General features: G+C 44.2%; 1 protein-coding gene across 1 annotated transcript; it reads right to left on the minus strand.

The window, feature by feature from the left end:
- Positions 1–23,263: 23,263 nt before the first annotated feature.
- TNFAIP8L3 (TNF alpha induced protein 8 like 3) lies at positions 23,264–107,099 on the minus strand. Its single transcript, XM_066592604.1, has 2 exons — positions 106,983–107,099; positions 23,264–26,415 (listed from the first exon to the last, which is right to left on the minus strand). The coding sequence occupies exons 1-2, from the start codon at positions 107,026–107,028 to the stop codon at positions 25,853–25,855; spliced, it is 609 nt and encodes a 202-aa protein (XP_066448701.1). The 5' UTR covers positions 107,029–107,099; the 3' UTR covers positions 23,264–25,852.
- Between the last annotated feature and the right edge of the window lie 37,080 nt (positions 107,100–144,179).

The raw sequence follows: 144,179 nt of genomic DNA on the forward strand, positions 1-144,179 counted from the left end.
AAAGACATCTTAGGCCCTATTCACACGGGCTACAAAATCGCACAACTTTGTAGAACTACAAAACACATGTATGTGAGTCCTATGATTTCCAATGGGTTCTTTCAAGCTACAAAACATGTCATGTGAATATGTGGAAACCATGGGCTTCACATACATGCATTTTTGTAGCACTACAAAATTGCACGATTTTGTAGCCTGTGTGAATAATGCCTTATAAAGCCTATGATTCTGTCAAAGTTTCCATCTCAGTGCTGTGTTCAGCATTTGAGATGTTGACCGAAACAATGTGCCTCCAGCCTAAAACATTTTTAGGGTAGCTTCACACAGTCGTATCTGCGCACGCAATACGCAGAGAATAAGGCCTCGTCCATACGGGTGACACGGCATCGCCATGAGAAAAATCGCAGCGATATCTCATTCCTGGTCCATGCAATCTCACTGTAGTTGCTCGTGTTGATACCGTGATTTTGTAGTGTTACAAAGTCATATGTGGTGCTACAAAGTTGGCCAACTTTGTAGCACCACATGCGAGGATTTTTGAGCCCGGGGGTGTGAGGTTGCACGCGCATATGAACAGGCCCTACATGTGCAAAAAAAGTACAGTACAATGCGCCGATAGCCATGCAAATCAATATCGTCCACTGCGCAAATAAGTTGCACTGAAACCTGCACATTTGCGCGTACGCTCGTCTGGAGTCGCCCAGATATATTATGCGTGAGCTCCGTGTCCAAGCAGGTAGGATGAAGGAAAGCTGTCGTTTCCTCTTCTGTGCATGGACTTTTCCCAGAAGAGCGAGTGAACGATGCAGATGTCTCGTTTCCTTCTTTGATTTTGGTTTTATTCTATAGACGCATGTATGGTGTCTCTCCTGCAACATGAATATAGATTGTATTAACAAAACCCAACATAACCTGCATGAAATCCAAGCAGACAGTACTTGTACACTAGGGGCTTGTATCGTCCTAATGACGTACACTCGTCTGGAGCCGCCCAGCTATACGTTTCCAAGCAGGTAGAAGGAAGTAAAGCTGTCGTCTCCCCCTTTCATTGACTTTTCCCAGGAGAGTGAGTGAACGATACAGATATGTCTGGGCTCCTTCTTTTGATAGCTGTTGATTACATTTTTTACTGGAACCCGGAAAACCATTTGTGAATACGGGTATAGGCTGGACATCAATGTATCAGATTAATACTGACGTCTCAATACATGGTATAGAGCAAGCAAACCTTCTGCCCGAGGGACCACTCACTGTCCTGTTCATTGTGAACTACTGCCCAGTAGGAGGCTGTGCCAACTTATTCTTGGCGGGTTAGGTCCTGTAACCACATGCTACGGTGTACTTTCCAATAGAATGCCACAAACAGCATGGTGATAGGAGTACGCTAGGAAATGTAATTGTCCCTCAATATATGACTATGTACATCTGAATGCCTGTCCTCTATCAGCCTTCTGTCTATTGCATCCTGAACACCTTGCTCCTGGTTTCATTCTATAGACGCATGTATGGTGTCTCTCCTGCAACATTTATCTTCCAACAAACATGAATATAGATTGTATTAACAAAACCCAACATAACCTGCATGATGCCAGCCTGCTGCATGAAATCCAAGCGGACAGTACTTGTACACTAGGGGCTGGTATCGTCCAACTGAAGTAATGCATAGGTGCCTTTTTATTGGTTCTGTCCAGCAATGCAGTTCATTTACCTGGGCTACATATCCATTGTGTATACTTGTCATTGAATTGTCTAAGACTTGTTTACTACTGTCTGTGCCTTTAACAGGGATTCTAAGTAAAATTCTAAAACCATGTTGTCGGTGGAGTCTTTAATAAAGATCTTGTCCATTAATGGACATCTCACAGATTTCACACTATTCTGGGCAATTTGGACAGCGGAATTTACATGTCCCAATAGGAGTGGCTGCTGTGGAGTTGTCATCGCAGCCCAGGGCCTTCTGAAGGCCGCCAGGACTTTTAAAGTACCCTTCTTTCCGGCGTATAAGATGACTGGGCATATAAGATGACCCCCAACTTTTGGGATATGCAGTCGTCTTATACCTGTCGTCTTATACGCCGGACTAACTACTGTAGGGAAAAAAATCAATACTCCCCTCCCGCGGCATTCTGCGATGATCTGGGCCGCTCCTTCCTACACGCCGACAGAGCATCGCTTTCTGGACGCGGAGCTTGAATGCCCCGCCTCCAGAAAGCTAATGCTCTGATTGGTTAACTCAGCGAGGCGTCAGCCAATGAAAGCTGGCGCTGCAAAAACCAATCACAGCCATTCAATGATGTCATACAGGGCAACTCATTGTCATGTCAGTGTGAGCTGTAATCCTGTATTGTGGGATGCACCCATCTATTGGCTGGCTTCTGTGGTATCGTTCACATTGCAGATTTGGTTGTCCACAGTCAATCAACCATAATCTGGGCTAGGTTGAGTGGGTGGCTGTATATAAGTCTGCAGTGGACAATTTAACTCCTCCGGTTTATAGTCTGGCTTGTTGCATATTGTTAGATTCTTCGACCATTGTGCCGGCCTTGTGGCGATTTGTGCCTGCTCCGGACCTGATCAGCTAATGCATTTTTGGCTCTTTTTCCCTCTTTTCCTCCTTTGCCCCTCATCTCTGTGATTTTAATTCAACTGCAAAATCAGACACATGCTTGTCTGGATCCGCCACGAGTATCTTAGCCGGCGCGCAGGGCATGACACGGATCCGTAGCAATTTCAAAATTGACACTTGAGATCGCCGCAGATCGGATGGCTTCTATTGACTGCAGTGGAGGCCGTCCGTGCGATTTCCTGCACCAAATAGAGCATGCTGTAATTTTTCCCCACGAGTGGAAAATGGCAGTTGATTTCCGCTCGTGGGCATGGAAGAATCTTTTAACATAGCATGCTATGGACGAACATTGCTGTGGAATTCACGGCGGGCATCTGGCCGTGCATTCCGTTGTGAAAATCTGTGGGCATTGGGCCATATGAAATGGAGTAGGGTCACCTTGTTTGTGAGTAGCTGAAGTCAATACTTTTCAGGTATTGGCAGGGTAACAATTCATTTCTCATAGCGTAAGGAAATATCCACAAACCACTCCTAAAGTGTTTGCAGGTCCTGGCTCTTTTAGTGCTCTGGAAGCCCATTTTTAATGCTTGGATTATAGTTTGTTTTATATATTTTGTCATCCCCAGAAAGAACATGAAAAAGGTGTGCGAGATAGAAGCTCTTCCACCACTGGGACAATGTAAAAGTCTTTCCCAGTTCTTATTCCCACCTAGCAGAGAATGAGGAGGGCTGTCAGGGAAAGAATAATGATCGATAATAATTGGCATAGACCCATATGTAGTAATGAAATGGAGTGGGGGTATTTGAAAGGGAGAGACAATTCTATTTAATGTACATTATAATGTACTGAAAAACTTTTAAAAAATGCAAAGTGGAGCGAAATGGGGAAAAAATGCATTTCTGCTCTTTCCCTACAGTCTCCACGCCCGCACACCTGAGATCGCCTCCTCCTGATAGGACAGGAACACAGAGTTAAAGCACCTCCCCTTCCCACCTTCCTCCGTGTTTTTCCTGTCCTGCCAGGAGGCAGGTAACCCAGGAGGTGCTGGCGGTTGCGGCTCCTAGCTGGAAAAGAAGACCTACTCACACTGGGATCGGAGTCAGCAGGTGCTGTTTCTAACTTTCAGACCATCACCCAGGACACTGCAGGTGCGGCTCACCTTGGCCAGATTCCACCCCATCGCGGTCCAGGTGGGCTTTACGTGGGGTCTGTTGGCTGTGCTCTCTTCCCTGCTCCCGACGCTGCTGGAATGGTTGCTGTGGTCCTGCATAGGGCAGGCACAGTGCTCTGTCGCTCTCCTTATCAGGGCTGGGGGGGGGACAGAGCCTGCAGAGACGATGTGACTGGCGCGATAACACAATTGCGCCTGCCTTAGGGGGCGTGACTTAGTGGTAGAGTGGCAAATTCAAAAAATATAAAGGACTCTGAGAGAAGCATAAGAAATGGACGTCAGTGTTTGGTTCCTGCGATGTCAGGACCTTTTATCCAACATATCTGCATTAGCTCCTGCCATGAGTACTCCAGTATTGGACGTAACCGACTCGGCTACTACCTCGGGCGTTGTAAGTAGCCTCTTGGGTAAAAGGTTGCTGCATAAAATGTATGTGTGGGAAGTCAATGCATTTATTGTCCATTTTTCCTTGTCAGGGGGGAATAAAAGGAAGCAACCACAAAAGTCAGTTTGAAAAAAAATGCATGGCTTGCATAAAGAAGCTACCGCCCTCATGTAACAAATCCCTCTGTAAATTCTGTATTAATAAAATTATTTATGGACAATATTAAATCCTTGATTAGGGAAAAAGTTCGCTCGGCTTTGCAGGAGGCACGTCCAGCTGTGGCCTCTCTTTCAGAGATGACAGAGGCGATCAAGCAGCCCCTATGGGTTCTGTGACTCTAAAAAAAGTTACTTAAACTCTGATTCAGACGAACAAGCAGACCCTGCAGAATCCCTTGAGGAGGATGACTATAAAAATTGTTTATTTAACCCCGAAGATATTGCGGCGTTAATTAAGGCTATTAGGGCTACATTAAACATGGGGGAGCCCAGAAATGCACAATACAGGACAAAGTCTTCGGTGGCCTGGGGGAGAAGCACAGGCATACTTTTCCTGTTCACATCAATGTGCAAAATGTGATTAAAAAAGAATGGAGCAGACCAGACAAAGGCTCTTTTTCATCCAGGGGTATCAAGAGGCGCTACCCCTTTGCAGAAGAGGTCTGTGCAATCTGGGAAGAAATCCCTAGGGTAGGCGTCCCCGTGGCTAAGGAGGCCGAACTTATGACTCTACCCTTTGAGCACGCCACCCAGTTGAGAGACCCAATGGATAGGAAAGCAGAGAGTCTCCTTAAAAAGACCTGGGAGGCAGCCTCCAATATACTGAGGCCAAGAGTAGCAGCCACTTGTGTTGCCAGAACTAAACGTGTGGCTAAACTAGTCACGGATGCACCTACTAAAGAAGACGCAGAGAGATCAGATACTGTAGCCCTCCCAGTCTTAAGGATGGCAACCACCTTCTTGGCCGATGCATCAGCAGAGACAGTCAGGTTTCCCGCATGCACAGTGGCGCTCTCAAATTCAACTAGGAGATTGTTGTGGTCAGGGGACCTGGCATCCAAGAGCAAACTATGTTCCCTGCCCTTCTATGGCTAATTCCTGTTCGGACCTGATTTGGACAAGATACTGGAGAAGATCGCGGATAAAAAAAAAGAAAAGCAACCAAGGGAAAAAATCATTTTTCGCACGCCAGTTCAGCAGGCAGAGCCCTATAGGGGTAAAGGGAAGATGGGCCGTTGGAGCTACCCCAAAAGGGGTAGTAGAAGAGGCTTCCTCTTTAACCCTCACCAGGGGGAGGCCTTTAAGCTCAGGCCCTGACACTACCTCTGTGGGAACGAGACTAAGAGCCTTTGCAAGCCAATGGGCCCATATCTGCTAGGATACCTGGACTTCCAGGATCCTAAAACATAGCTACCAGATAGAATTAGTGTCTCGCCTGTGAGAAAATTAACTAACAAAAACAGGCTCAGCCAGTCAATTGAAACAGCTTCAACGAGCAGTAAGAGAACTACTACAAATAGGGGCAGTAATACCGGTCTCTCAAGAACAAGGACCAGGGGGCAATTACTATTTGGGGTGGGGGGATTTGCTGTACTACAAAAAAATAAAATATCTTTAAAGAAAAAATTTCTACCACCATCCTCTGACAGTCATAACTTTTTATTTATCGACATAGTTGTGTGAGGGCTAATTTTTTAAGGGATGTTCTGTAGTTTCCATTGGTACAATTTTGAAGTACATACAACTTTTTGATCACTTTTTATTACATTTTTTTTCTCTTTGAGACAAAGTGACCAAAAAAAGTGCAACTTTATTGTGCATTTTATTTTCTGACTATGTTCACGGTGCAAGATAAATAATGCATTACTTTGATAGATGCTACTTTTACTGAGGCAGGGATAGGAAATAGACCTTTTTTTATCGTCAATATGGAAAAAGGGTTTTTTTAAACTTTTTTTTTTGTACCTTTTTTTAAATAATGCAGAGCAGAAAGAAGACAAGTTGACAGATACGCGGGAGTCACTGCCAGGGCACAGGGCCTGATTCCCCTGCAAGGTTTCAGTCGGAATCCGACCTGGCCATGTGCATTCAGCCTTAATACAAAGATATACAAGGGCTGGTACAAACACAACTTCCCAGCAGACAGGCTGATTGCTACAGTAAAAAAAAAGTATTCAGTCAGATACCAATTGTACAAGTTCTCCTAATTAAAAAGTTGAGAGGCCTGTAATGGGCATCATAGGTAGACCTCAACTATGAGAGATAACATGAGAAAACACATCCAGAAAATCACATTATCTGATTTTTAACGAATTTATTTGCAAATTGTGGTGGAAAATAAGTATTTGGTCACCTACAAACAAGCAAGATTTCTGGGTCTCACAGACCTGTAACTTCTTCTTTAAGAGGCACCTCTGTCCTCCACTCATTACCTGTAGTAATGGCACCTGTTGGAACTTATCAGTATAAAAGACAACTGTCCACAACCTCAAGCAGTCACACTCCAAACTCCACTATGGCGAAGACCAAAGAGCTGTCGAAGGACACCAGAAACAAAATTGTAGCCTTGCACCAGACTGGGAAGACTGAGTCTGCAATAGGCAAGCAGCTTGGCGCTTGGTGTAAAGAAATCAACTTTGGGAGCATTAATTAGAAAATGGAGATACAAGACCACTGATAATCTCCCTCGATCTGGGGCTCCACGCAAGATCTCACCCCATAGGGTCAAAATGATCACAAGAACGGTGAGCAAAAATCCCAGAACCACACGGGGGAACCTAGCGAATGACCTGCAAAGAGCTGGGACCAACGTAACAAAGGCTACCATTAGTAACACACTATGCCGCCAGGGACTCCTATCCTGCACTGCCAGACGTATCCCCCTGCTTAAAGGAGATGTCTCGAGGAAGCAGTGAATTTTTTTTTTTGCCCAGTCCCCCTAATTAAACATACATTACTAATTACCCCTGTAAATGACTTTCCTAGCTGGTTTCTACTTACCGTTCCAGCGTTTCAGCAACTTATAAAACTTTTTCCCAAGATGGCCGCCAGCTCTTTTCGCATCGCTTGCTGTAGCCCGACGTGCGCGCTCCCGAGACGCTACCAGCTGTGTCTCCATGGCAACCAGACGCCCCGCAGCCGCCGACCGGACCCCTGGAGTGAACACGGCCGACCAGTCACCCACCGCCAGGCAGAAGGTAATCGGCGCAGCCCCCCCCCCCATCACAGCGACAGCCCCCCCCCCCCGGCCCAGCGCTAGTTCCCCCGGCCCAGCGACAGCCCCCCCCCCGGCCCAGCGCTAGTTCCCCCGGCCTAGCGACAGCCCCCCCCGGCCCAGCGCTAGTTCCCCCGGCCTAGCGACAGTTCCCCCGGCCTAGCGACAGCCCCCGCCGGCCCAGCGCTAGTTCCCCCGGCCTAGCGACAGCCCCCGCCGGCCCAGCGCTAGTTCCCCCGGCCTAGCGACAGCCTCCCCCCGGCCCAGCGACAGTTCCCCCCCCCCGGCCCAGCGCCAGTTCCCCCGGCCTAGCAACAGCCCCCCCCCCCCGCCCCAGCGGCAGCCCCCCCCATCGCAGCGGCAGCCCCCCCGGCACAGCGGCAGCCCCCCCGGCCCATCACTTACCAGGATGGCGGGACAGCTGGGCGGCTTCTCCGGACAGCTCGGCAGCTCTGCACCTTCCTCTAACAGAGGATGGTACAGAATGGCCGCTCCAGCGCGCTCCCGAGCAGTGACAGCTCGTCTGCGCATGCGCAGAAGAGCTGTAGCGGGGAGCACACTGAAGCGGCTCGTGCTGAAAGAAGAAGACCGGACTGCGCAAGCGCGTCTAAAAAAGCAAGCTGCCAGCGAATTTAGACGGAACCATGGAGACGAGGACGCTAGCAACGGAGCAGGTAAGTGAATAACTTCTGTATGGCTCATATTTAATGCACGATGTATATTACAAAGTGCATTAATATGGCCATACAGAAGTGTATAACCCTACTTGATTTCGCGAGACAACCCCTTTAAGCCAGTACATGTCCGGGGCCAACTGAAGTTTGCTAGAGAGCATTTGGATGATCCAGAAGAGTATTGGGAGAATGTCCTATGGTCAGATGAAACCAAAGTAGAACTGTTTGGCAGAAACACAATTTGTCGTGTTTGGATGAGAAAGAATGCTGCTTTGCATCCAAAGAACAGCATACCTTCTGTGAAGCATGGGGGTGGCAACATCATGCTTTGGGGCTGTTTCTCTGCAAAGGGACCAGGACGACTGATCCGTATACATGAAAGAATGAATGGGGCCATGTATCATGAGATTTTGAGTGCAAACCTCCTTCCATCAGCAAGGGCACTGAAGATGAAACGTGGCTGAGTCTTTCAGCATAATGATCCCAAGCACACCACCAGGGCAACAAAGGAGTGGCTTCGTAAGAAGCATTTCAAGGTCCTGGAGTGGCCTAGCCAGTTTCCAAATCTCAACCCTATAGAAAACCTTTGGAGGAAGTTATGTCCATGTTGCCCAGCGACAGCCCCAATACATCACTGCTCTTGAAGAGATCTGCATGGAGGAATGGGCCAACATACCAGCAACAGTGTGTGCCAACCTTGTGAGGACTTACAGAAAACTTTTGACCTCTGTCATTGCCAATAAAGGATATATAGCAAAGTATTGAGATGAACTTTTGTTACTAACCAAATACTTATTTTCCACCATAATTTGCAAATACATTCGTTAAAAATCAGACAATGTGATTTTCTGGCTGTGTTTTCTCATGTTGCCTATCATAGTTGAGGTCTACCTATGATGTCACTTACAGGCCTCTCTCATCTTTTAAAGTGGGAGAACTTGTACAATTGATATCTGACTAAATACTTTTCTCCCCACTGTATATGGAGGAGTATTGCACAAGTGCAAGATGCTGATGAACAAGTTCCCTTTAACACTTGCTGACTGACATCAGTTAAATGACCAGTCGGTGAAAGAAAATCGTTCATCCATCCAGATTTATAGCTTCACTTTTTTTCAGGAGTGATCCACAATCTGAAGTGCTCCTCAGTAAGGACACCTGCAACCCTTACCTCCCTGATATTCCTGGGTGTTCAGAGTGAAGAGAACACGGTGTAATTATTCCCAATGATTATATAGCTGGAGGAATTGCCGGGATTATTTTAAGATCATTATACAAAGATGTATTGCTGGTCTTTTTTATGCTGCTAAGGCACAATGATAAAAAAGCTCATAGAAGAGATGAGAGACGAAGGTCAAGTATGTTCCAGGGCCCGGCAGGCTGCTCATCTGTCACATAAGGACAGATAAAAGCTGATTTAGAGCATTAATGTGCGGCTACCTCTTGCAAGAACCTTAAAGGAGATGTCTCGAGGAAGCAGTGATTTTTTTTTTTTGCCCAATCCCCCTAATTAAACATACATTACTAATTACCCCTGTAAATTACTTTCCTAGCTGGTTTCTACTTACCGTTCCAGCGTTTCAGCAACTTATAAAAGTTTCCCCAAGATGGCCGCCGGCTCTTTCCCCGTCGCTCGCTGCAGCCCGACGTGCGCGCTCCTGAGACGCTGCCAGCTGTGTCTCCATGGCAACCGGACGCCCTGCAGCCGCCGACCAGACGCCGCGCAGCCGCCGACCAGACGCCCCGCAGCCGCCGACCAGTCACCCACCGCCAGGCAGCAGGTAACCGGCGCTAGCCCCAGGCTCCCCAGCGCTACGCTCCCGGCTCCCCAGCGCTAGACCCTCAGCCCAGGTGAAGGCCCCGGAGCCCAGCGCTGGGCTCCGGGGCCTTCACCTGTCAGTAAACATCACCCCTGGCCCAGCGCTAGTTCCCCCCGGCCTAGCGACAGCCCCCCCATCGCAGCGACAGCCCCCCCCCCGGCCTAGCGACAGACCCCCCATCGCAGCGACAGCCCCCCCCCCGGCCTAGCGACAGCCCCCCCCGGCCTAGCGACAGACCCCCCCGGCCTAGCGACAGACCCCCCATCGCAGCGACAGCCCCCCCGGCCTAGCGACAGACCCCCCATCGCAGCGACAGCCCCCCCCGGCCTAGCGACAGACCCCCCCATCGCAGCGACAGCCCCCCCCGGCCTAGCGACAGCCCCCCCATCGCAGCGACAGCCCCCCCGGCCTAGCGACAGACCCCCCATCGCAGCGGCAGCCTCCCCCCCGGCGCATCACAGCGACGACAGCCCCCCCCCGGCGCAGCGGCAGCCCCCCCCCCGGCCCATCACTTACCTGGACGGCAGGACAGCTGGGCGGCTTCTCCGGACGGCAGCTCCAGTTTCTGCACCTTCCTCTAACAGAGGAAGGTACAGAATGGCCGCTCCAGCGCGCTCCCGAGCAGTGACAGCTCGTCTGCGCATGCGCAGAAGAGCTGTAGCGGGGAGCACACTGAAGCGGCTCGTGCTGAAAGGAGAAGACCGGACTGCGCAAGCGCGTCTAAAAAAGCAAGCTGCCAGCGAATTTAGACGGAACCATGGAGACGAGGACGCTAGCAACGGAGCAGGTAAGTGAATAACTTCTGTATGGCTCATATTTAATGCACGATGTATATTACAAAGTGCATTAATATGGCCATACAGAAGTGTATAGACCCACTTGGTTTCGCGAGACCACCCCTTTAATGTATTTCAGTGAAGGTCTTTATTACTAATAGTGATCTTTTTACTGGGTTTGTCATTCCACTTTCTTAGGCTACATTCACTCAGGAAGGAATGTTGTGTGAGTTTTGTGCGTTGCGAGACACACAAGTTGCGTGAATATGAACTCCAGTCTTTTGAATGGAGTCATACACGTGGGCAATTTTTTTTTTTTAATAACCTCACAGTGATGCTGCATGTCCTCCCTTTTCAATGGGACAGTCAAACACATTGCATGCCGTTTGATGTGAATGCGAGTGCAATGTGATGTTTCCCATTGAAAACAATGGAAAACACTTGCTGATCCTCTGGCATGCCTGAAACAAACGCAGGAGGAATTTCAGAGAAGTGATGCAAGTGTTTTTGCATGAAAACCGCATTGCATCTGCAGTTGAAATGCGAGATTTCAGGCTGGGTTTCTCGGCCCGAAATTGCGCTTGCCCATGTGAAGGTAGCCTTAGAAATCACATCATGATTGGGGTTTCTGTTTACTTGTTGCAATATGGAAATGAATGGCGCCAAATGGACTTCTTGACTTTAACGGGAGCTGGTCGACTTCTATTATGCCTTCTGACATTTTCCCACACAAAATAGTGCAGCAAGTTTGTGCTATTTTTGTCCTGAATTTTAATGGAAATCTGTGACGAAATCCAAACAAAACCTCCAATGCAGATGTGAACAAGGCCTTAGAGTAGTATAGAAAGCTGAAGCAATAAAGGTTTTCTCTACTCTTAGTGTTTCACATTTATTTCTTACTTTCAGGTAATTTTTATTTATTACCCCCCCACCTGGGTACTCATTTTACTGCCCTCAGAAGGATAGAAGGTTGAGTCACCCTTGAGCCGGCTACCTGAACCATGTGGCGATTGAGCTCGCAAACCTTCAGGTCGTGAGCGAGAACTTAGGATTGCATTTCTGCTGCCTTAAAGGGGTTGTCCCGTGAAACAAAGTGGGTCTATACACTTCTGTATAGCCATATTAATGCACTTTGTAATGTACATTGTGCATTAATTATGAGCCATACAGAAGTTATCAGAAATTTTTCACTTACCTGCTCCGTTGCTAGCGTCCTCGTTTCCATGGAGCCATCTAATTTTCAGCGTCTAATCGCCAAATTAGATGTGCTTGCGCAGTCCGGGTCTTCTTCTTTTCTCAATGGGGCTCCGTGTAGCTCCGCCCTGTCACGTGCCGATTCCAGCCAATCAGGAGGCTGGAATCGGCAATGGACCGCACAGAAGCCCTGCGGTCCACCGAGGGAGAAGATCCCGGCGGCCATCTTCAGCAGGTAAGTAAGAAGTCACCGGAGCGCGGGGATTCAGGTAAGCACTGTCCGGTGTTCTTGTTTAACCCCTGCATCGGGGTTGTCTCGCGCCGAACGGGGGGGGCTGTTGAAAAAAAAAAAAAACGTTTCGGCGCGGGACAACCCCTTTAACACTTTGTACCACACGAGGTTCATATACATAGCTGATATTTTGATAACAGCGAACTCCGGGCTGCCCCTGCTTCTTTGGTCCTGTGTATATTATCATGGTTTGTGCTGTAGGAGTAACAGACTATCCACTCATTGAGAGCTTCTTCAGGTGTCTGATTTTGTCCCGTTTTGCGGCTGTGATAATTATGGACACATAGTGGGACAAAATGAAACCATTAATTCCAATGATTTTTTTTCCACTAGCTGAATTCTCACTCTATAATACTATGCACAAAAAAAAACAATGGACTTGCCCCATCCTTCACATGGTTTTTCTATATGCGAGAAAAATGAGGTAGGACCTATCTTCCCGCTTTTGTTTTCAAACAAGCATAATAGCGCAGAGTTTGAATAGTTTAAAAAAAAAAAGTGCTTCAAGCGTTAATATGCTGTGTAGAGGCAAGTGTATTAGCGCATATGGCCCTCCGTTTAAGTCCTGAGCTTGTGTTTATACACTGCAGACAATCTCTACACACAGCTTCAGTGAATTATGGGGGAGAGAGACCCACAGGTGCAGTGTTCAGCCTACTATGCAGCTACGTAGTAATCACTGATCTTTTCGGTCTCCTAAATTGTAATTTTTTAAATTTTTTTTTAAAGCTCCAACCATGAAGAAATTTAAACTACACTACTTGCACATGGCTGAATTTTAAGTTGCATCTGATACTCGCGTGCAACTCCCAGTGGACCCTGTGTTTACTGCATTGGAGCTGTCTTTACTAATGAATCCAGCACTGGTGGTAGAATGAAGATGAAGGAGTCTACTTCTTGTTTGTTTCAGTCTTTACACAATTGTCTTAAAAGGTGTAGAATCAATAAGGAGAGCTGCTGACTGAAAAACAATGTATTTTAATTACAAAGTGAGAGAATAGATCATACAGTGGAACAATCAATGCAACAAGTGAGGTGCGGAGCGCAGGATTCTATATAGGTGTTTGATAACTTTTGTTCCTTATATCAATAGAGCAGTAATGGAAAAACCTGTTATACAATTACTTCTGGTTCACTTTAATTTTACAGTTTGTTAATATTGAAACCACTGAGCATGACAAACAAGCAATACATAAGGGCAGCTAGAGGGGGGCAAATAGTTTATTGTTTGTGTTGAAAGTTGTTACCAATTTGCTGAAAACAAATCATGGGCAAAAGCCCTGTAGTTCCACATGTTGTATATCTTCATGGTGTATAAAAACATAAGGCCTCACCTAGAATAATAAGAATATATTTAAAAACACTACTGCAGGTTTTGTCAATCGCAACTGAGATTCCTGGTGTGAGTTTTGCAGTTGGCTATAAAGTAGTTACCTGAATGCTTGCTATGGCTAACATTGCTACTGTGTCTTCACAAATTTCATTACGCATCAGGCCTATAAGACATTGAAGACATTCCTTCCTGGATCGTACAGTAGTTCAATGATGACATGTAAGGTTTTCTGGGAACATTCATATCTCACCCATTATATTGTATCCCTGCTGTCCAAAAACGGCATCTCGGGTAAATAGTGTTATGCAAGTGGTAACATGACATCTTCTCTTATATGCCATTGGTATTACCTCAAGGCTTCGAGTTTCCTTCCTCTGGATCTTCACTGGAGCATAATAAGATGAACTAGTCAATCGTGCAAGGTTAGGCCAGTTTCACAAGAGCATCTTATGGGCAAGTGTCCCAGCCTGATCACAGGTCTACTAATGTGAACTCAGAGCATCATAGGGATCTATAATGCTGCGAGTTTGGTCAGTAGAACCACAGTTAGGCCTGAAGGCTTGTCTACACTGCTGGTGTATAAGTGCGCCTTTAATATACTTATGTGAAACTGGTCTGATGATAGATTTTTAGTTGGACTTAGTGACGGCTTCTGATGACCCCAAATGCTGCTTTAGAGGCCGCATAACCTTCAGGAAAGAATAGATTCTTAGCATTTGTTAAACTCAATGCAACTTGGACAGAGAACTAGCTCTGGGGGCCAAAAGCCAAATTCATTCCTCATGAATGATACCTGCAGCTATTCTAAGCTTATATTATACATTTAAAAATGAAAGAAGATTGTATGGCCAGTGTTTAACAAACTGCATACTATATATTTATAACCATCAGAAACATATTGCAGCAAATTCTTACATACAGATCATACAAGGAAACAAATAATTGAAGGAAGTTCTGCTTCTGACCATTGTACATGAAAACTGGAAGATAGATATGGTGTTCAGAGGAGCTAGACTTTAAAACATTTTGCATTTGTCGTATAACATTTACATATCCAGATTAAGGTGAAGGCTTCCTTAAAATAGCAGCTCAAACATGTAGGTAATATTGACCAGCTAAAATTATGAACGCTGTATATCCCGGAGCCAGAAGACATTGAGATCCACCATGTTTAGGCCTGACGCCACACTGGTCTATTCCAGTCTAAAGATACCTTAACATGGGACAGCATAAGTGCCGACCGTCTTCCCCATGACCATTGCTTCTGTACTTTCACTCAGCAGTGATAGTTGTTTAGTGAATGGAGACAGACTGCGTCTGAGGTCTCCTCCAGAGATGTGCCTCCATTCACATTGAGCAGGTGGTAGTTCAAAGATTGAACGACTCCTGTTTACACTGAGCAAGAAGTCGCTTTGTTTTAGTGAGATGAAACAAAGCAACCTGAGACTGCTAATTGATTTCTTGCTCTATGACTGGTTGATGGCTATGTGCACGAAGTTCCGCTATCGCTGAAAATTGCAGTTTCAAGCATTAGTCAGGCGATAATTGCCCTGTATAAAGGTAAAGGTAACAACACACTGCCTGACGTACTGGATGCGGTACATGAATGACACACATGGTTATTAAGTCACCTATCTGATGTGATTAGAGAGGTACCTTATTATAAGGGCTCTTTCAAACGGCCGTCGTTTTTGCACAACTGCCAGTTCTGCTCATGTATTACATGGGCAATCATTCATTTAGCTTCCTTTGATCTGCTATCTTAAATGAATTCAAGTCTCAAGGTCTAGATGAATTACATCCTGGGATACTAAAGGAAGCAGCAGCGGTAATTGCTGAACCACTTGCCATAATCTTGAAAATTCCTAGAGAACAGAAGGAGTCCCAAAAGACTGGAAAATGGCAAATGTCCCTATCTTCAAAAAAGGAAAGAGGGTGGATCCAGGAAACTACAGGCCTGTGAGCCTGACTTCTATAGCGGTAAAGATCTTTGAAAAAATTATTAAAATCGCATGTATGCAAGTACTTGGTTAAAAATGGAATAATTAACCAGAACCAGCATGGGTTTGTAAAAAACAAGTCATGCCAGTCAAATCTAATTTCCTTCTATGACAGTATCAATGACTGGGTTGATCAGGGAAATGCGGTGGATATAGGTATATCTTGACTTTAGTAATGCATTTGACAAAGTATCTCATACCATGCTTATTGAAAAAATGACCAACTATGGGATTGACAAGGCAACTGTTAGGTGGATTTAGAACTGGCTGAGTGATCGTACTGAAAGAGTGGTCATAAATGGCTGCACATCCAAGTGGAAGAATGTATCAAGTGGGGTACCACAAGGCTCTGTCCTGAGCCCAGTGTTGTTCAACATTTTTATAAATGATCTGGAGGAGGGAATTGATGGAAAAATGATCAAATTTGCTGACAAAACAAAGCTAGGAGAGATGGCTAACACAAGGGAAGAGAGGAAGAGAGTATTTAAAAACATCTAGAAAAGCTTGAACAGTGGGTGGTAACTAACAGAATGGTATTTAACCAGGAGAAATGCAAAGTTCTACATCTGGGGAAGAAAAATGAGGAAAAAAAACACACACAGGATGGGAGGAATTGGGCTAAGCAGCAGCACATGTGAAAAAGATTTGGGTATATTAATAGATCACAGACTGAACATGAGTCAACAATGTGATGCAGCAGCCAAAAAGGCAAACGCAGTTCTGGGATGTATTAAGAGAAGCATAGAGTCTAGAACCTGTGAGGTCATTTCCCCCCACTGCTCTTCCTTAGTCAGACCTCATCTGGAATACTGTATCCAGTTCTTGGCACCCCACTTTAAAAAAAAAAAAGACAGATAAACTGGACCAAGTTCAGAGTTACCAAGATGGTGAGCGGTCTGCAAATCTTGTCCTATGAGGAACGGTTAAATGATCTGGAAAGGTTTAGCTTGCAAAAAAGAAGGCTGAGAGAAGACTTAATAGCGGTCTACAAATATCTGTAGGGTTGTCACAGTGCAGAGGGATCAGCCTTTTTCTCATTTGCACAAGGAAAGACCAGAAGCAATGGGATGAAACTGAAAGGGAGGCGACACAGATTAGATATTAGAAAAAACTTTGTGACAGTAAGGGTGATCAATGAGTGGAACAGGTTACCACGGGAGGTGTCGAGTTCTCCTTCAATGAAAGTGTTCAAACAAAGGCTGGACAAACATCTGTCTGGGATGATTTAGTGAATCCTGCACTGAGCAGGGGGGGTTGGACCAGATGACCCTGGAGGTCCCTTCCAACTCTACTATTCTATGATTCTATTCACCGCAAGTCCAGCTTGTCCCAGTAGAACTATAATTTTCAGCTGATGTTACTGTACAAGGATACTGTTAAAAGTGCCACCTCCAAAGTGGGACAATGTAGACAGTAGAGTAAACCATGGGGCTCCTCGTGTCATAATTCATAGCCTCCATGAATTGCACCTCCACCCCTTCCCCCACCTTCCAAAAATAAATCTATGGGTTTCTCCAGATATCGTGATTTTGTCCCATTTTGCGGCCAAGAAATTTTGACCGCAAATCGGGTAGAACTGAAACCATTGATTTCAATGGTTTTATTTTCACCAGGGGGATTCTCACGTGTTAATACTATACTAGGGAAAGTCCTATTTGTGTTGCAAATAGTTTTTCTATGTGTGATAAATATAGGGCAGGACTTATCTTCCCAGTTTTTTTTTCTCAAACTTGCATGCACTAGTGCAGAGTTTGAACAGTCCAAGAAAAAAAAACATTGGTTCAAGCGCTAATAGACTTTGTAGCGGCAAGTGCATTACTGCATGTGCCCGTCTGTTTAAGCCCTTAGTTGTTGAAACTCATAGTAGGTGCTAGGTCAGCTATCCTAATTGCTATAGAGTTTCTCGATATTATGTAGATTCTGTATATATAAAACTGCAAAAACTATGTTGTTCAGCACACTTCACGTCCCTCATGCTTTCAGTTCAAACTAATTCTTCATGCTTTGCAATAGACATGCCTCTTTACCTGCCTTTGAAACAGTCACCCAGTGCCGTGTATGTGATTACATGAGAATGAGGAAATTGGGTATTGATGAGTAAAAGGATCAATTGCATCAGAACTTTTTACGGAAAAGATGGTGGATCTCCCAAAGGTAATAAAAAAGGCACACAAAGGTATTCCTGTAAATTGGTGATTGGTTATAGTGTTGGTAAATATAACATCTGGTATCGCTGTAATAAGTGAAATGGAAGTTTTCACTTACAAATTTCAAATTTTTTATAGTAACTTTAAAAAAAAAAAGTCCTGGTATCTGGAAACCATCAGTAAAGCTGCTGTTAGTTGATCTAATTATGTGTCTGTGTAGTAATGGGGAAATATATTCCAGGTTCTTGCTTTTTATGTAGTTTTTAGATGAAAGCAAAAGTAATGAACCAATAAATGAGACAGTGGATTTATATTAACAGATTAATTGTTAATCAACAGCAGAACTTTTATTTTGTGATAACCTATACCTACAATTATAAACAACTTGCAATAAATCGACTATAATCTTTGTGATAGAGCTGGTTAGAGAAAAATGTCTCATCCTGTACTTATGAGGATCCTCTAGTCTTTCCAATCGCCTCCTTAATTGTTCACATATCAGAATGCACTGATAAAATCTGTAGAGCAAACAGGAGCTGCCATTTCACTTAAACTAGATAAAAGGTTGCAGTTGGCAATAGAAGCCTATGTAGAGGTAAGGAGGGAACAGGAAACTAGTTGCTATGTCATCTCTCATACACCAAGAGAAGAGAAAACTGTGCTCCCCTACCTCGCTGTAGCTTACTCTAAGGGGTAAGCAGTAGCAAGGAGCCTCTTAAACAGTACTACCGAAAATGTGTGAATCAAGCACTGGGGGGGGGAGATGGAAAATCCATTTTTTTCTAATCAAGCAATTATTCCATCACCTGTGGTGAATACTGGGGAAATCCTGAAAACATGACCTGTTGGGGCTCCTTGAGGACTGGAGTTGGGAAACACTGCATTATAAGAAACTTTTTGTATTTACGTGTACCATTGATTTATGGAAAGTTGTTTATAACCAGAAGGACACTGCAATGAATCAGTAGATCCCCGAGCATTCACAGCTCTACAGCTTTATGCACTCAAAGTATTAAATCAAAAGAAGAGAGAGTAAGATCCTTATAGCCTTCTTATTGACGGTTTCCAAGTAACTATGGGAGATTGCACTAAAAAAAAATAAAGAAAAGTGAAAACAGCAAAACTGGTAATGAAGCTTTGTTCTAAAGCTGCCCGATTTTGCATCCATTTAGTGAAAGTGGAGCTTAGTTTTGCAGCAGATCTCTCAGACTATGCTGCCTTAAGTCCGCTCTCCTATTAGCCAAAGTAGCACAAAAAATATTGATGTAGCTAAGAGATCCCAAAGAAGTCACTGCACATACATATATAGTTCATGTGAGCGGACACAGCAAGCAATGTCTGTGACCAGATGGTTGAACAGAAGGGCATCTTGGGCTGCATGTGGCTCCAGGTCCACCGGTTATGCACCCCTGCTCTAAAGGATAAAATAGATTTCTAATTTGGGCTCCAGCACACTTGTGTATTTGTGGCTGTGTGCAGTTTGTGTTATCCGCAGCCAGCACATGGCCCCATTGAAGCCATTTTTCATGCAAATTGATGCTCCGCTTGAAAAACCGCATCGCAAATTCATGTCAATGTGGTGCCTCTGTGTAAATCAGACAGGACAGGGATTGGTGTCCATGTGCAGTCTGATGCGATTTGCGCCCGAGCCGCTTAGGCATAACTCGCACATGGGAAGTGTGCACCCAGCCTTAATGTGACTTTTAATAATAAAAAAAGTCAACCAGCGCCCACGATACAGTAACAAACTGTCCACCAAACTGCACAATTGCCTGCATTCCAGTAAGAAGAGCAAATTGTGTGTCTGTACAGCCAGAGTCATTGAAGTCAGGTCTCAAGGACAGACTCTTGAGATTCTACATAGAAGTATAATAAATGTAATTCTTGTATCCTTCTGCCATATTGAGGGGGTGGATTTAAAAAACGAATTGCTGTGAGGTCAACAAGTTGTTGGTATGATCTGGGAAGAAGCAATGTAAAATTACAGGAGAGAAGACAGGACCATGTGCTGCCACAGAGGGGAGTGTGGAAAAGTTAACTATGCACCCGGCGGCAGCAGTTCCAACGAGCCGCGCCGCTCGTCAGAACTGTTAACACTTTAAATACCGCTGTCGGAACTGTTAACACTTTAAATACCGCTCTGACAGGCGGCGCGGCTCGTCGGAACTGCTGCCGCCGGGTGCCAGCTGTAAGAACAGCCTGCACCCGACGTTGTATGGAGCGGGATCCCCCCGCAATCCCGCTCCATACAAACATTTGTTCGACGTGCGAACAAAATGGACTTGCGAACAGGCTCCTGGAACGGAACCTGTTCGCAAGTCGGGGACCATCTGTATTACAGAGGGAAGTAATTCACTCAAGGTGAATTTTCTGCTCTTATCAGCAGTGAGGGGGACAAGCAGCTACTAAGAAAGAGGATTAGATAGCCATATAGTATTGGGTGGGTGTGGTTATGCTATACAGCCGCTAAAGGTGGACTCACACGGATATATCTGCTCGCGCAATGCACAAAGAATAGAACCCATTCAATTGGTGTATTCTCATCTTCAGTTTTGCGCATGCAAAATGTGGATAAAAAGAGCAGCATGGTCTATAATAGTGTGCATTTGCACACCAAAGGCCCCATAGGAGACCCACCCAATACACTGCGCAATTTCAAAAGGGACGAATTGGGCTATATAGTCTTTTAACTCGCGGTACAGCTGTGTCCTGCGCCTATGTGAACAGTCGCGATCAGTAGCCATGTTTACACTGAATGACTATCCTTTGAATTTGCTCCTTGTAATAGTCACTGTGTTACAGGCGCCTTAATTCTAAATGAAAGGGAATGTTCTTGTTTACGCCCCAAACCAGTAGGAGTTTCCATCTGTGGTATCTGGTCTAGACAATTCTCTGTCAGCTAAACAGCTTGGACTTAATACATTTCCCTTATACATTGTAACGAACTACCCGGCCAGGAAAATGATCTGCGTTATTTAGCTCACAGAGGATTGTCTAGAACAGTAGGAAACTAACAGCAGTCTGGGTTAGTACGGGCTTAGCCTCTGGATGTACAACAGGAAGGTTTCTACTCACTCATAGAATTTAAAAAAATACATTTGACTGTTTTTCTCTACAGAAAGTGAAAACAATATTTTTATGCAACTTTCATGGTATTTACATACAGAGAGTCCTGTTCAAATTGCAGCTGCTGAATAAACTGGTAACCCCAGATATAAGGAGGTGTGGACTATAACAGCATAAACCCAAGGTATCCTGTACATGTAACAATTCTTAGTGTTATGGATCCGTAATACAGGGTTAATGTGACACCACCTATGTGCATGAAGCTTTTTCATTTACCTTTATACACACCCCATGTACCATGCAGTGCTATACTGCAGTGATTGCCATGGGAGTATACTTCTAAATGTAGAATTAAAAAAATATCTGATCTGTATGTACAGATCTGTGAAAAACGTCAATACAAGTGCCACATAACAAAAGTGTCAGTGGGAGACAAACAGTTTACAAAATTAGTTTTCCTGGTTTTCGCACAATGCCTGTGGTTTATAAGAGCCAATACTGATCAACAAAAGAATATATACCACAGCATTTCAGAATAAACATACTTTGAAGTTTGGAGTAAAGCTCCAAGTCAAAGAGGCGTTCCATGATGGCCTCTCCCCGCCCGCAACAGGGTAACTCACAGCGCTTTCCCCTTAGGGAGAGCATATTCAATCAACATGCTGTAGCCAGGAAGAGGCCGGCACGGCACACCTCTGACTCGGAGCTCAGTTCCAAGTTAAACTTCAAAATTTGTTTGTTCTGAAATGCCACAACGTTTCAGAACAGCACATACATGGGGGCAATGGGCATTCTTGTCCCAGGTTCATGCAGCATGAACCCGGTGAAAGGTTTCTTTTAAGTGCCCCATTCTCCACATCTATAAAAAGTTATATATGGTACCCGATTTTTCATGTAATTTGAGTACCTCAAGGGAAAATAGCCGTATAACTCTGTATCAGCATGGGTTTATGATAGGCCGCTCCTGTCAAACCAACCTGATCAGCTTCTACGAGGAGGTAAGTTCTAAACTGGACCGGGAGAGTCATTGGATCTTGTGTATCTGGACTTTTCCAAAGCGTTTGATACTGTGCTGCATAAAAAGGTTGGTATAAAGCAGAGGGTCATTATTAATGGTACATACTCTGATTGGGTCACCGTTACTAGTGGGGTACCACAGGGCAGTATTGGGCCCTATTCTTTTTAATATATGTATTAATGACCTGGTAGAAGGTTTGTACAGCAAAATATAAAATTTTTGCAGATAATACAAAGCTATGTAAAGATATTAACATGAGAGGACGCAAGGAGATTGCAAGAGGATCTTGAGGGTAAAAAAGTGGCAAATAAGGTGTAACTTATAAATGTAAGGTTCTGCACATGGACATAGGAAATACATATCACCTTTACACACTAAATGGGAAACCACTGGGGAACACTGACATGGAAAAGGAGTTGGGGATTTTAGTTAACTGTAAGCTTAACTGGAGCAACCAGTGTCAGGCAGCTGCTGCCAAGGCAAATAGGATCATGGGGTGCATCAAAAGAGACCTAGGGGCACATGACGAAAATGTTATCAAAATTGGGATTATTTAGTTTAGAAAAAAAAGACAGCGAGGGACGACCTAATAACCATGTATAAATATAACAGGGGATAATACAGAGGTCTCTCCCATCATCTCTTTATACCCAGGACTGTGACTGTAACAGGGGGGCGCCCTCTACGTCTAGAGGAAAGAAGGTTTCTACACCAACACAGAAGGGGGTTCTTTACTGTAAGAGCAGTGAGACTATGGAACTCTATGCCTGAGGAGGTGGTGATGGTGAACTCATTAAGAGAGTTCAAGAGGGGCCTGCTTGCCTTTCCTGAGCGATACAATATTATATGTTACAATCATTAATAACTTCAGAAGGGTCGGTGATCCGGGGATTATTCAGATTGGAGTCAGGAATTTCCCCTAAATTAGGTAAATTGGCTTCTAACTCATTGTGATTTTTTTCTGCTGTCCTCTGGATCAGCATTGGAAGGGATGGAGGGGGGGTTATAGGCTGAACTCGGTGGCCATATACACTCAAGGCCTGTCCTGTCTATTCTTCCTTTGATAATAATTGGGCTCTCATAAACCATATACAAATGTCTGTTCAGAATAGGTTTCCGGTGTTAGGGTTTGTTCAAATCACCACTAGGGACTTTTTGTTTTCCAGGTCAGTTTGGGCAACAGGAAAAACGGCAAACCTAGCCAAATGAATCTGCCTTATAATGGAGCCGAACGAAGCTGAATGGACCCTATTGCCTATAATGGGGTTCATTCTGTTTCTTCCTGGCTCATATTTTACAGGACAAATTACAGCATTCTCTGCTGGGACCTCCGACGCTGATGTGCATGAGACCTTCTACAAACTGGTTACATTTGCAATTGACAAGTCCATAATAATATTTTGAAGCACAGTGATAGTATATCAACTGTCAATACTGGAAGAATAAATAGTCTATATGAAACATATCCGCACTGGAAATCTAACATTTTACAAAACCATGTGACATGAGCCCCGGTTCACAATATGCCATGGCTGGATAGATTTGCAAATAAAGGATTTTGAATTGGAAGTAGAACATATTACATATGACTTGTCATGTACGCTAGTAGCTGTAGGGGAGCTCAGACCGCACTTTTGTTTGCAACACTACATCTACCATGAATGCAGTCAAATGTCTCTTTTCAATAGGTCTCTACAGCAATCTCTGGGGATTCCAATGGCCACTTCCTGTATGTGCAGCTTCCAACATGGGTTGTCTCCGTACAATTGTCACACATTTACTTTGTTCACCAGGTTTATAAAAACACTTTTATTGTTACATAAAATTGCTCCCGCTGTCAGAGATGTGGCATAACGGATGACAACTTTTTACACATGATGTGGGAATGTTCGAGGTTAGGCCCATTTTGGAATGATAGGGCAGTTATGAAATGGTCTAAGAAAAACGGTCTTAGTTTCCCTTTGCAACCAATCACAGCACACTTTTCATTTTACCAAAGCAGAATACAAAATGAAAGCTGCACGGTGATTGGTCACTACGGGCAATTAAGACCGTTTCATAAATCTCCTCCAAAATGTTGGTAATTATTAGAAGGGTGCTCTTAACTACTATCCTGGCAGAACCTAAAATATGTTTATTAGGCATAATAGAAGAGCAAGCTAATGCTCCGATTGGTTAATTAAGCACCACGTCAGCCGATGGAAGCCGGTGCTCCATTAACCAATCACAGCCATTCATTGAATGACATCATTGAATGGTTCTGATCGGTTAATCGATCGCCGTCTTTCATTGGCTGACGCAGCGTTCGATTAACCAATCAGAGCATTAGCTTGCTTAAAAAATGTGGTATTCAATCCCCACTATTAGGAAGAACTGGCATTGGCGTGTTGAAGGACACAGAAGCCTGCCGCAGCCCAGCGCGAGGGACCCGAACGCTGTCTGCTAGGTGAGTATTGTTTTGGATTTTTTTTTTTACATGTAGTGTGGGTAGGGCTGATATTTTGAGCCACCACCCCTTTCCGGAAAATCAGGGTAGGGCTTATTATCGGGGAAACACGGTATACCAGACGTGGAAACGAATAGCGGCTCACTGGATTGAACCAAACCCATCTAGTGTGCAGGAGTTCATATAAGGTTGGAGAAGGGTTTGTATTGCAAAATTTGAAACTGGGATTGATGGATCATTATGCCTGAACTGGCATCCAGGGCCCTGGCACTTATGAGACTGAGAATAGCACAACACATTCTTAATAGCGGTATTTAATCTGTGACCTAAGGGCCCTACTGCAATGTTGTAATGGATATAACTTGGGTCAGGTTGGATGACTGTAGAGGAGTTAAGGGAGATGGAGGATATACTGCAATGGAGTATGTGCAGACGAGGTGTGAAGGGCTTCATCTAGAACGTTTGTCTTTATTCCTACTTGGGTCATATTCTTAAATACGGAGATGCCAGCATTAATGGGACATGTACTACTATTTTAGTAATTTTTGTTCTCTCAGGGGGAAGTGGTGGTCTCTGTTTTTTGTACTGGAAATGGGGTTTATAGTCCATGTCCAATGAGGTCTGTGATGTATTACATGTGTTTATAAGTGCACAATAAGAAAAACTATATCTGATTTAAAACAAACCAAAAAAAAAATCAACAGCGCTTGGTGATTTCAGCAATACAACGTTATGTTTAACTCCTTACAGTGATTCTTGAAAATAGGACAATAATGGCAACTTGGAAATAGGCAGCATTGGTGGATTATCATTACACTTTTAAGACCTTGGCCCTCTTATGGGGAACTTGCAGTTGCTGTCAACACAAGGGTGAAGAAATTTTATGTAGAAAAATGAAATTTGAAGAAAAAAACCCCCAAAAAGTGTGAAGGTCCAGTTCTGGGTAAAGTTTGGTGAGTTTCCCCAAACCTTCAAATACTGTAGGCCCCTATCTGAACACTGGTTGAATGCCTTGTAACGCTACCTAGTGGCCATGTTGCTGAACTTTTTTTAATTCTTAAAAAGAATGACTCATTCTGAAGGGTCCAGCGTGCTCCGTCTCCTGAAGGAATAGATGCCATTAGCATTATTTAACAATTTTCCTCTTATGGAATTGACGGAAGGTGAGGCTTCAAGGTAAAGTGTTAAGTATCTCTGAAAGAAATCTATAGGACACTGCCTTTTTGTCTTTAGGTTAAGTCCATTTATGCCATTTTCATAGGAAGAAGTCTTTAATAGACAGTTACATATTAATGAGAATCAGACAGCTTTTTGCTTTGTCTCTATTAAATGGTGCTTTAACCAAAAAACATACGAGCGAATAAGCAATGAATGAGGCCATAGTATGAAGCACAAGTAGATCTCTGAGAATAAAAAGGCCCAGTAACACCTGACAAAAATCGATGAAGAAAAAGGAAGATCAAGTTCTCTCTCCTGTCTTGTTCCTCTAGTTCCTTTTTAATTACCCATGTATAGTCCGAGAATTCTTGAATGCCATCCATTGGAGTTCATGTAAGGATACACAGTTTAATGGTTGTGGATGAAGGCCTTATTCAGTGTATGCAGTACACAACATGTCCCAAGACCAAAATAAATATTCCTGATACAGCCATCTGTGCTCGAATCTAGTCAATGGCAATCTGCATTCTAGAAAAAGCCATTCTTTAGCAGACTATCAGAAACAGGAAAGAAACAAAACGAGAAGAAGGTTTTAAATAACTCTTTCATCAAGCAACTTATTGACACCTTCACAAATCCTTTTGAGGTTTGGCCTGCAGCTTCCATCAGGACTATAAAGGGCAGTAAGGAATTCAACATCTGAAAAATGATTGAAGACTCTGTTGATTCGACTATGAGATTTTGGCGTCAAGTGGCGCTGTACCAATTCATGAAGTAGGGTTTGGCATTCATGTAGTAGTCCAGAAAGAACACCTTTATCAAATGTGTATTCCACTTCATAAAAACTGACAGCTGTCATAGCCGTCTGGTTGAGCTTTTTCCTGAATTTCTCTACAATTTCCAATTCTTCAGGACTGAACTGGTTATTCCTATATAGAATGCCAACTTTTACAGCAACCTTGATCAAGTCCTTTAGGATTTTGTGAGCCTCTTTTTTATTCCTCACGTGTTCCTTAGTTGCTTTGTAAAGCTCATCAAAGATTTCGCTGCTTATATCGTCGATAAGCATATTTGCCATCGTCTTTGTAGCCATTTTGCTCAATATTTTCTTCTGAGCTTGTACTGCAAAGCTCTTCGAGCTGAAATTTTCTGGCCCTGTGAATGAAAGAGAAGACATTATTGACTGTCTATTAAACACATTTGACACGAAACAAAACATTCGACAATTTATTCTGTATCGAGGACAAGTAGTCTGTACAAAGTCACAGAGGACATCATTTACCATTTGCAGAGAAATGTCAGCAACTGGGGGCTTTTCTACCAAGCATGAAAGAGGCGCCCTATCTGAAATGACAAAGTCACCTAAACTAAAATAGACACAATTATAAAATGTACTTTCCATAATGATTTCTGACTTTAAAACTTCTGAAAGGGTGACAGATTTTACCAATGACTTTTACTATTGTGTTTTACTCAAACAAGCTCTGCAAGGAGCTCTGTAGAAAGCCTTTTATTACCTGCAGTACTAGAGGTAGCCATCAAACTCTCCACTTTTTTATTTAGAATAAAAAGCTTAATTTTCATCAACCTTATAAAAAGGTACAGAAAGTACAAAAAGGATACAGAGTTATCATGTGAGTCTTACTAACAAAAAAAAGTACAAGTCAGTAAGCCCTTACATTTAAAAAATACACAAAAGAATTCCCAAAAAAGGACAAAAGAAAAAGTTGGCCAAGGCTGGCAAGTTAGTGAGAGGGATGGGCACGTAATCCCTCAACTATTCAATATTACTGGTCTGTGAAACTAAAGTCCTCTTATAACTGGGTTAAAGTTTTTCAGACACACTATTGCAATACAAGTCCATCTATCAAGTCTCTAATATTTAGCATTTTTTTGTAGAACCACTAGTAGGGTCTTTGAGAAATTACCACCTTATCAGCCTTCCCCTTACAGCTGAGTTGCACCAAAAATTGCATGGTTTTATTATATATGGTATCTCCCATATCTGAAACGAAATTGTGGAGGTCAAAACATAGCTTCCCGATCTTGGGGTAAGCGCACAGGCAAAGGACAAATCGAGTAGTAAACCACTTAAATCAGTGTATCTTAAAGCATGCGAGGAAACATTAATGGCCACCAAAATAGTAATAAATGACCTTGAAAAGTCCACTGGGCCACCAAGGATTGCAATCCGTAATACAATACAATTTCAATTTGTATGTTCTGTTACATTGGAAATTGTGATACCTTCTATGCTAGGATGATCAAGATTTATTGATGTTTGATTTGAAACGCACTAATCCATATAAATATTCAAAAATACAGCCATGGGTACAAGGAGAAATTCGCACATGGCATGTTTGTTACAAAAACTTGTGCAACCAATCTTTTTGTTCATCAAATCTTTACTTGAAAAACATTGCATTGTACTCGGTACACTGCAATAGTGTAAAAAAGTTAAAGGACTGAAACAGTATGAGTATATGCAAGTATATGCACCAATATAGTGACAAGAACAAATGCTAGGTGAGACGTAGGAAATAAGAACCAACGCAGGTGTTGTCAGGTTGTTGTCATAGTGCAAAAGTAGCTATAGAGATTCATATAGATCGGTCAGATGAGATCAAGTGGGGGGGGGGGGGGGTGTGATTCCCGAGCATGCGCAGTGTTGTATGCAGCCCATACACGGTCTCTGCTGCAGAGCGTATGGGCTGTAGTATGTGCAACGCTGTGGGAGACTCGCAGCATTGTACACATATGCCCATATGAACGAGCCCTAAGGGATCAACAAAATCTGCTGTCACGAAGACTGGGATCATGTGGGCCGGGGTAAGTGGGAAAAGCTCTTGGAACAAAATCAATGAACAGTCTTCCATTTTCTAGGTCTGTATTACACCCCCAAATTCAGCGTCTAATTGTGCTTGAACTGGAGTGGAGGGTTTCTATAGGGATATAGGTCAGAGGTTTTAAAATTGGATAGAGCCTTCTTAGTATGAAGATAGGTGTGTAAAGAGTGGGAGAGTCTCATGTGCAGGCAAAGCCAGAAAGATTGATAGGATAGCTCTATATTTGGGAGGAGACTGAAGCCTCCCATAGAGTTAAGGAGTCATAGTAAATTATAAGACAGACTTCCTTAGAGAGGAAGAGAAAGTTTTCTGATATTCCTGAAAAATTAAGACAGTAGTTTAATAGGACTGGATTGGAGAAGGTAAATTAGTTTACGGACAATATCATTTTTAACTAGGTTCTTTCTTCGCATCAAGGAGATCATTGGGATACCTAAGGTTTTTAATTGGGATGTAAATTGCTCCAAGGACTCTTGAGGGAAAACACTGTGCCATGTTAGCAGAAAATTTAATACCTAGTTAGGTAGCATACAAGGAGTGCCATTTCAATGGAAAGTTTATAGAAAGTCTCGCTCTCTGCCGCTGGAATATTCATGCCCAAGATCTCACATTTGAGAGGATTAATTTTAAAATTGGAAAGCTGATGGAAATGTTGTAATAGTTATAATAAGGGCGGGAAGGCTCATGGGGGATTTCAGAGCGCAAGTTCTCGGGTCTTGGAAAGAATAAGGACCGTATCAATGCAGCTCAGCAGGCAGTATATAATGTCCAGGCTGGGACAGTTGGAGCAGGCTTTGGGTGTACTATTATTTTGTCTACTCTTTGCAGCCCCACCAAATCAGTGAAGATGGCATTCAGCATTGCAGGGAGGGAGTCTTGATCAAATATTTCAGGGAGACCTCTGATTCTTATGTTCTTCCTCCTATTCCTATCTTCTTGGTCCTCCAGTAGGAATTATGCTTGCTTTACCTGGGCATTTTACAGGAGCACATGTTCCCCCATAGCAGCACTGAAGTAGTTAACTGCTTGCCGTGTCTGCTCTAAGGACTCCACTCTTTGCCCTATGTGACGTATGTCTGCTTGGATCTCTGCTAGCTCACTAGCTATAGGAGCCAAAACATTTGTGAGGGCTTTTTTTTAGGAAACCCCTTGAGATAGATAGAGTCAGTACTTCCTGGCTTTTCAGAAACACTGTAAGCTTCAGATTCCTCCACACCGCATGCAGTGTGCTGAGCTGGATGGAGGTCAGTATCACCTTGGGACCATGTGCTGAAGAAGCTGCCTGCGGTTTACTGACAGATTTCTCCATCTCAGGTTGCTGCCTGGCAGTCCTATACTGCCATGATCTGTCCCGGGCTTTTCCCCTCCAGTCCTCACCATCTTGCAGATAAGCTGTTGTAGATTGGGTTACGGGCATTCTGGTGTCTGGAGCTCCTCTCTCAAGCTTCCACCATGCTCTGCGGCCAGGCTCCACCGCCTTCTGCAACCAATCTGATACGTATGAAATCAACCCAATATGGGAACAATAAATGTGCCTTTCTGATTTTCATTGAATGTTTAAAATATTTCCTTCCGCCTAGAGCTGACTCCAGGCCGTAGGCGCACCATTTGTGTTATTAGACGTACATGTGTCTGTCTGTATAAATAATAAATGATTATTTTCAACGGCTTGAATAACATTATCTTTTCTGCATGTATGAATTATGATGTAGAATAAAGAAAGAAAAAAGTTTCTCCAGCCTTGAAGGGGCATGGACAACAAGAATATTATTTGCTCGATGTGTCTAAGTATTAACCCCCTCCCATAGTGCAAACATTGTAGTCATACAGAGATTATGCAGCAAGTTCAGTAGCCGTTCACCTACGGAGCTGCAGTTTTTGGTACCTGCGATGCACTTACATTGTAATTTTACCTACAGTTGGTGTAAAATGGTTGATGGAAAGCACCTCTGAGCTCTACGTACCGTGCAACTGCAATCACAAAGGGTACTTATAAATTTTATTAACCCTTTAAAATCCAACATCACGATTTTCCTGTACCACTCCGATGTCTGAAGACTCCCGTCACGTTTGTTTTCTCTGTTTTTTTTGCCTGCTCCACTGTCAGAGCCTGTCCAATGACTTTCCTCATGTAGTACTGGCTTTAGCCAGCAGATAGCACATGGTTATTTCTCGGCAGGTCATGTGACCGCGCGTTATGTGACCGCGCTTCTGTATGTAGGAAAATGGTGCAGATGAAGCATGTAAGTGATGTAGATATTATAAGGTGAATTATGGAGGACAGTGAGGGTGAAGGAGAGTTTAGTGAGGAAAGGGAGCATGAAGAAACTGTTCCTGTATGCAACGATATTAGTTCCACTGAATGTAATGCTGAAGAAGAGAGTGATGATAATATACAACCTGTTGCTGGCAGCGGGAAGGTTTATCGTGATGGTGATCTTATAAAAGTTCCCACACTCTGTTAAACGAGGATTCCTTAAAAGTTCGACTAAAAAGTGATCTTAAATATTTCCAGCTCTTGTTCCATATACAGCGTCGGTTTACCTGATCAGGATAATCTAGAGCCAACTTAACACCATATATTTACTTTCTAGGCTATTATTTTATTGTTTTGTTTAGTTCAATATTTTGCCATTTAGGAAAGTGTCTGCACTGAAGCATCGGTCATGGAAACTATACAGGCTCTACTATAGGGGTTTTCATTACAAGGACACATACACTACCAATCACCATCAACCGTGGAAATTTCAATAATCCAAAGCAAAACAGAACCCAGACAGAACAAATATAGAAAACATACGGCTCATTTGATACATTTGTACAACGATGACAACCAAACAAACTAGGCTACATGAGACCTAAAGACCAGAAACAACCCAGTGGGCAAAATGCAATAAGTAGCAAGCATCAAGATGATGGAAAATACAAGTTTATATGATTGTTTATAAGTGGCAGTTTAGCAGAGGCATCTGTAATGTCCAGAAGTTTAGATAACAAGGTTATTAACTGATCACCAACCTGTATATTAGAGCCAGTCAGAAGTGATTATATACAGTATCTACACTGTGCTTGGTCTGTACGGACTCCGATGTCTATACTATGGTCATTGCCCCAGCCAAAAAGCATATGATGGAGCCAGTATATAACTAGGAGCAAAGTTAAACGAGATAGAACTAGACCAATACCAAATTTATCAAAATTACACACACCATTTTCTAGTGTCCTGTACAACAATATTTTGTATGTAAAAAATGGTGCACACCATTAACCCTTTCCAATCCACTGTCTGACATCTAAAGAAATTCTGATTGAAGGCTGTACAGCTCCGATGTCAGAAGACCTCTGGCAGGGTATTCTTACTGTAGGTTACTGGCCGCTCTGTCGTCGGGGGGGGGGGGGGGGGGCCTTTCGGGCATGTCACATACTGCAGTACTGGCTCTAGCCAGCAGATGGCACCATTGTATAATGGCAGAAAGAGAAAGCCCCCTAGGAAACCCTGAATCCAAAATTGGATTGCAAAGGGTTAATACATTTAGTGTATTTTTCCTTATAGAACCTCCCTTTTACAGACACTTTTTAAAGTTCTGAGACGTATGGTTTCATAAATCCTCTCCATTCAGTCCTTGGTGACCCACATTATCACTAAAAAAGCCATTCCTACTGATAAGTGAAGTTAACACACAAGGTCACTGCAGGATGAAGTCTGGTCACAATATTACGCACTGGGTACACTTACCGTATTTGGGTCTGTGTACTGTCCGTGTTAGTCCATGGACAGCACACAGCCCCATTATAGGGCTATAAAGACATACACGCCGTTTTTTTTTTAAATGTGGATCGATAGTCCATGTGAAAAAAATAATTGCATGTTCCATTACTATCCATATACCAGACAAGAAATAGGACATGCAATGCACGTCAATGTGCTGCCTGTCCATAAAATCAGAGAACGAACACATGGACATTCGAGTCATGCCTGAAGCCTTTGGGTGTGACTTGCACACATAGGAAATATACCGGAGGCCTTATACACGTGCAAATACTAATCAACATCCACTTATACATCTACAGTACAATGTATGAAGGGGGTAGATACTTAGTATTATATATGCTAACAAATAAGGCTTCTACAAGGTGCCAGTCACATGGGTTTGTGTGGTACAACAGCCTACCTGTTGAGCACCCTGATCATGCAGTCCCACACAGCAAAAAAACCCTTCGACTAAATTGTCACCCAGCCACGGCTACCAAAGGCTGCATGATCTTGCCGACATTACCGACTAGTTCATGTGACCACTGGCTGAAGCAACTGGGCAGGGTTTCAGCCACAAACAGTTTTTCTTAATTGTCCCTCTAGTGACCAGTGTACTGTACTGCAAGCTAAAGCTTCCTCTAGCATGTGGTGCTCCTCCAATTTTGAAGCCTTACCTTTTCAATTCACGACATGAATGTAACTGGACTTCCTACATAAACTTTGTTCTGCGTAGTAACAGATACCATGGTATTAGGTTCTATCCTGACTCCAGCACGGACGCGATCAGAAAAAAACTGTTACCGTCCAACAGTCTCCAACCAGTCCTGTTGAAGGGAACCTGTCAGCACTTTCAAGCCTACTAAACGGTCCCCAGCAGCAGACTACATAATTACACCTGTTTCCAACAAGAAGTTTGTTATGCTTCTAGAAGAAACTATACGTGCAGAAAATTAGCTTTACAACTTCCCACGCTAATGAACGCCGTCCGGTCCATTGGGCAGGCCAGACAGTCTCTTCTGGAGGGAGTTTTTAGCATAAACCTGCCCAACTTACCACCATCTCCCACTCCATGCAGGGAGAGATATGAAATCTTATGCATGTGCTGTCCACAAGCTTCCAAGACACGCATGAGATTTCATATGGATTTGATTTGTGGGATAAACCAGAGAGCTGCTGAAGGTTAGGCAGACAGAAAGACAAGGCCAGGAACAAGAGGAGTCTTTACCAGGAAACCATAAAAACACTTTTGCACGCTTTTGGAACCTAGGATTCTATTGCTCCGGCATTACAATGATGGTTGAAGGGTAAATAACTAGCTTGGGTAGCAGGAGAAAGGAAGGGTAACAATTCCACTGCCACAGTGCCCTTTAAGAGTTGGCGTACACAGCAGAGGTCCCAGCAGAAAGCGGTATGTGGCATTTAATCATCACTTTGCAGACTCACTATGGGTACTGGATAACGTGCCCACTTTGTTGCCCAAGGTGTTAAAATTAGTAGAGGTGCCGTATTTACCTGTACCCTGCCGCTACAATCCAGCCCATCTGAGGTCCTGGTGTTTATTGTGACACATATCACTGGAAGTCAGGTGACCACTGCAGCCAATCAGAGGTTACAGCATCACGTTCCCGAATTTTTGACACCATGGCGCTCAAGATTTGATGGCTGATGCTAGGAGAATTTAGCAAAGGGGGTAGTAAAGGGAGAATATGGTCTAGTAACCAGACAACCTCTTTAATTAATTAATTCTAGTATACAATTTGAATTCTGTCTTTAAAAAGGCGTGTGTAGGGACAAGCGTTACTAGTAGCGGCTGTGCAAAAAAGATGAAAATCTATATAAAATTAGCAATATTTGTCATAAGCAGTGTGACATTTTTAAGATATTACTTGAATTAACAACCCCCTTTTTTTTTTTTACTCCTAATCTTGCTGGGATTCGTTCTGACATAATGTAAACATTTCCCAGTTTATCCTCAGTTTTCTCCGCTAAGCATGCATGACTTTTGCAGAGGGATCAATCCAGTTCAGTCCCTGTATGGACCTCTAACGGACCATTGTAATGCAACTGAGCAAAAAATGGGGTTTTCACGCTTGCATTGCGGTTTTACTTGCAGAACACATTGCGCGCGCACGCACGCACGCACGCACGCACACACACACACACACACACACCAGTGCAAACCAAAGTTTCGAAGCTTACTTTTGTAACATTTAGCCCGGAGATAATATGGTAATGAGCATATTTTTTCATCACTTTTAACCGCAGCAGAATTAACTACAGTATGTTCTCCAATGGGACAGTACGGGACAGCTATTACAGAGGAACAGATGTCTGGTTAATTTGCTGTCAGAAGAACAAAATGTAATATTAATTTAACTCCTCGCTGACAGGAAACTCTGTACATCTTGACAAGTCATAAATAATCCTGATTGCACAGTACTAATCATTGAGACATGTTAAATGTTATTTTATGCTCCACTTCCAGCAGTAATATAAAGTGACCGACCAAACTCTGTCCTGATAACTTTGTAATTACAGTCAATTTTGAGAGGGTTACATCTCTCTCTGTTGAGAGCTTTCCATCATTGTACAACACGTGTTTCCAGAAAAGGGCTTCACTGGCAAACATGTAATTATTTCTATTTTCAAAACAGACTCTTCAAATATGTTACATTCATTCCCAGGAAGTTGTCGGGCTTGTGCAGCTGTCTTTTTGAGAAGAAGCTTTTATCTATATAACAACAGGAAAACTTGCCTGTGATTTGCAGCGATTGCTTCTCCTTTATGACAATAAAAGAGATCATAATTGAGGAGAACTGACACTTCTGGCCATGGAGTATGTACTTGTATTAAAGGAGAACTGATTACCTATAGATTGTGTCTACAAAAAAGGGTTCTCTAAAAATCAGATGTGCTGTATAGTCTATGATCGTTAATCATTCCATTAAATCTACTTCTTTCTGCCGAGTGGAAGCAAAGTTACTCAGTGCTGAAATAGACTGAAAAATCTATCCAAGAGGCACAACCGCCTCATAAGGGTCGTCTTTTCTTTGTTCTAGCTGTACGGAACATCACTTTGTTCAATAGGGCCACACAATTTATTTTAATCCTAAAAAAATATTTGGCAACTATTTGGACTGGGGTACAGCAATAATATAAGCAGCCATGCACATGCTTGGGATAGAGATCCATGTGGTATGGATCTACAAGGTGCCAAATTAAATTTGACGCCATGAACAGTATCTCTGTCAACCTTCGGTTTTATTTTCAGAGATGCCCAAAGTTTTCCTTCTGGATTCTGTGATTATCTGAAGTGTAACAGGATGCTGGGGGAACAGCATGGACCTCCCTTATTGTCGCAAAACAAAAGAGGCAAGCAAAGTGGCTTCAACTTTTTACTAGACAACAAAGTAGCCAACACTGAGAATTAAGTTAGTCGGATGGTTCTGTTACTTAGGGAGTTTCTCAATACCTTTGCAATATACAAAGTCACAGAAAATCAGTCTTCTCCAGCAGGAAAAGCACAGTACTTGCATTACAACAAACAGGCGAAGGTAGTGGTTTTCACTTTGCTCAATCTTCAGTCACAATTCTTCCCAGTTACTTGGTACTCAGTGGCAATTCTCTGTCCCGAAGTCTTAGACAAGTTGCACATAGCCCCGATCAAAGTCCCAAATGATTTGACCCCTCAACCACTGGCGTAACTATCCGGTTGCACCTGGGCCCAGGAGCCTTAGGGGGCCCATAAGGTCTTTCTTCTCCATATAGGGAGCCCAGTACTATGAATAAAGCATTTTAGGCGGGGGCCCTGTTACAGGTTTTGTATTGGGGCCCAAGAGCTTCAAGTTATGCCTCTGTGTTAAGGGGTTAAAAGAAGTTGAGGGGTCCCAAGATAAACTTTTGCACCCGGGCCCATGAGCCTTTTACTACGCCCCACCCTCAACTGACTGCTTCTTGGGTCACAGTCTTCTACCTGACCCACAGTACTGAACCACACTACCGAGGAGAAGGTGCACATAGCAAAGGCGTAGTCCAACAATGGCTCCAGCAGCAGCTATTGCTCCTAAGTTACTGTGGCACTCACTTTTCAGAAGTTGTCAGATGGACTCACTATACTAAACCCACACCGCAGCATATTTCCAGCCTGTATAACAGTGCTTTGGGCCACAGCGTACTTCTGCTTTCTTGCCCCAGCTCTGGTCTGGTCCACAGCCTTCAGATCAGCTATGCTTTGGTCACATCAGAAGGAGACTCCCTCTCCTTCCAGTCACTGGGACTCTGTTCTTCCTCAGGCTCTGCTCAAACAGGAGGGTGACTTCCTTTCCTTCTACTCACTGAAGTATTTTTATTCCTCTGACCCAGTGAAGTGGCCAGGGATCCTGCTCCACTTTCAGGTTGAACTGGCCTGCGCTGTCAGTGATGGTGAGGAGATGTGAGTTCACCACAGGCGTGCATGCAAACTCCTTTAACTCTGACTTGTATGGCTCCTCTTTTTACTGAGCAGCTGACCACTAGATGCATCATTACATCACAAGGTAGCTGGTGTTTCTAAAAAATTGGTGATGAAGGACCACACTCTGGCATTCACATGCTCACCCGCCGAGGGCAGCATCATCCTCTCAAGGGGAGCTCCGGACATACCTTATGAATCCACTGGAAAAAAAAATGCAAAATGCTCTATCACATCACATATTATAGAGGAATATTCCTTTGGAAATACTGCTTGAACTCATTATGACACCGCATGTGCAGTACCACCTCAGTGCACATAGCGTCTCAGCAACAAATCTGATTTTGGCTCAGAAACGAGAACTGTTATAAATATAAACAGAAAGGTATGCAAAAAAGAAGGTTCCAGTCAGCAATTTTCTACGTGTCTCACTTAGTGGCTCCTGGGCTTTGTCCAACTCTAATAGTTGAAGTAAAAACAAAAATGTTCTTCTCTTCAACATTGAGTAACATGTGGGTGATCATCTAAAAAAACTTTCTAATAGTATGGGAATATTAGCATCCCAGCTAACCAAAATCTTGTTTAGTTCTTCAATATGCTGTTTCAGTTACAAAACAGATATTTTTCATGGACCTTGTTCTTCATTTTTTCCACATTTTGTTCAAAATGTTTTATTCAAGATTTTTCAAACATTACAATTATGCACAAGAACTGAATTATATTGCAAAAGAGTATACTTAATTCCCATGAGCTCAGTAAATGCCTCCATCGGCTATACCGAAAGACAACAAACCAATAATAGAAACAGAAATACGTAAAATAATAATAGAACAATTGGACATTTACACAAAGACAGAGGACATTACTAAGGGACATAGTAACACAAGATACACGATTCGGGGGAGGGGGAGGAAGGGTAGTCAGGGTAACGGGGAGATCCTAAGAGAGAGTGGCGATCAATCCTAGCTGCTCTCACGTGAGTCTAAATCAAATCTCAAAGCTGACCAGATTCCACCCAAGTCCTAAATTGATACTGTAAAGCTCCTCATGGGCGCCACCCTCTCCCACCCTCAGTTCATCAAAGCGCATAGCTCTTCTACCCACATCGTTCTAGATGGTGGAGTAGAGGTCTTCCAGAGTCTAGGGATGATTCTTCTGACTGCAAGGATGAATAATCTCAGGGCCCCCTTTTAGCTTTTTTGACCAAACCCGGGAGGACTGAGAGCAGAGCCATCTCTATCATTAATTTTACTCGTGACCTGCAGATATAATTGTAAACCTCCATTGTCTTCCTCCACAGAGCAGCTACTGCAAGGCAGCTCCACCAGATGTGGGACATGTTCCCCCTGTCTCTGTTACATCTCCAGCAGATGGGGGAGGTCTGGGGAAAGATTTTATGTAATTGGTCCGAAGTCCTATACCACTGGGATAGGATTTTGAGGTTTAGACCCTGCGCTTTGTAAGTGGGTGAAATTTTGTGGCAAAGGATCCAGGCCCAGTGTCCCTACGAAAGGTTTCTTCCAAGTTCCCTTTCCCATTCCTCCACGTATGGTGGCATCTGGGCCTCCAACTCCCAATTCAGCAGTAATTTGTAGAGGATGGATATCAGATCTCTGTGAGGATGTGTAAATACAAATTTGCTCGAATTGGGTGAGGGGACCAGTAAGACTCACCCAAGGGGCCAGGGACCCCACAAAACCTCTTAGTTAAAAGTATTGTAACCATGAGCTGGATCTATCCCCCTGTCCCTCCCATGATCTCCACAAGGGGCCTGAAACCTGAGCTCAATACTACATCTCGTATACGAGGCAATGGGGAGGGCGACAGCTCCAGAATAGGAGGTCCTCACATGGAGGCTTCAAATTGTGGTTTGGAGACCAGGGGAGTAAGGGGCCCAGGCACCGATACTAGACCGCTGGCCAGCACAAATTCTGGCCCGGTTTCAAGTAATTGACCCAGGAATAGTGAAATGTTAGGGACCCAACTTATGTATTTAGATGGTATCCAGGCCGCACCCCACAGGGTCCCCGGGACTAGGGTATGCTCTGCTTCTACCCACAGTTTAGAACTCTCTTTTGAGTAGGTCCAGTATGCAATTGGCAATATTGGCTTTATAGTAAAGGGCAAAATTATGCAATCCCAGGCCTCCCCTCTCCTTGCTTTTCATGAGGAGTGAAAACGCATGCGTGGCTTAATCCCTTTGCAAATGAATACTGTGATAAGGGACCACAATCATTTTAGGTACAAGTTTGGGAGTTTCAGTGGGACCGTCTTACATAAATAGAGGAATTTGGATAAGTCCATTTTGATAACGTTGACCCTCCCAATCCAAGAGAGGAGCAGTGTATTCCATTTGCCAAGATCCCTCTCTAGGTCTGCCAGAAAAGGTACATAATTTAGTTTAAACGCCTGGGAAACATCCGCTGGGAGATGTGATCCAAGATATTTTAAATCGGCAACAACACATTTGGCACCTCTGACTTTTGGACATTAACTTTGTAATTGCTTACTCTACCAAAGCGTTGAAACTCCTGTAGGATCACTGGGAATCCAATGCGTGGGTGGGACACAAAGTAGGGGATCTTCCACAAAAAGCAGCATTTTGTGATCTGTACCACATTGCTGCGGAATTCGCGGAGGGTGTCTGACCGTGAATTCCGCAGCTATAATCCGCCCATGGGCATTACCCCCAAGGAAGGTTTAACGATAATAATTTATTCAAATGAAGTGATAATCAAGCATAGTGGTGATTAATTGTCCTACTTTTGTAAATTATTACATCTATATACAAAGCATAAAGGTTGCAGCTTACATTACATCACAAAGTATAAAGATTGCAAGTTACATCACATCATTAGCTACACATTATTAGCCAAGAGGTTACAGCTTACATGCCACCAGGTACATCACTAGGAAGTCGTCTCATCTGAACTAGCAATGGGGAAGCCAAAACAGTGCTAAGACGGAGTACCTTCTTCAGTAGTCCATCAGGCATGACACCTCCGCTCCCGTCACCAAAGGTTCCTCTCACTTCTAAGGGTTCGACAGATATGGAATGTCCTCATTCTGCCTCCAAAGCTTCCAATTTGACTTGAGGAAATGGGACCACATACTATTCTAATATAAGTGACCACATGTCTTCATTCCAACAGGTGACCATATGTCCACATTCCAAAAAGTCTTCTAACAGAAAGGTGCTAGCACATTTCTATTTGAAGTGGAAATCAAACAGCCACACATGGTCATAAGTGTTTGTCTAATGCAAACTTAAAATACATCTTCCCAGAAATAAACATTTCTTCCAACCCAAGATAAGATATATCTCAAAAGTCCATCATGTTGACTTCCCCTGTTTTGATATGCACATTTGATTGGTTTAGAAACAGGGGCGTAACTAAAGGCTCAAGGGCCCTGGTGCAAAAGTTCAGCTGGGCGCACACCCTCTATCTGTACCTGTACCCACGGCCATGCCTAAACCGTGCTGCACAAAGGCATAAATTGAAGCTTCTGGGCCACAATGCAAAATCTGTAACAGGGCCCCCAACTATAAATCAGTACTAGTGTACACCACCAGAAGCTCGGGGCTGACCAGGCGTTGTTGCGGTGAACACCCCCTGTCAAGCCCCTAGCTTCCCAATTGGCTGTCAAGATACTACATGGGCGACAGCGGGGAACAGTAAGTCCAGGGGGAGCATTATAGAGCTCATAGGGGTACGACTGGCTGGGCAAGCTCTTCTGTCTACAAATCGGGATTGTGGAACTATACCCGTGGACCATCCAATTTGTGGATTTTCTACACACTGACGAGGACGTGGAGATGTTGGTGGGTGATCCTCCCCTGGGTTATCCCACTGGCACCGGGTAAGTCCTGCCTTTTCTTTAATTTATACCTCTGTGGTTCTTTTGAGCTGGAGCGCTGTCCCTTACACTTGGTTTAATCTCAATCTTGGGGTGTGACTGGGGCGTTCACTGGTGGTGACAGCTGGGGTCATGATACACCAGTACCCTATAATTCTTTATTCATAATACTGGGCTTTCTATATAATAATAATAATTTATATAGCACCAACATATTCCGCAGCGTTTACAGTCTAGATTCTCCTATATGGAGAAGAGAGGCCTTTTGGGCCCTCTAAGGGCATCCTCTGAGTCCCCTATAGTTACACCCCTGGATTCTCTGGGTATACCTGGTTCTTTGTCCAGAACAATGATAGTTCAGTATTTTCTGGTCAAAGATTCAAAATTGTAATTAAAATGTCTGAAAGAAATGCAAATCATACATTTAGCATTTTCCTGACAAGTATTCGTGTATGTTTTCCGACCTCTGCCACATAGAAATGGGATGAGGTGCTCTACAAGATACGTTTGTGTTAGTTAAAGGTTACATAATAAAATATTTAAGACAAACAGAATTAAACTATTCCCAGGACAAAAGATATCCAGTGCACTTACAAATTACTGCTGTCACACATCATGTAGCTTCTGTTGATCTCAGTGAAGCATATCACCTCAGGCCACTTAATTGTAGGACCCAGAAGGAGGTGGTTAAGGGATTGGCTCTTCGAACTGAAAATTAGTTTGTCCACCATTTGAAAGGGTTTTTTTTGTTTTAAATAATTGTGAGGTAGAAAATGTCAAATGACAAACAAAGTGTACATAATGGAGGTTCTTGGGGGTTCCTGAGGTGCATTGTTGCCTCTATGAGGACACAATGGGTTCTGTTTATTTCATATCAGACGCAGTTAAAATTATTCTTGGCTGCAAATTATGCGCACAGATGAAGACATGGCCAAGTAAATTTTTTTTCATGGAAAAGAAGTTATAAGTAAACGTATTTGTATATAACTGGTATAAAGATTTCAGGGTGGGAATGATTATATGATTGAGTCTAAATGTTTATATCTATGGTCATCTTTAGGCTTCAATCACACTGTCGTTTTTGTAGCATTTTTCCAACTTTAAAAAATATGCATAAGGGTGCGTTCAGACGAGCGTGTTTTGGTGTGTGCATACGCACGCACAAAAACACGCTTGTAGTTACAACAATGCATTCCCTATGGTGTGTGCACATGTCCGTACTTTGCAGGTGCGTGCCTGCAAAGATAGGACATGCGTGCACCATAGGGAATGCACGCATTGTTTTTAATGGATCCGCGGCTGCTGCCGGCGGCTCCATTGAAAACAATGACCTGCTGGCTCCCTGCATTCCTTTTCAGGGAAGGACTATACATATAAGCCCTTCCCTGAAAAAGAAAGGTTTTAGTGTAAAAAAAAAAATGCTGGCATTCTCTTCAATAGAGCTGCTTCTGCTGCCGGCGGCTCCATTGAAGACAATGGTCTGTGGAACACCTGAATTGTTTTTCAGGCAAGGGTTTTACATATAAGCCCTTCCCTGGAAATCAATTAAAAGTGATTTAAAAAACAAAAAAAATAGATACTCACCTCCCTTCAGCTGCTGGGCACAGCCGCGTGTTCTCCTGCTGTCCCCTGCACTGTGGTGCTGATCTAGTGCTCAGCCAATCACAGGCAACTCTCCCCGAATGAATAACAGGTGAGAGTTGCCTGTGATTGGCTGACCTCAGCCAATCACATACAGCTCTTTCAGCAGGCGGGGATTTTAAATCCCCGGCTGCTGATAGATCAGCAGTTCAGCACCACAGTGCAGGGGCCAGCAGGAGAACACGCAGCTGTGCCCCAGCAGCTGAAGAGAGGTGAGTACCTTTTTTTAAATTTTTTTTTACTATTTTAAAAGGCTTTTCAGGGAAGGGCTTATGAAGCCCTTCCCTGCAAAGCCACTGACAGCTGCCGGGGCTCAGCGGGGACTTCTGCCGCTGTCTCCAGCTCTGTAGCGCTGCTGAGCTATCAGCAGCCGGGGATTTAAAATCCCCTCCTGCTGGTAGCTCTGATTGTGAATGGCTGAAGCAATTCAGCCAACCACAATCAGAGCTACCAGCAGGCGGGGATTTTAAGCCCCCGGCTGCTGATAGCTCAGAACTACAGAGCCGGGGACAGAGCTAGAAGTCGCGGCGGAGCCCCGGCAGCTGAAGGGAGGGAGAATTGTTTTTTTTTTATTTTTTGCACTATTGTAAATGGCTTTTCAGGGAAGGGCTTATGAAGCCCTTCCCTGAAAAGCCATTGACAGGATGCCGGCAGCAGGATTCTCTACTGCAGCTGTCATGTGTGACAGCTGCGGTTGAGAATTGAGGAATTCCTTTTGCTGCATCTGCCACAGATGTGGCAGATGTAGCAGCAGGAAATTCTCTTAACTAGCGGGGGTGATGGATACATCGGCCGCATGCGGCAGATGTGTTCTTCATGCCCGCGGGGGTCACAGCAGCGGCGGACAGGTAAGTTTTTTTTTTTATTCTTTTTTGTTTTGCACTAAAATGTTTCTTTTTCAGGGAAGGGCTTATATGTAAAACCCTTCCCTGGAAAAAAATGCAGGGGACCGGCAGAGCATTGTTTTCAATGGAGCCGCCGACAGCAGCCGCGGCTCCATTGACAACAAGCATGCAGCTGTGTTCACGCGTGCTTTTGCTCGTACCTAGGTGCGGACGTATGTACGCACCTAAGTATGCACCAAAACACGCTCGTCTGAACGCACCCCAAGTCTCATGATGCTTTTTACCACATTTTGTTTTGTGGCCTTTTTTGTGTCACACAATTTTTATATAGCTTTTTTTCCTATAGAGAAGCTTATGAGAATACACCTTCAGGGTCATTGGGTCCAACCCCCTGCTCAATGCAGGATCACTAAAATCATCCTAGACAGATATTTGTCCATCCTTTGTTTGAACACTTCCATTGAAGGACAACTCACCACCTCCCATGGTAACCTGTTCCACTCATTGATCACCCTCACTGTCAGAAAGTTTTTTCTAATATCTAATCTGTGTCTCCTCCCTTTCAGTTTCATCCCATTGCTTCAGTCTTTCCTTGTACAAATGAGAATAGGGCTGATCCCTCTGCACTGTCACAGTCCTTCAGATATTTGTAGACAGCTATTAAGTCTCCTCTCAGCCCTCTTTGTTTGCAAGCTAAACATTCCCAGATCCTTTAACCATTCCTCATAGGACATGATTTGCAGACCACTCACCATCCTCATAGCTCTTCTCTGCACTTGCTCCAGTTTGTCGAGGTCTTTTTTTAAATTGAGGTGCCCAGAACTGGACACAGTATTCCAGATGAGGTCTAACTAAGGAAGAGTAGAGGGTGATAATGACCTCACGTAATCTGGACTATATGCTTCTCTTAATATATTCCAAAATTGTGTTTGCTTTTTTTTTTACTGCTGCATCACACTGTTGACTCATGTTCAGTCATGTGATCCAGTAGTATACCCAAGACGTGACACAATAAACACACCCAAAACATGGAGTCCATAGTAGCCACCTCGCAAAAATACGTTGCTGAACTGCAAGAGTTCTGTTTCACCTATCAGGAGAAAGTTACTGCCTTGCAAAAAGAGGTAGATATTTTATGGAGAAAATTACTGGAGTTGCACAATTTTGTTGCACAGTTTCGATGCCAATATCCACCAAAGTTCAGTGGTGCCCGCCGCCAGTTTTGAAGATTCCTAAACCAATGCTGCATCTGTTTTCTGATGAAACCTACTTTATTGTCAACCTCCTGATAGATGAAGCACTTACATGGGCCTCACCGTATGTGGAAAACAACAGCAACCATCTCACTGGCCTCAACGCCTTCATTACAGCCATGGATCACATTTTTGATGACCCAAATCGCTGTGCCACTGTAGAAGGAAAACTACAGAATCATTCAGTAGGCCAACAATGCTCTCTCGCCGAATATACAGCGGAATTTCGTCATTGGGCCACTGATACTACGTGGAACCTTGTTGCACAGCTTAATGCTAGATTCAGGAGCAGGAGGGAATTTCATGGACTTTGAATATGCTGTCGTTATTCAAAGTTTCAACGAGGACTATCAGAATGTGTTAAGGATGAGCTTGCCAGAGTGGAGACTTCTGGTAATTTAGAAGAGTTTTTTCAGCTATGCATTTGAATTGATCAGAGGCTTACTGAGCGATGAAAGGAGGAGCTACAGGAAACAACTTATCTTATTCCTTTAGTCAACCAGCAATGAATACCCAGCAAAGATTGGAAACCACATCTGAACCAATGCAGATCGATGTCATCCGCAAACCTCCTTCCACAGCTGAGAAAGAGAGGTGCCATACTGAGAACTTATACTGCCTTTATTGTGAGGGCTCAGGATATTAACTGTCCCAATAAATTCCACAGGACTATCACCCTGGCCACTGTCAAGATAACTAACCCTGCCGTTTCTAAACAGTCAGTTACTGCAATGAAGGCTACTCCACGCATAACTCAAGATGGTGTTGATATTCACCCTTCATCCCTCAATTTGGTCATCCCCATTGAGGGATTAATTGAGAACCATAAAATACAATGCTCTGTGATGCTAGATTCAGGAGCAGGAAGAAATTTCATGGACTTTGAATACGCTCTCGCTAATAACATTACAAGCAGAACTAAGCCCATGCTAATTGAGATGGATACTGGATGGATCACCGTTATCGTCAAAACTGGTCACTCAGGAGACAATTGAACTAGAAAATCTGCATTGAACGTGATCACCAAGAAAGGATTAGTTTTCATCTCATCACTTCCCGAAATTTACAGTTATTCTCTGGATCTCTTGGTTTTCTACTCATAGTCCATTAATCAACTGGGGTTCAAGGACTATTACCTTCCCTTCAAAGTATTGTAGGCAGAATTGTCAGATGATGCCATCTGCCCCAAAACATGTGCATGACTCCAAGGATTGTCATCAGAATTGTGAAAGGTTGCCATCTCAGTACCAGCTATTTATTGATGTCTTCAACAAGACGAAAGCTGACCAACTACCACCTCATTGGCCCTATGATTGTCCAGTAGAGTTGCTCCCTGGAACAACTATTTCGTTTGGGCGAAACTACAATCTTTCTCAACCAGAGTTGAAGGTCCTTAGAGAATACATGGATGAAAATTTAAAGACAGGTTTCATTTGACCTTCCTCTCTGGCTGGGGCACCTATATTCCTCACAGATAAAAAAGACTCAACCCTGCAGCCATGTATTGACTACTGGGAACTAAATAAAATTACATAAAAAAAAAAATAAAAAATCGCTATTCTCTTTACTTAATTCTGGAATTGCAAAAGCTTTAACAAACTGGATCTAACGGGAGCTTACAATCTTATACAGATGCATTCAGGGGACGAGTGGAAGACCGTTTTTAGAACGAGATGTGCACATTTCGAATACCTGGTTATGACTTTCGGTTTTTGCAATGCTTCTTCCGCCTTTCAGCACTTTATTAACAACATGTTTCGAGTCCTGTTGGATCAATTTGTGGTGGCATATCTTGAGGACATCCTTATCTCCTCTGACTACTTGGAGGAACATAGCAGGTGCGTCCAGCTGGTCTTTGAGTCACTCCAAAAGAATCATCTCTATATTAAACTAGAGAAACCCGGATGCAATTTCTGGGATATATCATTTCAAAAACCGTGGAACTTCTGCTTCATTCCTTCTGGTGGCCTAATTTCAAGGGCGATGTGAAAAAGTATGTCCCCTCTTGCAACAAAAGTAAATGAAACAAAACACCACACGCTCATCCTTTGGGCTTCCTGCAACCACTTCCAGTTCCATCCAAACCGTGGGGATCTATATCTATGGACTTTATTGTGTATCTTCCCTCTTCTAAAGAAATGACTGCTATCCTGGTTGCAGTGGACTGCCTCACAAAAATTGCTATTGCACACTGCGGAATTGGTGATCTGGGAAATATTTAGACTTTATGGGATTCCTGACGAGGTCGTCAAGATTCTGGAGGAATTTCTGTATTCTGCTTTCCATCCCTAGTCCAATGGTCAGACAGAGAATGAACCACACTCTAGAGCAATATCTCTTTATTTCTCACCTCCAGGAAGATTGGGTGGATTATCTACCGATGGCAGAATACAGCTACACCAATGCCAGACACAGTTCCACTTCTCATAGTCAGTTTTTTTTTAAATTACAGAATACATCCCGTATTTATTCCGGGCCTTCCTGTCAATACTGGTGTTCTAACAGTCACCCACAGACTGACGGCATTACAAAAAACCCAGAAAAGGTTAAAAAAGAGGTACTACGAGAGACCCAGGAGAATTACAAGCAAGTAGCAGATATACACCATAAAGCCTCTCCTACCTTCCAGGTAGGAGATAAAGTATGGTTATTGACCAAAAACCTTAAGACTCATGTACCCTCTCCCAGGCTTGGGCAAAAGTTTATTGAGCCATTCCCAATCTCAGCGAAGAGATGCCAGATGGTGTTCCGTCTGGATCTTCCCAACAGCCTGAGGATCCACACAGTTTTCCATGTTTCACTCCTCAAGCAATTTAAAGAAAATCCCTTTTCAGGAAGGACTCAGCCACCTTCTCCACCCCTCTTGTACTCCAGGCGGCAACGCTACCTGACAAGTCCTCAGCCTTTAAAGCAGCTCCTTTCTATACCTGCTCCCTCTAAAAGAAGATTGTTCTCCGTGTACTGACCACTGGCTTGTTTCCTAATTACGCATTTGCTGAAATCCTCGGTACTGCATCGCCCTCTCCGTGATCCAACCCTCCGCTTTCCTGACCACAACCCGAGACTTCAACCTAGTGCCAGAACGTGACACCCATAGAATAGAATGAACAAGAGCTGTGCATGTGGGTGACCACTACCACATCCTTTCTCCACTTGGAACTAGAGATATCAGGCATTTATGCCATATTCTGTTGATAGGCAAAAATGTCAAAGATAATTTGTTGACAACTTATCTTCAATGGTTTTTCTTCTGGTCCAGCGTGATATTATTGCCATTACTGCACTGTCTCCTGCTAGTTAAGAAAAAAAAAAACACTGAAAGGAGAAGAGGACTTCTGCAGTCATTCTGGGAGACATGAATAAAGAATCAGAGATTACAGCTTAGGCTTGAAGGATTCCTTCTTGTGTGATTATAGAGGATTTACGAAAGTGATGGAGTTCACTCAACTGCCTTACAGAACTACACAAATAATATGTAAAAGCCATCTGCAAAATACTTGCAGCACACCCAGCATGTATAAAATCCAATGCATCCTGACCTTAGTGTGCGGTATATTCCCAGTTATTACTGGTGCATTCATGTTATCATTGGGAGACCTCTGATTATTAGCCTGTGTGTGTTCCAGATTAATCTAATGTGAGTTTTAATGTAAAGCTCTGTATGGTATTAGAGGACTGAAATCTGCTTTACATGTTCAAACAGTTATCAGGATATAATTAGAAGATACCAGATAGAAATGTGCCCTCTTCATATACATCCAGATTATCACCTCCTGAAAGAGCTGCCATATGTGTTAATACATTATTCCTATTCTTGCATATATAATTAACCACGGACGTTTCTTTAGACTGTAGTACCTCAGTAGTCTGGCAGTTTTTTTATTAGTCCATAGGATACTTTTGTGATGGGACAGATTTGTTAATTGTCATACTAATCTTTGTGCATCATTGAGTTGAAATTCTTCCAGCTATGGGCATGTAGTGCCTCGCATGGCCCAGAGTACCAAGGCAGCAGAAATGCAGTCCTAAGCTCTCGCTCACGGCCTGAAGGTTGCAAGTTCCTACTCCGCTGGTTCAGGTAGCCGCTAAACATTGACTCATACTTCCGAGGTCGGCAAAATGAGTACCCAGCTTGGTGGGAGGTAATAAATTATTTGAAAGTGCTGCGAAATATGTTGGCATTATACAAATAAACTTTATTTATTTAATGCGGTTCTATGCTTCGATGAGTAACATTGTATGCATAGGGATTTATAGGGCTTTGCAATCCCCCCCATTTCATTTTTGTTTTCTTTTTTTTGTGTGTTTAATGTAGTATAAATCTGACAGAAGAAAAGTCTGGCTTGCTCCATTGGATGGCTCATCACAGAGTTTCATTAGGGATGCAGTGATGTGGAGTCACAGCAGCTACATGTTGTTGTTTGCATGAGGTCATAAGTTACTTTAAGGGTTGTTTCAGGTCTGCGTTGGAACCTACGGTCTGAGGTTCTGTTACAGATTTGGCTGAAAATACCAGAAGAAAAAGTGATGCATGCAGCATTTTTTTTCCATTCAAGAGCCAGGTAGCTGGGTGAAAAGCAGGCAGACCCCATTATAGTCAATTGGGTCCACCCGGCGAAGTTATTTTCCATCCAGAGACAGAACTGTTAGACCGCAGGGATTCCCCTTTCTATAAAATGTATCATCTCAGAGAATGTTTTGTCTATTCTACAGTCTGGAGTGTGTGTGGCATGTTTAAATACTGCATATAGAGTAATACAGAGGGGTGAAATTATTCACCCGATTTGACTTTTGCTGGTTATAGAATAAATGGACTGCAGAAAATTCAGGGAATCAAAGAGAAGGATTGGTGAAACATTTTGCCCAGTGGCCCTTGTGTTAGTCAATTCACTCATCTATAGCTCAGAACCTCTATTTATTCATCAGTCAATTAGTAAACTGAGGCTTGAAAACAACACTTTGAGAAGATGGCAGTACAGAAATCGCTTTAACTACAAAAAGTGCTCCAGGAAGCAAAGAGAACTAATAGCAATGTGATCACCGAGTTGTTAATTCTACCAGTTCCTGCCAGTGTCTCTCTGGGAGGTTAACCTTCACAGCACAACTCATCGTGTCTGTAGGGAAATGTCTGCATGAATTAATTTGATTTCTTCATGTCCACCAAACTATTACTAGGAATATAGCCAAGAGGGCACTTGGGTGTTGTATTTGCTTCCACACGACTGCCTGAGGAGCAGTTTTCAATCTGCCAAACGAAAGCTTGTTATTGTCAGGCTACAAGTTACTGTATTGACTAAGATTTGATGCAATTTTTCCTAACTCTCATTACATGGTCAACAATGTTTCTCAACTTTTCTAAGTGTAGTAACCCCTAGTTAAAAAGTTTCAAGCAAGTACAGTCCATTGTAATCTTAAGCAAGTGTACTCAGCTGGCAGCATATTACACTACATCCAGTCAAGCTGATAAAATCACTTTATAACAATCAAGAAACCACTGTGGGAACACAGTATGGGGACACAGATTGGTTTAGGATCGGCAAAGGAGTCTGACAGGGCTGCATCCTCTCACCCTTCTTGTTTAACCTTAAGTGATCTTGTGTAAAATGAACCTAGACGAATTGTAAAATCAGGAGGGGGGGGGGGGGAATAGGTGGAAGAAACATCAACAATTTCTGTTATGCAGATGACACACCTCTGCTTGTAGAAACAGAAGCTGGTCTGAAGCAGCTGATATGGAAAATTAAAATTGAAAATGAAAAAAAAAATGAGCCTCTACATGACTTTAAAGAAGACAGAAATTATAGCAACTGCAAAAAATGGCCTAATTCAAATCAAAATCGACAATGAGGTCATAGAATGCATGTGAGACTTCATCTTCCTTGGTTCAAAAATTGACCAGGCTGAAGAAACTATGCCAGAGATAAAATGTAGGATAGCACTGGGGTGAAGCGCAATGCGAAACATGGACAAACTCTGGAAAAGTAGGGATATCGGTATAGAAACTAAACGCAGGATAGTGCAAAGCACCGTTTTCCCCATAGCCATGTATGGATGTGAAAGCTGGACTGCGAGAAAAGCTGATAGAAGGAGGATTGATGCGTTTGAGCTGTAGTGCTGTTGAAAGCTGCTGCGTATACCCTGGATGGAAAGAGTAACAAACAGAGAGGTCCTGAATCATAAGACCCAATATATCACTGAAGGGCAAGATGACCAGACTCAGACTCACAGATTTTGGCCATGTAATGCGAGCAGAGTCACTAGAAAAATCTATAATGATTGGACAGATCAGAAGCAAAAGAAGACCTGATCACCAAAGAACACAATGGCTGATACTGTCAAAGCTGATACTGGCATGGATATCACACAACTGAAAGAAGCAGTGAGAAGCGGAAAAACATGGAGAGAGCTCGCCTTTAGGGTCGACAAGGGTCGTGAACGCCTAAACGGCTAACAATTGCCAATAGTGTAAATTCAGCCATAAAGCAATCATAAATAATGAGTTACAATAGGCGTAGAAAGCAACAAATGCAAAATTAATGCCATTGTGAAGCTTCAATTCCCCCCCAATTTTAGACCAGGATATAATTCCTTGTCAGAGTCCCAATATAGTGCTCAAATAATACTCCACAGACAGTAAATGATCACTTATTCCTGCCATTTGGTGTCCAATTTTTGCCATATGATGCCTCTGCTCATTTAATGCCAGCATCCACAAATTAGTTCAGCTATATAGTTGTCAATTTATCTGGCCATACACAGTACAATTAATGCTGCCACGAGAAAAACAAGTAATGCCAACACCTACATATGATACAATTACTATCCTCATACAACACATACTTAGTACCCCAATACATGACTCAATTCATACTCCCCAGACAATCAATTAGGGGGTCATTTTAGTGTCCAACTAATGCATATACTGTCAGTACTTATTTAAGGTCACCTTTGACAGCATAATTACTGCGGCAATTTATTGTCGGTTTATGTGGATACACACAGCACAATTATTGTCACCGCCCACATTACAATTATGCAACTACTCCTAGTACGAAAGTGCTGGCACCACTGATACTCTTCCACAAATATGCATTGCAATCACTTTTGAAGTCAATACTTGCTTGGTTGCTTTGTCACCTTCTATTCATGTGTGTGAAAAGGATTAATGACCCCTGTTATGACAATTGGTGGATGACCCAGCAGAACCCCACCGATCAGACATTAAAAGTCTATGGTAGCAATAGACCTTGCTTGCCTCATAAAAATCACCCTTGGTGTTATGGTTTTTACTATGGATTGAGAGAAAAAAAAATCACATCAGTATAGGTAATAAAGCAGTGATATATGAATAAGCCCTAACACTAATTCTTATGAGGCATATCCAAAAGGTATCAAGATGTAATAAAGAACACATCCTAAAAAATTGTGTACACCCAAAAAAGGTTAATGAATAGAGATGAGCGAGCGTACTCGCTAAGGGCAAATACTCGAGTGAGTATTGCCTTTTGCGAGTACCTGCCCGCTCGTCTCAAAAGATTCGGGTGCCGGCAGGGGTGAGCGGTGAGTTGCAGGAGTGAGCAGGGGGGAGCGGGGGGGGGGAGAGAGAGAGAAAGATCGAGAGAGAGAGAGAGAAAGATCGAGAGAGAGAGAGAGAAAGATCGAGAGAGAGAGAAAGATCGAGAGAGAGAGAGAGAAAGATCGAGAGAGAGAGAGAGAGAAAGATCGAGAGAGAGAGAGAGAGAAAGATCGAGAGAGAGAGAGAGAGAAAGATCGAGAGAGAGAGAGAGAGAAAGATCGAGAGAGAGAGAGAGAGAAAGATCGAGAGAGAGAGAGAGAAAGATCGAGAGAGAGAGAGAGAAAGATCGAGAGAGAGAGAGAGAAAGATCGAGAGAGAGAGAGAGAAAGATCGAGAGAGAGAGAGAGAAAGATCGAGAGAGAGAGAGAGAAAGATCGAGAGAGAGAGAGAGAAAGATCGAGAGAGAGAGAGAGAAAGATCGAGAGAGAGAGAGAGAGAGAAAGATCGAGAGAGAGAGAGAGAAAGATCGAGAGAGAGAGAGAGAAAGATCGAGAGAGAGAGAGAGAGAGAAAGATCGAGAGAGAGAGAGAGAAAGATCGAGAGAGAGAGAGAGAAAGATCGAGAGAGAGAGAGAGAAAGATCGAGAGAGAGAGAGAGAAAGATCGAGAGAGAGAGAGAGAAAGATCGAGAGAGAGAGAGAGAAAGATCGAGAGAGAGAGAGAGAAAGATCGAGAGAGAGAGAGAGAAAGATCGAGAGAGAGAGAGAGAAAGATCGAGAGAGAGAGAGAGAAAGATCGAGAGAGAGAGAGAGAAAGATCGAGAGAGAGAGAGAGAAAGATCGAGAGAGAGAGAGAGAAAGATCGAGAGAGAGAGAGAGAAAGATCGAGAGAGAGAGAGAGAAAGATCGAGAGAGAGAAAGATCGAGAGAGAGAAAGATCGAGAAAGATCGAGAGAGAGAGAAAGATCGAGAGAGAGAGAAAGATCGAGAGAGAGAGAAAGATCGAGAGAGAGAGAAAGATCGAGAGAGAGAGAAAGATCGAGAGAGAGAGAAAGATCGAGAGAGAAAGAAAGATCGAGAGAGAAAGATCGAGAGAAAGATCGAGAGAGAGAGAGAGAAAGATCGAGAGAGAGAGAAAGATCGAGAGAGAGAGAGAAAGATCGAGAGAGAGAGAGAAAGATCGAGAGAGAGAGAAAGATCGAGAGAGAGAGAGAAAGATCGAGAGAGAGAGAAAGATCGAGAGAGAGAGAGAAAGATCGAGAGAGAGAGAGAGAGAAAGATCGAGAGAGAGAGAGAGAGAAAGATCGAGAGAGAGAGAGAGAAAGATCGAGAGAGAGAGAGAGAGAAAGATCGAGAGAGAAAGATCGAGAGAGAAAGATCGAGAGAGAGAAAGATCGAGAGAGAAAGATCGAGAGAGAGAGAGAGAAAGATCGAGAGAGAAAGATCGAGAGAGAGAGAGAGAAAGATCGAGAGAGAGAGAGAGAAAGATCGAGAGAGAGAGAGAGAAAGATCGAGAGAGAGAAAGATCGAGAGAGAGAAAGATCGAGAAAGATCGAGAGAGAGAGAAAGATCGAGAGAGAGAGAAAGATCGAGAGAGAGAGAAAGATCGAGAGAGAGAGAAAGATCGAGAGAGAGAGAAAGATCGAGAGAGAGAGAAAGATCGAGAGAGAGAGAAAGATCGAGAGAGAGAGAAAGATCGAGAGAGAAAGATCGAGAGAGAGAGAAAGATCGAGAGAGAGAGAAAGATCGAGAGAGAGAGAAAGATCGAGAGAGAGAGAAAGATCGAGAGAGAAAGATCGAGAGAAAGATCGAGAGAGAGAGAGAGAAAGATCGAGAGAGAGAGAAAGATCGAGAGAGAGAGAGAAAGATCGAGAGAGAGAGAGAAAGATCGAGAGAGAGAGAAAGATCGAGAGAGAGAGAGAAAGATCGAGAGAGAGAGAGAAAGATCGAGAGAGAGAGAGAAAGATCGAGAGAGAGAGAGAGAGAAAGATCGAGAGAGAGAGAGAGAAAGATCGAGAGAGAGAGAGAGAGAAAGATCGAGAGAGAGAGAGAGAGAAAGATCGAGAGAGAGAGAGAGAAAGATCGAGAGAGAAAGATCGAGAGAGAAAGATCGAGAGAGAGAAAGATCGAGAGAGAGAGAGAGAAAGATCGAGAGAGAGAGAGAGAGAGAGAGAAAGATCGAGAGAGAGAGAAAGATCGAGAGAGAAAGATCGAGAGAGAAAGATCGAGAAAGATCGAGAGAGAAAGATCGAGAGAGAGAAAGATCGAGAGAGAGAAAGATCGAGAGAGAGAGAGAGAAAGATCGAGAGAGAAAGATCGAGAGAGAGAGAGAGAAAGATCGAGAGAGAGAGAGAGAAAGATCGAGAGAGAGAAAGATCGAGAGAGAGAAAGATCGAGAAAGATCGAGAGAGAGAGAAAGATCGAGAGAGAGAGAAAGATCGAGAGAGAGAGAAAGATCGAGAGAGAGAGAAAGATCGAGAGAGAGAGAGAAAGATCGAGAGAGAGAGAAAGATCGAGAGAGAGAGAAAGATCGAGAGAGAGAGAAAGATCGAGAGAGAGAGAAAGATCGAGAGAGAGAGAGAGAAAGATCGAGAGAGAGAGAGAGAAAGATCGAGAGAGAGAGAGAGAGAGAAAGATCGAGAGAGAGAGAGAGAGAGAGAAAGATCGAGAGAGAGAGAGAGAGAAAGATCGAGAGAGAGAGAGAGAGAAAGATCGAGAGAGAGAGAGAGAGAAAGATCGAGAGAGAGAGAGAGAAAGATCGAGAGAGAGAGAGAGAAAGATCGAGAGAGAGAGAGAGAAAGATCGAGAGAGAGAGAGAGAAAGATCGAGAGAGAGAGAGAGAAAGATCGAGAGAGAGAGAGAGAAAGATCGAGAGAGAGAGAGAGAAAGATCGAGAGAGAGAGAAAGAAAGATCGAGAGAGAGAGAAAGAAAGATCGAGAGAGAGAGAGAGAAAGATCGAGAGAGAGAGAGAGAAAGAAAGATCGAGAGAGAGAGAGAGAGAAAGATCGAGAGAGATCGAGAGAGAAAGATCGAGAGAGAGAGAGAGAAAGATCGAGAGAGAAAGATCGAGAGAGAGAGAGAGAAAGATCGAGAGAGAGAGAGAGAAAGATCGAGAGAGAGAGAGAGAAAGATCGAGAGAGAGAGAGAGAAAGATCGAGAGAGAGAGAGAAAGATCGAGAGAGAGAGAGAGAAAGATCGAGAGAGAGAGAGAGAGAAAGATCGAGAGAGAGAGAGAGAGAAAGATCGAGAGAGAGAGAGAGAGAAAGATCGAGAGAGAGAGAGAGAGAGAAAGATCGAGAGAGAGAGAGAGAAAGAAAGATCGAGAGAGAGAGAGAGAAAGATCGAGAGAGAGAGAGAGAAAGATCGAGAGAGAGAGAGAGAGAGAGAAAGATCGAGAGAGAGAGAGAGAGAGAGAAAGATCGAGAGAGAGAGAGAGAAAGAAAGATCGAGAGAGAGAGAGAGAAAGATCGAGAGAGAGAGAGAGAAAGATCGAGAGAGAGAGAGAGAAAGATCGAGAGAGAGAGAGAGAAAGATCGAGAGAGAGAGAGAGAAAGATCGAGAGAGAGAGAGAGAAAGATCGAGAGAGAGAGAGAGAAAGATCGAGAGAGAGAGAAAGATCGAGAGAGAGAGAAAGATCGAGAGAGAGAGAAAGATCGAGAGAGAGAGAAAGATCGAGAGAGAGAGAAAGATCGAGAGAGAGAGAAAGATCGAGAGAGAGAGAAAGATCGAGAGAGAGAGAAAGATCGAGAGAGAGAGAAAGATCGAGAGAGAGAGAAAGATCGAGAGAGAGAGAAAGATCGAGAGAGAGAGAAAGATCGAGAGAGAGAGAAAGATCGAGATCGAGAGAAAGATCGAGAGAGATCGAGAGAAAGATCGAGAGAGAGAGAGAGAAAGATCGAGAGAAAGATCGAGAGAAAGATCGAGAGAAAGATCGAGAGAAAGATCGAGAGAGAGAGAGAGAAAGATCGAGAGAGAGAGAGAGAAAGATCGAGAGAGAGATAGAGAAAGATCGAGAGAGAGATAGAGAAAGATCGAGAGAGAGAGAGAGAGAGAGAGAGAGAGAGAGAGAGAGAGATATATCTCCTCCGACGCTCCCCGCCGGCACCCGAATCTTTTGAAACGAGCGGGCAGGTACTCGCAAAAGGCAATCCTCACTAGAGTATTTGCCCTTAGCGAGTACACTCGCTCATCTCTATTAATGAAGTATAATTAAAAACTTTAATAAATACACAATTCATTGACAATCTTAAAACCAAAATGCACAATAACAATGTACTGCAGTACCTACCCATAGTAGGAGTATACAAACAATGGGTCTCCAAGAGATAAAATGTAGAAGTACAAATAGAGAAGAATTCACAAGCAGACAAGATCCTAATTTTCAAATAAATCTTCTACACCAGCAATAATACACAAAGTCATATTACACACAGATTACACTAATAAACTGGCAAACACCTCAAAAGAAAAATTCTATAATATGCAAGTAAAAGTGCCAAGTACCTAAAAAGAGAGGTATGTTTGCAGAGGGAATGCATAAAAATTGTAGGACCCCATAGCAAGAATTGTAACGGTCCCACCCACACACAAGAACAATATTGCAGAGACAAGAGATCCAAAATAAAAAAGTTGAAAAGTGAGCAGAAATAAAAACAGATAGGTGCATGGAAAAAAGGAGGAGATGGAGAGAGATCGAAGGCACACGCGCGAGAGATCCCATTGTGCTCTATGGTCCGGGTAATCAACACCACTCATAGGCAACTGCATTGCGCAGGAAATTTAAACACAAAAAAAAGAAGACTGCGCAAGTGAGATACGCTGTCATGCACAGTACAATATTGTTGCTGACCGCGGCGATAGGCCGGCTCACCACCGCCTCCACAATGGTAAAAAAAAAAACCCTTTTTTTCTTTTTAAACACAAAATGTGCGTGTGTATATCTATCTATCTATCTTAATGGATATACGGAGAATACTGGACATTTGCAAACAACATATTGATGTTTGAGTGCAAGTACAACCGAGCATCCAAGAGCTACCACTTAAAGGGGTTGTCCCGCGGCAGCAAGTGGGTCTATACACTTCTGTATGGCCATATTAATGCACTTTGTAATGTACATTGTGCATTAATTATGAGCCATACAGAAGTTATAAAAAGTTTTATACTTACCTGCTCCGTTGCTGGCGTCCTCGTCTCCATGGTGCCGACTAATTTTCGGCCTCTGATGGCCAAATTAGCCGCGCTTGCGCAGTCCGGGTCTTCTGCTTTCTTCTATGGAGCCTTTCGTGCAGGATGCCGACTCCGTGTAGCTCCGCCCCGTCACGTGCCGATTCCAGCCAATCAGGAGGCTGGAATCGGCAATGGACCGCACAGAAGAGCTGCGGTCCACGGAGGAAGAGGATCCCGGCGGCCATCTTCACCGGTAAGTATAGAAGTCACCGGAGCGCGGGGATTAAGGTAAGCGCTCCGGTAAGCTTTCTTTACGTCCCTGCATCGGGGTTGTCTCGCGCCGAACGGGGGGGGGGGGGGGGGTTTGAAAAAAAAAAAACCCGTTTCGGCGCGGGACAACCCCTTTAAGGCTAGGTTCACATTTACTTCAGAAGTTCCATTAGGCTAGGTTCCCACAGGACAAAAATCTCGTGGAATGTCCACAGCGGGCCCGCACGGAAATTCCGTGAGATTTCCACAGCGGAAAGGCTTCTCCACCTGTATTCCGCTGCGGAAACCTCTCCCTATAGAGAGAAGAAACCCAGCAGCGGAAACGGCGATACAATTGACATGCTGAGGATTTAAATTTTATCGGCAGCATGAGAACGATATTTTTGCAAGTCTCGTCCACTTTGCTGTTTGCAAAAGTAGAAGAGGCAGCAGCACTTCCATATACATCACCACTGGTGCGAGGTGAATTGATATGCAGAGACAGAGAAGAAACCAAACCCCTAAAGTTCCAAATCACACGTGTAGAAAATATAGAGGGCAGCATCAAATGGTAAAAAGATCTCCTTTAATCGTCCATAACAGAGGAGGGGGTACAAACCACGTATCGACACCAGCAAGGGTCTTTGTCAAGCTTTTACCATTTGATGCTGCCCAGCCTCTATATTTTTTACACTTTGCTGCTTAGTCTCAAGTTTAAAAAGGCATGCTGAATTTCAGATGGAAAGTCCACATGGAAATTCTGCGGCAATTCCACCCCGAGGAAAGCCAGCTTTAGGGTTCTCCATAATATAGGGACAAGTGTTCTGTAAAGTGTCAAATACACTACACTATCTTTTTTTCCAGTAAACTGTTGGGCACAATAATAAAACAACCAAAATCATGGTCTGTTGGGGGCTGTTATCTATCACGCGACAGACCTGTCACAGCATTAAATTACATTTTCCTGCTCCAATGATGGAGCCAAAAATCATGATTCCTAAGCACAGATGTTTGCCCAGCCTAATGCTGCATTTAGACGGAACGATTGTTTAAAAGAAATCATTAAAACGAGTAAAAGCGAACGATAATCTTTCGAGAACCGCACAGTTTTTGTGCGCCGCTCAGTTTCAGCAGAACTAAAAATCATTGGTGGATCGTCTGTTTCTAGTTGCGGTTAAACACTTCCCGGTCAGGAAGTATAACAATGTGGAACACTTAACGAGAAGTGAACGATTCTCAACACAACAATGATCTTACTGTCTAAATGAGTTAGCGGTGAAGCCACTGGCTAGTGTAAAAGGGGCATAAGAAATACAATAGCTTATCCAAAGTACAGATATTCATACATCTAAAACACATACACAACTACCAGTATATACACATGTACACACTCACACAGCAGGAGCCATTGTTATAGTAATAATATATGTATTCTATTATAAATATATCTTTTTATATGTGTCTCACATCAGCCTATGCAAATATATATTTGTACATCTTACTTTTTAGTAAATAGCAGCAGCTAAATAGTTAACTTGTTCAATATTATACACTAAAATGTATTTGATTCTTTTATTCACCTCCCACAAGCCTTTCTCAAGAGAGGCCTACATTCTGATAAGAGAAGATGAATATCCCCCCCACCCCCATGCTTTGCATTCCTTAAACCAAGCAGAGATATTAATACATTTATTCTCAGTTTCTTGGAAATCACGTGTTTTAGTAGTAACACACCATAAGGGGTTAACTAATTGTTAAAAACTAGAACTTATCCTGTGTTCTTATGACTTTTGGAATAATTATCTCTATTGCTATGTCATTTGGAGTTTATATGTACCATGATGCTATTAATAAATCAGAAGTACATTGCTTTTGATACATGATCTGTGACAAGTGTCAGCTGTCTGCGTGCACACCGTCTCAATAACCAATTTGGGACATGCAGTGACATCAGAGGGACCCATTAGGGTTTTGATAACACCACCCTCAGTCCTTCTGCTGTGGGTCAGGATAGATGAGCAGTGACATTTGCCTACATATGGTTCTCTGCTCCCATTCCTGGAGGAAGAGGTGCAGCTTTACTGTACAATCTAGTTCTGTTCTCTTTCACAGTATTATAAGTTTTCTGAAATTTTAGAAATATTGTGACAAAGCTTTTATAGTTTTCAAAATTTTTTCAGAAAATTGCGTAAAACCTGCCATAGCACCATGAGAGGTGGATAAATCTGGATGCCTACTGCGTAGCCCTTATGATATATATACCACAGATTAAGGGCTACTAGTCTAGAATATGTTTAATGGACTTTAAAAAATATATATAAAAGTAGTATTAGAGTAACATTCAGTTAGTATAATCCTACTACTCATCTGGAATGCTCAGCTATGTATTTACCTATTAACTCAGCAGAAAACAAACTTTAAAAAGCATTAAAAAGAGACTGCATTGCCTGTTCCTATGTGTATTGTGTGTGATAACAACGGCTGCTCCGCACGTGACTTACAGACAGACTTCAGTTGCACAAAAATATAGGTCAGCAGTAACTGGAATGCCTTGAATTGCAAATATAACTTTAGTGAAGACTATCCAACTTATGGCTGCGTTCCAGATACAGCTCGCTGTGCCTTTATGGGCATTAGCCTTCTGTTGATCATAAAGTTATGCACTAATTTAATCTAATTCAGTCCATAGACACATTATTAACTTCAGTAGCTTTATAGTTATGAACGTTTCTACTATATCTTTATGGATAGATGCACAGGAGTTTACTTTACTTGTTTGTCCAAATTCTTACCCAGTCGAGAATATTTCAGCTTTTTTCCCCCTCTTTTTCTCGCTGTACTTAAAAAAAAAAAAACTAAGAAAAACCCTGTACTATATAAAGTAAATGCTGATATTTGCAGCATTTACAATTCTGCTTTGTAGTGCTATTACTCCAGCTGTTGTTCCATCTTCCTTATTTGCATATTACCCAGAGGAGCATGCATGGCCTTATAAGTCTCCTCACTCACCTTCTTGGTGCTCTCCCTAAGGAGTGAGGTTACCCATCCTGACCCACATCACAGGCCTCTCACTAGCCAGGATCCCACTGCACACTGATGTGGGGCAAAAACCTGAAACAGCTGTCTGTGTATGGATTCTGGCTTGGTTTTCAATTCCCAATCATTGCTCTACAGACCTGTATAAAGGGTCAGGCATTGATTTGAAGGAATGCTGCTATTCAATAGGCGGAGCTGCAGAGGTACTGTTCCATCTTCCTTATTTACATATTACCCAGAGGAGCACTGATGGCCTTATAAGTCTCCTCACTCACCTTCTTGATGCTCTCCCTAAGGAGTAAAGTTACCCCTCCCGATCCAGGAACTGGGTAATGCAAAGTTTCAACAATGCTAATAGAGGCAGAATACAAGTAATCTTAACATTTGAGCTTAGTGCTAAATCGGAGGGTCTGGTCTTAGTAAAACAAAAAGAATCCCTTTGTGTTTCTGATCATTCTGTAACACAATGCTGGAAAATTCCAAATCATGGGACTGGAGAGAAATTTAGTGTGTGGAAGAGAGGCCATCTCTGGACAAATAGAGTTGTTCTATCTGATGATATGTTATACTACTAGTAGTTAATATTATGGTTTTATATTTTAACCCCTTAGAGAGCAGTCTATTTTGTGCCTTAAGGACCCAGTACTTTTCATCATCACATTGCAAGAAGCCATAACTCATTGACATAGCCATATGTGAGCTTTTTTTATGGGGACGAGTTGTAGATCTTAATGGCAGCACTCCGGGGTACATATAATGTGCTGTATAACTTTTATTACTTTTTGGGAGCATAAAACAAGCATACATTTCACCATTGTTTTGGGGGTTTTATTTTTACAGTGATCATCATTTGGTATAAATAACATGATCATTTTCTTGTTTGGATCAGCCTGATTACTGCGATACCAAGTTTGTATACATTTTTTCCCATTTTTACTACTTTCGCATTAGAAATACTATTGAATCACCATTGCACATTCTAAGATCCATATCATTATTATGGCAATGGAGCGCTATGAAGGCTTGCTTTTTGCTGGAAGAGTTGCATATTTTTTAACTGAATTTCGTTTCTTTCAATTAATTTGAATTGAATTTTTGCACACTAATTTTTAGTCCCTGCATGCGGCTTGAAGATGCGATTGTTCGATTGCTAAAATAGTACACTGCATGACTTATGAAGTGAATTATACTAAGTCTATGACAGCAGCGTATTAGACATCACAGGAGGCAGGGCCTAATAGACAAAGTTACATGGCAGACATGGAGGCCTTTGTCAGACTTCCGGCTGCTATGGGAACCCATTGGTGCTTTGTGGGGTGCTGATGGGTGACATAAGTAGACCCTTTCCCCTTGTCATCTGCTTACATGCTGCATTTGCTATTGATTGTAGCATGAATGGCGTTTAACTGCCAGGATCTGAGGTTTCTTCTTCTCAGCTACTAGCTGTTAGGGCAGGAGCCTGGCTGTCAGTAGTTAGCCAAGCCTTAAAAAGACATGCGGGTTTAAAGTCCATTAGTGAGGTCAGTAAAAAGGCGTATTGCAGTCTCTAATGGGTTGAAGAAGAACCATACAGGCAAACATGATGTTCTCTGTTGAATCCTGTCTAAACACTTTGTTGCACTTCCTTGTACAAGAATGTGATGAACTGCACCTAATGTTTATAGCTTATATTAGGATTGTACAGTTTTATGCATTTCTCATGTAACAGAACCCAGATAGTATTAGAACAACATTGTAAAATATTTTCCAACTGAAACATAAATACATAATAATTGAAGCCTCATAATCCATCGTAGCTCTTTAAACTCTTGCTTTATGGTAAGCACAAAATTCTCTCATGGGAATCCAACTAATCAGATCTCTAGCACAAAGCGTGAAAAATGATGGTCAGAAAGTTTATGAACATTATGAAAGAGCTTTCTGTAAAGTTTGGCAGAAACACTTGTGACTGTTGGATACAGATAAAATTCAAGTTACTATCCCAGTGATTAGAAGAGGAGACTGAAAATGAGGAAGATTTTGGTAAGGGCTTATTCACACAAGCGATTTTCACGCTTGCATGCTGTCCGTATTTGTAAATGACTGTACGCTGACAGCACCCTGACCCATTATAATCAATGGGGTTATACAGACATGCATTTTTGTTACACAGTTGTAAAAGAAAATTGCAGCATATTCTATTGTGGTCTGACTGTCATCCATTCAAGTCAATGGGTTTTGGGGTTCAGACGATTAAGCTCTAATGTACATGGGAGCCTGAGCTCAATGTATATGTAAGAGGCTACCATAAAAGGTTAAGTTTGTGCTATAGTGGAGGACTATGAGGTGCACCAAAATTGTGCCAAATTATTGCATTCACCAAAGCTACAGCACTATAGAACTGAGCATGCTCTCTGGGAACTTTCGAGTGAGATGATGCCAGCACTATAAATGGTGTTGGAGCCACGTTACAGCTGAGAGAGTCCAGAGACGGAGTGTAGTTGGAGGAGCTGCAAGTGCTGAGCACAGAGTCTACAGGGAAGAGCTGAAGAAGCTGAGCTTCTTCACCTTTTTAATATACTCTAAGCATAAATCTTAAAAATAAATTGAAGCAGTCAGTGTCTTAAATCTCATCCAGCTCATGTGCAATAAAAAAGTTGGGGTTTGTTTCTTAGTTTTGCTGCAGCAAAACTCACACAGGCACCTCACATGGGCGTAAGCGCATATATGCTCAATTTCACAAGGTGTATATGCACTATGCAGGGCGCATGATTGCGGGCTATTGCGCCCGGATTGGTGCATTCCACTGTACTCTATTGCACTTCTGGGATTACTCACATGGGCACGGCCGCAGTGGCGCCATGTTTGTGTAGGCGGAGCAGCCTACTTACTAGGCAGGGCAGCTGACTCGCGAGGCAAGTCAGCTGACCTAGTAGGCCCAGTTGACATAGTTTAACTCTGTGAAATTGCGCATTTCCACGTGCGATTTTGTGCGGACAGGAGCCTTCAGTGTGCAACTAGAGCATATCGTGTTTTTTCCATGTTCTTGTAATGCACAGGAAAACCATATGTGAAGAAACCCATTGAAGTCAATGGGTTCTATTTTTTGCGGCCGCAAATGCGCTCATGTCAGGCAGCCCTTAGACACAGGCAAGAATTCTGATGCATGTAAGAGTATCCTTTGGAGATCCACATGTCTGTTTACAGTAAGTATATGCTAACTTTGTCCATGAAATAACAATGCTGGAGCTCTACATTGCATTTTTCCTGCGTTATTCCTCCTGGAAATATATGAATACAGTGACAACTAGTCGTTACCATTCTACTTATCCAATTTGTGCTGACAGTTTCAGGTTGTGGGGTTGCACACTATTGAGCCCAAGGATGGTAATACCACTCTGTTAATTTAGACCTAATTCCATGTATGAAAATTGTAATAGTTTCATTTTAATATATTTGGTCATACAACAAATAAAGCTGGCTTCATGTAGCATCTCAGTATATTCTTTACTATATTATCTTTGTTTCAGCTGAACAGGAGCAGCTAAACAGCCAGAATATTCTCCTATCATCTGCAATGCAGGTTCTTCCACAGCATCACACAGCAAGCTGCTGTACATGTGAAATATTCACCCATTCCCCGGTACGCTGCAGTCTGAAGCCACCTGGCCTGATTTTACTTCCATAAGTATATAAAATACACGATTATGTGTTCTGCTGCCAACAATTATGCAGAATCATTGACGTTATGAAAAGGAATTATGAACAGCCTGGATTTGAACGATAGTTTGCATATATAGGGTGTGCTTTATACCATCATACTCCTCAATCAGTTTGTCGTGGCCTCAAATCAAGTGATGATTTACAAATCCAGCTTTTGCAAAATATTAATAAAATCCTTTTCCAGCAATTTCAAATAGTATAGTCAATATTGTTTCATCCAAGAGAACTCTCTATGTTAGTGCTACCAAGCATACTATAATACTAGAAAGATATCCTACAGCACTATTCTAGTGGGTGCAATAGCACACAATGAATGGCCCAATATCCATTTGGAGATAACAGATCTACTAAACCGTGTGGCCCTCTTAAGGCCATTTTAGACACAAGGAGAATCGCTCAAAGCAGTCTTTTGACTGATTCTCGTTCTGTCTAAATGCAGAGACTTCGTGCAGTTTTCGTACATGAGTCGTTGATGGCTGAATTCAAGCTTGCTAGAATTGAGTGATCACCTGTTATCAGTGAAGCAGGCTGTTATCAGCTGGCTGCACTGATAACATTCTCTCTGCCTGTGTCCTGCTGTGAATTCACAGCAGGGCACAGGCTGTAAGTTCAGAGAACATGACAGCTGTTTGCATATGAAAAGCAGCTGTATTGTTCTATTGTTCTCTGCTTGCATATTCTATACTAGCTAATTAGCTACTATAAAGTATGCAAAGATGATCGCTCAAAACTGTCACGCAAACTATCGTTTGAGTGACTTTTGAGCGATCATCTGTCAGTGTAGATGGGGCTTTAGACAAGTAGAATCTTGTCACTAATACACAATACCTTACAGACTATAAGACTGAATGACAGCTGAGCACTGCCTGTGATTGGCTGAGCGCTGTGACCAACCATAGGCAGCCCTCAGCTGTCATTCAATTTTTCAATCTCTGGCCACCAGAAAACAGAAGACGACTGCCGGGGTCAGAGAGAAGAGCGGGACAGCTCTTCTAGGTGAGTTAATTTTCTTTTACTTTTTTTTACAGCTAGGCATGATTTTCAGGAAAGGGATTTTATTTCAAGCTCTTCCCCGAAAATCATCAGTGGTGGCCTTCATTCCATTGTTTTCAATGGGGCTTCAGCAGTGCTGGCCCCATTGAATGCAATGGGATAGCATCATGGACCTCTGGCACAGCAGTGACAGGGCATTCCTTCATCCCCACAGGGATGAAGGAATCCCCTGCCATAGCTGTCACAGCTGTGCCAGGGGAGCGCTATGTACTCCTTATGTTTTCAATGGGGCTGGCGCTGCTGCTTCCAGCCCCGTTGAACACAATAGGCGTTATCACACATTCTTCTTTGCGATGCAAGGTTACAGTGAAAACCTCACTAATGAGAATGAAACCATTGAAAATCATTGGTTTTATTATCATGCGTTTTTACCCACTCTCGCATTGCAGGGAAGTCGTATCGCCAGTGGGTGTGAGCCCTAAGGCAGCGGTCTCTGGATCTTTCAAACCCCCCTGACTTTGGATGATAAGGTACAGACACAAAACTGTATCTTATAGTCTTAAAAATGCAGTAGTTATGACAAAGAATGGATAATTTCCTCATAATATGTAAGTGAATGTTCAAACAATCTTAACACATAGTGGCACATTTATTAAACGGTTTGCGACAGGGTTCTAGGATATAAAAGTCACACATTTCGGTGCATGCCATCTCCTGCTGACTTTCTGCCATTTTATGCTAGCCCTGAGACCTTTTTAAAAAAGGGGGTGAGGCTTATAATTAGGTGGCATGTCTGGGCATGGCTCATGAGATTTACTATAATTTACACCAGAAACAGTCATGAACAATAAGCAAAATCTACACCAATGTGAATAGATTGTGCCTCTTAATACACTTGTCACACTTTACAGCAGCACAATCAGTAATTAGACCGGTATAAAACGCTGCTTTAAGTAAATCTGCCCAAAAATATACATCTGCATTCAAAAACAAAACTGACAGCTTCTAAACTTAGATGTCAATGACAAGAAATCAATGCTTTTTCCAAAATAGAAATAGTTAGGCCTCATTCACACGAGCGTATGCTGCTGTGTACATAGATGCGCAAAAAAACGGCAACCCCTGCAGTGATTTTCAGGGAAGGGCTTTAGATATAAGGTGTAAAAAAATAAAATAAATATTCACCTCTCCGGCGCCGTCAGGGTTCGGTGTGTCTTCTCTGCTCTGTCCCCGGCAGTGTAATGAAGTTCTTTCAGCAGGCAGGGATTTAAAATCCCGAGCGCTGCCTGCGATTAGCTGAGCGTTCAGCCAATCAGACGCAGGCTTTCAGCAGGTGGGGATTTTAAATCCCCGCCTACTCAAAGAACTTCATTACAGTGATGGGACCCAAGTGGCTATATGCGCCTGAGCCTCGGCAGCGGTGGAGAGGTAAGTATATATTTTTTCTATCCCTTACTACAACTAGGATTGATTAGAGAATTGTTAAGACCAATTACCCAGGTGTGTATAATGACATCTAGCTCTACACTTCGTGGCATAACATTTATTGAATGCTGTCCACTATTGATACAATAATGAACAGCTATGTCTACATCCATATAGCGGGGATTGGTTCTGGTGTCAGAACGTTGAGTTACAAGTAAAATTATATATCAAGAACCAACCAAGTATGCAGCTTCATTCCCTAAGATTTATTTAATGCGTCTGATAAGCACAACTTTCATTAAAAGGCTTCATAGGATAGAATTTTTAGAGCATGACCAAAATGAAATTCAAGTTACAAATACGTATTGTGCAGTCTGGTGCTGCAATTCATAACACGACATCCGACATATCTGGTATTTTAATTGGGTATTAATGATCTGTCAAGTAAATCGCTGGCAAATATGTTCATTGCAAGAACTAGAGTTCAAATCACAAAACAAGGAACTCCTTAATTGTTTCAGAGAAAGCGGTCATCGCAGGAGAGAACATAACAGAACGCATCTCTCAGTTTTAGATGACAATACAGTTTCGTTAATTGTTTTTCTTTTTGGATTTGGAAAAAATGTGTTATTAAAAATGTAGATTCTGCCAAAGAAAATTTCATAGGAACGTGTCCTCCTACTGCTGCTTTCCATCTGTTAGCGTCATGACTGTACCATTTAAAGATCTATTATTGTAGACATGTAAAAGGCTATTAGGAGGGAAATACACTGATCAGCCTTAATATCAAAACCACTGACAGGTGAAGTGAAGAACAAGGATTATCTTGTGACATTGGCACCTGTCAGCCGGTAGGATATATTCGGCAGCAGGTGTACAGTCACTTTTTTTTTTTCTTGTTCAATATGTTTTTATTGAAATTTTCCATATATAAAACAGAACAAAGGATAGAGAGAAAAAGGTGACATCTATTTTATGGCAGGTCACGCAGGACCCAGCACGCGATTGAGAATTTTGAGGACAAATGTCACAGCAGCTGAATAAACGGTATCATCATTTGAGAGTCCCTCTCGTGATATTTTGAGGGCAGCCTTCTAAAGCGATTAAGGTGTGACACTAGGCCCTCGTAACCTGTACCTTCTTGCACTTGCCTAAATCGGTTCAACTCTTAACTGGTTGGACTCGCAAACACATATGGTAACTAGGGGAAGATTAGAAATAAAGGAGGAAAAGAAAATCTCAGGAGAAGAGAAGACTGCACAAGGGCAAATGGAAAGAGCCCCTCGTGGATCACACTGTTAATAGTCGTCTAGTTAGGTCTATGTCGCAGAACCGACTCCCCACACCTCCCGAGACCCATCACGTCACCATCCCACCGCCAATTGGAACTGCGGTGAGTCACGGTACATGTTCCATAGTGCCCAAGCTCGATCACTTAGCCTGGGTCCCTCCGCTCCTTCATCGCCTAGCTCTTCCATGTACATTAGCTGGTTCAGTTCCTGAACAAATTCCAGGATTGAGGGTGCTGAGTTGCTGCACCAGTGGCGTGGGATTACCGCTCTGGCTGCGGTAAGGAAATGCCATAGTAGCCCCTTTTTGATGGTGGCGAATGAGCCAAGAATAATTGACAGCAGTGCCAGCTGCGGGGTGACATACACTGCGCAACGCGATGCCCCCTCATACAATTTAAATACTTTCTTCCAGAAAGGCTGCATAAGTGAGCAATCCCACCAGATTTGCAGCATGGTACCCCGCTCGGACCCACACCTCCAGCATTCTTTGGGGACTGGGGGGAAGATGCAGTGAATTACGTCAGGGCATCTGTACCACCTGGAGAGGAATTTAATTTTTTTTTCTTGCACAGCGCAGGTCAAGGGCAGCTTGTGTGCAAACATGAAGGCCCTCTCCAAATCAGAGTCATGCGACTCCACCGACAGCTCCCCCTCCCAGTTCCCGACATAGCGCGGCAAGCCCTGCGTGAACCCTTCTAGAATGATTCTATAGATTCAAGAAAGGACCCGGACCGGGGGCTCAGTTCTTAGAAACAGTTACTCAATGGGCTCAGGGGGACTCCTAAAGTACATGACCCCAATTGGGTCCTCCATAATGAGGACAACTGAAGGTATTCCATCCACAGCAGTCTCTGCTTAGGTCTGGACGCCTGCAATTCGTTAAAAGATGGGGAGGCCCCCAGAGCCTACAATCAGACACCATCGAACGTCCTCTTCCTCCCTCCAGCTCAAAAAAGTTTGTCTATCCCATCCTGGTGGAAATGCGTACAGTCACTTTTTGAAGTTGATGCGCTGGTAGCAGAAAAATGGAGAAATGAAAGTTACTGAGTGACTTTAACAAGGACCTAATTGTGATTGACGATAAGCCTGAAACAATGGTATAGAAGTACTTACTGTTGGTCTTAAACAGTGGTATGCAAATAGCTACTGTCTGGTGGAAGCAGCACTACGACTTACTGGCTTGGCAAGGTCTTGACATTACATCAGTCACACACACAACTGCCTTTTTACTTGCTGGGCAGTCACTCTTCCAACAGACTTGGGTAGAACTCAGGCAACAGCTCACCATTGTTCAAGGCAATACTCCTCAATGCTGACTTTGTTGGCTTACTCACTCCACTGCCACAACTCTGCTCGCTTAGCACACTTCTGCGGGGGCAAACCCCTTCAGTTCCTCCATGACATCCACACACAGTTTCATGGGCTGATATCAGGCTCGCCGGTGTGAAATTAGCCTTAAAGTTGATGGCTTCTCTTTGACGACGCAGTGTAAAGAGCCGTCCACACTGTCATAAGTTCATCATATTTTCGCCATACATCGATAATTTGTCTAAACGTGGATTGATGTACATGTAGGCCATTACCAATGCTTTTGTAGCCAGTTTCATGCAGCTCTAACACACACAGTATGAGGTCTTCTAAGAGTTGTTTGCATCAAGGTATGGTGCACACCAATCAATCTTTGTTGAGAAGAACAGATTTGTCAGCAACAAGATTTTGCATGTCTTTATTTAATGGGCAAAGCACCTGTGAACGCCACACTTCCAATCTCACCTCTTTAATTTAAACATCTTTTGCCAATTAGTTCTTGGAAATGTCTTTAAAGCAGAGGTTCACTTAGTTTTTCTCAATGCACTATGGATGTTTACTCAATGAAACAAAAGAATGGGGTGTTATTAGTTTAGTTAGATTGTGTTTTTCTAGAATTGTGACTTTGACTTTACTAATATAACGTGGTCTGTTACCCATGTAGAAATCCAGGTAATTCCAAAGGCTTCATTTACAACACCATACCATATGTTATATGTATACACATACAATATATTGGAAAATTCTCATTTTAAGCGGTTTGTTTTGCAATATAGTTAACGTATTAAGATGAGATTCCAGCTTGTCATTTTTTCAAATACTTTCTCATTTTAGGTTTGCCATTTAAATGCAATAATGTTTGAATTTCACACTTCTCCTACTTGTGTTAATTATCTGTAAACTGTCAGAAGAAGTGACTTAAACATTTTAAATATCATCTGCTTGTAAGAAAAATACAGAAATACCCTGAAGACTACTTGCATAGTGCATTGTGCAGAACTGTTCAATATAATGACTGACATGTACTTGTTATGCATTTTTAAAATACCTTCTATTGTCTCTATTTGTTTATGTAGCAATGGGTGTGTTTTACATACCCCTGTGACCTTCACCTTCCCTGGGTGCTCTGAATCACATTTCACTATAGGTGCAGACCAAGGCTGAACCCCATTGGCTACAATGGCATTTGTCAAGTTTCCTTCATGTTACTAGAAAAAAAAAAATAGTGCAGCATGCTGTACTATTTTTTTTCCATTGTTTTGGATGGGTATAAAAGGGGTGAGGCTAAAGATAGTGTTGCTCCTTTCAAGGGACTTACTTTGCAAAGTTAGGTAGACATCACAGGTGCACTAAGCTGAGAACACATTTTTGGTTTAGTGTTACGTTTTAGTAGACCAAATGACTTCAGTGGATGGTTTCACCTGGTTGGTTCCTGGCTACATTTATTACCAAAAATTGTCCAACATCTTCACTTGCTGGCTTAGTGATTTGCCATCTAAATGATCAGTCTAATTTTGTAGACAACCTGTTTCACTAGGGTGATCTCCAATAATGTACTGCTCTCGGCTAACAGAAAACCAGAACTCAGTCTTCTGTCTGAATAAAGCATAAAACATCATAAAAATACAAAAAGTAGTACACTATAAACAAAGTATTTGCAAAATATATTCCACCACTCTCCATTATATCACTCCAAGGCACAGATGGCCCCTTTCACACACAAAAGGACCCACAAATTAATAGGCAACCGAAGCACATTGACCTGACGAAATACGTGAGGCAAGCATCTAGGGGTGCAGAGAGGCGTTGGAGGAAAGCCCACTCCAAAGCAGACTTCACAACATACAAAACAGACAGTCTTCAACTTTAAGTCTGCACTCATCTCTGTCAAACAACACTAATTCGCCACTCTTCTATCCTCCCTCTCCCACAACTTTGAGGAATGTGTTGAATAGTTATCTAGGGTTATCATTCGACCAACTGCAGTCTCATGATGCTCATTGTAATCAGTGGCCTTTCTGTGTGCTCCATAGACGTACCTGAGTCAGCCAGAGAGAAAAGCAAGTGATAGTTGCTCAATGCGGTAGCTTATGGTGATTGCAAAATGTAGGACTCCCCTCTGTTTGCTCAAAAATTCCCTAATATAGCATTTAAAAATGGGTTTGCTGTATGAGACAGACAATCTCCTGACAGTTTGGAGTTTTGTTTTAACTACAAATGTTTATTAGAACACATGCATTTTATTTTTTGTTGATACCTGCTCTACATTTACATGCAGAAAAAATACGAAAAACATACTTTGCATGGAGTCTCATTGAACTATAGTTTCCTGGAGACTAAAATTGTCATTTTTCTTACAGGAACACTGGGAAAAATTATCTTTTCAAGTCAAGCTTGCCTATGAAAGCTTTATAGTGAGCTTTACCTTAAGCCTGCAAACAGCAAGTATTTCAATATTACACTGAGAAAAATGTGAATAAACATGCTATGCACAAAACTCCAATGGTATAATAAGCTATATCTTGTAAACCCTAAGAAAATGACTAAACTAAAAATGGTGAAGAATTCTTCACTTTAAAGGGATTCTATCAGCAGTTTTGCATAGCCAAAACTGCTGACAAATCTATGTAGGTGCCGGAGGAGCAGGTAGTGAAGATACACGGTACATCACAGAGAAATTCAGCTTTCAATCCCTGGTGTACACCCTTCACAAGTGCTCTGTGGGGAGGGGGGGACGGACTTCTTCCACTAGTGCTCTTCCTCTACACAATCAGGCGCTCTACTATTGATAGCTGTAGTGTCCGCTCAGGTGACTGCTACAGCTGTCAGTCATTACTGTAGACTATCTGATTGGACACAAGGAGAGCAGTAAAGGAAGAAGTCCAACCCCGCAGAGCAGGGGTTAAAATATTAATTTCTCTGATGGGGCTACTGACTGCTTTACTAAAGGTATTTTTAGTCCCTGTTCTCCAGTCCCCATGTAGATCTCTCTGCAGTTTTGCATGGGCAAATGCTGACACACACTGCAGTATTTTTGTATGATAGTGTATTATATGCAAGCCAAGTCCAGGAATGGGTCAAAAATACAAAAGAGGTGCAAATTTTTCCATTATATTGTTCTTCTGTGTGTGTTCCACTTTTGGCTTACAAATACTGTCCAAAACACTGCTGTATAACAGTCACAAAAGACTGTTCTATGACGTTCTGATAGGTTTCAGATAACAATATATTTCTCTAGGCATGGGTAATCAGCAGAGATGAGCGAGCGTACTCGCTAAAGCAAACTACTCGAGCGAGTAGTGCCTTATGCGAGTACCTGCCCGCTCATCTCAAAAGATTCGGATGCCGGCGGGGGAGAGTGGAGAGGAACGGGGGGGGGGGGGGAGGGGGATCTCTCTCACTCCCTCCCCCCTGCAACTCACTGCTCTCCCCGAGCAGGCAGGTACACTCATAAGGCACTACTCGCTCGAGTAGTTTGCCTTAGCGAGTACACTCACTCATCTCTACTAATCAGCCATATGTCTAGACCAGAAGAGATTTGTTCTGCTGCTCTCAGACTGCAACATTGTAGCAAACTCTATAAATGTAAGCAAAGCAACTAGAGATGAGCGAGCACCAAAATGCTCAGGTGCTCGTTACTCGGGACGAAATTTTCGTGATGCTCGAGGGTTCGTTTCGAGTAACGAACCCCATTGAAGTCAATGGGCGACCCGAGCATTTTTGTATATCGCCTATGCTCGCTAAGGTTTCCATTTGTGAAAATCTGGGCAATTCAAGAAAGTGATGGGAATGACACAGCAACGGATAGGGCAGGCGAGGGGCTACATGTTGGGCTGCATCTCAAGTTCCCAGGTCCCACTATTAAGCCACAATAGCGGCAAGAGTGGGCCCCCCCCTCCCAACAATTTTTACTTCTGAAAAGCCCTCATTAGCAATGCATACCTTAGCTAAGCACCACACTACCTCCAACAAAGCACAATCACTGCCTGCATGACACTCCGCTGCCACTTCTCCTGGGTTTCATGCTGCCCAACCCCCCTCCCCCACACGACCCAGTGTCCACAGCGCACACCAAAGTGTCCCTGCGCAGCCTTCAGCTGCCCTCATGCCACACCACCCTCATGTCTATTTATAAGTGCATCTGCCATAAGGAGGAACCGCAGGCACACACTGCAGAGGGTTGGCACCGCTAGGCAGCGACCCTCTTTAAAAGGGGCGGGGCGATAGCCCACAATGCTGCACAGAAGCAATGAGAAATATAATCCTGTGCCACCGCCATCAGGAGCTGCACACGTGGGCATAGCAATGGGGAACCTATGTGCCACACACTATTCATTCTGTCAAGGTGTCTGCATGCCCCAGTCAGACCGCGTTTTTTTATAAATAGTCACAGGCAGGTACAACTCCGCAATGGGAATTCCGTGTGCACTCACAGTATGGGTGGCTCTCTGGAACCCACCAGCTGTACATAAATGTATCCCATTGCAGTGCCCTTAACAGCAGAGCTAACGTCAGATTAAATGCAGGTGGGCTTCGGCCCACACTGCATGCCCCAACCTGACCGGGGTTTTTAATTCATAGACACAGGCAGGTACAACTCCCTATTGTGAAGTCCCTGTGGACCGACAGCATGGGTGGGTACCAGGAAGCCACCGGCGGTACATAAATATATCCCATTGCATTGCCCATCACAGCTGAGGTAATGTCATGTTTAATGCAGGTGGGCTTTGGCCCACACTGCATGCCCCAGTCAGACTGGGGTTCTTTAGAAGTGGACACATGCAGTTACAACTCTGTGTGGACTGACAGCATGGGTGGCTTCCTGGAACCCACCGACGGTACATAAATATATCCCATTGCAGTGCCCAGCACAGCTGAGGTAATGTCATGTTTAATGCAGGTGGGCTTCGGCCCACACTGCATGCCCCAGTCAGACTGGGGTTCTTTAGAAGTGGACACATGCAGTTACAACTCCGTGTGGACCGACAGCATGGGTGGGTGCCAGGAAGCCACCGGCGGTACATAAATATATCCCATTGCAGTGCCCAGCACAGCTGATGTAACGTCAGCTTTAATGCAGGTGGGCAAAAAATTAATTGGATTACACTGTAGGCGAGGGCCCCAAAAAATTGGTGTACCAACAGTACTAATGTACGTCAGAAAAATTGCCCATGCCCAACCAAGAGGGCAGGTGAAACCCATTAATCGCTTTGGTTAATGTGGCTTAATTGGTAACTAGGCCTGGAGGCAGCCCAGTTAAAATAAAAATTGGTTCAGGTGCAAGTTTCAACGCTTTAATGAGCATTGAAACGTATAAAAATTGTTTACAAAAATTATATGACTGAGCCTTGTGGGCCTAAGAAAAATTGCCCGTTCGGCGTGATTACGTCAGGTTTCAGGAGGAGGAGCAGGAGGAGGAGGATGAATATTATACACAGATTGATGAGGCTAAAAGGTCCACGCTTTTGATGGTGATAGAGAACAATGCTTCCATCCGCGGGTGCAGCCTACGTATTGTTTAGGTATCGCTGCTGTCCGCTGGTGGAGAAGAGAAGTCTGGGGAAATCCAGGCTTTGTTCATCTTGATGAGTGTAAGCTTGTCAGCACTGTCGGTTGACAGGCGGGTACGCTTATCTGTGATGATTCCCCCAGCCGCACTAAACACCCTCTCTGACAAGACGCTAGCCGCAGGACAAGCAAGCACCTCCAGGGCATACAGCGCGAGTTCAGGCCACGTGTCCAGCTTCGACACCCAGTAGTTGTAGGGGGCAGAGGCGTCACGGAGGACGGTCGTGCGATCGGCTACGTACTCCCTCACCATCCTTTTACAGTGCTCCCGCCGACTCAGCCTTGACTGGGGAGCGGTGACACAGTCTTGCTGGGGAGCCAGAAAGCTGTCAAAGGCCTTAGAGAGTGTTCCCCTGCCTGTGCTGTACATGCTGCCTGATCTCCGCGCCTCCCCTGCTACCTGGCCCTCGGAACTGCGCCTTCTGCCACTAGCGCTGTCGGATGGGAATTTTACCATCAGCTTGTCCGCCAGGGTCCTGTGGTATAGCATCACTCTCGAACCCCTTTCCTCTTCGGGTATGAGAGTGGAAAGGTTCTCCTTATACCGTGGGTCGAGCAGTGTGTACACCCAGTAATCCGTAGTGGCCAGAATGCGTGTAAGGCGAGGGTCACGAGAAAGGCATCCTAACATGAAGTCAGCCATGTGTGCCAGGGTACCTGTACGCAACACATGGCTGTCCTCACTAGGAAGATCACTTTCAGGATCCTCCTCCTCCTCCTCCTCCTCCTCCTCTTTAGGCCATACACGCTGAAAGGATGACAGGCAAGCAGCATGGGTACCCTCAGCAGTGGGCCAAGCTGTCTCTTCCCCCTCCTCCTCATGCTCCTCCTCCTCCTCAACGCGCTGAGATATAGACAGGAGGGTGCTCTGACTATCCAGCGACATACTGTCTTCCCCGCCTCTGTTTCCGAGCGCAAAGCGTCTGCCTTTATGCTTTGCAGGGAACTTCTCAAGAAGCATAGCAGAGGAATGGTGACGCTAATGATTGCAGCATCGCCGCTCACCATCTGGGTAGACTCCTCAAAGTTTCCAAGGACCTGGCAGATGTCTGCCCACCAGGCCCACTCTTCTGTAAAGAATTGAGGAGGCTGACTCCCACTGCGCCGCCCATGTTGGAGTTGGTATTCCACTATAGCTCTACGCTGCTCATAGAGCCTGGCCAACATGTGGAGCGTAGAGTTCCACCGTGTGGGCACGTCGCACAGCAGTCGGTGCACTGGCAGATGTAACCGATGTTGCAGGGTGCGCAGGGTGGCAGCGTCCGTGTGGAACTTGCAAAAAAATGTGCGCAGAGCCGGCGCACTTTTCCGAGCAGGTCTGACAAGCGTGGGTAGCTTTTCAGAAAGCGCTGAACCACCAAATTAAAAACGTGGACCAGGCATGGCACGTGCGTGAGGCTGCCGAGCTGCAGAGCCGCCACCAGGTTACGGCCGTTGTCACATATGACCATGCCCGGTTGGAGGCTCAGCGGCAAAAGCCAGCGGTCGGTCTGCTCTGTCAGACCCTGCAGCAGTTCGTTGGCCGTGTGCCTCTTATCTCCTAAGCTGAGTAGTTTCAGCTGAGTAGTTTCAGCGCGACACCGACTGCTGGCGACGTGCTGCTGCTGACACATCTTGATTGCGAGACAGAGGTTGCGTAGGAGGAGGAGGGTGGTTTAGTGGAGGAAGCATACACCGCCGCAGATACCACCACCGAGCTGGGGCCCGCAATTCTGGGGGTGGGTAGGAAGTGAGCGGTCCCAGGCTCTGACTCTGTCCCAGCCTCCACTAAATTCACCCAATGTGCCGTCAGGGAGATATAGTGGCCCTGCCCGCCTGTGCTTGTCCACGTGTCCGTTGTTAAGTGGACCTGGGCAGTAACCGTGTTGGTGAGGGCGCGTACAATGTTGCGGGAGACGTGGTCGTGCAGGGCTGGGACGGCACATCGGGAAAAGTAGTGGCGACTGGGAACTGAGTAGCGCGGGGCCGCCGCCCCGCGCCATCATACCTTTGAAAGCCTCCGTTTCCACAACCCTATACGGCAGCATCTCCAGGCTGATAAATTTGGCTATCTGCACGTTTAACGCTTGAGCGTGCGGGTGCGTGGCAGCGTACTTGCGCTCCAACACTTGCGCTAGCGACGGCTGGACGGTGCGCTGAGAGACATTGGTGGATGGGGCCGAGGACAGCAGAGGTGAGGGTGTGGGTGCAGGCTAGGAGACGGTAGTGCCTGTGTCCTGAGAGGGGGGGTTGGATCTCAGTGGCAGGTTGGGGCACAGGGGGAGAGGCAGTGGTGCAAACCGGAGGCGGTGAATGGCCTTCGCTCCACCTTGTGGGGTGCTTGGCCATCATATGTCTGCGCATGCTGGTGGTGGTGAGGCTGGTGGTGGTGGCTCCCCGGCTGATCTTGGCTCGACAAAGGTTGCACACCACTGTTCGTCGGTCGTCTGCACTCTCAGTGAAAAACTGCCAGACCTTTGAGCACCTCGGCCTCTGCAGGGTGGCATGGCGCGAGGGGCCGCTTTGGGAAACAGTTGGTGGATTATTCGGTCTGGCCCTGCCTCTACCCCTGGCCACCGCACTGCCTCTTGCAACCTGCCCTGCTGCTGCACTTGCCTCCCCCTCTGAAGACCTGTCCTCAGTAGGCGTAGCAAACCAGGTGGGGTCAGTCACCTCATCGTCCTGCTGCTCTTCCTCCGAATCCTCTGTGCGCTCCTCCCTCGGACTTACTCCAATTACTACTACCTGAGTGATAGACAACTGTGTTTCATCGTCATCGTCCTCCTCACCCACTGAAAGCTCTTGAGACAGTTGCCGGAAGTCCCCAGCCTCATCCCCCGGACCCCGGAAACTTTCCAAAGGTTGGGCATCGGTCACGACAAACTCCTCCAGTGGGAGAGGATTCGGAACCATTGCTGGCCATTCTGGGCAGGGGCCCGAGAACAGTTCCTGGGAGTCTGCCTGCTCCTCAGAATGTGTCATTGTAATGGAGTGAGGAGGCTGGGAGGAAGGAGGAGCAGCAGCCAGAGGATTCAGAGTTGCAGCAGTGGACGGCGCAGAACTCTGGGTGGTCGATAGATTGCTGGATGCACTTTCTGCCATCCACGACAGGACCTGCTCACACTGCTCATTTTCTAATAAAGGTCTACCGCGTGGACCCATTAATTGTGAGATGAATGTGGGGACGCCTGAAACGTGCCTCTCTCCTAATCCTGCAGCAGTCGGCTGCGATACACCTGGATCAGGAGCTCAGCCTGTGCCCACACCCTGACTTGGGCCTCCGCGTCCTCGCCCGCGTCCACGTCCTCTAGGCCTACCCCTACCCCTCAGCATGGTGTATTACCAGTAGTGCAGAAACAGAACGCTGTAATTAAATGTGCTGCTTATTGGCCTGTGGTTGGAGGCTGACTTCGCTTACGGAACGCACAGCAGAGGCAGGAAAGCATTTTGCGCAAGCCTGCTGTAACACTTAGCTGGCTGCGTATGAATTAGGACAACTACCCTAGCAGAGACGCAGTACAGTCAGGACGGTCACAGGCAGCCCAAATAGATTTTTTTTCCCAAATTTTTTTGGAAAAGCCCACTGCCTATATAGACTTTCACTGTCCCTGCCTCACCACCACTACTGGCCCTGGACTATGTAAAATTACTGCAGGACGCAATGCTCTGGACGCAATGCTCTGCACGGCCGATATACAAAAAAAAAATGTGCAACACTGCAAAAAGCAGCCTCAACAGTACTGCACACGGTCAGATGTGGCCCTAAGAAGGACCGTTGGGGTTCTTGAAGCCTAAAATCAATCCTAACACTCTCCCTATAGCAGCTCCGGCATCAGCAGCACTTTCCCTGATCTCTGTCAGAATGCATCTGTGGCGAGCCGTGGGAGGGGCCGATTTATATACTCGGGTGACACCTGATCTCGCCAGCCACTCACTGCAGGGGGGTGGTATAGGGCTTGAATGTCGCAGGGGGAAGTTGTAATGCCTTCCCTGTCTTTCTATTGGCCAGAAAAGCGCGCTAACGTCTCAGAGATGAAAGTGAAAGTAACTCAAACATCGCGTGGTGCTCACCTTTAGTAACGAGCATCTCGAACACGCTAATACTCGAACGAGTATCAAGCTCGGACGAGTACGTTCGCTCATCTCTAAAAGCAACATATTCAGATAGATACATTAATGTTTATTCACAGAGAGCAAAACGGTGAATTAAAATACACAGTGTATTAGAAAGCAGCAAAATATTTCCTTATGTAAGACTGAAAGGACTATTGCAGCAGTAACTAGTACTACAAACTAAAAAGGATTTCTTGATGTTAGACAGTGAAGGGGTCACCACAACGCCTATTGCGAGCTTTGAAAGTATTTTAGTACTATACCTACTTCTACATGGTTAAAACTGTTGAAGGGAATCTGTATGCCCACAGCATACAAAGAGGCAATGAGCATACTTGTCCTGGGTTCATGCTGCCCGTGGTTTGGGGAGCATGAGCCTGGTGACAGATTTCCTTTTGGCATAACCGGATTTCGCATGCGGAAGCCTGCAGCGGAATCCAACCCTGACAGCAGCGGTGACCACGTATACCTGCATTTGTACTGTAGATGATCCGCACGGCTCGCTGTCGGACATGCGTAGTACAGATTTTAAAAAAAAACAAAACTCCTGCTTTTACCTAGTCATCGCCTGTCTATTGCAGAAGGGCTGCGAGTCGGAGAACTTCCAGCCGCGAAAAAAATGGAGCATGCTGTGATTTTTTTTGTGAACAGAAAATTGCAGTTGCTGTTCACTCGTGTAAGTGGACATGCCGATGCTCCACTGGTTTGAATTGGCGCGGCATGCCACAGATCGTCCGTGCGGGAGACAATCGCGGATTCCACAATTGAAACTCGGTCGGGTGCAGGGGGCCTTAAAGTACATTCATAGATCGCTTGCACAAATTTCAGCTGCTGAAAACCTCTTTCATTAATTTCAGCAGGGTGGTTTTTGCAACAAGCCTCATTCAGAGGAGTAAGACACTTCATTTCAATGGGAACTTGGCTTGCAATACAAAATCTGGACACTGCAGTGAGAACAGAGCTGTTTACTTCTGACAGAAATCAGCTCGGTGCAGCAGCTGGGTAAACAGCTGATTAAAGGGGTCCCAGCCAATGTATTATTGATGGTTTACCCTGGGAATAGGCCATCAATGGCTCATAACTGGACAAAACCTTTAAACTTTTACATGCCAATGTTCCCAAATGGGATCATTACTTTTCAATTTTTTAGTGGCCTAAGTTTTTCCATCTTTGTTAAACACATTCGGCCACTTTTTGTAGAAAAAACAAACAATACTTGACTTTTATGCTATTTGATGGGCAAGTTTTTTTCCGCGCACTGCGTTGCAGTGGCGTCTATGCCCCATGCAATGTTTTACCAGATTCTTCAGTATAACATATATCTCCATTGGGTGAACAGGGGTCTTTATCTGCATAATGTTTACATGCCTCATTTTACTTTGGGAACTCCTGAAGAAATTCTTGTACAATTTATTGGACACATCATAAACTACCTGCAATGACGCAGCTGGTAAAATATTTCCAAGATAAATAGTGAGAAGACGGCTTTTCACACAACTATAATTATGTCTCCCAATGACCTTGAATGATATTCTGTGCTGAATGCAGTTTATGGAAAGAGCAATCAAGTTATGCTTGAAAAATATTTTGCTTAAATTCTTTATTTCTCAGAGAATAAAATGTTTTTTTTTTAAATTTATATACAGTTGGCAAAATTACTCAAAACACACACACACACAAAAAAAACAAAACTAAAAAAAAACTATAAAAAAAAAACAAAAACACAGACACAACTGAACTCCCCCATTTGAATAAACCATAGTGAGCAACTGAAATCTAATCTGCAGTTATGAAGAAAGTCCCAAGTGGTGGACCCACACTGATAAATTACTAATTACCTATCCTAAGTACTGCAAGGTGTTATATACCCGGAATACCACTTTAAAGAATCTAATAAAAAAAATACTCCATTAAGGCTGGGCTCACACGGGCAGACCAGAATCTGCATGCAGGAGACCAGCAGCGGATTCTTGCTGCGACCCCGGCCGGCGACCCTGCGTACCAGCTATTTCTATTATGCGGATTACTGCGGCGGCTTGCCATCTGTCATGCGCAGTACAGGCTTTTTTTTCCAATGTTAATTGCGGATTTATTGCGGGTTGAACGGCCTCCATTGACTTCAATCGAGGTCGTCTGTGCGAAGTCCACGGCAAAAAAAAGAGCATGATGCGATTTTTCTACCGCTCGCCGACTATGCAATTTGAATCTGTGAGTGTGAACAAAAAAGCGAAAGTACATGCCTTTCAATGTCTGTGTTTTGCCATGTGGATGACGTCCGTGGATTCCACCTGTGTGAGCCCGGACTAACATATAGTCACATAAGAGATGCTTATCGGATCCAAAGATGCAACGACACTAAATATCTATAATGTATTTACAAAAAATAAAATAAAAATAATTAACCAATCAGGCGATTTGCAAGTAGTACTTGACTCAACACAGCTTACACTTCCTTGGTTGAGCAAGTCATCTTAATCATTAAAACATGTTTAATGGCTTGAAAGTGTTTACATTTCATTCTGAAGACGCTGGTTACACTTGGCCTTTCCACTACATTCTAATCTCTTGGCTACAGAATGAGGTAAGAGGCCCGTTGCTGTTTATTTTACAGTCATACACACATTATTAATGAATTGTTAGGAAGTGTTCAAGCCTGAAGCGAAGCACGGTTTTACAAAAAGACCTGAGACATGGATCTAAAGACATTTGTTCTTTCTTTGATCACACTGATGTCTACAAAGTAAATTTAGCAGGCAGTGTAAATGTATCACAGCATAATCTAAAAAAAACATGATCTCTTCAAAGTCAGGTTACTACACAGAGTACAATGTAATATATAGTCTCCAAGTACACCAAATAATTCTAGTAAAACTGCAGGATAGAGATTTGGTGAAATTCAACATGACCTCCTCTATATCCACTGTTGGGCAGTTGGGAGCCTCCATACACATTAGCTGGCTGTACATTACCCATCAGCGATTGGGCCAACTCTATACTTTGACTGACATCATCATCACTATACGAAAAGATGAGATTGCGGATTGTATATTGCTTCGCTATATTTTCTTTTTGGCGTCTGTTGTTAAATAACAAACAAGTCTTCTGTTGAACCTTTTGTAAACTCCGCTTTAAGCAACGAGGACTCATATTCACATGGACAAAAGGATTTTACTGAAACACACCATCTTGGTATGGAATGAGAAGGCTCAACTGGTGTCAGAAATACTATATATCACTGAACTCCGCCTAGCAAATTCTACTCTGCAACACTTATCCTTCTGACATAGTTCCATTGAAAGTACCTACCTCCAACCCATAACTCCTTGACACTCTTGTGATCTTTATAGGCAATACACATGGTCATGAGTATACTCAGACCTACAGAACTTTGATCCTAATATTTTGGCTCAAAAATATATATCAAATGAGGAAACCAATAAGATGATGTCTCTATGGACAACAATTGTTACTTCAAGACAAGATTATCTCAACTTTGTTGTCTGTGTGTAGTATTGTGTTTCCTTGAAAACAAGACCCTGTCTTAAATTAATTTTTGCCCCAAAAAAGGCACAGGGTCTTATTTTCAGGGGTGTCTTATTAATACTTACCTAGCAGGCACGGTCCGGGTGCCTCCCACTAGTTTGTTACATTCTGTTGCTCCGCTGGGCTTCCTGCACTCCCCGGCCACCAACAGATCACTTCCTGGTTGAGGCGTTCATAAATCCCGCCTCCAGGAAGCGTTGGCTCACGGCAGTCACCCTCTGAGCCAATGTGATGGCTGTGATTGGCTGTGAGCAGCGCTCGCTGGCCGATCAGAGCCATTGCTTCCTGGAGGCGGGATTTATGAATGCCACAGCTAGGAAGTGATATTCTATCAATGGCCGGGGAGTGTAGGAAGCCCGGTGGAGCTACAGAACGTTGCAGACCAGTGGGAGGGACCCAGACCGCCCCTGTTAGGTAATGTGTTCATTTTTGTATGTAGTCTAGATAGGGCTTATTTTGGGAGCAGGGCTTATATTTCAAGCCTCCTCGCAAATAGCGATAAAAGTCGGGGTAGGGCTTAATTTTGGGGGAGGTCTTATTTTCGGGGAACCCGGTATATACCTTTTTATGATAATTTAAGTACCCTTTTATACGCACTTTGTTTTCTCTTGAATCAATTTTTACTACAAGATTGTATATGAACATATAGGCTTTGTTCATAGCTGCATCACAGGGTCAATTTGGAGTTTCAAGGGCCGATCAAGCAGATAATCCTGGCAAAATAGCACAGCACGGTATGCTGGGAAAATTCTGGGTGGCACAATGGATGCCAAACAAAACCCATTATAGTCAATGGTGTCCGTCGAGCATTATTTGTTATTGCCATAGGATGGACCAGTCTCTGGTTGGTATACAATTTTCCTGTTCCTATAAAAGAATAGGAAAACAGAATGCCACAACAGAAGTGTGAACAAAGCTTGTTTGCAGAATTATAAACCAGGGCTGGAGTGTTTCCTCAATGAAGAAGTACTGTATATTGAAGAATAAAAGAACACTATTAAATGTAATATTTTATTAAAACACAGAAGGTACGCATTAAAAAAAAAAAGAAAAACACAAACAAACATTCAGCTCTTTTTCGATCTCCTAAACACTGTAATTAAAAAAAACAAGAACTAGAAGACGCGGAATTAAGAAAAAAGTCAAATGGAGAACAGCCACTTATGTAACTAATGCAATCTTGCATATTCTTCTACATTGCTAACAGAACCTTCAGCCACCACGTTTGTAGATGAACCAAGGTTTGTCTGAGAAAAGTCATAAGTTGCATTCTTTTATAAGATTTTGTTACTTTTCTTTGTGGAGTCCCCGGTCTTGTAATAGATGCCTAGAACTACGCATCGGGTGTTAAATACAGAGGTAGTCATGTCATTTGATTGAAATCCATGTAAAACAAGCGGCAAGCCATTAATGGCTTAAAAAACAACTGAAAATAAAAAAAAAAATGTTTTGCTTTTACGACTGCTTGATGACATTGTACATAATTACTGCAAAACAAACTCATTTTACTTGGTGTTGCAAAGACATTAACAGTATTTATAATCCTTGTTTTATCATTCACTCGAGAACATTATCCACTTTTTCTGGCGGTCCATACGAGTATTGCTAAATCGGGTAAAGCGGAAGCTCCGCCGAGTATAACAGAAGCGGCTGATGAATCAACATATATTTTATGAGCTCACATTATCTGGGGACTATATAGTACATGGCAACAAACAGAATGGCAGACCTGAATGACAAATGCATAGTCTGGATTATGTTAATGAAGCAATTAATTCTCTATGTCTTCATGCCTTTTTCTATTTTCTTGTGTATGCAGTTGGGAATAAATAATTGGATCTTTTGTAATCGGCTGATTAATTGGATTGTATTGATTTTTTTTTATAAATTGAAGAAGGAACATTATCCACTGGTTCTAGCTTTTCTTAGCGGTGCTACTTAAAGTTGAACATGTTCATTATAGTAACCTCAGAAGTGACATGTGTAATAGGTTTCCATTAACTTCCAGCCTGGAATTCATTAAACAAGGGGACTGCCCTGAAAGTCAAATACTTAGAGATGACATTGGAACACTTTATGGAAAAATACAGTGAACCCTCAAAACAACCCATATAAAATGTCACAATGTAACCGTTATAGCCAAACGTTTAGCTGCTGTTTATTCTGGCTATGAAATGTACAGCATTACAAGTATCAGAAACCGTTTTTATTTCTGGTAGAAGCAATCCAGAAATCACACCGTCACTGGCCACACTAAATACATACATTTCTTTGTTTTTATGTAAAACTGCAAGAGAAAGTAAGTCAACCCTTTGAAATTATCTGAATTTCTGCATGGATTACTAATAGAGATGAGCGAGCGTACTCGGAAAAGCACTACTCGCTCGAGTAATTTGCTTTATCCGAGTATCGCTGTGCTCGTCCCTGAAGATTCGGGTGTCGGCACGGAGTGGGGAGCTGCAGGGGAGAGCGGGGAGGAACGGAGGGGAGATCTTTCTCTCCCTGTCTCCCGCCCGCTCTCCCCTGCTCCCCGCTGCGACTCACCTGTCAGCCGCAGCGGCACCCGAATCTTCAGGGACGAGCACAGCGATACTCGGATAAAGCAAATTACTCGAGCGAGTAGTGCTTTTCCGAGTACGCTCGCTCATCTCTAATTACTAATAAACATGAGGTCTGATTGATTCACAATTATAGACAAACACAAAAACAGTTTTTTGATCAACAAACACATTGACAGTACATCCGTGGAGAAAAAGTGAGTGAACCCTTAAACCCCCTTAAAGGGGTTGTCCCGCGGCAGCAAGTGGGTCTATACACTTCTGTATGGCCATATTAATGCACTTTGTAATGTACATTGTACATTAATTATGAGCCATACAGAAGTTATCAAAAGTTTTATACTTACCTGCTCCGTTGCTGGCGTCCTCGTCTCCATGGTGCCGACTAATTTTCGGCCTCCGATGGCCAAATTAGCCGCGCTTGCGCAGTCCGGGTCCTCTGCTGTATTCAATGGAGCCGCTCGTGCAGAATGCCGGCTCCGTGTAGCTCCGCCCCGTCACGTGCCGATTCCAGCCAATCAGGAGGCTGGAATCGGCAATGGACCGCACAGAAGAGCTGCGGTCCACGGAGGGAGCAGACCCCGGCGGCCATCTTCAGCAGGTGAGTATGAAGACGCCGGACCGCCGGGATTCAGGTAAGCGCTGTGCTGTTTGTTTTTTTAACCCCTGCATCGGGGTTGTCTCGCGCCGAACCGGGGGGGGGGGGGGGGGGTGTTTAAAAAAATAAAAAAACCCGTTTCGGCGCGGGACAACCCCTTTAAGCAGCAATCACCTCCCACAAAGTCTTACTGTATCTGCAAATAAGGAGTTGCCTAACACTGAAGAGGGATTTTGCACTAGTCCTCCGCTCAAAGTTATTTCTGTTCATCAATATTTCTGGGATGCCATGCATGCACAGTTCTCTTCAGGTCATGGGGCAAAACTCTGACTTGTCCATTGCAAAATACAAGTCATCTTTTTCAGTAATTCTTCAGTTTATTTACTAGCATGCTTTGGGTCAATGTCTTCTTGCATCACCCAATATATCTTCAGCTTGATTTCATGGACTGCTGCCTTCATATTCTCCTATAAAATGTTTGACACACCTTAGAATTCTTTGTTCCCTCATTGTTCAAAAGCTGTCCAGGCCCTGAGGCAGAAAAGCAGCCCCAAATCATGATGCACCCACCACTATGATTCACAGTTTGATGAGGTTTGGGTGTTGGTATGAAGTGTTCTCTTTCCACCAAACATAGCATTGTGCATTTGTGCTAAAAAAAAAAAGTTCCACTTTTGTCTTGTCTGCATATACCGTGTTTCCCCAAAAATAAGACCTACCCCAATAATAAGCCGTACACTAGCAGGCGCTGCTCGGGTCCCTCCCGCTGGGCTCCTGCAGGCTTTCATGTAGTCCTCGATGCTGACGGAGCATCTCTTGCTGGTGATGGGGCTTGAATACCCCACCTCCAGAAAAGCGATTGCTCTGATTGGCTGAGGCGGTGCTCCTGAACCAATCAGAGCAATTGATCGCTTGCTGGAGGCTGGGTATTCAAGCCATCACCAGCAAGAGATGCTCCGCCGGCATTGAGGACTATGCGGAAGCCTACTGGAGCCTAGCAGGAGGGACCCGAACGGCACCTGCTAGGTGAGTATTAGAGTCCAACCCCCCCTAATATAAGACCATGTGCCTCTTGTAGGAGAAAAGTTATTGTAAGACAGGGTCTTATTTTTGGGTAAACATGGTAGAACGTTTTTTCAGAAGCATTATGGAGTATCCAGGGGGTCTTGGGCAATCCTGAGGTGGGCTGCAATGGTTTAATTTGGACAGCAGCCGTTTCCTCTTATTCAATGCTTTTTAATAGTGGACACATGAGCAGACGTTTTTACAGTTTGCATAGTCTTCTGTAGGTGTTTTGCTGTTACTCTTGGGTTCTTTCATCTTTCAGGATTGCCTGTTGTGACCTTGGAGTGATCTTATCAGAACACCTACTACTAGGGAGAGCAGCAATAGTGCCGAATTTTCTTCATTTGCGGAAATTTGTCTAAGGCCCAATGTCCACGGGTGAATACGATTTGCAAAATCCGCACAGGTCACCTGCGCAGAAGATCCGCAATTCAAAGTGTTCATAGGGAAGCATTGGCATCCACAACTGCATTTAAGCATGCAGATTTGATTTGCGGTCCGTTTTGTGCGGAAAACAAATTGCAGCATGCTCCATTTCAGTGCGGATTCCATGCAAATGCGCGCAACACGAGTCAATGGGTGCGGACGATCCGCTGTGGATCTACAAATACAATTGTGGATGCACTGCGTATTTGAAGGTTAAAATCAATTAGGGAGGTGGGGAGAAGGCTGGAAGGTGGGGTTGCAGATAATCCGCAGTGCATCTGTGTATACATGCGCAGGAAAAAAAAATAAAAATAAATTATATTATATATATATAAAAAAATAAATAAATAAATCGCATCCGCGATCGCCGGCAAGCATTTAAAAATAACTTCTGCACTTGCTTCTGCTGCGGAAATCTGCGTGCGCCATGTACATGAGGCCTAACAGTGGGTAGATTTACACCCTGGTCTTTGGCAATGCTTTTGTAGCAATCTCCAGCTTAATGCTCTTAAGGGCTAAGTTCCGCTCCCATCTCGCCCCTCCCATGGCAAACAGTGGCGAGGGGTGGAGAGAGGACGGAGAGGGGCAGGAGCTCAATGCACTAGCTCCCGGCCCATCCCACTTCTTCCCCTGGCAGAGAGGGGCAGCGTATATCGGTCAGACGTGAAAAGCCGACCGATATACGATCGTCTGAATAAGCCCTTATAAACACATCATCTGAGATTTTCTGAAAGTTGTTTGCAATGAGGCATAGTTCATACTAGCAAATCATTCTTTACACAAATAGATAGATGTCAGTAACCAGCACTTATGTGCCTTTATTAAATGGGTAAGGGTCCTTTTAGACTAGCTGATTCTTGTTTGAAAGAGCGAGTGACGTCCCCGCTAGCTCATTCGCCCTTGTGCAGCCTGTTTACACAGGCAGATACGTCGTTGGCTCCTTTACAAGGAGCATCATACAGGCTTTTACTTTCGCTGTATAAGCAAATGTGCTAAACTGAACGAGGGCTGTTTAAACAGGCTGATAAGTGAACGAGCCAACGATGGTTTTTATGCCTGCATAACAAGAATGGCAAGCGAAAAGCAAACAATTCTCATTCATAATTCAGTCGTTAGCTCATGTTTAAACCGAACAATTATTGTTTACTTTCGCTTGTTTGAATGATCATTGTTCCATCTAAAAGCACCCGAAAGTGTGAAACCCACACTTCCAATTTCATCTGTTTAATGGAAACACCTTTTGCTAGTTAGCCCTTGGAGAAGGCATTAATGCAGAGGTTCATTTACAATTTCTGTGTACTGTGGATGTCTGCTCAATAGAATATATGAAAGGTACAACTGTTTGTGTGCTATTAGTTAGCCTGTATTTGTCTATAAAAGGTCTGGAAGATTAGGCCAAAATGAAAATATTGATTCTTTAAAAACTTTTGGACGATTCTTGATTTCAATCTGGGTTTTTTTTTGCCAAATAAACTGATAAAAAAATAGCCATATGAGGCCTTGTTTCTTGCAAGAGGAGTTGCATTTGTTAACACCACCATTTTGGGATGGATATAATGTATTGTTTACCTTTATTAGATTTGTTTCATTTTGTTTTTTTGAGGGGGTGGGGGGAAATTCTACCATTGTTTTTTCACAGCGTTCACTATACAGTATACGGGCTTATTCACACAAGCGTACATCGGCCGGACGCTATATGTTACCATCTGATGCATTGGATTCCAATGCATCAGATCACGCAGCTGTATTCCTGCGGTGTAAAAGTACCCGGCCGGCGCTCTTACGCCGAGCAAGAAAGACAGTCCTGGAACTATCTTCCTGGCCGGACTAGGGCCGCTGCATAGATTCCTATGGGAGCCAATGACAGCATCCGGAGACGGGGGGTGGGAGGCAGTTTAGCAGCATGACTGCTAAACTCCCTCCCCTTCTTTTCTCCTCTCCACCCCTTGCTGCTGTTTGCAATGGGAGGGGGCGGGGCAGAGCTAAGCTTCTGGGGGAGGTCTGTATAGCCAAGTCGGGCGTGAACATGCTGCCTTCTCTGAGATCGGAGGCAGGAAGTATAAAGAGGTGCCCAATCAATGGCACTGCCGAAACAGAGCCCCAACGCTGCTGGGGATGGAGTCGGTACTGGTGACATTGTGTGCTCTCCGTTCATGAAGTGCAGTGCTACACTCACCAGTTTATTAAAATCGAATTTAACGATTTATGAAAAAAAAACAAAAAAAAAACAAAACCCCAGAACCGAGACCCTCTTAATGGGTTATAATCGTTCTAATCGAATTGGATTACTTACCCAGCCCTAGTCTATAATTGTGACTTTAACAATCCAACCACATGTTATTAGTAATCAATGCAGAAATCCAAGGGATTTGAGAGGGTTCATTTATTTTTTCTTCTATGTGTTGTATTTATTATACTCTTGCAGGAGCCATGTAGGGATGATAGAACTGAGCAACAAATCTTTATGCAAAAATAATGTTCTAAAAATACAAGTCCTATGTGCTGCAGGGCTCTCCATTGGCAATTAGCTGCTGTACAATGCAAACGTATTCTTATTCTATTCAATTCCAAGGAGAGTAATTAATCAGAATGCCGGCATCATTTGCTACAAGTGTGAATCTGAGGATGTAAAACCAGAAAGCAGTGTACAGTAAGATGCTGACAGGGATGAATGACCTAGCAGTGTGAGTACCAGACATGTGAGATTCTCCATGAGCCTCAGTGCTGGTTGGGCTGTGGGGGATCCTGCATAGAGGTTTGGTGGAGTCACGGCTTTTCTTCTGCACTACGTTGAGATTGCTCTTCTAGTCAACACCACTAATCACTTCATTAAGGCTGATAGTGCTAGGGGGCTTTTACAAGGGATGATTTACTTTACACGGGCGACAGCGATATCAGCACTACAAAAATCGCTGCAATATTGCAGCTTTTTACACACGATTTTGTAGCGTCAGGGATGATTTTTCTTGTGAAAAAATCTTGCATCACGTCGCTGTTATACGCGATTTTATCACAAGGAAGTTAATAGGACTTTCTAATGTAAAAGCCTCACATCGCACAAAAAAATGCACGTTCGTGCGATGCGATAAACAAGGAGGCTGCATAGGGAAACATGGGCTACAAAACATTGCAAATCGCAGCAGTATAAAGCATGGCGCAATATTTTTTTTTTTTAGCAACAGACAAAACATAGTTCATGTGAAGGAACCCATCGCTACAAAATCATGCAGTTTTGTAGCCCTTGTGAAAGCAGCCTTAGGCTGGATTCACACGAACGTATATCGGCTCGGTTTTCATGCCGAGCCGATATACGTCGTCCTCATCTGCAGGGGGGGGGGGATGGAAGAGCCAGGAGCAGGAACTGAGCTCCCGCCCCCTCTCTGCCTCCTCTCCGCCCCTCTGCATGAAAACCGAGCCGATATACGTTCGTGTGAATCCAGCCCACGGCACAGATGCCCAACAGGCCGTCCCAGCAATAATTGTTCCTCTGCTTTTACATAGGAACGAGCATCGCTAATGAATGGAGGCGGAGTGGGCGGTGATTGTTCCAGCCGCCCGCATCCATTCACAGTAAACCGGTCATAAGTGAACGACTATTTGTTTATATGGAATGATACATGTTTAGTTTTCTGCATGCAGAAAGTGAACGAATGAGAAGTGAAAGCCTTCCCGCTCGCTGTTCAGTCAGGGCATGTATTTACACTAAACGATTATTGTTCAGACTCGCTGGATCGCAGGAATCCGTAAGATAATCGTTCCATGTAAAAGCAGCTTTACTTTAAGGAGCATTTTTGAAATAGGATGCCCTTTATGTGTGCACTAAAGGCCTTCAGGGGCACACTACTGGCTGATCAAGAGAAGTAGTCATACGGTGAAATGACAAATTAATTCGGCCTGCATTAGCCACTAGGGGGAGCTCCTTAAGTATGAATTTATACAGCTAGTATTTATTAGGCGCTGTATAAATTCATATGCAGTACGCCCAATGTCCACACTTCAATCAACACATGCAGATTTGACTTACAGATGCTATGTGCGGAAAAGAAATTGCAGCATCCTCCATTTTACCGCGGATTCCGTGCTGATGGGCTCCATTGAGCTCTATGGCAGTGAGCGACCTGCAATGCATCCGCAATTTAATTGCGGATGCATTGCAGATTTATAAGCAGCTACCTCTCTGGTATTTCAAGATCAAGCAGGGAGGTGGGGAAGAGGCGGAAGGCAGGCACTTTGGGCTTGCGATTTTTTTTCCACATGGATGATCTGCAGTGCATCCGCGTACATCCACGCAGAATTTTTTTTTTTTTTTTAAAAACTACATCCATGACCGCCGGCAAGCATTTAAAAAGAATTTCCGCACCGATTCACAGGTGGTCTGCTGCAGAAATTCGCGTGTGCTGTGGACATGAGGCAAAACAGCCTGTCACCATCTTTTTGCACCATAAGGTAGTGACAATCACATTGATTAAACTGATAGGTCTGCTGTGTGTATCTGTGCAGGAGTTTGTGAGAAACTTGCATTTAATTAGTAGCAGCCAGGCACAGAACTAGTCCTGCATATTCACGAGCCACACCCATCCTGCCCTCCAGTCAATGATTGGCAGCTCTCTCTCTATGCACAGTAATAGGCAGACAGCAGTCAATCATTGGCTGGAGGGCAGGGGGAGGGGTTGTAGCTAGCCTTCTGCTCATGAATATCCAGGACTACTTTAAGTAGTCCTCAATGAATGTGCTGCTATTGATTAAAAAGTCTGGTTTCTCAATAACTGCTGCACAGATCCACACAGCAGACCTATCACTGTAATCAGCGTGACTGTCACTACATTGTGCTGTCCTCAGAGAGGGGGGCAATAAGATGGTGAGTCTCTTTAATCCCCTCTTACTCATGGCTTCAAACAACCTTTAATCATTTAATCTATTTGAATAAGTCATTTTAGCTAATTAAAAAACACGTCTTGAAACCATTGCTTTATTTTGCAATTTTTTTTTTATGTAATCATTGTATATTCTGCATTTTATTTCCTCACCAATCTCTCAGGACTAAAATACCAAAGAATTTTCTACTTGAATTTTTTAAAACAGTTCTTCAGGCATCCCTACAATGCTACTTCTTTTTGTTGGGTGCTCATCCCTAGCATCTCGTCTAATGCTTTCTTCTATTTGCTCTTAAACACATATAATGACACGGTGTCCATCGCTGCAAGAGAAAATGGTGTGTAATCTGATTTTATCCTGAATGCTTGTCCTATAATTGTGCTTGCTAGGAACTTCACTTAAAAGACAAATCATGGAAGAGAAGAGAATCTTACGACCCGACCCAAAACTTACTGTAGGAGTTAATCAGAAATGAAAAGTTCAAGAATTGAAGGGGTTTTCTCACTTCAGACATTCGTGGCATATCCTCAGGACAGTGTCACTAGAACACAAGTCGCTCGACTTCTGTTCTTCAAACCAAAGCAGGCAGAGGGAGGGCATCACACAAGATTGGATACTATGGCTACGTGCTTACACCCCTCTCCACTGCAGTCTATAACAGTTACAGGAGTTGGACAAACACTTCTGCCAGTTTTATAACTTCCAGAGATGACAAATGTGGAAAGTGGTTTACAGGTGCCTTCAGATAAGTGGAATATGTCCTCAAGAGACACTGAGAGATGGAAAAAATTCTGCATTAAAATCTGAATGTGGACATGCAGGTATTAGAGGGGAATTCTGCAAGTGCAGATTAAGTTACATCCTTCAGTGCATCTTGTGGAAATATTCTACACCCTATTCGGTCACTTTCTGTGTTCGGTCCCTTGTCCCAATACAAGGGTTCCAGGCCAACACCTAATGTAACAGACTGCAGCATCTCTCATGACTACACCATACAGGTCCAAAAAGGGAGAAGAACCCCTTGACAGGATCTTTTTTGGGCCATAATGACCAGTTGAATTTTTTAATTGACACAATTTTGGGGTACATATGCAACTTCTATACATTTTTTGTGGCGATGGAAAAAAAAAAATACTACAGTTGTTTTTTAGAGTGTTTTTTTCACATTATTCACTGTGCCCTGTAAATAGTAAGAGAGCTTTACCCTCTGGGTGAACAAAATAATGGCAATCCCAAATTTCAATAATACAGTATTTTTATTTTTTCACCATTGAAATCATGGGCTTGTTTTTTCGCAGTATACGTTGTAGTTTTTATTGGTACCATTTGAAGTACATACAATAAAAAAAATAATTATATATGAAAAAAATACTCCCAGACATCCTTTTTATGAACCAATGCCCAGAACTATATTTCATATGTTGGAGGGAGTTTCTATCACCCAGGATTTGTAAACTTTAAGTTTTATAAACTTTATTGTAATGAACGTGTGTCTACAGCAGGAGAAGTGTACTTCATATCTCAACTATAGATACTTTATATCTCAACTGGGTGAGATCTAAAAATCCCAGGAGCCTGGTTCACGCAGTCTGGTAAAGGTTTATTTCCGTGTTTGCATTTTTTAATGAAATATTGGGAAGGTTGGAGTGGGCCTACTATACCCATTTCCTTTAGTAATAGGGTCCTCATTTAGCCCGTGTGACACTTCTGGGCACATTAGTCAATTGTTAAGCCAGCTTCACATATGCTGGAAACGCAACACTTGCAACACAAGCCATGTGGAGGAGATTGGTGCGGATTTGGCCACTGATATGTATTGCGGAATTGCTGGGGGTTTTCTGTTGCGGTCTGTCCGCAGTGACTATGCTTTGTAGCATCATGGCCTTAGGATGTTATTACACAGCACCGCTAGCGATTGAGAGGAAATTACTGCACTGCAACCCCATAACTAGCTATAACTTGTTAGCATCCCCAGCACTGTGTAATAGTGCCCTTAGGCTGGTGAAACATGGATTTTTAATATATTTCACCTGAAAAAAATAACGCTTTGCAAAACAAGGTAAAACGTGGCCAAGAGGCACACTAATGTATTTTTATTAAAATATGCTTTTAAACTGATAAGAAAAGGCTTTTGCTCCATAGGAGGGCATGAGTAATTAATCATTGCATAAATAACCGGAATTCACACTTGTAACAGATATCTCCTGGTTACTCTCTCCACACTCCGTGGCATGCAGGTTCATTGTACTGTAGGTGGCAGGGCACTTCGATGCCATCACTACTATCCACCATAATTGTATTGCTCCAATCTTTGTACTCCGTATTACCGAAAGTCCACGTCATATCACCCTTGTGGCCTAATGCACTGTAGATGCCAGAGTACCACGTTAAATTTTGGAGCTCCGTGGCACTGCAGACTCACACACACCATAAGCGCTAATCAACCTCTACATGACAGCATTAATGACTCGCACCCACTTTAGCCTCACATGCATTTCATGCCATCTTCAGTGCCCTGTCCCCATCACATGGTTTTGCATATCAAATAAAAGATCATATAACTACAGCAATAATCTAATAACTCACACTGTGTCACAATTCCCAAATAACTTCACTATGTGCTCCTTGGTGAGATACGCCACAGTCCGAACTCGTCCATTGTCACAGTCTCCATAGTGTACGGACACTAATGTACCGCTCTCACGTGTCTAGAAGCTTGTTCCATGCTTTTGGGTCCTCATTGTTGTTTGCTTTGGGAACCAAGTGCCCTGCAGGAAGGGAGTCTCCCTCTGCTTCCATGCGGTCTGTCGTCGTATCCAGACATCGAGCTCTCATACACAGCTCTCAGTATGGTGACAACGCGGAATCCACGTGGGTCACCCACCCAGCAAATCAAGTCACCCATAGGGAAGCATGGTTGTCTGCACATGAATTAAGGCATGTAAATCACAGCATGCTCCGTTTCAGTGCGGTTCCCGCGGACGGCTTTCATTGAATTCAGTGGACGCCGTCTGATGCGTGGTCCATCTGCAATTAAACTGCGGACGGAACGAGGATTCCACGGAAACGCAGGAGTATAAAAAGAAAACAAAACTCCACTGCCCATGTGCGATGCAAATCTGCAGTAAAATCCACACCATTTTAGATGCAGACTCAACCCCTGTGGATTTGCGGTGTATTCGCTGTGAATTTTCTGCTGCAGACAACCCATAGCAAATATACCTTGTGCGAAGATATCTGTATAGTGTTTTTTTATTATAGGATTTCTCATCTTAAAGTTAGAGAAGATTATTATATAGTCTGCTTATTCACCAACATAGTTCTTTACTGTAAGAGCAGTGAGAATGTGGAACGCTCTGCCTGAGGACGGGGTGATGGCTAAATTGATAGAGGAGTTTAAGAGTGGACTAGATGTCTTTCTAGAGCACTATGATATTACAGGATATAGACATTAAATAACGAGCAGCGTTGTTGATCCGGGTCTTGGAGTCAGGTAGGAATTTTGAAATGTTGATCCAGGAATTATTCTGACTGCCATTATGGAGTTGGGAAGGAATTTTTCCACCAAAATGGGGTAAATTGGCTCTGCCTGTTTGGGGTGTTTTTGCCTTCCTCTGGAACAACAAGTGGGCTGAAAACAGACTGAACTAGATGGACATGGTCTCCCTTCAGCCCAACATTCTATCTTAGGCCTCGTTCACATGAGCTTTATTTTGCATGCACCCGTGTTGTGCAAAAAGCAGCGCTGCACAGATGTACAAAAAAAAAAAAAAAGGCGTGAACAAAGCTCTGTTCCCATTGCTTTCAATGGGGCCGCCCCTGCTGCAATGGGCTGCAGGCACCAACTGCAGTGATTTTCGGGGGAATTCAATGAATGGCTGAGTGCTGCCTGTGATTGGTTGAGCGTTCAGCCAGTCAGACACAGCCCTTTCAGGAGGCAGGGATTTTAGATCCCCATCTGCTGAAAGAGCTTCGGTACACTCCCGGGGAAGCCAAGCAGCTAGACGCACCGAGGGGAATATATATAGATATATATTTTTACACAAGCCAGGGATGATTTTCAGGGAAGGGCTTATATTTAAAGCCCTTCTCCAAAAATCACTGCAGTGGTTGCCTGCATCCCACTGCTTTCAATGGGGCCGCCGAAAGCAACAACGGCCCCATTGAATGCAGTGGAAGAAAATTGCGGTCCTCTGCCACAGCTGTGACAGCTGTGGCAGAGGATGCTTTACTCCCCGCAGGGAGTGCCATCATCACTAAACATTGCGACAGTGCTGTCACAGTGTTAAATGATGAGGGAACTCCCCACAGGGAATATTTACACGCAGCACGGACCTATGCAGTGCACACATGTCCTATATTTACAGGTGCGAGTGTTTTCATGCCTATAAAACATGGACATGTGAACACACCATAGGAAAGCAATGGTTCTAATAGACGGGTGGTTTTGTGCGCAAAACAATGCTCGTGTGAACGAAGCCTTACTATGTTATTCTGTGTGCAGGCAGTTCAGTACTATACATGACCCCAGTGGGCCTATAAGTGAACGTCTTATGGTTTTAGCTTCTCGCTGGGGTCTATGAAATCACTTTGTACGCATCGCTTGGATCATGCCCCATTAAAGTTGTACTTTACGGACAAGTCACTTTGAAGTACAATTTGGTAGAAGCCAAACTCTAGGATACAGTTACCTGTTCCTGATGAAAATGAATGCAGCAATGTGGAAAGTAGAGCAGGTTTTTGGAACATATTCTATGAAAGTGTGCTAAAAGACCGCAAGAACCAGAAAGTGTCTATTAAATATAAAGCTGACATCATCAGCTGATTCACCACAAGAAGCGCCCTGCCAAATCTTACAACGGTCACATTACCAAATGAAATAAGCAGAATTTTCCTGTACTCGAGCCAAAAAGCGATGAATTAAATACTGTTGTACGCTGTATCACTAATGTTAATGGCATATATATCTATAGACACAGAGGTGTAACTTAAAGCTTCTGGGGCCCAGTACAAAATCTGTAATGGGGCCCCAAAGTATCATTCCTTTATTCATAGTACTGGGCTCCCTATATGGAGAAGCTCCTTATGGGCCCCCTAAGGCTCTTGGGCCCGGGTACAACCGCATCCTCTATAGTTACACCCCTGTATAGATGTAACTTTTTGTTGAGTGTCATTTGTAAAGGTGAGTAGTCTATCTTGACATTAGGCTTGACACTTTAGGACTGACATTTTATCTGCACTTGTGACTTGGTATTACTGAGTCCTCAAAGAAAAAAAGTCTCAGCGCTCTGTCAGGGAATGGAAGTTACCACTAATGTTCCGTAACATCCATTTATTCAATCCAGCAAAGCAACGCATTTCAACCCATAAGCGGGCCTTTTCCAAGCATAGAAATACAGGTACATATTATATATAAACACACACTATATATTATATACACACACACATACATACATACATACATACATACATACATACATACACACACACACACACACACACACACACACACACACACACACACACACAATTATACCTTACCCAGAGGCATGTCGGCTGACAGTTCCCTACATGTAGAACGCAAAATGTGTGTTCCACAACAGAACGGGATGACGTCATGACTTGTTTTGTTAATAGGACGCTTCTAACTAACTTTATCAATGCCATCAAAGACTGAACATAGAGCAATTTAATGTATTTCAATCATTTAGAATAACATCCTGTTGATTCATATTATTGTTTTTGCGATGGAACAAGGTAGATCTTAAAAAGATCAAAATAAATGTGAATATTAAAATAAATAGATCATTAATATATGAAAAAAAATATTAAAAGTAAATTTGTATATATAACCAATTAATAATATCTATATAAAGACAAAAGCCCTCACTGACTCACTCACTCACTGACTGGCCACTAATTCTCCAACTTCCCGATGTCGTAGAAACATGAAATTTGGCCCAAGCATAGATTATGTCCAAAATAGGAAAAGTAAAGGGGTCTCAACTCGATTATTCAATTCTAGTGCAAAAGAACTAGCGTTACAGAGGAAACACCATGTGGAGACACTTCAGCCAACCACAATCAGAGCTACCAGCAGGCGAGGATTTTAAATCCCCGGCTGCTGATAGCTCAGAACTACAGAGCCGGGGACAGCGCCAGAAGTCGCAGCTGAGCCCCGGCAGCTGAAGGGAGGTGAGTATTTTTTTTTTAAATATATTTTTCTAAATGGCTTTTCAGGGAAGGGCTTATGAAGAGATATGGCAGATGTAGCAGCAGGGAATTCTTTTAACTAGCGGGGGTGAAGGAAACATCTGCCGCATGCGGCAGATGTGTTCTTCATGCCCGCGGGGGTCACAGCAGCGGCGGAGACTTCAGTTTTTTAAATTTTTTTTTGTTTTGCACTAAAATGATTCTTTTTCAGGGAAGGGCTTATATATAAAGCCCTTCCCTGAAAAAAAAATGCAGGGGGCTGGCAGAGCATTGTTTTCAATGGAGCCGCTGGCAGCATCTGCGGCTCCATTGACAACAGGCACACAGCTGTGTTCACGCGTGATTTTGCTCGTACCTAGGTGCGGACATATGTACGCACCTAAGTACGCACAAAAACATGCTCGTGTGAACCTACCCCAAGTCCTCTTCATACCATTTTCTGGAAATTCAGAAGTGACTGTAGAATTGCGAGGCGCTGTCCAGCCTATATTTTTTGGTACTACTGAGTGAACACTACCACTGGTATTATCTGGGATTCATAGTGGACACTCCCATTAGAGCTAATGCTAGTCCTGTCAATATTGTCACTTTAATTGGAATATAGAACAATTTTCTTGCGTTATAGTCAAGACTGTTCATTTCAACAGGACTGCTAGATATAGCGGAGTTCAAGTGCTTGGCTATCTCCGGCAGTCCCATAGAAATAAATGGAGAGGTTGGTGTGCTTGAGACCATCGCGTCATTCATTTGGGGACCTCATTTTCCAGATTAGTGGAGAACCCAGTGTTCGGACCCCCACTAATCAGCAAGTTACCCTCGATACTGTGGATAGGCTATACCTTCGTCAGACACTCCCTTTAAGTATTTGTACCCTTCTGTAAAATGATTCAGAGTTACCAATAACTAAAAAGTGTTTCACGTTCCTGTATACTATTGCCTCAGTATGTTCCTTTAATTGAGCCAGCATATCATAACATTTTATGTAGCGCACAGCATGAGAGACTGGAAAGCGGAATTGGCCAGCCTGCATTATACTGCAATATAGCTGTGTATTATATGTAACATTAGAGATGTATATTTGGGGCAATCCTCAGCGTTCAATGATATCTTTCTATCAAGTTCCTAATCCATGTAAATTGACTGTAGCTATCCTACAAAGCTCATCATCTCATCCTTACCGTTCAGAGAAGAAGCCAAGCTGTTAGCAGAGATAGAAGAATATTAAATGCATACATAACTGAAGACGTCTGCGATCCGTAGCGTACACGGTCAATATGCTTATCCTTCAATCTGTCAGGCAAAAGCATGGATACACTGTATATCACAGTACACTGAAGATTACATTGTGAGATACAAGACCTGAACTAAGTCAGACACATTAATGATACTGAAAATGACAAAACACTTGTCACGGTAACGAACTTGTGACAATGTCTTCTCAGATAATTGTGTTTCTCTCTCGACTGGATCCCCCAGTAAAGCTGTAGCCAATAAAGTCCTAATTACGCTTGCGGTATAATAGCATGTTATGTGTGATACGCAGCTATGTAGTCCAGGCACTTTCCGGTAAAAGCCAGTGAATGTTTATTGTTGATCCACTAATATATCATTAAGAAAGATGCTCCGCGCTCCTGATTAGCGCTAATGACTGCGGTATTGGAAGAACGGTCATCAGTAAATGCATGTGAGACTTCCCATCGCGCTGTCTATACATAGAGATTCAAGAGACCGTAAACTATCATTCCCCCTTTTACAAAAAAAAATTCCACAAGGAAATATACTGCAAATGTCCTCTTATTCCAAGTGGTTCTAAAAGCCAGTCATCTATTTCTTCCGTTTTTGGAACAGCTGGATAACAACTAATTTAACAGCTGCTTAAAAGGAGAGCTCACCTACGTAAACACATTTGCGCTGCGTATTACTTGTACAAAATTTGCGGTGCAATACGCAGTGAATAGAACCCGTTGGGTTTGTTCAAGTGGGTATTTTGTGCAAAAAAATTTGCAACATGTTCTATTTTCGTGCTAATTGCTCATGAACATAACACAAACTAATTAAACAAGTTGTCCATTGAAATAAACGGAAGCATGCTTGCGTGTTTTTTGCGCGTGGAAAAAAAATAAAGTAAAATATGCATGTGTGCAAAAACGCTACACCCTTCGTACAAATACACGTGTAAACGTGTTTATGCCCGCGTGAAGCCGGCCTAAGATTGGCAAGTTTGCGGTGTGAAACAGCTATGCATCCATCCCTCCTATATGGATGCTGTTGTGGACAGAGCCGAGTAACAACCTCACACGAGTTAAAGTAGCTTAGTCTGTCGCCATGCGTTTTCAGAATCCGAAATAGTAAATCTGCCCAATAACACGGTAATACATTCTACATAACTAGGCAGATTTACTGTTCCGAAGTCTTAAAAAAACTGGTGGCTATTAGAATTGCAGTCCTATTGTTTGCTAGCTAAATATCAAATCTATGCAGTAATACAGCGATTCAGTCCACAATCCCGTACGGCTGCACATCTGCGGTTCAGGAAAGTTTGGTGGAGGTTATAGTTATTAGCGCTGTTGTTTGTCGCCCATCTTTCCTAGAAACCGGCTGATTACATGTTTAATAACTTGGCATTTCTTTTTCATTTTGCCAGAAAATGCTCTTTCATACTATTCCCCATCATGACCACCTAGTTTAAGGCCTGTCATCGGATAAACTTCACAGTACAGAGGTAATAAAGTCATCACGTCAGGGGGAAAAAAAAGCAAAGTAAGAATTAGGAGATGACTGAGGCGCACGAAACATGCTCATATTTGGTACAGAAATCTATTGCCATGGTTTTCCTGTAATCTATCACTTTAACAACCACTGCCTTGACCCCACGATGAAATCCAAGTGTGCTTACTCGCTAGTACAAGGCCATATATTATTATATAAGAGGCTATTCTACCCTACGCGAGGCTTTCCTGGCTGAAATAACAAAGAAGAAAAGCTTTCAATCATTTAAATGGTGAAAAGGGCAGAGAAACATGTGGTGTGATATTCGTTAAACAGAATTTATTTGATTTATTGTGCTGCTTTATATGGCTGCTGTTCTGTCTGGGTAACTGGGAGAAAATGGGTGAAATATAGTTCGGTCTGCAGGATGGCGATCAGTCACACCGTAAACTGCCGCCGTCTATGAACACTGCCACAACCCTGCCTCGTGTCAAAAGCTTTATCACAGAGACATTGCCGCTTGTTTGCCCAACTAACAAGAGAACCCGGACAATACAAATCACTGACGATTATGGCTGGAATCCGACACACAACTTTTGTGATAGTTTTTCTTAGTTTTTGTTATCTATAGACAGAAGTGTATTACAAAGAAGAATCTAATTTCCTTCTATGATAGTATCACCGACTGGGTTGATCAGGGAAATGCGGTGGATATAGTATATCTTGACCTAAGTAAAGCATTTGACAAAGTATCTCTTACCATATTTATTTAAAAAATGACCAAATATGGGATTGACAAGGCGACTGTTAGGCAGATTCACAACTGCAGGAGTGATCGTACTCAAAGAGTGGTCATAAATGGCTGCACATCCAAGTGGAAGAATGTATCAAGTGGGATACCACAAGGCTCTGTCCTAGGCCCAGTGTTGTTCAACATTTTTATAAATGATCTGGAGAAGGGAATTGATGGGAAACTGATCAAATTTGCTGATGACACAAAGCTAGGAGGAAGAGCTAACACTAGGAGAGACAGAGAGAGACAGAGAATTCAAAAAGAACTAGAAAAGCTTGCACAGTGGGCGGTGACTAACAGAATGGTATTTAACAAGGAGAAATGCAAAGTTCTACATCTGGGGAAGAAAAATGAAAAAAAGCACATACAGAATGGGAGGAATTGGGCTAAGCAGCAGATGTGAAAAAGACTTGGGTATACTAATAGATCATAGACTGAACATGAGTCAACAATGTGATGCAACAGCCAAAAAGGCAAACACAATTCTGGGATGTATTAAGAGCAGCATAGAGTCTAGATCCTGGGAGGTCATTATCCTCCTCTACTCTTCCTTAGTCAGACCTCATCTGGAATACTGTGTCCAGTTCTGGGCACCCCACTTTAAAAAAGACAGACAAACTGGAGCAAGTTCAGAGAAGAGTTACCAAGATGGTGAGCGGTCTGCAAATCAGGTTCTATGAGGAACAGTGAAAGGATCTGGGAATGTTTAGCTTGCGAAAAAGAAGGCTGAGAGGAAACTTAATAGCGGTCTACAAATATCTGAAGGGTTGTCACAGTGCAGAGGAATCAGCCCTATTATCATTTGTACAAGGAAAGACTAGAAGCAATGGTATGAAACTGAAAGGGCGGAGACACAAATTAGAGATTAGAAAAAACTTTGACAGTGAGGGTAATCAATAAATGGAACAGGTTACCACAGGAGGTGGTGAGTTCTCCTTCAATGGAAGTGTTCAAACAAAGGCTGGACAAATATCTGTCTGGGATGACTTAGTGAATCCTGCACTGAGCAGGGGGTTGGATCCGATGACCCTGGAAGTCTCTTCCAACTCTACCATTCTATGAAAGATATGGGCAATATTAAGGACTCATACTTCTGCCTTCCAGATCCACTTTTGCCTTTGGCTCAATAACAGCATCAATAATGGTGTGTATATTTCTAGCCAAAAATGTGAATCACACATGAAGTTTGAGTTGTGGTTTTAAAACCAAGACCAGAAGAGGAGCCAGAAGAGAAGAATAAAAGGGTTTTGTCATTAGAACAAAGCCCCATTCCCAAGCTGGGCCCTGCCTAAAATGAGAGTATACTCACCCCTCCTGGAGTCCTGGGATGCAGCTGACACCAGTATCGCTGGTAACATCTGGGTCGACTGCCACAGCGTCAACATCGGCACTCCTGGCATCAGCACTCATATCTTGGGCACCATGATGCCAGGAGTTTGGGATGTGATAGACAATCAGAGACTGCACTGTAGTGGTCCCATGCTTCCAACCGCTGTCTAACCAGACATCACTGCCGATACTGGAGGCAGCTGTCAGCTCTGTCCGAGGGATGCAGAAGAGGCGAGTAAACCTTTGTTTTTCTATTTTAGGCAGAACCCACCTAGGGACATGATTTTGTTCCAAAGACAAAACTCCTTTAAAGCCAGGCTCACACGAACAGATCAGATTTCCCATAACTTTTCTATTTTCCTAGAAGTTGTGAGCGTTTCTGCTGCTCATACGCAATGAGATGGAACACTTGCATCCATTGACTTCAATGGAGGGCGTCCGCACGGAATCTGCTCTAAAATAGAGCATTCTGCGATTTTCATTCCGCTTCTGGAATACACTTGAGTGTGAACGAAAATTCAAAAATACATGCCTTTAAATGACCGTGTTTTACGGCGGATATTTCGCATGGACAGAGATTGCAGAATTCACAACTCAAATCCGTTTGTGTGAGCCGGGCTGAAGGCTCTATCGACATCCATTAGGAGCCTCCATCACAGATCTGGCTTGAGATGATGGAAGAAAAAGTCTTCATCGAGTAAAAATGCCGGACAGGTGCAGGAATCGAACTGACCCGTTCAGCCAGGGGATTCTGTTTGCCTGCTCCCCATAATCTCTAGTGCAGATGCAAATTTGGAGTCCTTCCTCTATATTTCCCATTCTCTTGAATCCATTCTTGGCTTTTGGCTCAAAAGAACTGCATCAAAGGCTGTAGCATATTACAGTAGAGGCCAAGCAGATATTCCAAGAAGTCTCATACTTACACTGCAGAACATAAAGCTGCAGCATAAATTGCCCTACATTGTGTATTTACACTGCAAATCTCACTTACTCAAATTAAGAAAAAATAAGATAAAAATTGGTATTTAACACATGCGAATTTTCTGGCAGATTTTCCACTACAGGCCGCTCCTCCTGCTGCTACTCAGACAGCGACGCTGGCCAAGCCACACCGCAGGTAAGGTTCGGATCCTCTGTGTCCTCACTGCTACCAGACTAGGAGGGCAGCCAATCAGGAGATTAGGGGCATTACCTGTCACTCTGTATGTCTCCACCCTTACTTCCGGTGGAGACATAATACACCAGTACCATGTCTCATATAAATGTATCCTAAAATCAACAACCAGTTTGATTGATCTTCTCCCAGGTCATAGCAGCATATGAAGCTAGAGTTAGACGGAGGCCTTGGCCATGACACATTACACAGCCAAAGTTTGCAGCATCCCCCTGCCAGCATTGTATGTAATGTAAGTGAACATGGCCACGTTGCAACTTGCAAGCCAAAAGAACATGGCCACATTTCAAGCCAAAAGAGACCAAAACCTTCTGGATTTCTTGACTAGTCGCAAAACAACCAAATTCACTTACATTAAGGCCGGGTCGGATTGACAAGGTTGGGGTGGATTCAGCTTGCGGATATCCACAGTAGATGACCTGTGAATGATCGCGGAAACAAATTGCGTATGGTCACATCTGCATGTGGTTTTCCACGCGGATGTACATTTAAGGACAGCGTATTGTCCACGCAGAAGAATGAATGCAAGTAGGGAATGACATTAGAAAAGTTTCCCAACCCCTGGAAACATCCTTCTAACGCCAAAGCGACATTCTCTTGTGCTGTCATGGTGAGAGATGTTCTGAGAGTCATTCCTACAGATCAGAAAACTGATCTCTAGGCTTGGCAGGTTTATACTACTTTTTTGGAAGTAGTATAATCCACTTTAAAAAAAAAAAAAAGCACTTATTCTTGTGGAGGTAGAGCCCAGAAGAATAAGCGGATGTTGTAGACAGCAGTCTGGATGGTGTCTAGCTCCCCAGACTCTGTCCTGCATTGTCTACCCACAAATTCCTGTTTTGTTTATTGTTTTTTTTTATTTGGTCTCCTAGCAACGTGCGTACGAATCCGCGTCCATACGTAATGTAAATTGCGTATGCACTGCAGGTCAAATGCATCCACAGAGACAAATGGAGCCCGTGCGTACAGAATTCGTGGTAAAATAGATCATGCTGCGATTTTTCTTCTGTTCACAGAATCCACAATTCCTATCCGCAAGTGTGAATAATATTTTTTCCACTTAAAATTGGTTTAACATGCAGTATTTCTGCAAGAAGGAATCATTGAGCGACCATCAATGTTGGACCCCTGAAATGTTATTTTCCATTTGGGGAAGACCCTACATATCTGTTTCATGTGATGTTCTGCAGCTAACAAAACCTGCAGGTGTGTATGTACCCTGAGCCAGCTGAGATCAGCTTACCCTCCTAATGATAAAGTAAGAGCCCTTACCATTCCATAGTGCTGGTTTGTCACCGATGAGCTAAAGGCACGGACTGACCCCTCAGGCTCGTCCTTGTCCCAATGCCCTTTTCTCCAACATGTGTACAGCCGCTCTCAGTGCCAAAGTTAGCAGACTACGATATGTTACAAAGTGCTACACTTCATGGACAGTTTGACTAAACAGTGAAAACGCTAAAAAAGCTAACTATAGGCTTCAGATATTCGTTGTCAGCAACCAACAATTTCTGCTGGATCCAAGGACAGTCATGGCCGTAGGGTGAAGAGGGAGGGATTTACATCAAGGCAACCCAAAGTCATCCTTCTATTATGATGGTTACCAACATCTCTCAGATCAGACAAGCCCCAATTATATCAATCTACAAAATGGCATTGCTTTCAGCCAGAAGTGTAAAAGTGAAAAGCGTTTTGTTAAGTGTGTGGAGTCCATCAAAAAGAATCCCACAGCATACGGACCCATATTATTCTACGGTGTAACACACTACCGAGTTATTTCATGCAGTCACGGACTGCGTGAATGAACTAATTGCATGCACTATTCTGATCTGTTTTACGGACGCAACTCACCATTCAAGTCAATGGAAAGACGAAAGCAAAAAAACGGACAGCACACGAATGCCATCCAAGTGCTGTCCGTTTTTGGGGGTTTTAAGATGCAGAGAAAAAAAAATTCAGAGTCCACACGGAGCTGCACACCTATGAAAAAAAATTCCATTTTTTGTGGACGTAACGCAAGAGGTTTTTTTTCACGCAGTCTTGCACCTAGCCTCACACAGAGATTACATACATCCCATAACCATACATTGCCTGTAGTCCAAATAAAAAGTCCCAGATTACAGTCCGCCCACAGATCACACAAGATGCATTTCTCTTGTCCAACTCTGTTGTTCCCTAAAAGTAGCAGAAGAGACGTCACAATTCTGCCACCTTTAAAGAAGAAGGCAGATTTGGCTGAACTGGATATTTACCAAGGCAGCAGCTGTTTGTACTTCTCTTTCCATAACATTACATATTTATAGGTTACATTGTACACAATATGACATTCATTATATAGTACAACAAGTCCAAAAGGGAATCTGCAACACTAACCAACTGTCTGATACAATCTCCTGGCAGGGAACAGCTTGTACAATCCTGCTCCATCATTTATCATAGTCATGTAGTTGGTAACAGAACCAAGCATAAACAGTAATCACTGGCACGGGGCACAGGACGTGCCAGCAGATGCCCTGTTACATGGTTTCATCAATGGGACACTTGCATAGTTATCCCCATTCCTACACTATGGGTGGGATTGCTGGATGTTTCTAAGGATGCCTTGAGGTTTTTTTTTTTTTATTAGGTTTTTTGATACATTTTTGGAAGCCAAATCCAGGAGTGGATCCTTAAGAAAGAGAAGAAGTTGTGTTCATTCTTTGGTATTTCTTTCCTTCTGGCTTCAAAATCTGCATCAAAAAGTCTAAAGAAAACCTGCAGGTGTGTTGGGGCGTATGCACACCTGCAGTATTGTTCAGGTAGTTGATACAGTTTTTGAAGCCAAAACCAGGAGTAAAATAAAAATAAAAAAAAATTTAAAGAAAAAAAAAAAAAAAGGGAGAAATCTCAGCTTTATATTTTTTATATTTTTATGATCCATGACTTATTTTGGCTTCAAAAGCTGCATAAAAAATCCTGCATGTATGAACATACCCCAACTATCTCAGCACCGTGTGTCCCAAGCAGAGCATGAATTAAGAAAGCCTCGCATGCAGCAGAGCTGAGCTTGTCAGCTCCAATCCATCATAGCACAATTTGCAGGTTTCCATGTAGGAAGGTGAGTGACAGCTCTGACTCTGCTACATCATTCTCCAAGCGCTTTCTATGGCGAGGAGGAGCCGTGCTCTGCACTGACTGCGGATCTAATCTGCAGCGTGCGGCTGATAACCCGTATCCCCCCACTACCGGACAGGTGCGCACAGGCACATAACAGGTGACATCAACTTCACTCCCACTTGTGGAGCAGCTCCTCTCACACTACTCTCTACTGTTAACCCTTTGCAGGGCACACAACAAGCATTCACTGCTCTTTTAATTCCAAGCGGCATTGAAGCTCCCGCCCATTCCAATTAAGTTGATTGATGTGTAAGTGAGACGGGAGGCTGTCAGTGCTGGCTAGAAGTTACCTGGTGACAGCTCCCCCTCGCTCAGGTCCCCGGAGTCCGTGTCCATGGTGGCTGGGGTCCGGGGTGTCACTGTCCGGTCCGGGCTCTGCTCTCCGCCTCTGACACTGCCGCGCTCCGCCGCCTCTGGCTCGGGGTGAGCTGTGCGGATCAGCATCTCCAAGATTCCGAACGATGCAGACTAGGGAACGCGTAGCAACCAATCAGAACGCTCGGAATGTCCCCGCCTAAAGCGTGGCGGCCAATAAGAATCCAGCTGGAGACAGCAGCAGCAGCGCCTGTGTTCTCTCCCGCAGAATCCTGGGGACGGCGGCATCATCCCAGCACCGCCCGCTCCTGGTGCACCGGCGGCGGCACCGGACACAGGTGTGCGGGCGGAGGAGCACGCTTCGTCTAAATAAAGGAGTGCTATTGCAGTGTGTTCTAAACCAGAAACCAATGCCCTCCGCCATAAGAGGTTATTTCCACAATGTCCGGTCCCAGTACTGAGGATACAACCAGTCATATCAATATGTTTCTTCCCATTCACCTTTTTTTTGCGCGTGCAAAAAAATAAAACAGCATGCTCTTATCTTTCTGCATATTTGTACAGCAAAGGTCTCCATTGAAGTCTACGGGGGTGGAAATGCGCAATACTCTGGGTAATTCAGTGAAAAAGAACACCTCTGGAGCTCATCAGGCCTCTCATAAATCAGGGCGAAGGGATGTCCCATGTGAACATGCCGTAAGTGCGCAAAAAAGTACAATACGCAAACGAGTACCAAGGCACCACTTGCACTGCGCAAATATGTTGCGCTGAAACGTACATAATTGCGCGAACACTCATCTGAAGGAGCCCTAAAGCAGGTGTGAATGTGATCTAACAGCCCAGTAGGATGTATGGCCAGGGGGGGGACACCTAGATGCCAGGGCAGCAGCGTGGGAGCGCTAGTGATGTCAGAGCATCAGTGGGGGACACATTGGGGGTCCAGTTCCCGCCCCGGGAGGAAGTAGTAATGTGGCAAGAGCTGGAGCCTGCTGAGACTGTAGTAGAAGAGCATTCTGTGTGCTCTAGTTACTGGCGCCAGTCCTGAAAACAGCACACAGGGTTGTGGCAGGGGAGTGACAAGGAGTCCGGCTGTGCCGGCTGAAAACAGGACATCAGGGCCTTCACGATCCATTACCAGTCCAAGGGGCCAGTGCCAAGTAGTCGTGGCCATTGTACCTCTATCCAAGGTGAACATATTGAAGTTATTAGCCATCCCAGCTTTGAGTTCATAACCCCTTTGGGACTTCAATACACCTTATTACTGACTTCACTAATGGACTTTAAACCTGCACATACAACTTTATAAGGCAGTGGCTTGATTGACTACTGACAGCCCAGCTCCTGCTCTAACCCCCATGAATGGAGAAACCTCAAATCCTTTCCTCAAATTCCCTTACACGCCACAATCAATAATGGGTGCAGCATGTAGGCAGATCACGTGTGTGTGTGTGTGTGTGGGGGGGGGGGCTGCTTCTTTTACCCATCAGCAGGTTATTAACCTCATGATTTTCCAACACTGTCTGCTCTATTAGGGCTTATTCACAGGAGCATATACAGGCCACCGTTTTCACCGCTGGCCTATATACGCTACGATCTGAGCTGTCTTCTCCCTTTCCTTCCCCTTGCCGGATCTCTGCTTCTCTTCTCCTCTCCGACTGTTTGCAATGGAAGGGGGTGGGGTGGGGGCAGAGATAAGCTCCACCCCCTCCCGCCCCCTACCCATTGCTGGCTGCAGACAAGGGGCAGGGAGGGGGCTGAAGCTTAGCTCTGTCCCCATCCCACCCCCTCCCATTGCAAACAGCTGGAGGGTAGGAGAGAGGCAGAGAGAAGGGGGAAGACAGCTCAGATCGCAGCGCATATCAGCCGACATACGCTCCTGTGAATAAGCCCTTAAAGTGCGTAACAGCGCTTAAAGGGGTTGTCCCGCGAAAGCAAGTGGGGTTATACACTTCTGTATGGCCATATTAATGCACTTTGTAATGTACATTGTGCATTAATTATGAGCCATACAGAAGTTATTCACTTACCTGCTCCGTTGCTAGCGTCCCCGTCTCCATGTTGCCATCTAATTTCAGCGTCTAATCGCCCGATTAGACGCGCTTGCGCAGATGGGTCTTCTCCCTGGTGAATGGGGCCGCTCGTGCCGGAGAGCTGGTCCTCGTAGCTCCGCCTCGTCACGTGTGTCGATTCCAGCCAATCAGGAGGCTGGAATCGGCAATGGACTGCACAGAGCCCACGGTGCACCATGGGAGAAGACCCGCGGTGCATCGTGGGTGAAGATCCCGGCGGCCATCTTGCTAAGGTAAGGAAGAAGTTGCCGCAGCGCGGGGATTCGGGTAAGTTCTAAACGTTTGTTTTTTTTTAACACATGCATTGGGTTTGTCTCGCGCTGAACGGGGGGCCTATTGAAAAAAAAAAAAACCCGTTTCGGCGCGGGACAACCCCTTTAATATTGCACATCCTTACCCATTACAATGATGTGGTGCAGTAAACAACGCTGTTGAAAAAGCTATTTTACAGTCTGTGTGAGAGTGGCCTAATAGGCTGCTGTCATAGGTTTAGTAGAAAGCACTAAAATAATGCAGTGTACTATCCTAGCCCTTGAGGGCCTAAGAAATATTGTCAAAAAAAGTAGCAAAATGTTTACATTTTCACAGGGGCAAGCACAATATGGGGGCTGTGAATCACAGCCCCCTATCTCACTCCCCACCCTGGGAATTCCTTCCAAAAAACACAATAAAAAGCTATTGAAAAGTCACATGTACCTCAAACTGGTATAAAGCTATAACTCTTCTAGCAAAAAAATGACCCCACGGGGCTCCGCTGCCAAAAAAATAAAATTGCTATGGATCTTAGGGTGGCTTCAGACGACCATATATCGGCCGGGTTTTCACGCCTGGCTGATATAGGTCGTCCCTCTCTGCAGGGGGAGGAGGTTGGAAGGGCCGGGAGCAGTGCACTGAGCTCACGCCCCCTCTCCGCCCCTCGCTACTATTTGCAATGGGAGGAGGCGGGATGGGGGCGGAGCAAAGTCCTGAGACTTCACTCCGCCCCCGCCCTGCCCCCTCTAATTGTAAATAGTGCCAGGGGATGGGAGCTCAGTGCACTGCTCCCGGCTCTTCCAGCCTCCTCCCCCTGCAGAGAGGGACGACGTATATCAGCCAGGCGTAAAAACCCGGCCGATATATGGTCGTTTGAATAAGCACTTAGAATGCGATGATGCAAATTCAATTCTTTTACTTTAAAAACATGAGCGCAAAAAAAAAATCTACATAAACTTGGTATTACAGTAATTGTGCTGATCCAGGTAAGAAAGTTGTTATTTTTACCAAATGATGAACGCTGTAAAAACAAAACTCCAAAATAATGGAGGAATTTCTGCAAGTTTTATTCCATTTTCTCTACAAAAAATGTAATAAAAATTATACGACACACATGTACCCCGGGGTGGTGCCATTAAAATATAGAACTCGTCCCAAAAAAACAAGCCTCTATATGGCGAGTTATGGATCTTGCAATCTAACAATGAAAATCCATTGGTCCTTAAGGCCTAATTCCCACGGGCGGATTTCCGCTGCATATCACGCGGCAGAAATCCGCGGTGTTGCCCCGCAGCTATTTGGTTCTATTGAACCTAATAGCGCAATCCTCACGGTGCGGAATTCCACCATGGAATTCCACCCCGTGGAATAACCCGTAATCATCCGCGGCATGTTATATTTGCAGTGGGCGTACGCGCGGACGGCTTCCATTGCAGTCAATGGAAGCTGTCCCTCACGCTATCTTCCGCTGTAGCACAGCGGTAGATAGCGTGACAACGCTTCCCCACCCACCGACGCCCGCGTTATATGACGCGGCCGGCACGTCATGTGACACTGTGGGCGTGTCATATGACGCTGCCAGCGCGTCATGCGCTGTACTGCGCATTCGCGCTGACAGGGGATGTGGGACATCGGGCAGCGGACCCAGAGGCGAGTATGGGGTCTCTGGGGGTGGGGGGTGCCATGACGGACTCTGCTGCGGAATTCCGCTTGCGGAGCCCATCACGGCCGTGGGCGCTAGGCCTAAGGCAAAAAATAGGCTGGTCAATAAGGAGATAAGACTGTTGGCTTTCTCCCATGGCCTCTGCCCTTTCCTTCCTGCGACACCCTGTGTCCAGCTCATATGCTAACAGGCTCACACATGTAGTTAGGCCCAATGTCCATTGGCGCATCTGATTTGCGGGTGACCCGCACGGAAGCTCCGCAAATCAGGCCGCCTATAGGGAGCCATGAGCGTTCGCAAATACATTAATGCATGCAGATTTGATTTGCAGACCTTTCGGTCCGGAAAACAAATCACAGAATGCTCCATTTTTCTGTGGATCCCGCACGGACAGCTTCCATTGAAGTCAATGAAAGTCATCTGATCTGCGGCACACCCACAGCTAAAACTGTGGGCATGTTGTGGGAAAGCAGGAAATTAAGATAAAAAAGCAGCGTGCGGTGTGCTAGCAGGAGCGCCCGCACGCATCCACCGTGCAGAAGAAAGAAGATCCGTCCAGGTCAGAGAGGACCTGCACAGGGTACGGTCAGGTAAGAAAATGTCCATGGCCTTGGGCAGGGTCAGATCCCGCTGTGGGCTCCCGATGGCAGAATCTGACCCGCCCGTGGACATGAGGCCTAAGTCTGTGTGGGAAAAAACAAAATTCTGAGAAATGAACAGTCATTTGATAATATATTACAAACATCCAGTACTAGATGGAATTATAATAAGTTGCTTAACACAGCAGAGTGGAGTTTGTACTTTGGCAAGGTTTGCCATGATATCAAAATGTATATACAGTATGTGGCTTTGTAGACTGCATTGCCAATGAGTAATCAAAGTAATCACTTAGGACCCCTGTCCATCAGCTGATCAGCTCGCTTTTACTGCAGTGGGCCAGACATTGTCACCAGTGGTCCGAGGAGAAAGTTGGAGCGCCGGCTTCACACCCATTGAAATCAATTGGAGTGCAGGAGTGCTCCTCCACTACCATCATCAGGATGTTACGTCCTGCCCTGAGCAGGAAGTGAAGGAGCAGCGTGGCACTTCCATTGATTTCAGTGGGTGCAAAGCCGGCGCTCCAACTTCCTTCTCCGATGACAACGTCTGGTTAGTGCAGCAGGCTGGTCGATCAGCTGATGGGTGGTGGTCTTGATGGCCTCCCATAGGAGAGGATATGACATTTATTAAAAAAGCTAGAAATACACTTTCAACTAAAGGTCCAGACTATGGTTAAAGGGGTTTTCCAGGACATAAAAAAACTTAGAAGAGCTTAAAATGAAAATGTAATTAATTGGTCACTTATCCCAACAGCGGTGCAGCCTCGGTGCCCACTGCATGGAAGGAGAGGCTGGCAGTGACGTGCCATTCATTGTGCAGGTGACTGCTCAGCTACTCATGTGCTTCAGCAGTGATTCTTCTATGGCCGCTGAAGCCTGTGAGTGGTTCATTGTACCTTTACACGGAGTGACTGTCAGGTGCATAAGCGCCCAACAGACCCCTTACTGACTGTTGCTAATGTGTTTTCACACCGGAGCAATAGTCGTTCAGAGAATGGAGTGGAGCACACTGGAGATCTCTTCCCACCTCCATTCACTGTGAACAGGCAGTTATTCATAGATAAACTAATAATTATTAGGAAATTATAGTACCAGTGCTTCTGGTGGCGCAATGCGCCGCACAGCTCTGCTACATGGTACATTCATTATGATCCCCACACATCAAACCCACAGCTCTACTACATGCATCTTGATTCCCACACAAGACAAACACAGCTTGGCTCCTCCCACAGGTCCTTTAGCTCACCGGATTTCTGTGGTGGCGGTAGGTTGGTGTCTTCTGTCAGAACCGCTGAGTTGTGTCTGCGATAATAGCGGTTTAGTTGTATTCTCATTTTGTTATTTTTGTCCTCCTCTTCCGAGAGCTCTAACTGTGTTGTTCTTCTGTCTGTCAGGCTCTGTGTTTTATATATCCTATAGGACCTGCACTGACGTCACCAGGGGTGGAGCATGAGAAGAACCCACATACAGTACTTTCTACCAAACTGCAGAATGGCTCCTCCCACAGCTGTGACATCACCGCAGGTTATTTAGCTCACTGGATCTCTGTGGTGGAGGTAGTTCGGTGTCTTCTGTCAGGACTGCTGAGTTTTGTCTTTGATAATAACGGCTTAGTTGTATTCTCATTGTGTTATTTTTATCCTCCCCTTTTCAAGAGCCCTAACTTAGTTGTTCTTCTGTTGGTAAGGCTCTATGTTTTATGTCTTGTAGGGCCTTTGTTGATGTCACAAGGGGGCGGAATGTTGACATCACCAAGGCGGAGCATGAGAAGCACTCACATACTCACTAACAAGTAGTCAGTAGTAGTTTGACTAGTTCTCTTTACACTGGCTGAATTGCTAGGTTTATAGGTGAGCTAAAAACCAAGTGACTCTGACAAGTGGGTGATTTCTTGATCAGTGCCCTGTCAGCGGCCATATGAACACGGGGCGGCTATTGCCCAAATTCACTGTTTCCAGCAATTATTTGGGCAATAATCGCTCTATATAAAAGGTACCTTTAGGGCGCCTTCACATGGGCATATGCGTTTTGGCAGGTGCTTCAGCACAACATGCTTGCACTATGAATGAGGCTTTTTTGTACATGTATCAGCGCATTTTTCTGTACTTTTTGCACACACAAGGTATGTTCATTTGCGCGAAGCAGACAAACATGTTCTGACTTAAATGGCTATTTAGTGTAATGAGTTCCTGATGTTTTTTTTTTCAAGGAATTGCACTGCATATTGCTATCTGTGCGCTTACTGTGCACGCATTTGCACCTCTTATTGACTTCTGTTTGGGACTTTGGGGCGCAAATACACACAAAATAGAGCAGGTTCTATTTTTTGCGTGCGGGAAAAACCTGCACACAGAAACAGAAAGTGTATACAAACTCATTGATATCAATGGGTTCTATTCTCTGCGTATTGCACACACAAATTTTGGACGTTCAAATCTGTTAGTGTGAAGGAGCCCTTAGGGAGTGGACGCGCCACATCAGCTCATAGAGTGCAACAACATTTTATTGCTGTTTGCGGTGTCTATGTTTTTATTTTGATGGTGTCAGAAATCTGCCTTTAGGGAGAACCTCTCAGGAGGTTATTTTCTGCTTTAATAAAACAGTTGTCAATCAACAAGCTTTAATTCAGTGATTATAAATTGGCAACTGCTTTATTAATGCAGAAAATAGAGTTTTGGTATGCATTCCTCGCAATTGGGAACTGTTCTCTGGTATATTAAGTGCAATGACTCTCAGAGGATTCAGTCTCACAGATTGTGCCCTAACCAATATGGCAGTGGGATGTTGTGGTCCCTGGTGCCATGATTGATGGGAAATACAGTGGCTGATGCATGCTACATGAGAGGGCTTAACCATGTTGCACACTCATGTTAAGTTGTGGCTAGTCTATTTACTGGAGTGGGAGCGAGTCACATGCTATGCTAATAAGAGAGCATGCAGTAAAACAAGCCACACTCGGAGTGACTAGGAGGTACAGCTGGTTGCTGGAGCCATCGGGGACGTATGCCCTTGCTGCAAGCATCATCCCCATAAGATTCGGGTGGTATGGAGAAAGGAGTCAGACTGAGACTGACTACGTGCCTGTCTGAGACAGTTCAATGCGCCAAGAAACTTCAGGATTGTGTCCAAATGTGGAGCCTAAGTCAGTGGGGACAATGATAGGCCACTGACAAGACACCAGGAAATGGGTACAGAGGAAGTGAAAAGTGTGCTATTTAAATCCATCACCCAATGCACTGAATAAAGTGGCTCTCCAACTGAAGAAGACATTGGCCCTTATTTACTAATACAGTCTAAGGGTGCCTTCACACTTGCAAGAAAATTGTACGTTTTTTGAGCAATGCGAGAATGAAAAACACAGAATTATGAAACCAATGATTTTCAATGGTTTCCTTCACATTTGCAATATTTTCACTCTTGCAATCTACGGTGAAAAAATTGCAGCATGTCCTATCTTTCTTCGCTTTTTTTTTTTAATCCCCCATGTTTCCCTATAGAGCCTACTTTATATCGCATCGCAAAGCACAAACCTAAGATTTTCACACAATATGTTTTTAACATTAGAAAGTTCTATTGACTTTCGTGTTAAAAAATCACGGCAAAATCAAGTGAAAAAAAAGCGTGAGAAAATCACAAATGGCAGTGATGTTTTTGCCGCGATTTTCATGCATCGATAATGCGACTGCCAGTGTGCAGGAGCCTTAAAATTTAAGACAGCGCAAAGTTAGGCTAGACAGTCTTAAAATGCTCTAGATTTGTTAGTGAATGATAAATCTGTTGAATTTTAATACTCTCTGGTCTAAGTTTAGACCACCTATGAGTAGGCTTAGTTTACGCCAAAAATCACTTTATGTTAAAAGCTTGGCTGATCAATTAGGGGTGTTGGAATAGCTTACTATTTGTAGTTGTCCTTCGAGTGGAATGTAATCCATTGTACTGTTAGACTTATGTGTCTTCCATCAAAAAAAGCTCCTACCTCAGTGTTTTCCACATCTGGGTTTGTTGGTTGGTATGATATAGAACAGTGGTGTCAAACTCATTTTCACCAAGGGCCACATCAGGCTCATGGGTCAATTTAAAGGGCCGATTGTAAGACAGTATAGTAAGGGCTCGTTCACACAAGCGTGTTTGCGTACATAATATGCAGTGAATAGAAGCCATTGATTTCAATGAGTTCATTCACATGATGTATATTTTCACACTGCATGACCTATTTTGTTGCATACTACACACCGCAATAGGCCATTGAAGTGAATTGGCCATGGAAATACGTAGTGAATGGGCAGAAAACCTATGTATTCACTGCATATTTAAGCACCATCTCAGTGGGCCCATCTGCGTTCTTTTTTGCGTGCCCAAATATGCAGGCATAAGCGATTTTCGATTGTGCAAATACGCACAGTATTTGTACGACCAAAATACGATTACGCCAGTGTGAATGAGCCCTAATAGTGCCCCCTATAGTGATCGCAATAGTAATAGTGAATCTCATAGTGGCCCCAGTAAAAATATTGACCCCCACAGTGGGCCAATTAGTAATAGCGACGTCCACAGTGGCTCAATTAGTAATAACAACCCCCACAGTGGGCCCAGTAGTAACAGGGTACCCCACAGTGGCCTCAGTAGTAATAGCGACACCCACAGTAATATTAACACCCTCAGTAGTAATAACACCACAGTAATATTAACCCCCCCCGAGCAGCAGCGCTATAACCCCCCCCGAGCAGCAGCGCTATAACCCCCCCGAGCAGCAGCGCTATAACCCCCCCCGAGCAGCAGCGCTATAACCCCCCCGAGCAGCAGCGCTATAACCCCCCTGAGCAGCAGCGCTATAACCCCCCCAGCAGCAGCGCTATAACCCCCCCCAGCAGCAGCGCTATAACCCCCCCCGAGCAGCAGCACTATAACCCCCCCCGAGCAGCAGCGCTATAACCCCCCCCCCGAGCAGCAGCGCTATAACCCCCCCCCGAGCAGCAGCACTATAACCCACCCCCGAGCAGCAGCACTATAACCCCCCCCCCCCGAGCAGCAGCACTATAACCCCCCCGAGCAGCAGCACTATAACCCCCCCGAGCAGCAGCACTATAACCCCCCCGAGCAGCAGCACTATAACCCCCCCCCCGAGCAGCAGCACTATAACCCCCCCCCCGAGCAGCAGCACTATAACCCCCCCCCCGAGCAGCAGCACTATAACCCCCCCCGAGCAGCAGCACTATAACCCCCCCCGAGCAGCAGCACTATAACCCCCCCCCGAGCAGCAGCACTATAACCCCCCCCCGAGCAGCAGCACTATAACCCCCCCCGAGCAGCAGCACTATAACCCCCCCCGAGCAGCAGCACTATAACCCCCCCCGAGCAGCAGCACTATAACCCCCCCTCGAGCAGCAGCACTATAACCCCCCCCCGAGCAGCAGCACCATAACCCCCCCAAGCAGCAGCAGCACTATAACCCCCCCAGCAGCAGCAGCACCATACCCCCCCCCCAGCAGCAGCACCATAACCGCCCCCAGCAGCAGCACCATAACCCCCCAACAGCAGCACTATAACCCCCCCAACAGCACTATAACCCCCCCCCGACAGCAGCAGCACTATAACCCCCCAGCAGCAGCACTATAACCCCCCCAACAGCAGCACTATAACCCCCCCCAACAGCAGCACTATAACCCCCCCCAACAGCAGCACTATAACCCCCCCCAACAGCAGCAGCACTATAACCCCTCCCAGCAGCAGCACTATTAACCCCCCCAACAGCAGCAGCACTATAACCCCCCCAGCAGCAGCACTATAACACTCTCCAACAGCAGCACTATAACCCCCCCAACAGCAGCACTATAACCCCCCCCAACAGCAGCACTATTAACCCCCCCAGCAGCAGCACTATAACCCCCCCCAGCAGCAGCCCTATTAACCCCCCCCAGCAGCAGCACCCATTAACCCCCCTCAGTAATAATAGTTCCCCCCCAACCCATATACTTACCTCCTTCCTGCTGTAAGCGCCGCTCCCCCTCTGCTCGCGCTGATCCCGGCACGCTTCCTCCCTGCGTCCTCTCCTGCGGAACTGAAGAGCAGGGGACTCAGGGGAGGATGATCCCGGCTGCACACTGACGTCAGAGCGTGCGCCGGGATCAGCGCTAACAGTGATTACCAGCTGGGAGCTGCGGCACCCCAGCTGGTAATCGGTAAAACGGTGAGCAGCCGTCGGCACGCCGCGGGCCACAGAAAATGAGGCAGTGGGCCTTGTGTTTGACACATGTGATATAGAAGGTACTAGTCTACAAGACTGACAACTGGGTATTACCATTCACCATTATCCAGTCCATGCTGACAGTTAAAGACTTCAGGACATACCCCTATCATAAGTGGGAGTGGTAACACCCAGTTGTCAAGTTATTCATAAATTTTCAGGAAATACAGAGGAATAGCACAGCACAGAAAGTTGTCCCAGACTTAGTATTACAAGTATTTATTAAAACAGACATGTTAGGGGTGTTGGCAGGTCCTCTTTAAACACCTTTCTGAGGTGTGGGCAATGTGATAACTTATACCTCTCTAAGGCCACTTTCATATGGCAGAACTGCGGTCAGTATTTGTAAGCCAAAACCTAGAATACAACCTACAGAAAAAACTATAATGGAAAAATCTGCAGCAAAATACTGCCATACAAAAGTAGCCTAAATCTGAAATGGAGATATATTCCAGGTGGTTTTATTTTACAGTCTTTGCCTTCATGATCAATTTGGATTATGTTAGAAACCATCCAATTAGCCAGAGAAAAATGCTGAAGCATGAGGTTTATTCTTATCGCCTCTTCAGCAACCCAATATACACGGTGTAGTCACAAAGACAGATCCAGCACTATATCTCCGTACCGGTGTTCTATGTAGAAATAACAATAGCGTACTAGAATAGGAAGGCATGGATAGGTTACACGATGGTATGGCGCACGGGCTCCTGGGGGCGCCACAACTTGTTTTTCAATTTTATGTTGTGGCTCCTATAAGGCCGCCTGCACACGGGCGGAAATCCCACGGCGGGATTTCCGCCGCTCAAAGCCTGCATAGGAGTGCATTACAATACGCACTCCTATGCAGACGGACGCGGTTTGGCCGCGCGAAATGTCGCGCGGCAAACAAACTGCGGCACGTCCTATTTTTGTGCGGAGACAGATACGTCACTCACCCGGCTGCCGGCTCCGGTCTGCGCATGCGCTGGCTGCCCGGCAGCCGGCACATGAAAGAGCCGGGGCCGCCGGACGTGGGTGAGTACGCGCTCATCTCTGCAGGCGCTCGGGTCGGGTCCTGCGGCGAGAATTCTCGCCGCCGGATCCGACCCGCTCGTCTGCAGGCGGCCTAAGAAAGAGAGAGTAAATTGCAAAATTGAATCTGCTTTCTGCGTGTCTCTAAGTCCCGTGGAACCACAGCTATAACTGAAGGAAAGTGTAATCGAAGCGGTCTCCTTCTGCTACAATAGGGGCAGATCATCTAGGAAGTCATCCACCATTGTCTGCAGGAGATTCAGGTACCCATCTGTGTTGGGACCCCTGGAATTAATACAGGTCCAATGATGACTCCATGCATGGATCATTGCAGAAGGAGGCCGTTTTGAGTATGCTTTCCTTACTTCAGTCATAGCATTAGTACCTCAGGACTTAGAGAGTTGCAGAAAGCAGATTTCTGTTTCTCACATGCTGCTCTCATACTTTGCAATTGTTTTACTCTGTTTCTCTCTCTAATCATAAAGAACAAAACAAAGAAAATAATTTAGCTACTTTACTTATAACTATAATGTACTGCACACATACTTTGTATCACTAGACATTGTGTAATTCAGGTAGTGTAAGTGGCAAACGTACTATAACGGGATATTTAGCTTAATTTCAAAGTACAATTTACTGATGATGCAATCAGCACAGAGACCATATCGATATGGAAAGCTGAATACATTTTTTATTGTGTTGGGAATCAATAGAGACAATGCAGAACAAAAGCGGATAGAGAAGTATGGAGCTCAATACACTCATTCTGAACAATACAGTCTACATAATCCTAGAATACCATTGACTTCTGGTTTCCCAAGATACTAGAACTTGCAGAATTTTCGAAACAAAATACAGTAGTTTCTGCTATTACAATAAATCAAAGTGTAAGCAAAGGTGAAGTATAATACATTTGGTCCCAGTCAAAGGAAACATCAGAGAACGATAGCAAGGCAAAAAAGTCAATAGAGTTTATCCGGAAAAGTACGGTAATAGAGATGAAGATTCTATGCTTAACAGATCTTCCAAAGTACATACCATTATGATGCTCTGCGAATGTACGGAATCATGGAAATCAATTCTATCAGTCCTACAAAAATACAATACAAACAGCCAACCTTTATACCACACTTAAGGCTTATTCCGATGTGTGTATATCAGCCTAGATTTCACGCCCGGCCGATATACGCTGTCCCTCTCTGCAGGGGGAGGAGGCGGGTTGGGCCGGAAGCAGTGCACTGAGCTACGTCCCGCCCCATCCCGCCCCCTCCCATTGCAAATAGTGGCAAGGGGCGGAGAGGAAGCAGGATCTCAGTGCACTGTTCACGGCCCGGCCCTCCTCCTCCCCCTGCAGAGAGACAGCGTATATCATCTGGCCGTGAAAACCCGTCCGATGTACGGATGTCTGAATAAGCCCTTAGCCATGTGAAAAAATTGCAACTATGTGAAGCATTAAATTACAATGTATTTTTTCAGATGAAAGATTTTCGGGCACGTAAAAAAAATCACGCAGGAAAAAATAGCACATACGCGAACGTTTTCAGTTGCCGATTCTATACGCCGCGTCAAAAGATAGGTCCTCCCCTATCTTTTGCCAAAATACACATATAGACTTCTATGGAAGCAGAAAAAAAGGGAGGGGGAGGGAGTTACCCTCCGTACAATGCTGGAAAAGCAGACAACTCGCCCCATTTAAGCACTATTAGTCATTCAAAGGATATCTGCCGATTGATGGTTTTCTTTGCATCTGCGTGTTTTTTTGCCGATACACAGCATCTCCCCATGTGAATGGTATGAAATATGCAAATTAGATCAGTATTTGATTGTGGCAATTCTTCATTCATGTGATTATACAGAGCATACGGACGAATGTATAAATACACATGGTCATGTGAATAAAGCCTCAGGGCCTTATTTTCGTGACCAAAAATCGCTCTTGCCCGTGTATTTCAGCCATTCCTGTGGGGTTTTGTGTGCATAAATTTGCTGCGTATTTGTGCGTACAAAAAATCTGCAGAATGGCCCATTTATTTGCTGTGCAAATATGCAGTGAATATGTAGGTGTCCTGTATATTCACTGCATATTTGTGCTGGCCTAGGCATGCTGTGTGTTTTTCACACGACTGAACACTGAAAAAATACGTACATTTGAACGAAACCATTGAATTCAATTGGTTCTATTTACTCCATATTGTGCGCATAATACGCTGTACAAATACACTCGTGTGAACGAGCCCTTAGTATGGAAGTATATGATAATAGAAAAACAATGATTTTTGACATGGACACTTTTAGGGTGCATTCACACGAACGTATATCGGCTCGGTTTTCACGGAGAGGTGGAATGGGGGCGGGGCTAATTCTCAGAACATAGCCCCGCCTCCGCCCCACCTCCTTTCATTGCAAATAGTGCAGAGGGGCGGAGAGGAGGCAGAGGGGGCTGGAGCTCAGTTCCTGCTCCTGGCTCTTCCATCCTCCCCCCCCCCCCCCTGCAGATGAGGACGACGTTCGTGTGTATGCACCCTTAGGCCCAATGTCCACGGGCGGATTTGAGGCGGGGCACATGCAGATCAAGCTGCCCTTAGGGATGCATTAGCATCTGCAAAACAATTTTAAGCATGCGGATGGGTTTTTTTCCCCCCAAGGTGCACCTGAAGTCAATGGAAGCCGTCCGATCTACAGCACAGTCATAGCTGTCACTGTGGAAGTGTCGTGGATCCGCGGGAAAGCAGGAGATTTAAAATAACAAAAAATTGCACTGCACATGCTATCTTTTCTCGCACCACGGATCGGGCTTATTTAGATGTCCGTATATCGGCCGGGTTTTCACGCCCGGGCGATATACGCTGTCCCTCCCACTCACCGTCTCTCTGGTTCTCTCTTTCCCTCTGAGCGGTTTGCAATGGGAGTGGGCGGGGCAGGGGCGGAGCTAAGCTCCCACCCCCTCCCTGCCCCTTGTCCATAGCCAGCAATGGGAGTGGGTGGGACACAGTGGAGCTTAACTCCACCCCTACCCCCTCCCATTGCCAACGTAGAAGTGGAGAAGAGAGCCGGTGAGTGGGAGGAAAGGGAAGGGGGGACTGCTTAGATGGAAGCGTATATTGGCTGACCGTGAAAACGCCGGCCGATATATGCTCGTGTAAATAAGCCCCTAGAAGCGACCTGCAGTCACATGTCCTTTGTTAGGTGTGAGTATTTGGTGCATCTAAAATACCTCCATTGGTTCTAATAGGAGCGCTTTCTTTGCGCGCCTCTAATGCGCTAAAAGTACGCTCATGTGAACGAGCCGTAAGAGAGATGGGACATAACTATGTCAGCATGCACATACTGTACTTGTTATTTGAGGTAAGTGGACTGCTCGCTGTTTGGCACTTTTAATCAAGTCAGAATTCGTGATACAGCTCAGTTTAATTGGATCCTATGGCAGTAGTAATTCCCATTAATTTTAATTGTCATTATTTGATATTCTGGCATAGTGAAATAATTTTGGGTGGCAGGTATGTACAATTTACAAGGAGGAGTTACTTGCTTTGGCAGTAGGGAACCTCTGTGAGTCTTACCCCAGCTCTAGGTCCGACTATATCTTACACTTCTGTCTATAGGAGATGTTGTCATGTTCATGAAGCTAGCGGCAAACATACAGAGGAGACAGAGAAATGTAAGGCATGTTCAGCTGGCAGAATTCACACGGGGAAGATCTGGCATGGATTCGCTGCATAATCCGGGGTTGAGCCTGGAAGTTTTGCATGGATTTGTATTTTGAAATGCTGCGGTGGATCAGCACGAGAACATCGACTCATTCAATGGGGATAATCTGTGTGCAATGCGGATTTCTATGCCATACAAACTATTGTGGGGATTCCCAATCAAGTGAATGTGGATTTGATGTGGAATCCATGTCTCAAATTCTGCCATATAAATATGGCCTAAGAGATGTTCCTGCACAGATTGAAAGACCCCATGTTGAGATGTTGCTTTACGCCAGCCTTACACAGGCGTATTTGCACGTGTGAAAATTTACGTGCACAATACACAGACAATAGAGCCAATTGATATCAAGGGGATCATTCATATTTCCGTATTTTACACGTGCATTTTGGCTGTGCAAAAAATAAATAAAAGCAGCATGCTTTACTTTTCTGCACACCAAGGGGACCCCTAGAAGTCAATGCGGAGGTGCAAGAATGTGTGCGCTATCGCAAGAAGATGTGCAATATGTTGTTGCTGGAAAAGAACTCATTAGACTAACTTAGCATCTCAATCAGTGCGTCTTTGAAATGAAGATGCGCACAAATGGACATGCCCTGCAGTTGGGGAAATGACCGTAAAATACACTGATACGTGTGCAAAAAAGCCTCGTTCAGTGTGCAAAAAGAGTTGCACCGAGGTGCACACTCATGTGCAGGGGGCTTCATACATTCTGCTGCTACTCGCTGATTACTGTATATCCATGGATAGTGACTACTGAACACCAGGAGTCACATGACACATTTGTGAGGGGTAGATCATTTATGTTTAGTGCATTCAGTCAGTTTACCTCAGTTTTATATTTTAGGGCTCACACCCACAACCGTCTTTTCACCGCGTATCACACGTGTGTTGCACGGATGCATATTACACGGTGCATAGAGTCAATAGCCTTTTATTAATCCATGCATACCGGTGTGTAGACACTGCGTATTGCTATGCAGCGTGAGTCCTATACATTTGTATAGGCTGCATGTGATATGCTGTCCATACGCAATACATTGCTTACAGCCAGCGTTTCAATACACATCCCCGCTCTGAACTGAGCGTGGGAATTAAAAAGAAATAAATTTAAAAAAATTAAAAATCCCACTGCAGATGTGTGCACATGATTCGCAGGTATGCGCAGTGCTGTACACAGCCATATGTGCTCTCTTCCGACTCTGTCAGCAGAGCATATGGCTGCTGATCGTGTAAAACGCTCGGGGAGACCCGCAGAGTTTTACGCATATGGCCGTGGGCATAAGCCCGTAGTCAGAAGCTACAGCACTGCTCTAAGTTCAGATTTCTAGATACATGTATATCAGAGAACTGTATCATTTCATATTTTATAAATATATAGATAGAAATGGACAACCCCTTTAAATTTCTTTTTAAACACTGAAAAGTAGAATATACTAACTAAGGCCGGGCTCACACAACCGGGTCGGATTCCGCATGGGTGAGGCCCACAGCGGATTCTGTCTCTGAGCTCGGACAGTGACCTTGCGTACGGCCCTTTTTTCTGTATTGCACATGATTGCAGAGGCTCGCATGCGGTCATGTGCAGTACAGTTTTTTGTTCTTTGTATTTCCCGCCATTTCTTAGCAATGATGCAGGTACCCGCAGCCCATAAGCAATATTAATTGCTTATGGGCTGGGGGTCGACCACCTACATTGACATTAATGGAGGTCATCCGCTTGGACTCTGCGGTAAGCTAGAGCATTCTGTGATTTTTTTTTCTTCTTCCGCTCGTGGAATATGCAATTCATGACTGTGAGTGTTAAGAAAAGTTCATAACTACATGCATTTCAATGCCTACGGTTTACTGCAGACAGACCACGTGGATGACGATCGTGGAATCCGCAATTCAAATCTGGTTCCGTGAGACCGGCCTAATACTAATAGCTGCTATTTCAGGGCTTATTCAGACGAACGTGGCCAATCGGAGGCAGCGCAGAGCTGTCATTCATTCATGGACAGTCTCCTGCTACTGCTGTTACAGCAGTGGCAGAGGACTGTAAGCATCCCGCATTCATTTCAATGGGGCTGGCGCTGCTGCTGCCGGCCCCATTGAAATGAATGGGAGAAGACCACTATCTCCTGCCGCGGCTGTGACAGCCACGCATGAGACTCCATCAGCCCTGCAGGGATGGAAGGCTATTTCCCTGTGGAAACACCTCGCATCCAGGGCTTCCAGAAGTATTGCAAGAGCGATATCAGGGCGTCAATCACATCCCGATATTGCTCTCGCCAGTGTGCTGGAGCCCTTATTGTGGATTTCTAACAGACAGGAGATGTAAGTCTACAATTAAAGGGCTCTTTCACATTTGTGCAGCTATCTTACATGCGTAAACTATTAGAACCAATGGTTTCCTATGGAAACGTTCAGATGAAGGAATTTTAGCCGCACGAAAAACTCACACCCAAAAAGAAAGGATATCAGTGACTGAAATTCCCTGCTGCGTGAAAAGAGTTTCCATAGACTCCTATGGGAGCTGGACAAAAAGGGAGGGGAGTGGGAGTGCTGCCATGTTGCTAATCCCAGAAGCACATTTTAAATGTCCCACTGTACACTCCTGCTAGTCTCTACGCTCCTGCTAGTCTCCGCGGGGATAAGAGGACTCCCCGGGGCTGCCTTCATCTCAGGGACAGGGGGGATATCTCCACGGCAGGGAGAGAGTGAGAGCCAGCAAGATGAAGGGAGTCCCTGGGAGCCCCCTTCATCGCTGGGGCTCCATTCATTTATGCAGGGCTGGAGGGATTTCCCCTGCAGCGGGAAAAGAGGGATTTCCCTGCAGTGGGGATATCCCTCAAGCTACCCTGCAGGGGAGTCCCTCGCTCTCTGCTAAGGGGACATCCCTCCAGCTTCCCTGCAGGGAAATCCCTCTGTGGGGCTTTCCTTCATCTCTCTCCTCTCACATCAGCAGTGCTTTTTTTTCAGCAACACATAGCTCCCAATCGCACGAATAGGCAATTTCACCGCTAATGAAGCTTGGGACTTGATAGCGGGAAATCGTCCATTCACGTGATTTTCTCACGAATTAGCCGTGATTTTTTTGCACGGTTAACTCTTGCGTGATTTTCACGCCCATCTGAATGAGCCCAAAGACTGTATAAAAAAGTAAGATGTTCTACAGAAGGCATTCTGCAGTTCAAAACGCAGCAAAATCCATTTTAATTGACAAAATCCACATCTGCGCTTTGTCCTGTGGACAACAAGGGACTGAACTATGCAGCAGGATGCAGCCGAATCCGCAGCTGCAGAATTCCACACCAATTCCACTGGACTAACTGCAGATTTGGATTGCAGGCACGTTTTAAGCCATCTTCAATTTTGCATTCAAATCTGCAGGTAGCCTGTGGACTTTGGTATGGTATTTACCGCAGCTCGCAGTACGTCGTGCGGCCTATTCTGTCCCACGTGAAAAGTCCCTAAATGGTGACGGCGCAATAATCTCTGAAATGTAGGATCCCTGCCCAAGATACATTTCAGTTTTCAAGCATCTGTCACAGCCCGGGAGCAGATGTGCTTTTCTTTTTTTTTCTAATATTCATGTTATCACTTCATTGTCAGATTATATCATTCTGGCAAAGACTGAAGGAAGGCTGGCTCTATATGCAGAGATTTCCAGTGTAAGTAAACTGGTAATGAGGAGTCCTAATGATACAGTGTAGACATGGGCATTTGTTCTTACAGGAATTTAGCCTAAATGCTCTTTTGTTTGGATATTGGACATGTAAAATGTAAAGATATTTTGAAAGATTTTTTAGTGGTCTTCCAACTGGTCATTGTGTGGAGCAAACCTAACGGTAGAGCAAATGTATGAATTATGCATTTATTCTACACTTTGAAAAGATTAGAAACTGAGATTACAAGATCCCAAGTGTCATAAACTGCCAACATCATAATGTACATCTGCTGAATTTTCTAAATTTCTTTAATGAGCTGATGATCACTTACCTCTGCCCAGCAGTCGGCTGTTCTACCTTCGTTATAGAGCTTAGTGAAACGAGCTATGACAATATGTATTGGGACATACATAGAAGGTGATGAAGTTCAACTTTAGTTGGGCCGCCTATGGCCTCGGTGACTGCAGTAACCCTGTTATGAGCCATACATGTCACATGTTACATATATTGTACTAAAACGGCGTTAAAGATTGTTTGAACTCCATTTTGTAAGTGCTGGGATCTTCTACAAATTCCTCTGAGTGCTGTAATTTGGCTCTATTCTATAGCAATGGTTGTCAACTTGCCACAGGGGTCCTTCTGAAATATCTGGTGCAGGGCAGTGTCCAGCACACCAGGATCGGGATCGGCTCATAGATGCTGTAGTCTCTGGGGGTTTGGAGGCCTTCCTGTAATCTGGACGTCAGAGTCCTCCAGGGAAAATTTTGCATCCAGATCAGCCCATTTCAGGCTCTTGGTCACCGCTTGGTCTACTGTTGGCACCAACCGATTTTCATTCCAGTTGCCAGTCCCCAGTCCCAGCCTGGCTAACATGGGAATGAATGGGGCTTATATACATCTTGTAATTAACCAATTTATTCAACATGAACACTGAGCTTTCTTTCTTCCTGAGTGCTGGGGGAACAATCCATAGACCTCTGTAAAGTGTTCCCATTTCTCTTGCTCTCATTTTTGGGCTTCACAGTCTCCCACTGGACTGATTTCTGTTTTGCTATCACTTGCTGTCTGCCAGGGGGCGGTCACCGTGCTTCATTCTATACTACATCCTGGTTTCAAGGATGATGGGGACATGTGGCACATTGCGCCAAGTACGGGCTGCCCTTACCAGCACTCAGGGGCAGAGTCTTAAATAACAGCTTGTAATAAAATAATCATAATCAACATGACACCCTCTTACATTTCAATGCAGGCATTGATTTAATAAGAGCGCTGCACATAACATTTTACTATATTCAGTATATATACAAATGAAACAAAGTTTGCTAAGAGAGCCACGTAACTAACGGCTCATTCACACAAGCGTGAAATTCACGCCGAAGTTAGCGGTGCAAAATAAATTGTACCTAGGGGCTCTTTTACACGTGTATATTGGCCGCTGTTTTCACGGCCAGCCGATATACACTACGATCTGATGCATTTGATTCCAATGCATCAGATCACATGGCCGTATTCCCGCGGTGTAAAAGAGCCCGGCTGGGCCAATATAGCGCTGGGCGCTTTCACGCCAAGCCAAAAACATAGTCCTGGGACCATCTTTCCTGCCAGAATACGTCGCCTGCTGCATGGACTCCTATAGGAGCCCATGACAGCGGCCAGAGAGGGAAGATGGGAGGGAGTTTAGCAGCGTGACTGTAAAAACCCCTTCCCTATTCTCTCCTCCTCCCCCTCTGGCTGTTTGCAATGGGAAGGGGCGGAGCTAAGCTCTGCTTTGCTCCCATTGCTGGCTGCGGACAAGGGGAGGGGGCGGGTGCTTAGTTCCGCCACCATCCCGCCTACTCCCATTGCAAACAGCCGGAGGAAAGGAGAGAGGAGGTGAGCCGGTGAGCGGGAGGGAAGGGGAGGTAACTGCATTGCGGTCTCGGCGTATATGTTCAGGGGCCCGTGCCATCTGAATGGGTGCACAAACGGTAGATTTGTCCGCCCATTCACGCGTTTTTACGGCGCCGGCGGGCACTCATAAAAACACCTACGGCCTTGTGAAGGAGGCCTAACTGCGTGAAAAAAAGCGTGATTGGACGATTTCCTATTATCAATCAAGCTTAAAGGGGTTGTCCCGAGGCAGCAAGTGGGTCTATACACTTCTGCATGGCCATAATAATGCACTTTGTAATGTACATTGTGCATTAATTATGAGCCATACAGAAGTTATAAAAAGTTTTATACTTACCTGCTCCGTTGCTGGCGTCCTCGTCTCCATGGTGCCGACTAATTTTCGCCCTCCGATGGCCAAATTAGCCGCGCTTGCGCAGTCCGGGTCTTCTTTTCTGAATGGGGCTCCGTGTAGCTCCGCCCCGTCACGTGCCGATTCCAGCCAATCAGGAGGCTGGAATCGGCAATGGACCGCACAGAAGCCCTGCGGTCCATGAAGACAGAGGATCCCGGCGGCCATCTTCAGCAGGTGAGTATGAAGACGCCGGACCGCCGGGATTCAGGTAAGCGCTGTGCGGGTGGTTTTTTTAACCCCTGCATCGGGGTTGTCTCGCGCCGAACGGGGGGGGGGGGGGGGGGGGGTTTAAAAAAAACAAAAACCCCGTTTCGGCGCGGGACAACCCCTTTAATTAGTGGTGAAATTGCTCATTTACACTATTAGGAGCTGCATGGTGCTTTAAAAAAGGGAGGGAGGAGAGAGAGGTGAAGAAAAGCCCCAGAGAACCCCCTTCTGTGTGGGGCTTTCCTTCATCTCAGCAGGGCTGGAGTGATATCTCTAGCAGTTGGGAGACTGGGGTTCGTCTTCAGGGGGGGGTCCAGGGATTCCCCGGCTGCTGGGAATTTCCTTATTCTCCCCTGCAGGTGAACCCCTGTCTCGCCACTGCAGTGGATATCCCTCCAGCCCTGCTGAGATGAAGGCAAGCCCCACAGAGAAGGAGGTTTCCCTGGAGCTTTCCTTCATCTCTCTCTCTCTCCCCGCTATAGGGTGATTCCCCTATAGCAGAGAGGAAGAGGAGGAGTGGCTATAAGTTTTCCCTGAGAGCGGGAAGAGAGAGGGTGGGGCTAGAGCGAATCGCCCTCTAGCACAACCCTCCTTCTCTTTGCTCTTGGGAATTCCTAGTCCTGCCCTCTCTCCTCTGGTCTTAGGAAAGCCCTATAGCCACTCCCCCTCTTTCTGCCCGCTATAGAAAAAGAGGATTCCCCCTATAGCTTCCTTCTTTTCCCCTGCAGGGAAACCCAGAATAGTGCTGCTGTGGAATTAATCTCCCTTTGCCAGCTGCCTCGCATAGTCTCCCATAGAAGTCTATGGAGGCTTCTGCACTTTGCACCAAAGATAGGTCAAGTGCTATCTTTTCACGCATCTGGGAATTTCATTTGCGGGATTTTAGTCGCGCATGTCTTATCTTAAGGTGCAATTTTTTTTTTCTTCCTGCACTTAAAATTCTCCCGTCTGAACATTTCTATAGCAATGCATTGGTTCTATTATCTGCATTTTTTTTGCACAGGTAATATAACGTGCGTTTCACGCTCATGTGAAGGAGGCCTAAGGGAGAGAGGCAATGGTAGCAGTTGCACCAGGGCTCTGGTGCCTGAAGTAGTCAAAAAGCTCAATGCTACATGAGAAGACATCAGTATTATAATTTGTACATGGTAGTTGAGGGATGTTTTGAAGTGTTTGCACTAGGGAGTCAAGAGCTTCAGGGTATGCCTCTGCCTCCATGGCAGTGCTAATCGCAGTATCCCCAATTAGTGAAAACTAATCTCTCCATTCTGCTGCACCCGTCTATCCTCTCCTAGCAGAAACCTTTTTCTGAGTAACTATTCAGCAACAAAGAAAAGTTTTTCCCAAAGTGTTCTTAAAATTTGGCTGAATAAATGAGGCTGTTATTTGCCTGCATCAGTGTTTACTAGTGAACTCCAGAATGTATTGTAAATCAGCTTACTAATCAGAACTAAATTACCAGGCAGACCAAGGGCCACTCAGGATCTCTATCAGAGGCTGAAGAGGCCTGTAACAGATGCAGTGACATCTGAAGTGGATACATAATCCCACTGATATGGGTGACCTAAAGCAGAACTCATTCTACCTTCGTCCTCATCACAGCTTGATGTGCTACTATAATAAGATAATAAACCGAATGCATGAGCACACACTTTGTTGAGTACATTTCATTTATAGAAGGGAATTTATCATTCATTTTTAAAGAGTACGTGTCACAATGTAATAATCCACAAGTAAACGCGCATGATGTAGCACTCATTCACATTTAATATCTGAATAAAAATGCATAATTGTTCTATTAACCACCTAAAAACAAAGTTTTTATCATATATTTTGATGAAAACATGTGTGCCCATCCGCCATGTCCAGGTAACTATTAATTTCAGACCTAACACTAAGGCAGGGTTCACACACGGCGGATTCCCGTCGGAAATCTCGCGGTTTGGCCGCAGCAAAAACCGCGAGATTTCCGCCGGGAGAACCGCCGCGGTGTAAGCCGCGGCGGCTTTGAAGCGGTCCGGCCGCATGCATTTCCGTTGCGGCCGGCTCTCCCATAGAGGAGAGCGCGGCCGTAACATAAATAAACAAAAAAAACGTCTGTAAACAGACATGCTGCTTCTTTTGAAGCTGCGGCGGCCGCAGCCGCGGTTTCCACCGGATTTTCCGCAGCGGATTAGCCGTCCCGTGTGGACGAGTTTTCTGAGAAACCTCGTCGACATGGCTGGCTAATCCCGAGATTAGCAGCCGCGGGCGGATCTGCTGCGGCAGAACCGCGGCAAATCCGCCCTGTGTGAATCCAGCCTAACAAATACCTCTCTTTGGGTCTAATCCTCCAAGTACATTCAAGCTAAAAGTACTGTAGACTAAAGTAGGATACCAAACTGTGTAGTCCAATAAAAGACTTGGGACAGATGGGTGGGTGGAGTGTACGCCAAACGTGGGGGCAGCCACTGCTCCACAAATGCAACAAAAGGCAAAGTCAACACTTCCAACAAATAAATGTGCAGATGCATGCAAGCCAGGGGTGTTCTACCTTTTGGCATCTCTGCACCACATTGGAAGAAGAAGAGTTGTCTGGGGCTGTACATTATATATACAAAAACTAATGAAAGCCGATAGGCCGCCTGCAGACGGGCGGGCCGGATCTGGTGGCGAGAATTCTCGCCGTGGGACCCGACCCCAGCGCCTGCAGGGACGAGCGCGTACTGACCCGCACTTGGCGGCCCCAGCTCTTTCATGTGCCGGCTGCCGGGCAGCCGGCGCATGCGCAGACCGGAGCCGACGGCCGGGTGAGTGACGTTTCTGTGCGAGGTTCTGCGAGCCCCGCACAGAAATAGGACATGCCGCGATTTGTTTGCCGCACAACATTTCGCGCGGCCGTCTGCATAGGGGTGCGTATTGTAATGCACTCCTATGCAGGCTTTCAGTGGCGGAAATCCCGCGGAAAATCCCGCCGCGGGATTTCCGCCTGTGTGAAGGCGGCCATAAGCAGGAAAAAGGCTCATGCATAATTTTTGTGATATCCGTCAACACAAATAAGCAGAAAAATCCTCACATAATAATCCTAATCCACAGTCCTGCAAACAACCGCCATCGTCTTCCAAAAACCCCCCTGCTTTCTGCAGGCAAGACTGGACACAGAAACCTGTCCTGGCTCACATTCAGTTCGCGCCCACAGGCCACACAGCGTTGGCTGGCCACGATGAGACCACCATCTCTTGTCTTTACCTCAATACTGGATAGCAAGGGTCAGGGCATGGTGGGACAGAAAGGAGAATCATGGCTGCACACCGGACCCAGAGAGACTGACTGAGTCAAACAGTCTGACAAGTACCATCCACTGCCACAGTGATACTTGTGTGCCTGTCTGTGAGACGAAGCTCACTGCCCGCTACTGCCAGGTACCGCCTGCAGCCTCACCTCCTCCGGTTTCAGCATTCCCTTTGTTTTGGGCCACATTCATAGTCATCCTGGGCCACAGGTTGGACAACCCTGATGTAAACCATTGATGCAACAACACATTACAAGCGTGAACAAGGCATTACGCCGAAACTCGTTCTTGTGATACCATGTACCTGATCATGCAAGCTTAAATGAAAATAAAGCAAAGAAAATTCAACTCACGTGTCCGGATTCCTACATATTTTTCTGCTATTGAACAAGCCACAGGACCGGATGGCTAAACGGACTGGAGGTTGATTTTCTAGGCGTGTACAGACCACAAGCACCGCAAGCTCTTCAGAAGGTGAGATAACTTTTTAACATTACAAGCAATGGCTTACATGCACCTGCACATAAATGCTGACTTTTTTTTATTACAATGTAATAGTCTATCATTTGGTAGCAATTAAAAGAATGACTTCATTCTACATTTACTATCTGGTTGCTTTACAATCTTTCTTCCGTTATTCTGGTCATTTGTTTTTGGGAAAGTTAATGTAAAATAATGTTTAAAACAAGATTTACATTTTCCTAATGGAAACAATTTTCAACTTTCTCTATACTGTTAATATTTCATGTACATGTTCTCTGAAAGTCATATTTATAGGCTATGTAACACATATGCTTAAAAAGGTATGCTTAAAAGGGTTGTTTTGTGACTAAAATATTGATGGCCAATCCTTAGTGTACATCACCAATATCACATGTAGCACAGCTGTGTGGTACTATAATGTCCTAATAATTACTAGTGTGTGTGTGTATATATATATATATATATAGTGACCATCTGGGAGATTGTCACTCACTCAGGACCGCCGTCTTCTACTCTGAGACAGTTAGCACAGCCCAGTTTTTGGTGAAAGTAAAGCAAGTCTATTTATTTTTAAAGTAAAACAGGTATCCAGGCTTTATGCCATTATACCCATCATAGCATACCCATTATTCACAGTTCATCAATAATAATCCATTCAGGAGTTCTCTCAGAAACCATTGCAGGGTAGCAAACTGTATGCACCTCTCTGGGATCTCACAGGCCTTCATCCCAGAGAGGGTAGTCTCCTCCAGCATTAAGGGACTCCACAAAACTTTAAGTGTGGCAGGAACCAAAGCTTTTATCTTCCTCCCTGCCACACCCACACAGGTGTTCTATCTCATCAGTTAGCAGAATGACTGCTTTCAAGCCCTCTGCTGGTCACTCTGCTAACTACACTACCACTTCTCTGCCTGGAAGTCTCCCTACTCCCATGAGTGTGACCATGTCTCCCATAACATCAGTGGCAGTTTGCCCGTCGGCAGATCCTCCATGTCCCCTCCTGTCTGGGGGTCCAGTAATAATTGAGGGCCCTTACAGTCTCATGAAGACAACCTCTGTCCATATTCCATGTCAGAGTAAATTGACAACATAGAGGGGCGTCCACTGTTTTAGACCTTCCTTCTATGATGCAGAACAGAGACCTGCTCTGTGAGAGCAGTTCCTGCTTTAATCTGAAAGACCACCATGTAATGCCACTGCAAGAGAAATGCTTGTCTGGCTTGGCCTTCCCCCAACAAAACTATCTAAGGGTGCGGAGCTTCGAGTCCATGGCAGTCTGTGGATAGCGACAACACCTGCATTTACAAAGCATTTGTGTAGTAATAAATAGGGTTGACCAGTGTAAGCACAGACTGTTCATACTTATTTACAGTACATTGTAGTGGACTTGTGGTGTGAAATTTGGCACCAAAATCTACAATTATGCCATGTATGATCTGGTGTTTGATACCGGGCAACTGAGTATTGTTTTTTTTCCTGGGCTGTTTAGCTAGTAGTTTTACATTTCCAGATTTCTCAATCAATAAAGGCTGGTTTAGACGCAACAATAATCGCTCAAAAGATGTCGCTCAAGCGACTTTTGAGCGATAATCGTTGTGTCATTTAAAGCGCAAGATGAGCGATCACCTTGCGCTGCCAGCAGAGGACGCAGAAGACAAGCTGGGTGTCCCCACTTGTCTTCTGCATACAGCTGTTCTCCGCTCCGAGTGCCTGGTTGTTAAACAGCCGAGTGCTCGGAGCGGAGGATGCAGAAGACAAGCGGGGACACTCACTTGTCTTCTGCATCAAGATGTTTTCTGCACAGAACGCCTGGCTCTGTTCTTCATACTCAACCGGTTACCAGGGATACAGCTGTAACAATCCTATCAGCTGTATCCTGCTGTGAATCCCTGATAAGACTCATCATGAGCCTGATCACGATGAGCGACAGGATAAAGAAAACTGCACAATGTCAGTACAGTTACACACAACGATTATCGCTCAAAAGACAGCTTTTGAGCGAATTTTGAGCGATAATCGTTGTCTCTCAATGGGCCTTAAGGATGGTTTCACATCTGTGTTGGGAGTTCCAGTTTCCTGTTCCATTTGGAATGCCATGGCCGAACAGCTTCATCTTGACGGAACCTAACAGCACCAAACATACCCACTGGCTACAAGAGGTTCGTTCACCTTCCGCTCAGCTGTCCGGCTTATAGCTGAAAGAAGAAGTGCTGCATGTGAAGCTTTTTCTTCCAGTATTTGGTGCCGGATCTGCATCAAAACTTCCAACTGGACGCTCCAACGCAGATGTGAAACCACCCTTACTTATTTTAAGGGATGGAAGATGTACATTAAGAAAATGCTGCTATTGTAAACAGTAATAAGCAGAGTGTAAGAGTGGTAATTAAAGGAGCAAAACACATGACACGTCCTTTGAACAAATATGTCAGTATAATTGTACAAGCATTTAAGTGAAAACATTATGCATTTAAGATGTCTGAGCCTTTCAGGTATGTCCGTAACCACGTATTTATATTTAAAGATCTCTTAACATAGTTACTGTAATTATTTCTGCATTAACAACTTCAAATACAGATATATAATTAATGTCATAAAAGCAAAAGTGTTAGCATTGTGTTTTGTAATGTTTTGTGCCAGTTTTATTCACACATTTATGTTCAAAATGCTAGCATACCAACCTGGGCACATTAAAGTAGAACTGATTATTCCTTTCAGTTAGGTATCATGGACTTGGCAAGAAGCCTATGTGAAAGCCCATATAGTTCCCATTCACTTTGAATGATGGCACTGTATGTGCCCCTTATGTAGTGCTGGGTGAAATGGCACTCTGAAAAATTTTTTTGCATCCCTACCCCCAAGTCATAAGAAAAAAAACAATATGGATTGCACTGGTAGGCAGTCTGCGTGCATTCTTCTTGTGCAAAAAGCAGCAAGATAGTGGCATACCTACACTAGAACAATTTAGTGAATAAATACGCTACCAGAACCAACTCATAACATAAATACAGCACAAACTAAATTCAGTACATAGATAAGATACCTGAACCAAGCTCACAACATAAATACAGCCCCAGAACTAAGCTCATAACATAAATATAGTAGCAGAACTAAGTGACCGTGTTGCAGGGGTGCCGATAGACTAACTGCAATGCCTCGGAACATTAGAGGGGATGAGATACCGCTAGGAGGAAGATCATTCATGTTGCTGCAGCAACGAGGAAAAAGGTCATCTGGCAGGAGGACCCAAGAAGGAAGGGGGGGTTGGGGCGATTGCCTTCAGCCTATATCCACCTGATGTCCTCCTTACAATCTGGCATCTAACGCCCTGTGCGACTGCATGGGTCACATGTAGCTAAGGCCAGCCATGCTCTTGTGTCTTCATACGTATGAAGAGATATTCTCCTGTAAAATTCTTCTAAAGTTGAATACCCCTATAATACAGCATCTAATTGGAATATGCCACATTTTTATATTTTACAGTAAATGTGACAGAAAATTTATCTGCATGTCTTTTTGTATGAGATCAGTTGCCATTTTGTAAATCAAAACATGTTTGATCAGATCTGAAAAAATCTGAAGTTTTCCAGACAACCAAGACATGATCCCAATAATGTGTACAATAGACAGAACAATATGTTCAAAACCTAAACATTGTAGCACATTACAGATAATGCAAGAAACTAAGACTGATCTCACATTGAAAGACATATAGTTTTGAATTTTCCTTCTCACCCATAGGTACGAATTGCGTATTCTACAAGTGGAAGAAAAACTGCAGCGTTAATGTCAATGGATGCGTGTGACTGTTAATTGCGTATGGGCTGCAGGTACCCGCATCATCACTAAGCAACAGCACAGAAAATACAAAAAAACCCAACCTGTACTGCATATGACCACCTACGTGCTTCCGCGGTCATACGCAATACAGTTACTTGCCATATGCAAGGTCACAGGCTGGGGTCACAGCTGGAATTTGTTGCGGGCCTCCCATATACGGAATCCAACCCGGTCAGCTGAGCTCGGCCAGAGAGTTTTTTGGAAAAGTAGTTGACCACCGCATACATTATAAATACAAAAAAACACCCTTTTTAAAGAATATGACATCTGAGGATTTTGCTTCCTATTTTATTCTAGAAAACATAAAGATTTATGGCTCCAGCTGCTACTTTTAATGACTGTTGCACTGCATTGCACATACATGGTTTGAGTTAAGATGAATACAGTAAATTTATGGAGCTGTAATGCACATCATGTGCATGAATTCATTGCCATACAGTAAACACTATAAAAAAGTGAACTCTCTGGAATTTCCTGGATTTCTGCAAGGGTACTAATAAAATGTGATCTGATTGTTCTTCACATCATAATTATACCCAAACACAATCTAACTAAACTAATAGAACGCAAATAACTGTGCCTTTTATTGAGCACATTGAGTAAACATCCACAGTGTAAGGAGAAAAAGTAAATGAACTTTTTTTTTAATGACTGAGATTAAAATCATGTGTTTTGCCAAGTAAATAAAGGCACACAAAGCCTGGTTACTGCCAAGTCTGTTAGATACAAACAACTTTCAGAAGACCTATAAAAACACTTCTGGGTGGTACATCAATCCACAATTAGGCAAATTATCTACAAGTGGAGAAAAATTTGTGACTGTTCATACTTTGCCTAGGAGAACGTGTCCTGTTAAGCTCACTCCAAAAGTACAATGGGAAAGAGGTGAAAAATAACCCCAGGGTAACAGCAGGAGACCTACTGAAGACTCTTCAAACTGCAAAAATCTATATTCATGTGTCCACTACTAAAATAAAGACAGAGTAAGAAATGTGTTCATGGGAGATAACAGGAATAAGCCGGACAGCGCCTTAATGTGGAGTGATATATGCACAAATAAGGGAATATATACTGTAAAGGGATTTACCTGGTGCCCAGAGTGGCTCCTGAATATGATGCAACCTGTTAGCACCTCAGAGTCCTGGTTAGCGTTGATATAATCCAATGGTCCTAAGGTCTCGCAGTGATCCAAATTAAGGTAATATGAAGAGTGCATAAGAGAGTACATCCATATATGATAAATGGGCGTAATAAGTTAAAAGTTTGGTGTAGTAAAAAAAAATAAAATCTATCTCTGTGCTCGTCGTGCTGGAACTAACAGGGGTACTGGAGCTTGATCATAAGATATGTTTAAATATATCAAAAATACAGAAAGTATGGGGCAGATCAATATATGAATGGATGGGCGCATTTCGGCACACAGGGGGCGCCTTCTTCAAGCATAAAAAACATATAAAATAATGATGGAATATATAACTTATATAAAATGATCCATGTTACCATAGTGAATTTACATGGATACTGCGGTGGCGCTGGGTGCTGCTGTGGCATCACCTTGGCGCCTCCGTGCAGTGTGATGATGCGTTATGTGATGGTGTCACTTTTAGTGGAACGCAAATGCACTCCACAGGCTAACTGTTAACTCTTGACTTTGGTTACTCACACTTCAGATGTTCTTTCCTTCCCATTGCACTGGGTTTCTCCTTGTTCCTCTTTGTTCCTGGGGGAAAAGGGAAAGCTCTCTCAAGCTCAAGCATAGCTCTGGACTTGGAAGACTGACTTAGCTCCGCCCACTCTCCTTTTGTACTGTTACTAACCCAACCTAACTAGTTAACTCTACCAATCACAGGCCCTCTATACCTGGCTAAACACTCCCCTGACTGTTGCTAGGTGACCTGACCAGAGCACATAATTCAGTGAGAAATATGAACACATAATATAACTTTTTATATATCACATTAAACCTGTTTTAACACTGTAATTATCACAGAAAGTGCCGGAGTACCCAATTTTGGGGTACTACACTGCTACTAATAAAATGCAAGTTTTTCTGAAACTACTGCACACCTACATACAGCAGACGTGACTGCAATAAATATGACTGTCACTACCTTATGGTGCTCTCTGTGAAGGCTGCAAAAACATGGGGACAGATTCACTTTAACCCCTTAGGGACCACCCCATAGATTTTTTTATGTCCTGCTTTAGTGAGCTTTAATCCCCAGGGCCATAAAAACATGTTCGCTCTGGGGGTGAAAGCCCTGTGGGCTGAGGACCTGACAGCTTTATGATGTTGGTCACCAGAGGTAGCTGACAGCCTGGAGCTGTCATGGGGGGTAGCTGACAACCTGGAGCTGTTCCCATGAGATCAGTTTCATCTTCCCTTATGGATCATATCTATGAGAGGAGATGAAATTACATACCTAAGGTCCCCAGATTTGTCCCCTGATCGGATTTTTATCCGGGGACCTTTCCCAGCTTCGGCGCATGTCCCCGTCAAAATTGTCCGGTAAATTTAAAATCTCCATGCTCCGGGATACCAAAGGTAGCCAAAAGCCTGGAGATGTCACGGGGTGCCGTGGTATGCGTTTTCCACTCATGCGATTGCCGTTATCCAATGGATAATGGCAATCACATAGAAGTTAAAAAAAAAAGTTTCATCTCCCCTCAGCAATGCGATCGGTGATGGAACTTCTTACCAGAGGCCTCCGCATTTGAATTCCAATGTAATCATCCTCCACGCACCTTCACCAGCTTCTGCGCATGTGCCCGCCAGCAATATGCCAGACACAAATGCGCAGGAGTCGGGTAGCCCGGTAAACTTAAAATCTCCTTCCTCCCGGCTACCAAAGGTAGACAAGAGCCTGGAGCAGTGACCAGTGGCCTTGTTGAGTGGTTCTCGGACACGTGATAAAAAGGTAGTGATCGACCTTCTGCCGGTCTCACACGACTGGATAAAAATGGCAGATTCCGTATGCATTTGATCTGCGGTAATATGCGGATCAATCAAATGCATTGGATTACACAATTCCGCTCACATTAATGGGTCGGAATTACGTAATCTACTCGCAGAAAACCGAACGTAACATGTTCTATTTTACCACTGATATCGGCGAAATAGAGCCCATTGTGCTCTATGGTCATGGATATACCCGCAGCCCACATGCAACAACATTGTGTAAGGGCTGTGGGTACCCGTGTCATCGCTAAGCGACGGTGCGGGAAATACAAACAAAAAAGGTGTACTGTGCATGACCACCTGTGTGAGTAGGCAGTTATGCGCAGTACAATACACGGCTGTACGCAGGGCCACAACTGGGATTAGATGCAGGCCTCCGCAAGCGGATTCCACATCCGGCCGTGTGAGTCCGGCATTATTCAAATCGCTACCTATAAGGCGTAATTTACAAGACGTCCCCGGTAACGCTCACCTTCCTGCAGTTCCAGGAGCAGCTTATTGAGCGCCTTCTGTTTGAGACCGCTGCACCTCAGCAAGCTTATAAAGCCTCATAGAGTGTCCTCTTTTACACCCCATCTCGGCCGCTGAGGTCAAGAAATAACCCCCAAAAAAGCATAGGTGGAGGAGGGATACCCGCTTTTATTGCCCCATGTGCTCATCCCAACCGGGCCTCCGTAATTACTCCTGTTTTTAGACATACCACACAGTTTACATTATTACTTTTGGGAATGCCAGAAAGGGTGGGAGAGGGGATTCTTTTTAGGGAGTTTTTTTTCTGCACAAGTGTGCAACGGAGCTTGGGATTTATTAAGTTATGCCCTGGAATCCAATGGGTGTTCCGTCCACTATAGGCCTAGCCATGTGTCCTATAAGTAGATTGGGACTACAATAGGTATGTTTCTGAACACAGGACAAACAGGAGTATCCATTTTGGTGTGCAAGTCTTAATGTATATGTATGCTGTACAAAAAAATAGTTTCGAAAATTACACAATTACCAAAAAAATTAAAAAGCATAATTTCTTCCTTCTGCTTTGCTTAGATTCATTCAAAAACAGTGAGGTCAAAATACACAGTACTCCTATAGATACATTCGTTAAACGGTCTAGTTTTTAAAATCATGTCATTTGTGGGGGTTCTCCATCATTTTGGACACTCAAGGGCTCTACCAGTGGGCAATGGGGCCTAAATCATCTTCAAGCAAAATTTCTGTTCTGAAAGCCACCGGCTGCTCCTTTCGGTTTGGGCCCGATGTGCATAAAGACATAAGATTAGGGCCACAATGGGTATGTTTCTGAACACAGGACAAACAGGGGTATCCATTTTGGGTGCAAATCCTCATTTTCATGTGCACTATGGAAAAAAACCTGCCTCTAAAATGATATATTTGCAAAAATATGACATTTAAATTTTTCTCCTCTAAATTGCATTAACTTCTGAAAAAAAACTGTGGGGTCAAAATACTCATGACACCCCTCAGTGAATACATTAAGGTGTGGCAAAAAAACTGTGTCAGAATCGCTTGGATATACAAAAGCTTAATGGAGTTATTCTATGGTAAAGTGACACATGTCAGATTTCCAAAATTTTGCTTGTTTGTTAAGGCGCAAACAGGCTTTGTCACTAAGTCGTTAAATTCGGAAGCATTAATGAGAAGTAAATATCTTAATGCTAGAGCAACAGAGGATGAGAGAGGAGAAGCTAAAATGACTGAATTCATCTTAATTCAAACCATGTATGTACAGGCTAACAGTCGTTAAAAGCAGCAGCTAGAGCCATAAATCTGAATGTGTTCTGCAATAAAATAGGAATTTAAAGAGGCGGATGTTAGATACATTCTTAAAAAGACCCCTAAGAGTGTTTTAGTATTTATAATCTTGGTATCTTGTGACCCCCCGTTTCCTAAAAAAAATCTTAGTTTCTTGTCTTATGTATAATAATGTGTTAATTGAAATGTTTAGTTTAGGTCTATTTTCCTGGCTATTGCACACATTTTTGGGCCATGTCTTGGTTTGTAGAAAAATTCTGATTATTTTCACATCTGAACATACAATGTACAATAAGGGCCCTTTTTTGAGGAGGGGAGGATAAGTATTGAGCTGTACCCAGAAACAAATTGAGCTAGGAAGCTATAAATTGCAGGGTGTACTTGTCTATCTGTCTATATTCAATGATGCAAAAATTAACTATCTATGATTTTAACTTCTCTATTTTTTCCGGTCCAAAGTGAACATGACCGCATCTCAAACAACGTTCAGTGTGGAAAAGCATACGAGGATAATCAAGTTCCTGCTTCTACAAGGGAAAGGTGCAAAGCAGAACCATGATGAAATGTCACAAACTCTAGGTGACAGCAGCCCTCCATATGCAACAGTTAAATGTTGGGTTGTAAATTATAAAACTGGCCAATTCAGTGTTGAAAGTGAGAAACCCAATGGAAGGCCTGTCTCCATCTCCTTGCCTGCAAATGTGAAAGCCATCTGTGACATGATCATGGAGGACCGCAAAATATCAGCCAAAAGTATTGCTACATATCTGGGGATATCACGTGAGAGAGTTAGTGCCATTATCCACAACGGCTTGGGAATGAGAAAGCTTACAGCCAAGTGGATCCTGAAACTTTTGACTACCAAACAGAAAATGGAGACATGTCGAGACATTGGTGGCCGTTTTGGAGCATTTTGCAAGACATGAGTCAGATTTTCTGGACAGACTGGTAACTGGGGATGAGACATGGATCTACTGCTATAATCCAGAGACAAAGGAACAGTCTAAGGAATGGGGGTCACAGTGGTTTCCCCAGGCCAAAGAAGGTCTGTGTGCAAAGGTCAGTGCATCAGCAAATGGCGACCATTTTTTGGGATGAGAAGGGAGTTCTGCTCGTGGACTACCTCCCAAAGGGTTCAACCATCAATGCAACATATTACTGTTCGTTATTGACAAAGCTGAGGCAAAATATTAAGGAAAAACGTTGAGTAAAGCTCTCTAAAGGTGTCATCCTGTTGCATGACAATGCCTCGTCACACACCGCAGATGCCAGTATTACAAAAATGACCTCCTTAAGCTTTCAATTGATGCCCCATCCACCCTATTTGCCCGACCTGGCTTCGTCTGACTACCAACTGTTCCTCAATCTGACAAAACACCTAAAGGGACAACAGTTTGGGAGTGTTTTGGAGGCAACTAATGCTGCAAATGAGTAGTTGGACCAGTGCCGCGTCCGAGGAACAGGTCCCAGCCTAGGAGATAGCAGGGGTAGAGGAGTTCAGTTGTCACGGTGGCTCTACTGTCTCCCACCCTGAGGGTAACCAGGAAAATGTACAAGGGGTGCGGGCAGACTATATTAAATAGGGAAACCCACAAATGGATTACCTTGGTTCTTCTTTGTCACTCGTGATGCCATCATTCCTTCCTCCACAGTGATCTCTCCGGAGAACAAATAAGAGTCCACACACAGGGTAGAATTCAATAGACCAAACCTGGAAGGGTCAGTAAAGCTATTTACTGAGTAACTTGAAATTACAATACACAACAGTCCTCTTTACATCCGCCAGCAAGTTAGTGAGGGTTTAGAACACGTGAAGCGACAGGGAGGAAACACGGGAGAAACGGGTTAACTATAGTTCCGTGGTCCCAGACACCGACTCTTGGGAAACTCCACCAACACTTTACAGGTCCACTCTCACGGAACTTGAGACCCTCTTTACCTCACACTGCACAGCAGGAAAAACTCCACGTAACAAGGGAAAGTAGAAGAAGGGGTTCGCGGCATTAGATGGGTATCCTCTCAGTCTCTTCTTGTACTCAGACTGAGGGTGTCTGAGTACAGGCCAGGCTCTCTTTTTCTCTCCCAGAAAGATAGCCACGCAGCTAGCAAAAAAGACTAGAAGACCTCACTTAAAGGGGTTGTCCCGCGCCGAAACGGGTTTTTTTTTTTTTTTAACCCCCCCCCCCCGTTCGGCGCGAGACAACCCCGATGCAGGGGTTAAAAAAACAACCCGCACAGCGCTTACCTGAATCCCGGCGGTCCGGCGTCTTCATACTTACCTGCTGAAGATGGCCGCCGGGATCCTCTGTCTCCGTGGACCGCAGGGCTTCTGTGCGGTCCATTGCCGATTCCAGCCTCCTGATTGGCTGGAATCGGCACGTGACGGGGCGGAGCTGCACGGAGCCGGCATTCTACACGAGCGGCCCCATAGAAGACTGCAGAAGACCCGGACTGCGCAAGCGCGGCTAATTTGGCCATCGGAGGGCGAAAATTAGTCGGCTCCATGGGAACGAGGACGCCAGCAACGGAGCAGGTAAGTATAAAACTTTTTATAACTTCTGTATGGCTCATAATTAATGCACAATGTACATTACAAAGTGCATTATTATGGCCATACAGAAGTGTATAGACCCACTTGCTGCCGCGGGACAACCCCTTTAAGCATCTTGCACCCACATATATAAAATGAGGTCAAATGACATGCAAATAGATACTTTCCCAGACATAACACAGACAGTAACACATTCAGTGCTGCAAAGGTGCAATACACACCATATTCATACACCTAGAAGGCAGTGGGGGAAAAAAGAAACACAAGACTACATAGACCATTCAGAAACTTCCAGAACACATGTACACATTTACTTCTGTACACTACACAAGCAGTCAGAAGAATTCAGTTTGCAGGGACTTAAAAAGCTGCAGGAGAGATGTGGCAAGTGCATTGACATCCTGGGAGAATATGTAGAATAGTGTCACAGTTTCTGCTTCATAGCTCAATTTTTTTCTGGATAAGCCTCCATACTTATCAGCACCCCCTCACTCACTACTTATCAGCACCCTCTCGTACACTGAATGATTGTCGTTCAGATTATTGCTGAATTGTGCAAATCAGAATAATTACCATTCAGTGTAAGTACTGCCAACGACTGAATGATAAATGAT

This window comes from Eleutherodactylus coqui, chromosome 2 (assembly GCF_035609145.1).
Source record: "Eleutherodactylus coqui strain aEleCoq1 chromosome 2, aEleCoq1.hap1, whole genome shotgun sequence".
In the NCBI taxonomy this organism is placed as follows: domain Eukaryota; kingdom Metazoa; phylum Chordata; class Amphibia; order Anura; family Eleutherodactylidae; genus Eleutherodactylus; species Eleutherodactylus coqui.

Coding starts and splice junctions, on each gene's coding strand:
- TNFAIP8L3 (XM_066592604.1), bottom strand. CDS start 107,028: ATGGACACGGACTCCGGGGACCTGAGCGAGGGGGAGCTGTCACCAG. Junction 26,416..106,982: donor CGAGGGGGAGCTGTCACCAG/GTAACTTCTAGC, acceptor TTTCATTCACAG/GGCCAGAAAATTTCAGCTCG.